General features: G+C 32.6%; 1 protein-coding gene across 1 annotated transcript; it reads right to left on the bottom strand.

Moving 5' to 3' along the window:
* Positions 1–12696: 12696 nt before the first annotated feature.
* Positions 12697–119349, bottom strand: LOC126884056 (aldo-keto reductase family 1 member A1-like). The gene is made up of 5 exons (XM_050649843.1): positions 119159–119349; positions 76555–76914; positions 39182–39429; positions 26229–26489; positions 12697–12810 (listed from the first exon to the last, which is right to left on the bottom strand). The coding sequence occupies exons 1-5, from the start codon at positions 119228–119230 to the stop codon at positions 12774–12776; spliced, it is 978 nt and encodes a 325-aa protein (XP_050505800.1). The 5' UTR covers positions 119231–119349; the 3' UTR covers positions 12697–12773.
* Between the last annotated feature and the right edge of the window lie 24830 nt (positions 119350–144179).

The raw sequence follows: 144179 nt of genomic DNA on the forward strand, positions 1-144179 counted from the left end.
CAAAAAGAATGACCCTCATGATATTTCAAATTATAGAACAATATCTGTCCTTAGCGTAATTTGCAAAGTAATAGAGAAGGTTGTATACAACCTAATGTTAAATTTTATAGAATAATACAATTTATTAAGTCCAAACCAACACGGATTTAGACCAAAAAAGTCGACACTCACGGCTGCATGCAGCTTGTTTGAGCATATTTATGATGAATTAGATAGTAGAAACCACGTGGCAGGATTATTTTTTTATAAAGGAAATGAAAATGTAGTATGTCAAAGTGTGTAAATAATTTATTTCTTTAGCTGAGCGCTTTCGACATAAACGTCATCATCGGATCTAATGCTAAAATAAAAAAAGAGATCTTGTAAGAAAAAGAAGTACAAAACTCTTTTTTTACTTACCTCAAATAGTAATTTTTTTTATCTATCACGAGCTTTTGACTGCTTAGACATAACATTTATTCGCAATAAATTATATAACGTTGGTTTTAGAGGGATATTTCTAGAATGGGTAATAAATTTCTTTAGTGACAGGAAGAGTGTTGTTGAAATTAATGAATTAAGCTCAGAACCATACACAACAAATAAAGGAGTCAATACACGAAATTATTATTCTTAATTTTTATTAACGACCTACCAGATCACATAAGGGCACATAATATCAATATTTGCTGAATACCCCTCGTTAATAGTCTCTGCACGTACACTCGAGGAATTAAAAATGACAATAAGACTGTTGCTGATTGCTTTATACGGTGGTGTATTACCAACAGATTAATATTAAACATTGACAAGATGTAAATTATTTATTTTTACTCATTCAACTCATCTACCAAGGACTATATCTTAACCATCCATGATAGAAACAATATGTTATCTTTAACTCACTCTACAAAGTTTTTGGGTTTGTTCATTTATTGTAATCTCAAATGGTCAGAACAAGTGAATTCAGTGAATATGAAATTGAATAAAGCTTTTTATGCTATATCTAGAATTAAAAACACACTACCCATCTCTGCATTAATGAACGTTTATTATTATATAGCCTTGCTTACAGCCAGATGTGCTATAATGTAATTTTGTGGGGGAACTCAGTAGATAGTAATAAAGTGTTCATTACCCAAAAAAAAAGTTATCCGTAAAATTTTTAATTTGGATTATCAACAATCGTGTAAACAAATTTTTATTAAACATCAAATTTTAACTTTCTACTGCCTATATATATCTATAAATGTTTATGTAAAAGAGGAAATCAATACATTTCCAATAAATTCAGACAATCACTATTACAATGCAAGAAGTGCTGAATCTATACGAGTTCCTAAATACAGAACATCGAAATTTCAAAATTGCCTCAGATATAAATATATAGCCCGATCAAAGAACAATCTAACACAAAAAAAAATAAAGGAAGGATGAAAATTTGGGAATAGGTAGTTGAAATTGTCTATTATTATATGTATAAGAAAAAGTTTACAATTCTACATCCCCTCCATTTTTCAAAAATAGAGGGGAATACCCCCTCTCTATGGTGAAAAGTATACATTCAAAATAAGTCCGGAATTGGATAAAATGACTAATTATAAGCAACTTTTGTTATAGAGTTTTTTCCCTAAGTCAATAATTTTCGAGTTATGTGCAAGTGAATAATTTCATTTTTAACAGAAAAAAAAACATGTTTTTGGACGATTTTTCGGAGATAACTCAAAAAGTAAGTATTTCAGCGAAGCAAATATTCTTAGCAAAATTATAGCTTATAAAAAACTGAAAAAAAAAATGGTGTATGCTTGAGGTCTGTAGACCCAGAAGAAGCAGAGTTGTAGCTAATGAAAAGTAGGTTCTTGTTCATAAAATTCTAAATCGAATATTTCAATGTGAAATAACTCAAAAACGGAGCACTTTTCAGGGAAATTCATTTCAACTTTTTTAAAGTGTTCAAAAAAAAGATTATTTTTGTTTTTTTTTTTAAATTTGTAACGTTAAAATAAATGAGTTACGCTCAAAATCTTGTTGGTCCCTTAAATTTTTTGGTAAAAAAATCGCGAAAATCACCCCCTAATTAGCATCACAAATAAATTTTATCATTACCACTTTTCAAGTTACTTTGCTTATGTATTATTTATATGATCTGTAAGTTTCATCGGTTTAAAGTGCTTATTTTTGAAAAAACTGTAGTTAAAATGGCTTGAATGAGTAACTAATCACGAGTTTAGGTAAATTTTGAAAAGCCATAGCATAATCAATTTTAGTATAACAAGAAAACAAAAAAGGGAAAATATTCAGAAAAGCAAAACGTATATTTTATTACTCTTTAAGATTTTTGTTATTAATAATAATTTTTAAGTTACTTACATGAACAATTCCATTTTTTTTTTCAAAATGAAATAAAAAATGTTTTATTTTAAAAGCAATTTTTTTCATAACTGAGCACTTTAAACCAATGAAACTTATAGATAATATAAACAATACATAAGTAAAGTAACTTGTGAAGCGGTTATGATTAATTTTATTTGGGAAGCTAATTAGGGGGTGATTTAAGCGATTTTTGCACCAAAAAATAAAAGGGACCAACAATATTTTGAGCGTAACTCACTTATTTTTAACGTTAGAAATTTTTTAAGAAACAAAAATCAACCTTTTTTAAACACTTTAAAAAAGTTTTAATGAATTTTTCCCGAAAAATGCTCTGTTTTTATAATTGAAATTTGAACATTGAAATATTCGATTTGGAATTTGACGAAGAAGACTCTAATTTTCATTAGCTTCAACTCTGCTTATACTGGATCTGCAGACCTCACGCGGGCACCATTTTTTTCAATTTTTTGTAAGTTATATTTTTACTCGGAATATTTTTTCGCTGGAGTACTTACTTTTTGAGTTATCTGCGAAAAACCGTCCATAAACATGTTTTTTTTTTGTTAAAAATGAACATATTCACTCGCAAATAACTCGAAAAGTATTGACTTAGTGAAAAAACTCTATGGAACAAAAGTTGCTTAGAATTAGTCATTTTATCCAATTCCGGCCCTATTTTGAACGTATATTTTTTCACTCACGAGAAAATATTTTGCACCCCGTATTTCCCAATTTTTCTAAAACGGAGGGGATGTAGAATTGTAAACTTTTTCTTATATAATAATAGACAATTTCAACTACCTATTTTCATCCTCCAAATTTTCATCCTTCCTTTATTTTTTTGGAGGTTTTCGCAAAATTTTGTGTTCCCTGATCGGGCTAATATTGTACAATCATTTGCCAAAAACTGTGAAAGAAATACCACTTCCACTAAATTTAGAAGAAGAGTTAAAAATTTACTCTCAAGAAAAGCATATTATCCTATAAATGAATATCTTGAGGACAAATTGCAGTATCTTCATAATTTACTTGTAAAAATGTTATTTTATATATATTTTATATTTTTTCAATTTTGTTACACTGTGAATATTGTATTATACACATTAATGTTTTTATACTGAATTCTGTAGTGACGTATCCTATACACTTTTTTAATGTCTTAAAGGAACAATAAAATATGACTATGACTATGACTATGACTATACTACATTCGCTCTCGCGAGATTTTTTTTGAGACATTCGGAATAGGAAACCTACAACACAAAAATTCCTACTTCACACTATTAACTGCTAAAATCAACTCAAATCAAAATCAACATAATCTTTCATTAAAAAAAGAATTATTAGAAATAGTGGGGGTGTCTACTAATCTCATAAAATTTTGTGAAGTTTATTTCTACAAAATATTTTTATTTTGTACAATAAATAATTTTCTCATTTGCCATCAATACATTATAATGGTTTAAATAAATAAATATTGATTGGCGTAAGGTTTATGTTATTTTTATGTCTGTTTACTATTAATAATATTGGATATGAGCAGGTGCGTTGGTTTTGTAGTAATTTCCAGTCACTTCTGACAACTGAATTTTTCAAAAAAGAAATTACTAACGTCAGTGTCAAAAAAAATCTCGCGAGAGCGAATGTAGTATATACATTTTTTCGTTTTAAAGTCCTCAAGAAATACTGATTATCTTTTATGAAATATTCCGTATACCTAAATGCCGTAATTTCGGAGTTATTGCTACATTTATTTTTAAGTAATATTTTAAACAAATTATAAAAATCAATTTTTTCGGTCCAATTAGACATTATTTTGGATTCTCTGGGCCATTGGGAACAAAAAAGTTCTTTTGTAATGTTTCTCTAAAGTTGATTCTTATCTTGTTATAAACAATGTAACACTGAAAAAACTACGAAAAATAACGATTTGCAAGGTTTAAAAACACAAGTAAAAAATACGATTTTTGATATTCTGATGTGCATCATTTGAAGCTCCAACATCATTTTATCAGTTTCCTATAATTATGTTAATCTTATTTCATTCTAAAATATTGTTTTTTGGTTGTCAATGAATCCCGATCTCCCATCCTATCACAAACGCTTCATTAATAAGTGAACAACAGTGTTTTAGATTAAAACATGCCCAAAATTCTTAGGCGGAGCCTATAGAAGAAGGTTTTTACTTATCCAACAATTACACCAACAGTTGTAACTAAATCCCACATCAACATAATACTTATTTAATAATTGTTAGGCACAAAATTTTATTTTCAGCTTTCAAATGAGAATATTTATGTTTTTAACTTTAAAAGGTACACTTGTAGTAAGTTTATCTAAAAAAAGCCTACAACTGGAAAAAATATGTAGTTTTATGTTCTTATAAATAATTTAATCTATTATAACAAAACAAAAGCAAGTTTGACATTTACTAATGCGTTAGTTCGATGGCTCTACTCGAGTTATTAGGGAACAAAAAAAGAATGAAGGAAATTGCTCCATGGCAAGCCGAGAAAATGAATTTTTTTAACGTATACCGATTTTGAACTTTGAGGGTTATTTTTTCTCCAACCTAATTTTTGATTGGAATTTTGCTATTTTTGGCAATTTTCACACGTATTATCGATAGTTTTTATTATAATAATATATGTTATGAGTATTTTAAAGATATGAAAATTGGTGTGGAGAAAGAGGACAAAAAATAAAAAGGTGATGGTTTGAAAATTACGATCCTATTGTTTATATCTTTGCCGTAAATTCCGTTCAAATTTGACCGGTTGTATCTCAGGAACCACTCGTCATAATTAAAAGTTTTTTCTTTTAAAAGAAGCATCCTGCCGCTGTTTTTCGAATACCGTTTTTATAATTTAATTAATTTAATATTTCCTGAGATATTCTATTTGTTTATAAGCCAAACAATTGTTTATAATTTTAAAATATTCCTGAGGCCGCTTAAATAGTCCAATTTCAATTCTGTAAAGTACATTAGATAGGTATAGTGTCTTTTTATAAAAAAATCATAGCTATTCTTATGCATCGTAATTGTTGTCGTTATTATAGCGACCGTAAATTTTTAATTTACAATTCAATTATTGCTAAACTGTTCATTCAATTTCCATCGGCTTCTGGAATTATAATCTATACGAAAAGCGCTTTTGCAATACTAAATTATTTAATTATTGATTAACAATTACTTATCTAAAATTTTAGTTGAAAATTAAAGATTTTGTTTGAAAACCCCGCTTTTTCCGGGGAAAGTTTTCGTCGAAGTGAATCGGGAAAAACACGTCTCTATGCAGAATTTAATTGCGGTGAATTTTTATTTGAGTATTTTTGGTGTAAAGTTAAAATCTTTGGAGTTACATGGCAAACATTGAAAAAAACACGATTTTCGGGCGCCATTTTGTTTATAAAAAAAGTAGCACACTATCTGCGGACTTTGCATACCTATATAATTAATACATACAATAATAAGATTCGATTCTAGCAATAAAATTGCTGGTAAATAACTTTTCCTTGTATTTTGCTAATTAGCCCAGAGTAATAATAATTGGTGAATAACGAGCATAAGTGAAATGAATACGTCAGTAAGGCACAATCAAAGCTTTATCTGGATCAAATCGATATTATTTAGTGACTTTTCTCGGACTGACGGACTGACTAATAAGCGTTATCATTGGAGCAAATTGAACCGATGATTGATTGGATTAATTTAATTAGTGATTGATTTGTTTGAGAGTTTGAGCCTAAATATTGCATTTCCTGGTGACGTAGGGTAACGTTGTATTAGTTGATTGTTAGTACATCGTGCAATTTATAGAAGGATATTATGTTATTCTTTATTCTATAAAATAAACAACATTTAAATTACAAAGACGAAAATTCTGGAGGTTAGAAGATTAGAGATGTTAGTAAGAAATCTACAGTTGCAGTTCATTCAAAAGTACCTTAAAACTTTAAATAATAATAGCAGTAACACTAACAATGCGCTCTGGATAGGCCAGGGTAATAATGCAAAAATATACCCTGTTTGTGACACTTCAACTGAAGCGTTTTCTCGACAGGTAATACCTATAAGAAGAGATTGCAACTATTTCCTGCGTAGTCGCCGGCGGACCTTTTTTTATAAATAATTTAGTGTCAAAAAACTACCTTTATTCCTTTTTTTCAAATCAATTGTAAGGCAGTAAATGAGGATATTTGGCCCCGAATTCCCTCCTACTACATCGATTTACTTGATATTTTCAGAGTAAACAGGGAATAGATCAGGAAATAAAGTCTACCCCATGCCTATGTGTGGTTTTATCTTGGGGGTGGTTCCCACCCCTACTCGGGGGTGGAAATTTTTTTTGTTAAAATAAACACGGAAGTGGCTAGAGAACCTAATTCTAAGCAAAAGCTGTTCTATATATTCTTTTGAAAACTCGATACTTTTTGAGTTATTTGTGGTTGAAAATTCGTGGTGTGTTGTAAGATTGAAAAATTTAACTAAAATAAAGGGAAAATTCTATAAAACAGACTTAAAACCAGCTCTGAAGTGCGGAACTAAATGTTGGGCAGTTAAACAGAAAAATCCACAACGAATGCATGTGGCTGAAACGAGAATGCTTAGATGGATAAGTGTAGTGATAAAAAAGGATAGAATTAGGAATGAGTATATTAGGGTTGGCATTAATTGATACCAAAGTGAGAGAGCATAGGTTAAGATGATTTGCAGAGAAGAATTACTGATCTGCGGGTTTCTGGAAGGAATAGGAGAGGAAGACCAAAGAAATCTGGAAGATAACGCACATTAAGGTCAAGTCGGTAAAAAGAATTGACACCGGTACGACCCTTAATAGAAATTTATGGAGATTAATGATTAAACCGCAGAGACAAGGAAAATGATTTAATAAACGGTTATGTTACTCTTGGACTGTAGGAAATGCAAAAAGGGGGAAACTTGCACATGTTTATTACAGTAGGTGTCTAAATGACTTCTTTGTTTCATCATTTAAAGGGGATATTTTTGTTCTCTGACACATACGGACGATATATAACAAAATAGAAATAAAAATCTACTTGATTAATAGACCTGGATCCCGCGTACCAAAAACAAGTTTGTTAATAGCAAGCTGAAAATTTGTTAATAGCTTAAAGTTGTCTAGTCGGACAAGGAAACAGATGAAGTTTTAATTGTGGAACGTGTCATTCTGACAAGTTTATGGTTGTGGAAACTAGCAGGTTGTTTTTAAGTTTATGCAATAGCAAACTTTATATAATATAAATCAAAAAATGTTTGTCCGACAAATATGTTAATTGATTATACGATTATAAGATAGTATAATTGTTGTAGATGATACTATAATTACACTCCATTTTTTTACATACTATCATGCATTTACAATAATCGTTAAATCTGATTTTTAAAAACCAAATTTTTTAGACCGACAGAGGCTTTTTCGTAATTGATTTTAAAATGTTTTTCATTTGACGCCAAAATAATGACTGTTAGAATAGATATAGCGCTCCTAGCGTACAACACATCAATTACTGCAATTGATATAATATATGGAAAATTTCACGCCAATGTGTTTTAAATGCATTATTTTTTTTTTCAAATCTTGAGTAAGCTAATAAGTATCTTAGACAAATTTAAACTCAGAATGAAAGATTGCATTATTACCGAGTGCGAAAGTATCTGTAAATTTCTATAGTGTTTATTTTAATAAGTTACAGGGGTGAAAAAAATTAAAAAAAACATTGGTTCTAATGGACTTTCGGCCCTCGGTAATAATGTAATCTTTCATTCTGCGTTTAAATTTTAAAAAAATACTTCTTAGTTTTCTCAGGATTCGAAAAAAAAATGTATTTAAAACACTTTGAGGTGAAATTTTACTCCTACTCCCCCCTTATGTCATAGGTCATCTACAAGAATGTCTTATACGATAGTAGTGGCGCCATGGGGCGAAGAGGCTAAGTACTTATCGGACTACCACATTACATTATTTAATTAATTAACCAGCGAATTTACTTATTCTTCAATTAGTACGTTCTTTAACGGTAAAATATTGCATAACCTCTACATTTTAAAGAACCGCTGGGATTGACATGAAATTTGGCATACACATAGCTAATAAGTCAAAAAAAAAGTGATACTGTGCCGATGTGTGCTTTTGCCCTGGGGATGAGTTTCACCCCCCTCGGGGGTGAAAAAGTATATGTCCAAAATAGGTTCGGAATTCGAAAAACTGACTAATTCTAAGCAACTTTTGTTCTATAGAGTTTTTTCACCAAGTCAATACTTTTCGAGTTATTTTCGAGTGACTTTGTTCATTTTTAAACAAAATAACCACGTTTTTAGAAGGTATTACGCAAATAACTCAAAAAGTAAGTACTTTGTCGAAAAAAATATTCTTAATAAAAATATAGCTTATAAAAAAATTTAAAAAAATAGTGCATATATTAAGTCTGTACACCCATCACAAGCTAAGTTGTAGTTAATGAAAATTAGGTTCTTATTCGTCAAATTCCAAATCGAATATTTCATCGAGAAATAACCAAACAACGGAACACTTTTCGGGGAACACCCATTTCAACTTTTTTAAAGTGTTTAGAAAAAGGTTTATTCTTGTTTTTTAAAGAAACTTCTAACCTTAAAAGTAAGTGAGTTATGCTCAAAATATTGTTGGTACCTTTTATTTTTTGGTAAAAAGAATCGCGAAAGCACCCCCTAATGAGGATATCAAATAAAATTAATCGTTACCGCTTCACAAGTTACTTTACTTATTTATTCTTTTTACGATCTGTAAGTATCAGAGGTTCAAAGTGCTTATTCTTGAACAGGCTGTAGTTAAAATGGCTTGAACGAGTCACTAATCCCGAGTGTATGCAAACTTTGAACAGCCATTGCAAAACCGATTCATGTCTAACAGGAAAACAAAAAGTCCAAAATATTTAGAAAAGCAGAACGTACATTTTATTACTTTTTGAGTTTTTTGGTATTACTAATATTTTTTAAGTTATTTTGAAAAAGAGCATTTTTTTTCAAAATTAAAAATTTTAAAAATTTTATTTTAAAACCATTTTTTTTTTTCAAAAATAAGAACGCTGAATCGATGAAACTTACAGATCATATAGTTACAACATAATTAAAGCAACATGTGAAACGATTAATTCTGTTTAAGTTGTTAATTAGGGGGTGATTTTCCCGATTTTTTTATGCCAAATCAAAACGGACCAACAGTATTTTGAGCGTAACTGGCTCACATTTAATACCATAATATTCTTTTATAAAAATGGACATACAGCTTTTTAAACTCTTCTTGGTGATAAAAAAGTTGTAATGAGTTTTTTCCAAAAAGTGCTTCATTTTTTGGTTATTTCACGTTGAAATATATTTATTTGAAGTTTGGCGAATATGAACCTATTTTTCTTTAGCTATAACTCTGCTTCTACTAAGTGTAGAGACTTCATGTATACACCATTTTTTTTTACTTTTTTACAAGCTATACTTTTGTTAACGGTTTTTTCGATAAAATACTTTTTGAATTATTTGCGAAAAATTATCTAAAAACGTGTTTGTTTTGTTGAAAAGTAAACATATTCACTCGCAAATAACTCGAAAAGTATTAACTTGGTGAAAAAACTGTATAGAATAAAAGTTGCTTAGAATTAGGCATTTTATCGAATTTCGGACCTATTTTCGTCTTTTCGTATGTTTTTCACCCCCGAGAATGGGTGAAACTCACCCCCAGGGAAAAAGCACACATTGTCACAATATCACTTTTTTCTTTGACATGTTGGCTATGCGTATGTCAAATTTTATGTCAATCCAAACGGTTCTTTAAAATTTACAGCAAAAACCGTCAAATAATGTACTAAATTGAACTATCAACTACACTGTTTTTAAAAAGTATGTACATAGATTTCAAGGATTAGTGGATTATTGCAACAAAAAGACCTTGAATTTTTTTTATTTAGCTTAATCAGTAATCGACAACTAATGGCCTACTAACTCTACTACAACTAATGGCCAACTCTGCCTGGGGTAGGGTGAGGAACGGGTGGATTAAGTAGCTCGGAAATCACCTTACTGCAGCCGGTCCCAAGCCCGATACGAAGAGACAGGATATGACAAAATGTGACGGTCAACACCTTCAATTTCGAAAGAGTACAATATTTTAAGTATCTGGGGGGCCGTAATCACAACTGACAAGTAACTGAAGAAATAAACGAAAGAATCCCATCGGCAAATCGCTGTCTATTTGCACTGGTTAAACTTATAAAATCAAAAAATCTTACAATAAGTTCCAAGATCAAAATCTATAAATCCATTGTCAGACCTGGTAATAACATATGGATGTGAAACGTGGACCATGACCAAAGCAAACGTAGAAAAGCTAAGACATTTTGAACGAAAAATACTTAAAAAAACTTTCGGACCTCAACACGATATTAACACAAACCAGTATAGGCTCTGAGCTTCGCTGGTGGCGCTCCTGGTAGATTACTAATTCAACTTTCACCGGTAATTTTTAAATTTATTATTTAATTGTTATCGCTTAATATTTACAACGCAAAAAATTAATTAAATTGTACTCGATTTTTTAAAGATTTTGCTAATCATTTTGACGTTCTATTGATAAAATATGAATTTCTTATTTCGGATACTTTCACAATTATCGTGTACATGGCGCTAAGATTACCGTTTATTTCAATAAACGATATTACGGAACATTAAAAAAACTTAAATTCAGTATTTAAAACGTAAGTATATTTAAGGTAAAAATATATACCACAGCTTTGACCAACTAATATTTTTTATAATTAATGTTTTTACTTTTAATTTTAAATTAATCACTTTGACATTTATGTCAAATTTCCGGTAAACGTTTACAGACTTACCACTACTGGCGCTCGCGAATTTGTAAATATCCCCTCTACGTACGAGCTCACAGCGTATAGGATCAGAACAAATATCGAATTAAAAGCACTCTACAATGACACCGATATTGTCTAAGAAATTAAATCACAGCGATTAAGATTGGCAGGCCACGTGCGCAGACTTCACAACGAGAGACTTGTGTAAGAGGTATGCGAGGACCACTACAGCCAAAAGACCACTCGGACGTCCCAAAGTGCGATAGAGAGATAACATCTAAGCAGATCTCCGGAAAATGAACATTCCATTTAAACCTAGGTGTATGGAAGACCGAACAAATTGGAAAAAAGTTGTACAGTCAGCCAGGGCCCACCTAGGTTTGTAGCGCTACATGATGAACTAATGGCCATTGCCATAATACAGTGGATTTTTCCAATCAGGTACCTAGTGTAATGTGTAATATATGTGTTAAGTAATAGTCTTGTTACTTAGCAAAGTCGACGTCCTTGTTTTTGCATAGGTGAGATTCGAACTCACGACCTTTGGGTCCAAAGGTGGGTCCTCTTACCACTGAGCCACAGAGAGGGTAGACCTTGAATTGTTTTGGTATCTACTAGTGAAAAGTAAGAGTAGTTGCTGACGCATCAAATATTTTTAAGCGTCGTATACCGATGATCTTGAGTAGATAATTTTTTTAGAAAAATATTTAAGATAATAAACATAAGTGAATACGGAATGGGACGTTTTACCATTGACATATTAAGCCTAGACTCGACATACTAACCAAAAAAGCGTAACGCGAAAACAGCATGGAAATAGTCGATCGGTGGTCTATCTATCTCTTTTAACCAAACGATCCCGCTCATGTGACTGACAAAGATGGCTAGACCACTCAATCCTATGTCGACGTTACATCTCGATGCATTGAGTGGCATATCCCTAGCCAAGTCTATTCTTTTACATGTCTCTGCGTTTCATCGCCGCAGGTTCATCGCTGCCGTTTCGACGCCGCCGATTCATCGCCAGTCCCTTTCATCGCGTCCGTTTCATCGCCGTCCGTTTCATCGCCGTCCGTTTCATCGCCAGTTAGTGAGTTGATTTTGTATTATGGAATATAACTCGACACGACGTTAAATTCAGTTCAAAACTTATGTCAATTAAACAGATAAAAAATATTATTATATTTACTGTTCTATTTCTACTTCCCCTAAATTTTATACTAAATATTACTAAATTTGTAGTGTTAAATGGCCTTTGTAGAAATAATATGTTTAAATTTATGTAGTGTTAGGTTGGGTCAGGTTAGGTTAGGCCATTTCCTAGAATTCCTAATTAATATTAATATTAAAAATAAATAATAAATATAACTGTCGAAAATTGGTTGGAAATTCGGAAATAAATCAGTTAGCGATTAACTAACTGGCAATGAATCGGCCGGCGATGAAACGTCCTAGACTCAAGTCAATAACAACAAAATAAGATAATATTATTAATTTTTATTGAACATATAACAAATATTTAAACTTAAAACATAACCTAACTAACTATAAGTTTTCTTTTATTTGCCAAAGGGAAATTCCGGGCTTTCCTTCAATCTGAAAAATACATAATTGTTTTCTATAAATATTATAAAATAAAAGATTATATTAAACTAATTTTATATATATATATATATATATATATATATATATATATATATATATATATATATATATATATATATATATATATATATATATATATATATATATATAAAACAAGGTTGTATTATTGGGGAATTCAGCAAATTTTATGTGAAAAGAAAACACTTTTTACTTGATCCAAGCTTTCGTAAACTTTAATTAATTGTTTACATCATCAGGGTATACTGCAATAAAAAACGATGGTAGTTTTTTTGGAATAGGACCATATAAATAAATATACTTACAGTAAGTTGTGGTTGTTCACAAAAAGGTGTTGTAAAAAAGTTAATAAAATTCATAAAATGGTTTGAAGTGTAAAAATGATGGTTAAAATAATTTTTGTTACATTGATTACTACAATTGTTTTTTATATTATAAACAGTTTTTTAAAAAACAAAAATATCACAGAATCTACTATGACAGATCGGATTATACAAGTATAATTGGCAGGAAATATTAGAATGATTTATCATGAAAAATTAGTTTTTTAAGCTATTCAGCCATGGTCTTGTTATTAATAAGTATTGAGGCAACTTCAATATGATTTGAACAATTATAATGGTGTAATTAAAGTCATTTGAGATTGGTATTAAGTTATTATTATTAAGATATATATATATATATATATATATATATATATATATATATATATATATATATATATATATATAGTCGAACCCGCTTATTGGAATTGCCTTCGTGCCAAGCAAAAGTATTCTTATAACCGAGATATTCTAATAACCGATCATTGGTGGCTAGTATAAACGTTTCGGGACCTCAAATTTCTATTCCTTAAAGCGGGATATTCCTATAACAGGTATTCTATTAAGCGGGTTCGACTGTATATATATATATATATCCTTTAAAAGCGTAGGCGCAAAATTTCGGTCCAATGCTTTTTAAATGCATTCATTTTTTCAAATCCTGAGAAAACTGATAAAAATTATTTTTTAAAGATTTAAACCCAGAATGAAAGAATATATTATTACCGAGATACAAAATTGTCTGGAAACTTCTATAATGTTTATTTTAATAAGTTGCAGGGGTGAAAAAAAGAAAATATTGAGTGTGATGTTTAATTTCAAATATCTCATTTAAAAGAACTTAAGTTTTTTTAAGTCAACAACAAGTATTGTTGTTTATTCTAAGGGACTTTCGACCATCGGTAATAATGTAGTATTCTGCGTTTACATTTTTCAAAAATATTGATTAGTTTTCTTATTTGATTCGATATGATTCGAAAAAGTGGATGCATTTAAAAAACATTTTCCCGAAATTTTGCGCCTACGCTCATAACGTTTATTTACTAAACGAATACATTATAAAATGTTACTTGACATTAAAAACACAAAATAATGTATTTTTTGGCCGTAGGGTAAAAACCCGCACATACAGAGACAAATTGTGTTAAAAGAATACAAGGATTTTACACAATGATTAAAAATAGTGTATGTACATAAGGGATGAAGAAGCAATGTTATATTCATCCATTTTTTTTATTTAAGTATGTGAATTAAAACACTAACTTCAGATTATATGTAATTGCATAGGTGTATGCATTTGTGTTTTGACTTTTTTCGATAACAATGTATTTCGATCTCTATCTATCTAATAAGCTATTGATTATGTATTTTAGAAAGGAACTATAACGTTAACAGGATTTTATTGTTTCATATAGTCAATGGACCTCTATATTTGAAAAAAACGCGGATTGCTACCATTTAAATGGGTGCGTTTTGAGAAAGGGGTGAATTAGTCCCTAGGTACAGGGCGAATTGGAGTGAGTTCTATGCACATTTAGTGCAAACACGTCTATAGGAAAATTATTTCGGGTTAAATTTACTATCGAAATATCACATTTTAAAGTCAAAAACATGTTTTTTCACATAAATATATCCAAAAGAAAAGCAAGAAAAAAAACATGAAAGATAGCAATTTTGTTTTTTGCCCCATAACTTTTTTCCACGGGGATATGGGTATAGGCATTGCTTCACAGAAAAGAAACTTCCATCCTTCCTCTGTAAACTGGCAGTATATTCTTCTAATTAAAAAAAAAATAAAAATTTTTAAATTTTTTTAAAATTTCGGATACTCTTGGATATCCTTCGGATATCTTGTTTAAAAATAGTCCTAGATTTTTTTGGAATACACCATTTTAAAGTAAAGAAAATATGTTGTTTTCTATTATACAATGTATATCCCTAAATGTACAAGAAAAAAGTCATAATGAGAAATTTAAAAAATAATCATAAAAGATATCAAAAATCATTAAAATTATAAAAGCTTGAAAAAGCAGAACTTGCTTCAAAATAGTCAAGCAACCTTATACAATAGACCATTTTAAAGGTAATTGACTCCTCTTTCTAATAAATGTACCATTGGATATACCTAGAAATGCGTAAAAAAAGTTACAGAACAATGTTTGCGAAATAATGGGGAAAATTGCCCAAAAATGCTGTACGAGGCAAATTTTGAAAAATCATATTTCGGAAAATCCTAGAGACTTCTATTAAACGTCATTTTAAAGAGAAAGAATGTTTGTTATTTTTTGCTGAAGAAGTGTATATACCTATCTTCTTCTTCATGTACCATCTCCTCTAAGAAGGTTGGCAACCATCACGGCAATTCGCACTTTCGATACCGCTGCTCTAAAGAGATCAGCAGAAGTGCACTTAAACCAAGCTCTCAAATTGTTTAACCAGGAGATGCGTCTTCTTCCGCGACTCCTTCTACCTATATCCCCGCGGAAAAAAGTTATGGGGCAAAAAACAAAATTGCTTTCTTTCGGATTGTTTTTTTGCTATTCTTTTGAATATATTTTTGTAAATAAAAACATTTTTGACATTAAAAAGTAATATTTCAATAGTAAATTTAACCTGAAACAATTTTCGTGTAGACGTCTTTGTACCAAGAATGCATAGCACTCACCCTAATTCACCCTGTGTCTAGGGACTAATTCACCCCTTTCTCAAAAACGCACCCATTTAAATGGTAGTACTCCGTGGTTTTTTCAAATTTAGAGGTCCGTTTACTATATGAGGTAATAAAATCCCGTTAACGTTGTAGTTCCTTTTAGCTATCTTATTTTGAAGATAATCAATAGCCTATAAAGCACCTTTTAAATCTTTAAGTTTGGATATATGCCTGTCTCTCTGACTTCAAATTTTATCTGTACATTGCGAGTTTCTTTCATCTTAGACCAACGTGTCTCTTTAAATCATCTACCCACCTCATATGTGATGTTCTTTTCTTCCAGTGCAGTGCATTTTGTTTCTATCGTCCTTCTGCCTTATATTGTGGCCTGTAAATTTACACTTTGTTTGTTGCTTCTTCTATGACATCTTTCACTCATTATGCTGTCTGCCTTTCAAGCCTATTTCCAGCATTACCTTTTTCATCGCATTCTGAATCTCGCTGATTTATCAATATTTGACCTTGTTATTGTCAATGTTTGGCATTCCTATTGCATCACTGGTTGGACCTATTGGTTGAAGAGTTTTGTTTTGAGGTATAGAGGATATTTATTATTTGCCGATATGATAGCAATCTTTACAGAGGCTGCTCATGCTAATTTTGTTCAGTGTGTGATCCCATAGTTTGATTTTCTTTGTTAAAATTTATTTGTCTCAAATAATATAATATTATGTATAATATTCTATTTCTGATATTCTAATTCTTTCTTTGAGAAGTGATACTCATTATTTGTGTGTAGGTACTTATAGTTCATCTTAAGACCGATGTTTTGTTCTTCTCTATCTTGCTACCAAAGTACATTCATTAACTCCTCTTCATCACTTCCTACCAGGAAGATATCATCGGTGAATCGTAGATGGTTAGGATATTATCTATTTATTCTTATTGCTTTCTGTTGCCCATTTAGTTTCTTGAATACATCCTCTAGGGTTTGGTTGAACAGATTTGGTGTATGTAAGTAATTGTGTTAGCTTTCTCACCAACAAGGGCGGATCCAGGATCGATTTTCGGGAGGGGCCATAAACTTTTTTTGGGGAGGAGTACCAGAAGTACGGGGGGTAATTTTTAAAAATTAGAATTACAATGGTAAGTTTTAAGTCACTTTTCACACACTTTGAGAAGTGCCTTAATAGTCCAGAGAAATAAGATTTTTCTCGTGACACATCCCCCTCCAGGCCGAAACCAAATTTTTTGAGTAGTATGGACATCTATATTATTAACCTATATGTTTCCTGCAGCCGATTTTGATGATATACATAGTTATAAACAAATGAAGATCGAAAAAACGGTAAATTATCGCTTTCTTCGTCGATTACCAAAAAGTTAAGCACTTTAAACAAATTTGAGAGTAAGAAAGTCATAAATCGTATAAAAAAGTTCAATATGGCATTCGCTGAATATGTCCATCCTTATTGGTTGCTTAGAAAATTGCAAAATAAATAATAAATTTTGAGTTTTTATAAATATTCATAACTTAGGTAAAAATTAACTTAGAATCTTCTTATTAAACGGAATGCCGAGACTTCTTGTACTTAAATTATATTTTAAATTTCAACGCAATTGGTCAAATAGTTTAAAAGTTATTTAATTTGTTTATCCCAAATTCATTTTTTTTGCAACACTATAAGTCAGAAAATTACGAGGTTACAATAATACTTCAGACAGTTTATGAACGAAGAACATTTATACTATTACCTTAATTAAAAATAAATGACAAAAAATAATTTTAAACAGTGTAAAATTATTTTGCAAAAACATGTCGATTTTTTGCTTACTTATAAACAATTAGAATAACTTTTTAACCGTTACCCGTAAAAAAATTATTTTTTCATATTTAGAAAGACTGAATTTTTATACACATTTAGAAAGAAAAACAACTGTTCTAAGGCATTTAGGGACAAAGTTAGCCCCCCCATTTTTTTAATTCGCATGTTTTTGCAAAATTATTTTGCAATATTTATAATTATTTTTTGTCATTTATTTTAAATTAAATAAATACTGTAAATTTTGTTCTTTCATAAACTATCCAAAATATTACTGTAACTTCATTATTTTCTGACTTACAGTGTTGCAAAAAAAATTAATTTTGGAAAAACAAATTAAATAACTTTTAAACTATTTGACCAATTGCTTTGAAATTTAGGGTATGATTTAAGCACCATAAGTCTCAGCATTTTGTGTAATAAGAAGGTTCTAAGTTAATTTTTACATCAGTTATGAATATTTATAAAAACTCAAAATTTATGATTTATTTGGCAATTTTCTAAGCAACCAATAAGGATAGACATATTCAGCGAACGCCATATTGAAGTTTTTTATACGGTTTATGAGTTTATTACTCTCAAATTTGTTTAAAATGGCCAATTTTTTAGTAATAGACGAAAAAAGCGAAAATTTACCGTTTTTTGATCTTCATTTGTTTATAACTATGTATATCATCAAAATCGGCTGCAGGAAACAGATAGGTTATGATTATAGATGACCATATTACTCGAAAAATTTGGTTTCGGCCTGGAGGGGGTTGTGTCACCAACACGATATTTTTTTTCCTTATTTCTCTGAACTATAAAACTCACCATTCCTGCCATAGTACCGATTCCTACACATTTCTTCGGATCCAAGTGCAGTTCTTTCAACAAATTTAATACTATTTTTCCCAATGCTTCTCCTGCCAGGCCTTCTTCTTTCCCTCTTTCTTGATTTTCACTAATTATTTTTAGGTTCTCATAAGCGTCAATGAATTTGACAAAGTCTTCACGAATGTTGTTATTGTGTATGTATCTCAAATTTAGAGAAAGCTGTTCCACGTGGGATACGTTAGTCGTTTCGTCAAATATTATTTGTTCAATTATTTCTTCACCACAACATGTTATTGATACCACAGAACATTGGTGAAGCCGTCGCAAATCTAACAAAAGGAATTCAAACAGCAGCCTGGCACGCAACTCCCAATGTTGCCGATAATAAATCCAAAGGTGATAATCCAATTATTGTAAAAGAAAAAATCATAGAGAAACGAAGACTTCGTAAAAAGTGGCAAAACAATAGAACTGAAATCAATAAAAGGAATTATAACAGAGCAGCATCTGAATTAAAAAGACTACTACACACAATAAGGAATCAGAACGTACAAGAGTACCTCGACCTACGGAAGCAACAGATTATTCTCTATGGCGTGCTACACGAAAAATGAAAAGACCAATACAACAAATACTTCCGCTTAGAGACTCTGCGGGAACATGGGCCAGAAGTAATAATGAAAAAGTAAAGGCCTTTGCTGAACACCTAAGCAACGTCTTTAAACCTTACAACATGGACCAAAACGACGAAGATAATAATGAAATCTTAAATTTTCTTGATATACCTTTTCAAATGGATCTCCCAATAAAAAAATTTAAACCTACAGAAATCCGAATGGTAATTATGGATGAAATCAATCCAAAAAAGGCTCCTGGATATGACCTCGTCACTGGAAAAATCCTGCAGAACGTAACTAAGAAAACAATCATGGCAATAACACATATATTTAATGCAATACTTACGTATGCACATTTTCCCAATCAGTGGAAAGTAGCAGAGATCGTAATGTTACAAAAACCAGGAAAAGACCCCAAAGAACTTAACTCATATAAACCCATTAGTCTCTTACCTATATTATCTAAGCTATTTGAAAAAATGTTTCTACGTCGATTAGAACCAATAATAGAAGAAACAAGATTAATTCCAAAACACCAATTTGGTTTTCGTAGCAAACATGGAACAATAGAGCAAACACATCGTATAGTCAAACAAATCAGCAATGATCTAGAAAACAAGAGGTACTGTAGTGCAGTTTTTCTAGATATCAGCCAAGCATTCGACAAAGTGTGGCATACAGGACTCCTTCATAAGCTGAAGAAAAATCTTCCGTATCAATATTATTTAATTATAAAATCGTATCTGACAGATCGCTTTTCATTAGTAAAACAACAAGATGCTCGCTCAGAACTATTTAAAATAAAATCCGGCGTCCCACAAGGTAGTGTACTTGGTCCCTTACTATACCTGTTATTTACTGCTGAGCTACCTACAACTAGATTGACAACATTCGCGGATGACACAGGTACTATCGCATCTCACACAGACCCCCAAAGAGCTTCGCATAACTTAAATAAAATAGAAAAATGGTTAAAAAATGGAAACTAAGAGCTAATGAAACAAAATCGACCCACATGACATTTACCATGCGAAGAGAGAGCTGTCCACCAGTATACATAAACAACAAACAATTATTACAAGTAGATACAACCAAATACCTGGGCATACATCTAGATAAAAGACTAACATGGAGAAAACACATATTCACCAAAAGAAAGCAACTTGGACTCAAACTTCAACAAATGTACTGAATTCTGGGTAGACATTCAAGACTGTCAATTGAAAATAAATTAGTGGTATACAAAGCCATACTTAAACCCATGTGGACCTATGGCATACAGCTATGGGGCTCAGCCAGCAACTCTAACTTGGAAATTATACAACGTTTTCAAAATAAGGCATTAAGAACCATAGTAAACGCTCCATGGTACGTCCCCAACGCAATAATAGAGAGAGACCTGAAAGTTCCAAGCATCAAAGAAGAAATCAGCAAATACAGTGAAAAGTATGAAGAAAGACTTAGTGCGCCTCCAAATGATTTCGCGAGTGAATTATTAAACACGGAGGGTGAAGTTCGCAGACTTAAGCGTTATAAACCAACTGACTTACCAAATAGATTTTAGATAAATTAGAACTATTTTAAGTTTTACTTTATTTTACTAGTAGTACTATCTATACATTTGTTGATAATTTAGAAAGGAAAGTTTTCATTGGAATTCTTACATACATGTCATAGCCTAAGAAAGTCATAACTTTAACTGATTGTTCCTAACGGAACAGATTGTTAAATAAATTGGAGAAAAAAAAACAACATGTTATTAATTGATTTTGACTCCTGCTACTAATGCATGTTGCTCAGGAAGATTCTGTGGATAGGTGTTATTTAAGAGTCTATCTCCTGATGCTATTTTAAACCTTAACACTGTGGTGTTAAGGCAAAACCCGATATGTCAAAAAACGTGAGTTTGCAGCAGATGAGTTTAACAGTTCGCGGTGTTGTTGTAATAGTGGACATATCGGAAACAATTTTATTATCTACTGGTTATGTGGATGCGTTTAGCCATGTATGGTTTGGTCATAATTTTTGTCATATCGGGTTTTGCCTTAGTACCACAGCAATTCCCCTCATTCCTAGGTCCAGCATCTTCGTCTAGAAGCATAAGACCATCATCACGATGGTCTCTTAGAGGAATATTTGTCGACCTAAGAACACTATAGACCCTACTGTTGGTCGTATTCTTTCTTTATTTTTTGTTTCTGTTTAGACCTCTGAGAGTCTATCTGGTTAATGACTGACTTTTGAGGGTTGCGATAACTTTTTAGAAAATCCAGCTCAACCTGAACGCACTCCTTGTGGTATGATGTTTTTTCATGGGTTTATATGACTCCGTCTTTGCTCATGAGTTTGGCGAAAGATGTTAAAGGTTTCGTGACAAGGCTTTGGGATGTCATCCCGTTATTGTGAATACATTTTTATTAGAAAAATGAAACGCAATATTTGTAAAACAATTCCTTTTGACTGTGCGAAAATTCCAACCCACTCCTTTGTTCTAGTGCTAGTGACCCAAGTAACGCTTCACTTCTTTTTTATTCTTTGTGTGTATAGAATATCGAAATTTATACGATTTTGATGGCTGTCAAGACCGTTCTAACAATTGGCACTCTTTAAAATTATCAACATTTTGATTTATAAAAAACTCAAAAGTCATTCTTGAAGCTTCTCCGTTACTTCTTTTTTTCAATTCTAGTCCAGAAAACGTATTTATCCCCTGATTTGTACATATATATGTGTTTGAAATTAAAAACATTTGAACTGCAAATATTTAAGTTTATATTATTCTAAATTCTCGAAGGGGGCAAATTTTGTATTTCAATCAGAATTGATTTATTTTCTAAATATATTTATTAGTTTTGGAAACTATTTTTTGATAAATATTTATTTCAATTTGTTCTTTTATTTCTTTTATTAAAATAAACAAAAATAAATTCATTTTTACTATTCCTTGTCTTCTTAACCTACGTAATATTTACGTAATATTTATGGTAAATATTTCATGCATATGTTTGCCCTTTTAGCAGAGATAGAAGAGCTTTTTATTTTTAAAAACTTTATATTTTTATTTCTTCTAACATTTATATACAGGGTGGGCCAAAGAAACAAATTCCACCTCGATATTTGTCAGTAGTTATTAGATTTGAAGGATTGCCGAAACATGTCGATTTGTATTTTTATATTTCAATTTTTTGATATATATTTCAAACTAGTGACGTCATCCATCTGGGCGTGATGACGTAATCGAGGATTTTTTAAATGGGATTAGGGGTCGTGTGGTAGCTCATTTGAAAGGGAGTTCAATTCTCTATTCAATAATCTAAACTCTAAACAATAATATCATTATTTACACAGGGTGGCCAAAAAATATTTTTTGAATAAAATTAGTTGACGCAAAAAGAAGATTGTATGTGATTTATTTAACTCAGAATACATCATATTTCAGAAAATAGTTTATTTGGCAAATAAAAATTACTTTTCACTTAAATTAACACGTTGACGAACTTAAATCTTTAAGCAAGTATAATGTATAAGTAACTATATGAATTTTGCAAAGTGGAATAGGGAAAAATGCAACGTCTATAGACGTTGTGTCACATTACATCAATGAAAATTAGAGGCCTGTAGACGTTCTGTCCGTCAACGTGTTAAATGTTCAAACTGTCAAGAGGTAGATGGAAGGCTGTTTGTGGTTTAATTTAAGCGAAAATAAATTTGTATTTGTGAAACAAACATTTTTTTTTTTTTTTTTTGAGAACAGTACAATATCAATATATTTTGAGTTAAATAAATTACATACATTCTTCTTTTTGCGTCAATTAATTTATTTCAAGAAATATTTTTTGGTCACACTGTATAAATAATGATGTTAATGTTTATATTACTGAAGAGAGGATTAAACACCCTTTCAAATGAGTTACCACACGACCCCTATTCCCATTTAAATAAATCATCGATTTCGTCATCACGCTCTGAAGGATGATGTCACTTTTATGACATATATGACAAAAAATTGCAATATAAAAGTAAAACTCGACTTGTTTCGGCATTTCTTTAAAATCCAATAACTACTGCCAAATATCGAGGTGGACTCCTGTCTCTGCCCCCCCCCCCTGTATTTATAAATAATTGATACGATACAGAACGGATATATGCTGTTACAAATTTTAGTTTTAGTTCTAAGGGCTCTCCGATGTCCTAATGGATTTTCTTACTTGCAGGATGGAGATGAGATTGTAAGGGTTGCCTGGTCAGGTGCTAAGTTTCGGCACTTATTTCAAGTTGATTGATTATCACAAAATAACTTGTTGTTCTCAAAAAGATTATAAACTAAAAGTCAAACAATTAGGAGTGCACGTCATAGATTTAATGACATCACAATCCACAGGTACAAACTTGACGGCAAACAAATTCAACAAATTTTTCCTCATATATTAATTGTTTTGCGACTATCAGTTTTAACAGAAAAGCGTTGTTGCCAAATAAAGAACATATATTTATTTATCAAAACAGCTACCGGCTACACTGTTTATCTTTGTCTTTAAGAGTGTGAAACGAAGATAACTATCTATAATAAAAGTGTCAAACTGACATTGCCCTATATGGTAGGGGAGCCCAAGCGGGGATTTTTGCAGTTACTCGAGCGCGTCAGATTATTATATGGGGAGAAATCTGGTACCCTGCAGATGTACCTCTACCATATATTGGCTCTTAACACAGGGGAGTTCGTTAAGGGGGGCCCGAAAATAAAAATCTATCGTTAAAAAAATTCCAAATTGTCAGATTAAGATAAGGTAAGTTAAGTAGGTGCAAAAGAGTATATATTTCAAAAATCTGACGATTTGAGCCGGGCGTAAGGAAATGGGTGAATCCCAAAGTTTCACAACAAAAAAGCGAATATTTCGCGAAATGAATGACAGATCAAAAAACTAAAAAATATGTGCTCAATATTTTTTTAAAATCTTTCTAATGATACCAAAAACGACTTCCCACGGAGAGGGATGGGGGGTAAATTTAATATTTTAAATACGAATTCCGCGATATTTCGCGAAATGAACATCAGATCGAAAAACTGCAAGATACACTTATTCAATATTTTTGAAAAATCTATCGAATGGCACCAAACTCGACCCCCCATGGAGGGGGGTGGGGGGTACTTTAAAATCTTAAATAGGAGCCCCCATTTTTTACTACAGATTTGGATTGCTTACGTAAAAATAGGTAACTTTTATTCGAAATATTTTTTCGAATTATTTATAGATAACGATATAATCGGAAAAAACGATTGTTGGAAATGGAAAATTAAATTAAAAAATGGCAAGCGCCCACTAAAATGGAAAACTTTACTTAACTTTTTTTGATTTTAGGACCTACTCTTCACAACCCAATAGGTCCCCAAAACGCTCGAGTGACTGCACATTTAGCATACTTTGCTCCCCTACCAATAGAAGGTTATGTAAGATTTGTGTTTGTTTATTTTTTTTCTTCTTCTTTTATGGCCTTTAGCCTTTAACTAAACCGATTGTAGAAGCTTTCTCGAGATCCCGAGATGAAGAGGAAAATGCCTCTATTTTATGCCGAGGACCTAAAATAAGGACTATACACTATTATCCAATTAGTTTTGTTATAGTGTTTCAGTATTTTATCCCTCGTAGCTTGAATGTGGTAAATTAATTGCTCATCGGTAGCGTCTCTATCAATTTTATTATCAAGTTCATGAGCCCAATATTTCCAGTTTGTCTAAACGTAAGTTTACTCCAATTACCAGGGAGTGTGCAATATATTTCCCTTTCGAGTATTGAAGGAAGTGTTTTAAAGCTTCTCAGATACTGACAAAATTTACTGATCAGAACCCATTCTTTATCTAATATTTTGCAATTACATTTAGATTTTTGGTGTTGTCGCAAAATATAATTAAAGAATTTTTTACACTCAAATCCCATGTTAGCATCTCGAAAGTTGAATGCCGTTTTGTAGGCACATCTAATTTTGGCATAGTCATCTTACAATTTATGGCCTCGCAATCACCGTTAAGTTTAAGTTGCATTTGCCCTGAGTATTTTGAGCTTTTTTAACAAGGTATTTAATGTTGTCCTGAAGCTATTTCCTTGTGGCATTTTTATAATTAAGTATTTTCTATGGGAGATAAGCCACAATTTTACTAAAAAATGAATTTATTAACGTTTCGAAGCCCAAATCGGGTTTCGTTGTCAAAATACAAAATACTATTAAAATAAACAAAAATGTTTTATTTAATCTGACTCATTTATATTGGTAATTCAGACGTATATTATACATTTTAAAGTAGAAGACTTTAAAATAATATCGCCAATGTTAACAATAATAGATTAAATAAATTATTAGAAGATTTTTTTTTACTTAGCAACAACATTTTTGTTTATTTTAATAGTATTTTGTATTTTGAAAACGAAACCCGATTTGGGCTTCAAAAAGGTATTTAATTTTATTTACAGGAGAGTTTATATCTAAAGCAGTATCATTTATATGATTTTCTACTTCGATCTCATCCTCCAAATAATCAAAATCCTTTTCGATGTCTAAACTATTTCGATTTGGTTCAATAATTTTTATTAAATCCTGGACAGCTAAGTTTAGAATATGTGCGAAACAGACAAAATGCTTATTTTAAGCATGCAACTACACATCAACTTTGCGTTAGTCAGGAAACAAATGCAGATCGGGGCTCCCCCAGCGGCAGTGGATTCCGTGTTAACACGCAACGCAATAAAAAGGTCGCCGGATAATCACCTGACCGAGTAATCAAGAAATTTCAATATCTTGAAATTTCTTGAGTCAAGACAAGATATAGGATGTCAAGAAAACGTCGAGACAAGATTTTTCTAAATTTCTTGATTTTTTTTTAAGACAAGACAAGAAGTTGTTGTCAAGACAAGAAATCTTGCCTTGTCAACCCCTATCCCTATATAATAAGTAATTTCACTTGAACAAAATATCACTTTTGATCTTTGTTTTTATTTACTCGCACATGCAATTTGGGCTGATTAATTTGGTTATTTACTCGAACACGGCTAGTTAAGGCATTTCTTTTTATGCAACTTGTTGTAATTTCAGCGGTACTAATAATTTATTGGATATTACTTCTATTGGTACAAACCTAAAATGTACTTTCTACTTTACATATACTTACAATGGGAAGAATCCAAAATCACAAACACGAGCTTCTTCGCCTACATCCAAATTTTCCAGTTGTTTCATATCATCGTTTTCAAGATTAAAATCAAAAACGTTAATGTTCTCGATTACTCTCTTTGGATTAACACTTTTTGGTATTGGCACAATGCCTCTTTCAATAAGGAATCGTATCAAAATTTGTCCAGTAGATTTACTGTATTTTTCGGCCAACCCTTTAACAACGGGGTGTTGCAGTAAATTTGGTAGCTCTTTTCCACTAAAAATTAGGAGCAGAAAAACAATTAAAAAATAATATATGGTACTTACTTCTAAATAACAAGAATTTATATGCATATATAAATAATAAAGATACCTATTAAAGAGAGGTACAGAAAGCTCACAAATAAAGTGTATACAATAACTGTAACGTCACATATTTGTTATTTATATTTAAATATTTTTTTTTCATTTTTCCAATTTCGGTTGATTTTATTCGTTTCTTAACTGTGTGTTTTGTTTTACTATTTTTTTCTTCTAGTTCACACTCTAGTGAACAAATATCCTGCTTGATATTTCACTCATCAGTTAAATATTCTGTCCTTATCTGTACCGCATATTTACAGGCAATAGTTAATTTAATCAAATGTGTATAAAAGTTCTATACCACACTGTGGACAACAGCACAGATGGTCTGCTTGCCCCTCGACAGACGGAATGGGACGTTTCATCGCCGCCGGTTCATCGCCGCCGTTTCGATGCCGCCGGTTCATCGCCAGTCCATTTCATCGCCGGCCGTTTCATCGCCAGTTAGTCAGTTGATCTTGTATTATGGGAGATGACACGACACGACGTTAACTTCAGTTCAAAACTTATGACACATAAATAGATAAAGAATATTAATATATTAATTTACTGTTCTATTTCTACTTCCCCTAAATTTGATACTAAGCAGTATTAAATTTGTAGTGTTCAATTAAATTTTATATTATAAAAGTTTAAAAGTCTATTAAAAGATTAAGTATGGCAACGGGAATGGTCATATCTCGCATTTCCTAGAATTCCTAATTAATACTAAAAATAAATAATAAATGTAACTGTCGAAAATTGGTCGAAAATTAGGAAATATATCAGCGATTAACTGACTGGCGATGAACCAGCGGCATCGAAACGGCCGGCGATGAACCGGCCAGCGATGAACTGGCGGCATCGAAACGGCGGCGATGAACTGGCGGCGATGAAACGTCCTAGACCCCTCGACAGATACCCCCAACTGTTACAGTACGAAAAGTGACACCTACAAGTATACATAACACAGAACCACTACAAAGCAATAATTACATAAAAAACAAGACCTTACAAATGAAATAAAATCAACAGTCCACTTCACCTCCATGATTTTATTTAATTTCCGGAAAAAAGAAATGAAACAGAACACTTCATAAACACCATGACAAATCAACTATATGGACATAAAGTTCTCACCTCAGCGAAAAACAACACAATAAGCCAAACATTTACACAAATTCTGCACTCTTAAACAATAGACACGCCTACTACACACTATACAATACACTAATTACACTTAAAAATCCACAGAGAACGGCAGTTCTCACCAGTGGCGCACAACACCCCTACAAGCGACACTATATATACACGAAATTTTCGATTTTCTAAACCTGACCGAATGGAAAATTGGGCCACATCCCATCTTAAAGTTTACGAAAAGACTCGTCCATACATATATTATTTCTCCATTTTGGTCCAAGGGTGTGGAATTTACGGCCCTTCCCATTTAAAGCCTGTTTTTCGTTCTCATCCCCAAAACTCCCAAAAATTTAAAAAATTTAAGCCCGACCTTTGCGGCTTCTGATAGCATAGATCATTACCTTTCCAACGCATGTTTAATTTTGAAAATCGGTTGTACCATCCAAAAGTTATCGAGCTCAGAAATATGACTCAATTTTTATTTAAAAAATGGAAAATGTTTGTGGATATGTATTTTTGTATGTATGTATATGTGGAAAAGTTAAACCGATCTGAATTTTTTTTTCTGTGTTTCAAGAGGGTGTGAGGGCCGATTCAGAACCGGTCTAATTTTTGACTTCTGACTACCCGTAAGTTAGCTAGAGGACTAAGTAGATACAAAATAGCATATTTTTTGGGCGTATATATCTTAGGTTCAAGAAAAGACAGGAAAACCGCAAGTACACAAAATTAATAGGGTTGAGTTAAGCTTTCAAATGGCTCTTAAGCGATCAAGCTGAAACCTACGCACTGCTCACCATAGCCAAAAAACTGAAAAATTAAACTTTGAAAATTTTGGTTTTTCGACAATTACTCAAAATTTCAACCTACGAATTGCGCCAATAACTGAGCGTTTGTAGAAGGACTCAGGACGCGTCTAACGGTTAATTATTTATATGGGAAATAAGCCACAATTAAAATGAAAAAAATATAATTTTATTAACGTTTCGACGCCCAAATCGGGTGCCGTTGTCAAAATACAAAATATTACTAAAATAAACTAAAGTGTTGTTGCTAAGCAAAAAAATTCTTCTAATAATTTATTTAATCTCACTCATTTATATTGGCAATTCAGACATATATTATACATTTTAAAGTAGAAGACTTTAAAATGATATTGCCAATATTTATGAGTTGCGTTCCTGGGACGACTTACTGAAAGATAGTTCATTCGATTACAGGAAATTAACCCCAACTCAAGAATATCCGTCATAAAAAATTTATAGCATGTGATATGTCTTTAAAAAGACAACCAAATGCAACGACAGTAAAATTCTCGCGTTAGAGACTTCATAGTAAATCACAAGGGAAAACCAGGAAAAACCTGTGATACTATCCCGACATCGTAAGTATTTGGTCTTACATTAATTTACTCTCAAAAACTAATACCAAATTCTGACTTGTAACATGTTTAAATTATAAATAATATTAATAATACTAGATATATAAGTAATACTAAAATATAAAATATGTACTAGCTCGATATTATTGACTTACTAATCTTGGTATTTTCTTTCTATTGACTTCCTCTTTGTTTTTATTCAAATATGTCAACACGCATGGGATAATGAACATAGAGTTCAGTGGAGAGATTCAAGTATAGTCCTGAAAGAATCAGATAGTAAAAAGAGAAAAATCAAAGAAGCGGCTCTAATTATGCTAAATGAAACCAATTGTGTCGCAAATTCCTCGGTAGAATGCAGTAGGATGTGGTTACCCATACTGAAAGAGGAAGTCAATAGAAAGAAAATACCAAGATTAGTAAGTCAATAATATCGAGCTAGTACATATTTTATATTTTAGTATTACTTATATATCTAGTATTATTAATATTATTTATAATTTAAACATGTTACAAGTCAGAATTTGGTATTATTTTTTGAGAGTAAATTAATGTAAGACCAAATACTTACGATGTCGGGATAGTATCACAGGTTTTTCCTGGTTTTCCCTTGTGATTTACTATGAAGTCTCTAACGCGAGAATTTTACTGTCGTTGCATTTGGTTGTCTTTTTAAAGACATATCACATGCTATAAATTTTTTATGACGGATATTCTTGAGTTGGGGTTAATTTCATGTAATCGAATGAACTATCTTTCAGTAAGTCGTCCCAGGAACGCAACTCATAAATATTGGCAATATCATTTTAAAGTCTTCTACTTTAAAATGTATAATATATGTCTGAATTGCCAATATAAATGAGTGAGATTAAATAAATTATTAGAAGAATTTTTTTGCTTAGCAACAAAACTTTAGTTTATTTTAGTAATATTTTGTATTTTGATAACGGCACCCGATTTGGGCGTCGAAACGTTAATAAAATTATATTTTTTTCATTTTAATTGTGGCTTATTTCCCATATAAATAATTAATCATAAAAATGCCACAAGGAAATAGCTTCAGAACAACAGCGTCTAACGGTGTATACCTTATATCTGGGAAAATTCGAATTTTTAAGTTATAGGGTTCATAAATATGATCAAATCTATTTCTTATGGGAAAAACGGATTTTCAAGCTCAATAATTCCTGTAATACGTTCAGTTATCATACTCGATCTTGGATGCATCAGATACTACTTGTCAATACGTTTCAAATTCATGTTTAGTGATCAACATCAGGTAAGCCGTTCAGAAATTATAGAGCTCCAAAGTATAATTAGTCCAGGAACTGAAATTTTTCACTTCGCAATTTTTACAGAATGAATAGATTTGTTTAAAAATTTGACAATAAGTAGTGGATAGTCCAAGGATCAAAATCTATATGACGCCGAAAGACGCTTTTACCAAGGGGGTAGTTGCCACCTCATCTCGAGGGTGGAATTTTTTTTTTTATATTTTGACCGCAAATGCTGGTAAAAATATTAATTATAAACAAAACATGTTCATTATACATTTTTTTGATAAAATTAATAGTTTTCGATTTATTAGTTATCGAAGCTGTTAGTTTTATATCGGACAGATTACCAGATAACGGCAGTTCTCGCCAGTGGCGCAGAAATACACCCCCCTACACGCGACACTATTATATACACGAAATTTTCAATTTTCTAAATCTGACTGAATTGAAAATTGTGCCAACCCCCATCTTCAAGTTCAGAAAAAGACTCAATCATTTATATGTCAACTATCCATTTTGGTCCAAGAGTGTCGATTTTACGGCCCTTTCTATTTAGGGTCTGTTTTTCGTTCTGGTCCCCAAAACTCCCAAAAACTTCGAAAATTTAAGTCCAACCTTTGCGGTTTCTAATAGAACTGATCATTACCTCTCCAACGCATGTCTAATTTTGAAAATCGGTTGTATCATTCAAAAGTTATAGAGCTTAGAAATGTGACTCAATTTTTATTTAAAAAAGGGAAAATATTTGTGGATATGTATGTATGTGTGTTTGAAAGTTAAACCGATTTGATATTTTTTCTCTGTATTTAAAGAGGGGGTCAGGGCCGATTTAGAACCGGTGTAGTTTGTGACTTTTGACCACCCATAAGCCAGCTATAGGACTTTGTAGGTACAAAACGGCATATTTTTTGGGGGTATATATATTCGGATCAAGAAGAGGCATGAGAACCGCAAATATATCAAATCAATAGTGTTGACTTAGCTTTCAAATGGTGTCCAAGCCGTCAGGATCAGACATATACACGGCTCAGTATAGCCGAAAAACTGAAAAACTAAACTTTGAAAATTTTGGTTTTTCGACAATTACTCAACATTTCAACGTACGAATTGTGCCAATAACTTAGCGTTTGTATAAGGACTCAAGACGAATCTAACGATGTATACCTCATATCCGCGAAAATTCAAATTTTTAGGTTATAGGCTTCATAAATATGATAAAATCTATTTTCTGTGGGAAAAAAGGTTTCGAAAGCTAAATAATTACTGTACCTAATAGCTTCAGTTATCATACTTGACCTTAGATCCATCAGATACTACTGGTCAATACGTTTCAAACTCATGTTTACTGATCAAAATCGGTTAAGCCGTTTAGAGAAGTTATTAAGATACAAAAGTATAACCCAATTAACGATTATTCCCCAAATGGTTTATGAGTTGTAGTGGTTACGACGCTAAATTTGATCTGGCAACGGGCAATCCGACTTCATTTACCGGCCATCTCAATATATTTTTTTTTTTCAATCTATTTCGAATAGAAAAAAATCTAGTGTACATTCGATGGACACTAGATGATTTGGGAGATACTGCAACAACGGTGACCATTTATAAAGCTTGACGTGTAATAGAGGAACATTGCATTCAACTTCATACATTTAATTTATAAATAACTTTGAAAAACTCCTGATACAAGAATAAAAAACCGCTAAACGCCGTAAAAATGAGTGGCGCATAAAATATTCCAGCTACAAAAGATCTGATATGAATGTTATGTGGCGCGAAAATGGATTTTCATTTGATGCAAAACAAAATTCTAGTTTTATTTTAAAAGATTTTTCCATAATATTTGCTAAATTTGAAGTAAACGCGCCACAAAAGAGTTTCAAAATTCAAACTGTATCAAAGTTACTCTTTTGTGGCGCGTTTACTTCAAATTTAGTAAATATTATGGAAAAATCTTTTAAAATAAAACTACAATTTTGTTTTGCATCAAATGAAAATCCATTTTCGCGCCACGTAACATTCATATCAGGTCTTTTGTAGCTGGAATATTTTATGCGCCACTCATTTTTACGGCGTTTAGCGGTTTTTTATTTTTGTAAAATAATATACTATAAAATTAATAAAATTATAAAAACACAAAAAACTAATAAAAATTTTAAAAATAACAAAAAAAATATTCACAATACATACACATACATATACCACCTCACTCACCAAAAGAATGCTCTCTTCAGCACATCATATCACTAAACCAAAACAAAACAAAATACACATTACCAATTATCACCTTACACACATAATTCATAAATACAACAAACATACATATCAAGCGGAAAATTGAGCGCTCGCGTACACTCATTCAGAGTCGACTAAAGCCATACAGGGTAGGAGGAATTCAATTTTCAACGAAAACTTTTCGTTTATAAATTCGCAAAAGTGTGTGTGTTGTTGCGTTGCCGCTCCTGAAATATCTAGAGGCCACCTAGCGATGGATTCCTATGTAGTTTTGTCTTCTGAATCCAAATCTGAAAACGGCATCATTTCGCTATCTCTAACCATCTTCCAGATATCCGACCTCAAAGTCGTCATTGTGACGTCACAAGCCTCCTTTAAGATGTCATTTTCTTCCGACATAGAAACGTCAACTCTACTTTGTTTTCGTTTGACGCAACTAAACGTTAACATAAAATTGAAATGTCAGATAAACAAATTTTATTTATTTATGTTAATGTAATGTTAAATGCACCTGGACCAGATCAAATCCCTGTTGAGCTACTTAAACTTTTAGATGAGGAAAACATTACCTACTTGACTACTTTCTTTAACAAAATTTACAACGAAGGAAAAATACCAGATGATTAGTTGGAGTCACTGTTTATAACATTACCAAAGAAAAACAGGCCCACCAAATGCAGCGATTTTAGACTAATCAGTTTGATGAGTCACACACTTAAGATACTTTTACGTATTATACAAAACCGATTATTCCTTCTGTGCGAAACTAGAATGGGTAATAAGCAATTTGGATTTAGAAATGGTCTAGGAACTAGAGAAGCACTATTTTGTATGCGCGTTCTATTACAAAAAAGTTGTGAATTCCGAAAGAACGTTTATGTTTGTTTTATCGACTTCGAGAAGGCATTCGACCGAGCACAACATGATACATTTTTCGATTGCCTGCAGGCAGCAGGACATGACCACTACGATATAAGACTGCTGAAATACTTATATTACAATCAAGTAGCCTCTATCCAAATTGGAGACAGTCGTACTGAAAAACTTCCGATAAAACGTGGAGTACGACAAGGTTGTGTTTTATCACCCACCCTGTTTAATCTGTACTCTGAAGAAATCTTTAGGGAGGCTTTGGATGACAGACAAGAGGGAGTCAGGCTAGGCGGAGAAGTAATCAACAATATTAGATACGCTGACGATACAGCCATTTTTGCTGAAAATTTACAAGATCTTCAGACACTACTAAATCTAGTCAGTGAAGCAAGTTATCGGAGAGGCCTTAAAATCAAAATTTCAAAGACAAAGTGGATGGCAGTTGGAAAGATTAATATAGATCAAGGTCAGCTTTCTCTTGATGGAGAGGAGTTAGAACGGGTAAATCATTTCAAGTACCTTGGCAGCTGGCTAAATGTAAATTGTGACTCTGATGAAGAGATAATAACTAGGATCGAAATATCACGGAAGGCTTTTATGACCTGGAAACCAGTTTTATGTAACAGAAACCTGTCGATGAATATTCGAAAGAAGGTGCTGAAATGTTATGTGTGGTCTATCCTATTGTATGTTTGTGAGACATGGACGTTAAAAACCACAATGCTAAACAAAATAGAAGCATTCGAATTGTGGTGCTATCGACGAATCCTAAAGATATCGTGGATTTCGCACACTTCCAACGAAGATGTTCTTCAAATGCTGAATTCAGAACGTCTGCTCATAAGCATCATGAAGAGGAGAAAAACAGAATACTTCGGCCATATAATTAGAGGACTTAAATACCATCTGCTTCGCCTTATAATACAAGGAAAAGTGGAGGGAAAGAGATGGATTGGTCGAAAGAAACTTTCATGGCTGCGTTATATTAGACAATGGTGTGGCTGCACAGTAGAAGAATTATTTCGCGCAGCAGCCGATAGAGAGAGATTTCAAGAAATTGTAAACATGATGACGGCCAACGTCTGAATACAGACACGGCACCTAAAGAAGAAGAATGTTAAATTACAGTTCAATATTTTCAAGGAAAACTGTTTATTTTGTATTTATTTATTGTTATTAGATATCAAATCTATATTATACGAGGTATGTCTAAAAATATGAAGTTCGATCAAGATTAAAGTATCTTTATTTTTCACAATATTGAAAAGTGTTATTATCAAAAGTTGTTTGGAGTTAAAAACTATGTTCTAATATGCAATTATTACTTGTACATCCTTCTAAAGATAAAAAAATATTTGAAAATTTTTCTCAAATTACGGATACCAATACCATTTTCATTCATAACTCTTTTATAATTAATTTTACGAAGAAAAGTTAATTATAAAAAGATCTGCATGGTCTAAAATCTAAGATGCAATCATCATATATCAAAAATTTTGTAAATTTTGTTCGAGGTATGTCAAAAAATATGAATTTCGTTCGAGAGTAGAGTACCTTTATAGTTCACAATATTTAAATTAGGATATAATTGCATATTATTATTATTAATAGGATATATTGCATAGCAGTTAATACTAAACAACTTTTCATAATAGAAATTTTCCATATTATGAATTTAAATAGGTAAATAAACAAAGTTTTCGTTATGATAATGCTCGCATTTTCAGCTTGTTATCATTTGCCTTCACTAAAAAGGGTTATACTTATTTTAGGTAACAGCACTGATGATGCTCTACTTAGATCGAAAACGTTCTATGACAGATGAGGCACTTTAAGGGTATTTTAAATAAATATACCTTTTATAAAGGGTTTTTTCATTAAAATTTATTTATGAATTAACAATTATGATAATTAGGCTCGTCCCTATAAATGTAGCCAGTCTTTGTGTGTGGGTCTGGAAAATGTTTGGCTCTTTCGTTAGGTCTGGTTGCTTACAAAAATTATTTCTCTCTCTCTCTCTCTCTCTCTCTCTCTCTCTCTCTCTCTCTCTCTCTCTCTGTTGATTAGTATTTGTTGTATCAACAATTTAATTTTTTGTTTCAACGAACTTTTAGACATTGATCAATATGTTTGGTTATTGTCACAATGATTGAATAATAATTGTGAAAATAACTAGAGCACATTAATCAATAACACTTAATTTATTCAGAAAGTTAGTTTCGAATATTTAATAAATAATGGTAATTCTGGCAGCAAAGCACTTTCTTGATTTCGTAGATGATAAGTAATTACCTTGGTTTATTCTGACAACGTATATATTTCATTAAAACAATGTACAAATGTTGGTAATATAGAGTAATATTTGATTGATCCATAAATGTAAACTGATTGTTGTGGCAACGAATGCATTAATCAATCTACTGCTGCGTTTAATAACCACAATCAATGCGTTCATGGTAACAATAAACGAAGTTATTGAAACAATAAATGTTTTGCTTGACCATTTAAAATGTAACGGCTTTTCCTTATCGTTCTTTCTTAAACAATGCCATTACCTCTGCCGAAGTGCTGAACAATTTCATTTCGGTTCCAAGTGTAGTCCATACTGGTTTTCATTTTTTTCAAATCCTGGGAAAACTAATTAGTATTTTTGAAAAATTTAAACGCATAATAAAATATTACAGTATTATCGAGGGTCTGAAGTCGCTGAGAATTTCTATAATGATTATTTTAATAAGTCACAGGGGTGAAAAAGAGAAAATTTAGTATGATTTTTAATTTCAAATATACCGTTCAAAGAAACTTTCTATTTATTTTAAGGGACTTTCAGCCATCGGTAATAATCTAATCTTTCATTCTGCGTTTAAATTTTAAAAAATACTTATTAGTTTTCTCAGGATTCCAAAAAAAAAATGAATGCATTTAAAAAGAATTCGATCGAAATTTTGCACCTGCGCTCTCCAAAAAGATTATACGATAAAAGTGTTATACATTTTTGGAATCACTATTTCAAACGCTTTTAAATGAGCTGTCACATGATGTACTTTCCCTTAAAAAAAAACAAAGTTGTGGCTGTCACCTGAAGAGGGATAGCGTAAAGTTCGAAACATTGATGTTATAATATAAAAATGTTGAATGGGTCTGTCTTTTACTTCATTCATCGTTATAATATACCTTGATTATTTTAAAAATCGACCTGTTCGAGCGTTTTGCTTATGTGCTGAAATAAATAAGTTAATAACGGGACAACACTTTTTCCAGCGCACTGTATAAGTGAAATCATATGAGAAATCACACAGTGTAAAGTCCATTAGGTTTAAGATAAAAAAGGGAGATTTGTAAAATTATTATTAATCAATTAATATTATATATTCTAATGCATTCAGTAATTATCAATATAAAATACGTTCATAGTAGGGATGAATAGAATTGCTTGTAAGAATAAACGGAAATAATTGTAGAAATAAACGAAATACGTTAGGAGAAATAACACTGTTATTGACACAACGAATAGTCTTCGTCGGTCAATTATCAAAGACGTTGTTGTTTCAATGAATAGTGTTCCTTGGCAGTGAACAGTGTTCGTAATATTAATAAATGGAAGTTCATCCATTCAATAAACGTAAAGGCGCGTTTTCACGGTACACTTTTGATGATCATCCCGGATGAATCATCCAAAGTGATTGCGACGATGAAAGTAATTATCGTTTACATGGATCACCAAGACTGAATTAGTCTGTTCACTTACAAATGGCGCCGACTGAAGTTGTACGTGCTGGAATTGGCATAATAACTGAATGTCTTGTAAATGAACTTAGATATGCACATGAAAAATAGAAGATTAGAAAAAAACGACGTTGGTGGGTAAGGCCGTAGATAAATCGACGCTACAAAATGGGGGCGTCAACGTGTTTGTTAAAGGAATGGTCTACAGAAAATCAAGATATGTTAAAAACCCATTTAAAAACGTACAACTACGCACTTTAAACACGACAATAAACATCCACGTGGACGTGTTGCCGCCTTTCACTAGTCACTGCCGATGACTCACAGCAATAAAAGCATGTTTACATGGTTCACTTTGGATGATTCATCCGCGATGCATCTTCTAAAGTAACAAAAGTGGAACTCGGTTTAACTTCGTTCAATATTAATTTTGAATGATCATTTTTGATGATTAATAGTTTACACGATTCATTTATGTTTCACTTTGGATGATTCATTCGGGATGATCATCCAAAGTGTACCATGAAAACGAGCGTTTATACATTGGATCAACTAACGAACATAATGAATTGATGAACATCACTTCGTTGTTCCAATAAAACCAAGAATTGGACAAATTTTAAGTATTGCTTAGTTGACTGAATTAACATTTTTTTTTTAATATTACGTACCTTTTTCGTTGAGTGTACATTTAATGCCTGGTTGCACCAATAGATCTTAAGCTTAAGACGTGCCTTAAGCTCAGCTTACGAAAGATACACGTTGAGCCTTAGATCAATTTTTTCAGCTTGCTACTATGGATTGCCACGTGGATTACACCTTAAAATTCGTCTCAGTTAAGACGTACTTAACCCTCCGTTAGGCGCGTGGTCTACAATCGTAGACCACTCTCCTTTAAGTTGTCGCCAATTGCATAAAACTGCACATACGCCCCCATCCCGCTTAGTAGCTGTCACTAATACTTCCAACTTACTCTTCAGTTTGCTAAACGCCGCCGATCTGTTTGCATTATTTTTTTACCATTATTCAAAGAGCACTGGTCTACAACCGTAGACCACGCGACTAAGCGCGTTCCAGTTTTTAGTTGTATATATTAAGCTAATGTAGCCTGCTGTGTATATAAAGCTAATAACATAAATGAAAATGTTTCAAGAAGCGACTTCATTGAAAACTTAGCATGGGAACTAATCAAACAGCAAATTGAATATGGATAAACTATGCCTTCCCTGCTAAGAGAACTTAGACGACGAGCTCGCGTACTGCTCGGAGTTCAAGAAGTCGTACCCCCTTCCCCTAATATTCCAACAAATTACGTGGGACGAAGTTGTATTTGTGCATGAATTTGCAATATGTCAACAAGAAGGGCATGCCAAATATGTGACACATTTGCATTTAAGGATTATTTTGCGGATATTTGCACTGAATATTTGACGGACTAAAATTGTGCCACTTTGACCATTTAATAGTTTTGTTCTTTTTTTACTTTTTAGTTCTATTCTTTATTACTTATCCCTATTGGTCATTCTATAAGTTCAAAGATAAAAAATGTTTTGTGTTTTTTACTAAATTGAGCTTATTTTTGTGACCATTTTCATTTACTTGCGAATAAAGACCCAAAAAATCATGACTTGGTTTTTAATTTTACCATTGTCAAAATGAGAAAAGCCAAGGAACAAAACATATCTAACATCAAAGTGCGAACATAAATAAACATGTTATTAACCACTAATTTGTTAATTTTGCCAAAATCCGGTATTATACGACAAAAAACTATTGGTCTACGATCGTAGACCACGCGCCTAAGCTTGTCAGCAATAACGACGCGCCTAACGTAGGATAAGAGTCGAAAATGATGGTGCCACGTAGGTGATACTGAAAGCCCTATTTATAAGATGAGCTGGGCTAAGTTGGAGCTTCAGATTTGTTAGTGTAACCAGGCATTAATTACATAAGGAAAATAGCTTAAATCAAATTTTAATACTCAGTACTTACTCTACGCCCAAACTAGCTAAAAACTTGTTATATCCAGGATTTCCCAAAGGTGAATAGCCAACGACCACCATATCTTTTTTGAGGGCGAAATTCACCAAATCCTTTTGTTGAAGATATACGTGAAGTTCGACCTGTAGACAGGATGGTTGGATTCTGCACGATTTTAAAATTCTTTCTATCTGTTTCTGAGTAAAGTTTGAGACTCCTATGGACTTCGTTCTACCTGCGTCGACTTGTTCTTCCATTTTCTAAAATAAATAACAAGATTGTGAGATAAGTACCTAAGCTTAAAATTTCAATTAAACAAAGCATGAGATATCCTCAAAAAGGCATAAAAATTTTCAAAAAGCTTGCAATAAATAGAAAATTTATTTGTATTAAAAAGACATTAAAATAATATAATAAACAAAGTCATAAAAGAGAATAAAGATCTACAAATAACAAATTTAACTTTTGTAAAACAAGCAATAACTAAATGTTGGTTTAAATATTCTATTTTAATTTTTTTTATGTGCTATAAAATTCCTTTCCTACATCAACAATGGTTATGAGCATATACTTAAATTTTGCAATCATGTCTAGTGGTAGGTGAGCAACGTATGCTAAATGTGCAGTCACTCAAGCGCTTTTGAGACCTATTGGGTTGTCAAGAGTAGGTCCTAAAACCAAGAAAAGTTAAGTAACATTTTCCATTTTAGTGGGCGCTTGCCATTTTTTAATTTAGTTTTCCATTTCCAACAATGGTTTTTTCCGATTATAACGCCATCTATGCATAATTCGAAAAAATGTTTCGAATAAAAGTTACTTATTTTTTCGTAGGGAATCCAAATCTGCAATAAAAAAGGGGATCCTATTTAAGATTTTAAAGTAACCCCCCACCCCACCTCCGTGGGGGGTCCTGTTTGGTGCCATTCGATAGATTTTTTAAAAATATTAAATAAGTGTATTTTACAGTTTTTCGATCTGATGTTCATTTCGCGAAATATCGCGGGATTCGTATTTAAAATATTAAATTTACCCCCACCCCTCTCCATGGGAAGTCGTTTTTGATATCATTCGATAGATTTTTAAAAAATATTGAGCAAATATTTTTTAGTTTTTCGATCTGTCATTCATTTCGAGAAATATTCGCTTTTTTCTTGTGAAACTTTGGGACTCGTCCATTTCCTTACGCCCGGCTGAAATCGTCAGATTTTTGAAATATACACTCTTTTGCATGTGTACTTAACTTACCTTATCTTAGTCTGACAATTTCCAGTTTTTTAGGGATAGATTTTTTTTTTTCGGGCCCCCCTTAACCAACTCCCCTGTGTTAAGAGCCAATATATGGTAGAGGTACATCTGCAGGTTACCAGGTTTCTCCCCATATGATAATCTGACGCGCTCGAGTAACTGCAAAAATCCCCGCTTGGGCTCCCCTACCATAGGTTCATTTTTATGTCCATATCAATATTTCCTATCTTTTTGTAATTACTTTTTGATTAAAAACCTTTGTTGTTAAACATTGTCTCATTAAGTTTTAAGGATACTATCAATGGCCTCTGTAAAATTGTTAACTATCTTAAACGTGTTATATAATATCACTCGTTTCTTGATCATTGCAAGGTCGGCTTCCCTAATTGCATTTCTCCACACAATTCTATCTTGGGTCATATCAATGTCAATCCCATTTACCAACATGTCCTGCCTTATCGTCTCCCCCCAGGTCTTCTTTGGTCTTCCTCTCCTGCTTCTTTCAGGAATCTGCACTTCAGCTATTCTTCGTATTGGGTGATTAACCTCTCGACGTTGAACATGACCAAACCATCTTAACCTATGCTCTCTCATTTTGGCATCAATTGGTGTTACACCTAGACTTCCCCTAATATACTCATTTCTAATTTTATCCTTCTTTACCACTCCACTCATCCATCTAAGCATTCTCATTTCCGCCACATGCATTCGTTGTTCCTCTTTCTTCTTCACTGCCCAACAGTCAGTTCCGTACATCATAACCGGTCTTATAGCCGTTTTATAGAATTTTCCCTTCAGCTTCATTGGAATTTTTCTGTCACACAACACACCACTCGCTTCTTTCCACTTCATCCATCCAGCCTTAATTATACTGCATGCATCTCCATATATTTCTCCATTACGCTGTAACACCGATCCCAGGTACTTAAAACTATTGCTTTTTACAATCAATTCACCATCCAAAGGTACCATTTTATTTGTAGTAACTCCATCTTTAAATGAACATTCCAAATACTGTGATTTTGTCCTACTAAGTTTTAAACCTTTTTCCTCCAGAGCTTGCCTCCACTGTTCCAGTTTTTGTTCTAAGTCTCTTGCACTATTTTCTACTAACACGACATCATCAGCATACATTAAGCACCATGGAATGTTACCCTGTAGTTTCGCTGTTATCTGGTCCAAAACTAATGAGAATAAATACGGATTAAGCACAGAGCCTTGGTGCAATTTTACTTTCACATGAAATTTATCAGCCTCTCCCACACCTGTCCTAACACTAGTAGTTACTCCCTCATACATATCCCTCACAATCTTTACATATTCACAAGGGACTCCTTTCTTATTGAGTGCCCACCACAGAGTTTCTCGAGGAACTTTATCATATGCTTTCTTAAGATCAATGAATACCACCAATATCACTCGTTTCTTGATACACTAAGCTAATTTGTTTGTTGTATCTTTTTAATTTAAGACTAATTCATCATCATCATCATCATCATTAACAGTTATTTCATCCATCGTTGGATGTAAGCCTCTCTTAGGTGTGTCCATTCATATCTGTGTGCTGTTTTTTGCATCCATTGGTGGCCAGCCAGTCGCTTGATGTCATCAGCCCATCTTGTTTGAGGTTGCCTCTACTTATTTTGCTTGCCCTTGGTCGTCACTCAAAAATTCGCTTTGTCTTGCGGCTGTCTTCCATTCTTCCTATGTGCCTGCCCAGTTTCATTTTAACACGGCAACATTCTGGATCAAACCTGTTACTTCTGATAGCCTTCTTATCTTTTCATTGGACTTGAGATCACTGGGCTTAATGTTGAGAATTCTCCGATCCATAGCTCTCTGAGTCACTTGAAGTTTGTGGTCTATGCTGTTGTTAAAAGCCCAAGTTTCGGTTCTGTATATCAGAACTGGCAACACGTACTGATCGAACATATTTGCCTTTAAAGCGTTTGGCAAGTTTGATTTAAATACTGTTTGTAGTCGACCAAATGCTGCCCATGCCAAGGAACATCTTCTATTTAAATCAGCCTTTAGGTTAAGCTTTGACAGTTCTATCTTTTGTCCCAAGTATATATACGACTCAACTTTTTCTACATTATTGTTGTCCAGAGTTATATTCCCATTTATGTCTAGAGATTCGTTGGTTAGATATTTAGTTTTTGCTTGATTTATTTTTAATCTTATTCCTTTTGATTTGGTGTTTAGGTCCAATAGCATTCCCTGCAATTCTTCTCTGTCTTTTGCTATTAGCGTAACATCATCGGCAAATCTCAGATGGTTTAGGTTTTCACCGTCTATCGTCACTCCTTTATTTGCCCATTATAAAGTTTGAAACATATTTTCTAGAACTAAGGTAAATAGTTTGGGTGAGATAGAATCTCCTTGTCTAAACCCCTTTTGCAGTTTTATCTTTTCTGTTTTTCCTTCTGTTTTTATTTACGATGTTGCATTGTATATATACTTAATGATTTTTGAATATCGGTCATCAACTCTATTGTTACTTAAGGCATTAACGATTGCCCAAATTTCTATTGAATCAAATGCCTTCTTGTAATCTACCATAGCTATCCAAAGTGATATGTTGTATTCGTTTGATTTTTCGATTAGTGTTCTTAAAACTTGAAAATTGTGTATGGTGCTATATATAACCTTTTCTGAATCCTGCCTGTTCCCGTGGCTGATAACTATTCAGTTTAGTTGTTAGATGCAATGTGTAACTATCTTCACAAACAGCTTATACAAGACTGATAAGAGGCAAATGGATATATAGTTTTCTAATGTATATTTATTTCTCTTTTTAAAGATGAGTATTATAAGACCGTTTAACCAAGCTGTTGGTACTTCACATATTTCTATACATTTGGTAAACATAATTTTTAGCATTTTTACGATGTGTTGACCTCCATACTTTATCATCTCCAATACTATTCCGTCTTCACCTGGAGCTCCTTTATTCTATATTGCACTCATTGCATTTCTTAATTCGTCCTCTGTTATATCTGGTATATCTTCAGATCCGACATTCCTTACTATTTTTCGGTGTTCTTCGCCTTTAACTGCTGGTGGTTCTGCTTTTGACTCATATAGTGTTTGGTAGTATTTCTATCATAATGGATATTTTTTGAATTTCTGTAATTTCCTCGTTTTCGTCATTAATTATGCCAGTCCCGTATGCCTTTCTAATCTTGTAGTGTTTCGTTCAGTTGTGTTATTTTGTATTTCCTTATATCTTCCTTAAACCAATTAAACTTCTTTAAGACTAATTTATTGACAATCTTTAAACACCTTGCAACCTGATTCGACTAGGTCACAAACAAATTTTACAAAATTTTCAAAATATTATTCAGAATAATATGTTGCAGCATTTATCCCACTGTCCCAGCTTATCAAAACAGCTTTGGGTGGTAATGGGGTGTTAGGGACTTGTTCCTTGAAGAGTTGTACCCACAAAGGTGCCTTACGAAACACATTTTTTCCATCTTTACGAGTTTCGAAGTTCATTACAAAGATAAAATTGTTACCTTTTACAGTTTTAGCAACTCCATTTGTACAATGAGCTAGGTAAGTGAACTGGATTAAATGTGGGTAAAATACTTTTACGTTTGAAGCTGTTTCGTCCATGATCTCTGGTGCGTTAAAAATCACGTACTACTTTTTACAGTAACTGGATACTGTGGACTTTATAAAGGATACTGTGTTACTGTTTATGCTGTCCAGCTCCTTCATCATCATCAACATCATCCAACCAATTTACGTCCACTGCTGGACATAGGTCTCCCACAATTGTTTCCACACCTCACAGTTTTGTGTTGATTGTTGGCAGTTTTTACTAATCCGCCTGATATCATCTGTCCATCGTGTAGGCGGCCTTCCTCTACTGCGTTTATCTTATCTTGGTCTCCATTCCGTTAGCTTTTGTGTCCATCTTGAATCCTTCACTCAGCCTGGCGACGTGTCCTGCCCAGTTCCATTTGAGCCTGGTGATACGTTCTATAACATCTGCGATACCGGTTCATTGTCTGAGATCTTCATTTCTTATTTTATCCCATAGGATTATGACAATAAAGAAATATGACAATGATGTTGAATCATTCTATAGTCAATTAAAACAGACACTTAACCATCTAAAAAGGAAGGAAATCACCTATATTATTGGAGATTTTAACGCGAAAATTGGTCAAGGACGAAGATCTGACCTGATAGGTGAATATGGACTAGGGGAGAGCAATGAAAGTGGCGATAGATTATACCAGTTCTGTCAAGAACATGACATGATAATCGCAAATACATGGTTCAAATTACACAAAAGAAGATTATATGCATGGACGGGACCAGGAGATAACTCACTTCATATAATTAGAAATCAGATAGATTATATTCTAGTAAACAAGAGATTTAAGAATGGTGTCAAGAGATCAACGACATATCCTGGTGTAGATATCGGTTCAGACCATAATCCTTTAAGAGCTGACATCCAAGTGAAGCTCAAAAAAGTCGAAGAAATCCCCAAAACACCAAAATTACATATATCAGCATCCAACAAAACGCTAATAGAAAAGGACCTGAATAATCAGTTAAATAATTCAACAAATGAAAACAATACAGAAATATGGAACACGTTTAAAAATCTCACCTGGAAAGTAATGGAAAAATATATAACAACGATGCAGAGGCACAAAAAACAACAATGGATGACTGATGAAATCCTGGAATTGATGGAGCAGAGAAGAAAACTGAAAGATAACAAAACAGAATACAAAGAAAAACAGAAACTAATTAAACAAAAGATAAAGGTAGCTAAAGAAAAACGGGTGGAGGATAAATGCAAGGAATTAGAAAAGTTGAATGAAAAACATGATACGTTTAATATGTTTAAAAAAGTTAGAGAAGTAGCTAGTCTTTATCATAAGAAAACTCCACATACTATAACCGATTCGTCGGGAAAAATGATAATAGACGAACAAGAAATTCGAACTACCTGGTATAATTATATAAATGAACTGTATAATGATGATAGACCCGAAGAACTGGAGACTTTAGATGAAGGTGAAGGACCAGAAATACTGAAATCAGAAATACTACATGCTATAAAATTGGCAAAAAACAAGAAAGCCGTTGGTCCCGACAACATACCTACAGAAATGTTAAAGCTCATAAATGAGGAAAACATTGGAATACTAGTCAAACTTTTCAATGATGTTTATTCGACTGGTGATATCCCTGAAGATTGGTTAAAGTCCGAATTCATAACCCTACCAAAAAAACAACGTCCAAAAAAATGTAGCGATTATAGAATGATAAGCCTTATGAGCCACACTTTGAAAATCTTTCTACGTATCATTCACAGTAGAATCAGAGATAGATGTGAAGAAGACCAGGATGAAACACAATTTGGCTTCAGAAATGGACTGGGAACCCGGGACGCACTCTTTGCACTAAATGTGTTATTGCAGAAATGCCGAGATCAAAGGAAAGATGTCTTTGCTGTATTTGTTGACTATGAGAAGGCCTTTGATCGAGTACAACATCCCAAATTAATTAAAATATTAAAGGATAAATGAGTTGATAGTCAAGATGTACGAATCATAGAAAAATTATACTGGCGTCAAACAGCGACAGCTTGCGTAAATCGAAAATCAACAGAAATATGCAAAATACAAAGAGGTGTCAGACAGGGTTGTATACTGTCCCCACTGTTATTCAATTTATATTCAGATAGAATATTTAAGGAAGCGCTGCATAATTTTGAATGGGGTGTGAAAGTTAATGGAATTCTGATAAATACAATCAGATATGCAGACGATACAGTTATTTTAAGTGATGATATAAATGGATTACAACACCTTTTAAATGCCATTGACACAGTGGGAAGAGAGTTTGGCCTAAATATAAACTGTTCAAAAACAAAATACATGGTATTTAGCCGTTTGGCCCATCAAGATTCACGGTTATATGTTGATGGTCATATAATTCAAAGAGTACCCAGTTTTAAATATCTTGGTTGCCATATTACTGAACAACTAGATCCAGATAAAGAGATAAAATGTAGAAACGAGATAGCCCGCACGACATTTTTAAAAATGAGGTCATTCTTCTGTAATGATACCTTGCAACTTCAACTTCGAAAGCGCATGATTAAATGCTACATTTGGTCAGTCCTCTTGTATGGTGTCGAAGCATGGACATTAAAAATATCCACCATTAACCGTTTGGAGGCCATTGAAATGTGGCTGCACAGACGTATACTGAAAATACCATGGACGGCTATGCTGACAAATGTGGCAGTCCTTAAGAGAGCAAATGCTACCCGCGAGCTGCTTGATAATATCAAATATAGAAAGATGGCCTATTTTGGACACGTAGTGAGGGGAGACCGGTATAATATTCTTCAACTTATTATGATGGGTAAAATCGAAGGACGCAGAGGAATTGGTAGAAAGCAGGCCTCTTGGTTGAAGAATATCCGGGAGTGGACAGGAATAAAGAAAGCAGAACACCTATTTAGAATAGCTTGAGACAGAGACAGTTTCGCCATGTTAATCGCCAACGTTAAGGGGACTTGATAGGGCACGTTAAGAAGAAGGATTATGCCCAGCACGGATCTTTCCATACGCCTTTGAGCGGCCCTCATTTTCGACGCTGTTGTCTTGGTTGGGGTCAGTGGTTATAGTGTGTTATCAGTGTAAATATCCTGTGATTAGAATTTCTCCATCATGAAGTTCTATAATTTACAACATAGGTATCTTCTACAAGTATTTAATATTTCCTTCACTATAAACCAAATATTTACAGAGAATCCGATATTTAGGGCACATTGAAAGAATGGGAAGGGAAATATTGCCAAAAATGGTACTATCACGTAAGCCAATCCAAAAAAGAAGAATAGGTAGACCAAGAAGGAGATGGAAAGAGAGCGTATATGAAGACTTACAAAACAGTAATATTGTGAACTGGAAAGAAAAAGCTTTGGACAGAAAACAATGGAAGGAAATGGTCAAGAAATGTATGGAAAGACTATAAGGAATATTAAGTGTTTTATATAAATGAATGTAATCTTGTAATGTAACGAATGTAATAGCTAATTAAGAAAAAAATTAAATCTTTCAGCCCTAGCTCTTCAAGGCCTGTTGAGCTTAATAAATAAATAAATAAACCAAATATGGTGGCTGCTGATTGTCTTTTTGTTATTTCTTGGTCAGTTTCATGCTACACAGAGCTTATATAAATTTTTGTATTATAGTCCAGAGAAATAAGATTTTTCTCGTGACACATCCCCCTCCAGGCCGAAACCAAATTTTTTGAGTAGCATGGACATCTATATTATTAACCTATATGTTTCCTGCAGCTGATTTTGATGATATACCTAGTTATAAACAAATGAAGATCAAAAACGCTATATTTTCGCTTTTATCGTCTATTACCAAAAAGTTAAGCACTTTAAACAAATTTGAGTGTAAGAAACTCATAAATCGTATAAAAAACTTCAATATGGCGTTCGCTAAATATGTCCATCCTTATTGGTTGCTTAGAAAATTGCAAAATAAATCATAAATTTTGAGTTTTTAAAAATATTCATAACTTATGTAAAAATTAACTTAGAACCTTCTTGTTACACGGAATGCTGATACTTCTTGTACTTAAATTATATTTTAAATTTCAAAGCAATTGGTCAAATAGTTTAAAAGTTATTTAATTTGTTTATCCCAAATTCATTTTTCTTTGCAACACTACAAGTCAGAAAATTATGAGGCTACAATCATACTTCGGACAGTTTATGAAAGAAGAACATTTATACTATTACCATTATTAAAAATAAATGACAAAAAATAATTTTAAACGGTGTAAAATTATTTTGAAGAAACATGTCGATTTTTTGCTTACTTATAAACAATTAGAATAACTTTTTAACCTTTACCTGTAGAAAAATTATTTTTTCATATTTAGAAAGACTGACTTTTTATACACATTTAGAAAGAAAAACAACTGTCCTAGGACAATTAGGGACAAAGTTAGCCCCCCCCCCCCATTTATTTAATTCACATGTTTTTGCAAAATAATTTTGCAATATTTATAATTATTTTTTGTATCTTTTTTTAAATTTAATTAATACTGTAAATTTCCTTCTTTCATAAACTATCCAAAGTATTACTGTAGCTTCATCATTTTCTGACTTACAGTGTTGCAAAAAAATAAATTTGGGAAAACAAATTAAATAACTTTTAAACTATTTGACCAATTTCTTCGAAATTTAGGGTATGAATTAAGCACCATAAGTCTCAGCATTCCGTGTAACAAGAAGGTTCTAAGTTAATTTTTACATAAGTTATAAATATTTATAAAAACTCAAAATTTATGATTTATTTTGCAATTTTCTAAGCAACCAATAAGGATAGACATATTAATCAAACGCCATATTGAAGTTTTTTATACCGTTTATGAGTTTCTTACTCTCAAATTTGTTTAAAATACCTATTTTCTTAGTAATAGACGAAAAAAGCGAAAATTTACCGTTTTTTGATCTTCATTTGTTTATAACTATATATATCATCAAAATCGGCTACAGGAAATATATAGGTTATTATTATAGATGTCCATATTACCCAAAAAATTTGGTTTCGGCCTGGAGGGGGTTGTGTCACCAACAGGCTATTTTTTTTCCTTATTTCTCTGAACTATTAGGTACATAAATATATTTATGTGTTATAAATATTGTATGCTTACATAATTTGTACCAGACGAAAGTGTGCTTTTATCTGGTAAAGAAAAAGCTTTAGACAGAAAACAATGGAAGGAAATGGTCAAGAAATGTATGGAAAGATTATAAGAAATATTAAGTGTTTTATATAAATGAATGTAATCTTGTATATAGTATGGTAGTATAGGATATAGTGTTAAAATATATAATGTAATAGTTAATTAAGAAAAAAATTAAATCTTTCAGCCCTAGGTCTTCAAGGCATGTTGACCTTAATAAATAAATAAATAAACCAAATATAGTGGCTGCTGATTGTCTTTTTGTTATTTTCTTGCTCAGTTTTATGCTACACAGAGCTTATGTATAATTTTTGTATTAGGTACATAAACATATTTATGTGTTATAAATACTGTATGCTTACATAATTTGTACCAGACGAAAGTGTGTTTTCATCTGGTATCAATGGCTTGTTGTCTTCTGTAACTTTCTCTATTAAGGATTTTATTACTAGTAGGTGGTCATTCGTTCCAAAGTCACTCCTAAATCCGGCTTGCACTTAGTTGGCGAAAATCCAGCTTAGGTTCCAGTCTGTTAGTAATTATTCTCAGAAAGAGCTTATACTAAGCTGATTAGGCCAGAAAATGAAGCATTTTGGCCAGAAATTTGTTCGTCCAGCATGGATTTACTTGAAATTTTCACAGAATGTAGGGAATAGCCCAAGAATAATTGTCTATATTATGCCGCTGTACGCTAAAGCCTTGGGGGTGGTTGCCACCCCATTTCGGGGGTGATAATTTTTCATTACATTTTAACGATGGAAATAGATGTAAAAAGTAATTCTAAGAAAAAAATATTTTTTACATTTTATTTGTAAAACTAACATTTTTCGAGTTATTCGCGGTTGAAAGTAACAGTTTTTTGACGAAAAAATTGACTTTTTTAGAGGGTTTTTCAATCAAAAAAACTGTAGATATCTAAATTGTATCTTTTACAGATACAATAATTTTTCTGTGAGCAATATAAACCGAGATACGCTATGTTAAAGGTTAGCTTTTTTCGTCAAATGCATAATTTGAAATACTTATTCAAAGCAAAATAACGGGAAAACCTTGCATTTTTCGAGAAAAACTTATAGTATATTTTTCAGGTATACAATTAGGACCTTTTAAGAAAATATGACAATATGGGGAAAATTGCGAGCGTTCCTTATTGTTTCCCTATACAGGGTGTTAGTAAATAAGTATGAAACATTTTAAGGGCTAATTCTATATAAAAAATAATGCCGGTTTGTTCTATGAACATATGTTCGCAAATGCTTCGTTTCCGAGATAAGGGGTGTTGAAATTTTTATTTCAAACTGCCAATTTATTTATTGCTCTAAAACCAGTTGAGCTATGAAAATTAAATTTGGTGAGCTTTAGGAGGTAGTTATTGCGCATTTTTTGACATACAATTAAGAATTTTGTATTTATCATTGGCGCGCATACGGGTAATAGTCTGAATTTTTTAAAGAAAAAAATAGTACGCCAACGAGATATTTCAAAATAAATATTATTTTTAAATTTCACGTTTAATTTTTAATAAAAAAACCTTTCTCGCATTTTTTTCATATGTTGCACCGTTTTTATGCAAAAAAATAAAACATCTTGGCGCGTATTTTTCATTTCTTAATACATTATCAAGAACTATCCTATATAATAATACTAAGCTAGAACAATAGCAGAAAATATTACTAATAAGATTTAAACTAAGTGCAAAGCTGCAAGAAATGTATAAATTGTTCTCCATTACAGGTAACAGAACAATTTTATATTCATCATTGCGCGCGTACGGGTAATGGTCTGAATTTTTTAAGAAAACATAGAACGCCACTGAGATATGTGAAACAAAAATGATTTTTGAATTCCTCGTTCAATTTACGACAAAAAATCTTGCTTGCCTTTTTTCCATACAAGGCGCAGTTTTTATACAAAAAAAAATAAAATATCTTAACGCATACAAAGTATTTGAGGTAGTTTCCATAGGCATAGAAACTTAGTTCAAATACTTTGTAAACGTTAAGATGTTTTATTTTTTGCATAAAACCGGCGCCGCATATGAAAAAAAGGCAAGAAAGATTTTTTGTCGTAAATTAAACCAGGAATTCAAAAATGATTGTTAATTTGACATATCTCAGTGGCGTACTATTGTTCTCTTAAAAAAAATCAGACCATTACCCGTACGCGCGCCAAGGAGGTCATTTTTAACATTTGTTGTAGTTCTGCACCTAGTTAAAATCTTATTAGTAATATTTTCTTTATTGTTCCAGTTTACTATTATTATATTGGATATTTCTTGATAATGTATTAAAAAATGAAAAATACGCGTCAAGATGTTTTATTTTTCTGTGTAAAAATGGTGGACAAAATGAAAAAAATGGCAAGAAAGGTTTTTTTATCACAAATTAGACGTAGAATTTAAAAATAATTTTTAATTCGAAACTAACATTTTTAGAGTTATTCGCGGTTGAAAGGAACAGTTTTTTGACGAAAAAATTGACGTTTTTAGAGGGTTTTTAAGAATAACTCGAAAAATACGCATTCAATCAAAAAAACTGTAGATATCAAAATTGTATCTTTTAGAAACACAAACAAAATCATTGTTTTATAATTTTTCTGTGACCAGTATAAACCGAGATACGGTATGTTGGTTAGCTTTTTTCGTCAAATGCATAATTTGAAATATTCAAAGCCAAATAACGGGAAAACCTTGGGTTTTTCGAGAAAAACTCATAGTATATTTTTTCAAGTATACAATGAGGACCTTTTGAAAAAAGTAAACAACAATTTCTAGCATAAAAATTGAGCGACTTATGATCAAAATAAGATCGGTTCCTACTTTTTTCTACGAAAAAATCAGAGAAAATAACCCTTTAACTCCCCTTCTCAATAAAATTGATCTCTACTCTCATGTAATCCTTTTTATGGATGTATTATCAAGACACTCAAAAAGTTTAACCTATTTAAAAGACCTATCTTTAGAAAAATTGGAGTTTAAAATTAAATTAAGTTTTTGCAATTCCGTATTTTTCACCTTTGTCTTCAAAGTATCTCCGAAAATGCTGGAGATACGAAAAATTGATATAATACTAAATTGTAGCTTTTTTAATATCAAAAATTTTCATGTGCATAGATTTTCTTAATAGTGAATATTTAGCGAGGTATAGCTGTTTAAAACCACTATTTACGAGCAAACACTTCCTTATTCAAGCCCTCTAAACTCACTTAAAAACTAATAGCCTAATAAAATAAAAAAAAGTCAAAATGCAAATTCGTACAGGTAAAAACAAATTTTATATCAAAGTTTAGGTGGCTACAAAGGATATTTTCGAGAAGTATCCAAATAATACAAGGGGATCATTGTTTAAATAATTAAAAAGGGGTAATCTTTGCAAAAAGAAATACTTTTTTTAATTGCTGAGGTAATTCACTTATTAATAAAGGCTACGCGATTTTTTCTGCAAAGTAAAAGGGTAAATTTTTCACATAAGACTTACTACATTAAATTGGACCCCCTTGTATTTAAATAATTGTATATAAATCTTTAAAAACAAATTTTCAATAAATTATTTTTAGCGTTTTGAATAAGCACTATGAAATGTTTTATTTTACTGACAAAGTTGCGATATATTACCAGTATTAAGTAAAAAAAAATTGGTCGAAAAATATTTGACACTTTTTGAGATATTGAATTTGTTTATTAAATGTTACTATATTTTTAATTGCAAAAACGCGGTTGTTGCCAAAAAAATATTCACCTGCATAAGATCTCATTATATTTATTTTTATGTATATTTTCGATAAATGTATTGATAAATTCAGATTTCAGTTAAACTCCCCCCTAAAATGGCATTTGAAAATTATTCAAATTTGTTTATAATTTGTTTTTTTAATAACGTCGCGGCGATTAAGTATTTTGAAATTCCGTTTCTATAATTGAGTTCCCGAGAATTTTTTACTAATTAACAAAAAATTTTTGTCGTTTTTTCTTCTTCTTTTTTTTTCTTGGAGATATTACTACGGGCCCTTTTAGGGTTAAATTTCATTAAGAATGTTGAATCTCTGAATTGTAGATTCTAGACCTAAAAATATTAAGATTTAACTAAAATATCTTAAATAAAATGTGACTACTTACTGAGTTACTGAGTTTTATTTAAAAATTTAAAAATTATTGTTACCAAGTACTTTAAAACTATTTGACTTATCCTTAGCATACTTGGCAGAAACTGTGACTATTATACACCCTACTAAATTGTGATTATTAAACGTTTCTGGGTAGTGCCAGAGGCGTGCGACAGGGGATAGTTAATTATTGACCCTTCCCAAATTCTATGCCACTGAGTGAATTACTATTTTAGCGAAATTTTTCGATTCTTCAATACTTTGTATGCAAATAACTTTATTGGTATCGATAAAGTCATCAGTTTGCGATATATTGGAAGTATGAATGAATGAATGAATCAAAATAACTATGCCGTTTCACTTTTAACGTCCAATATCTCGAAAACTAATGAGTTTATCGTTACCAGTAAGGAGCATATTGTTTACATAGAAATTATTGGAGGCTCGAAAAATTTCGCTAAAATAGTAATTCCCTCAGTGGCGTAGAATTTGGGAAGGGTCAACCATTAACTATCCCCTGTCGTACGCCTCTGGTAGTAGCTACAAACTTTTACTTATCACAATTTAGTAGAGTCTATAGTACCCACACTTTCTACCAAGTATGATAAGGATACGTCAAATAGTTTGAAAGTGCTTGGTGAAAATAATTTTTAAATTTTTAAATAAAACACCCTCTAACTCAGTAAGCAGCCACAGTTTATTTAAGTGATTTTAGACCAATCTTAATATTTTTAGGTCTAGAATCTATAACTTAGAGATTCGACATTATTAATGAAACTTAACCCTAAAAGGGCCCGTAGTAATTAACTCCAAGAAAAAAAGAAGAGGAAAAAAACAAAAGAATTTGTTAACTAGTGAAAAATTCTCAGAAACCCAATTATCGAAACGGCATTTCAAAATATTTAATCCCCGCGACGTTATTAAAAAAACAAATTTGAATAATTTTCAAATGCCATTTTAGGGGGAAGTTTAACTGAAAATTGAATTTATCAATACATTTATCGAAAACATACATAAAAAATAAAAATAATGAGATTTAATACAGTTGAATATTTCTTTGGCAACAACCGCGTTTTTGCAATTGAAAATAGAGTAACATTTAATAAACAAATTAAATATCTCAAAAATTATTAAATATTTCTGGACCAATTTTTCTCTTATTAATACTGATAACATAGCGCAACTTCTCGTGCAAAATAAGATGTTTTATAGTGCTTATTTAAACGCTTAAAATAATTTTTTGCAAATGGGATTTTAAAGATTTATGTATAATTATTTAAATAAATAGGGGGTCAAATTTAATTCAGTAAGTCTTATGCGAAAGATTTACCCTTCAAATTTGCAGAAAACAATCCTATTGACCTTCATTAGTAATTGAATGACTTCAGCAGTTAAAAAAGTATTTTTTTGCAAAAATGACCCCTTTTTAATTATTTAAACAATGATCCCCTTGTATGATTTGGATACTTTTTTGAAAATATCTTTTGTACCCACCTAAACTTTGATATAAAATTTGTTTCAACCTGTACGAATTTACATTTTTATTTACATGTAGTAATTTTATTTTACTAGACTATAAGGGATATTACGGAATTTAATTTACATAGTCTTATATCTCTTTAAAAAACCCTACAAAATTATTTATCACCAAAAATGAAGGAGATATGTTTATAAAACCAATTTTTTTTTCGAAAAATTAGGAGTGTAATATAGCATTTTCAATGTACATATACAGTGCTAGTCAAAAGTCCGTACCCCCCTCGTATCTTTTTAACGGTTATACCTATAATAGTGAAATTTGGAGGGAGCAAATAAACGAACGTGACCTTCTTAACTATCACGACAGATGACGTAATAGTGACAGATGACGTTACAGAGCCAATGAGACCGATAATTTTAAATGGGACCTTATGGCAAGTGACACCTCGTTTGAAAGGTATTCTAAATACCTATTCAGTCATACTAATTTTATTGGGTTTTAGTTGATTTTGATTTTGGTGAATAAATTAAATAAATATAATATTTTAGTTTCGCATTTAATTAATAAAAATTCAAATGTCCGCCTATGGTTTTTTTGTCAAAAAGGTTGACGTATTTCAATTCTCTAGTAGTTTTTACGTCAACGTCAACCTATTTGACAAGTAATTATATGCGGAATTTTGAATTTTTATTAATTAAATGCGAAATTTCAATTTTATATTTATTTCATTTATTCATCAAAATTAGCTTAAACTCAAAAAAAATTAGTATGACTAAATAGGTATTTTGAATACCTTTCAAACGAGGTATCGCTTGCCATAAGGTCCCATTTAAAATTATCGGTCACAGTGGCTCTCTAACGTCATCTGTCACTATTACGTCACCTGTCATGTCTAGTTAAGAAGCTTACATCCGTTTATTTCCTCCATCCAAATTTCACTATTATAGGTATATCCGTTCAAAAGATACGAGGGGGGTACGGACTTTTAACTAGCACTGTATAATATGAAAGAACTATGAAGATTTTTTAGGTTATAAAATGTTCCTGGTTCCTGTCTTCAACTTCCGTTTTAGAACTTTAAGGCTTTTATTTTGTTTGGTGGTATTCTAAGGTTAGGATAAAATATAAATATATAAAATATAATAGCTTCTTGCGTACACCTGCTACAGACGTTTTTATGTTTGGGTTACGAGAAGTGCATAAATATAATGTACACACACCCAAACTTACATGGAATCACCATGTATTTCAAAGTTATATTTATTTCTTTTCTTTTTGGAATAAAATTATTACAGAATGGAGACCATGGACATATAAACGAAAGAGAGGAAGACCACAGATGAGATGGGTAGATGACCTTAGACACCAAGCAGGCTCAAAATGAATGCACATGGCTCAGGATAGAGAAAGATGGAGGAGCTAAAGGGAGGCCTATGTCCAATATTGGATATCGCAAGGCTAATAGATAGATAGATAGATTTATTTCTTTTGAAAAAACTTGTTATTGTTGCGAAGAATAAAGGTTTGTATTGAAAATAAACAAATATATAAGACAATCGGATAGTAGAGCTCGGTACGTAATAAACTAACTTTTGCGTCTAAAAACTAAAATATGCCTCATGTGGGGTTATAGAACTTACAACGGGAAAAGATTAATTATTGGTCTTGTGGAGAAAGTAATGTGCTCAAAGGGACATAGCTGTAGAGCTAGGCGTAACACAGGGCGTTCTGTCCAAAACCTATGCTAGGTAACAGGAACTAGGAAAGCTCAAAAATAAAGCAAGGGAGAGTCGCCAAAAAGTAATAACGGCTGGCCACGATCGTATAATTGTCCAATCAGCTGGAAGATACCCAACCATTTCTCACCTGCCGCTCCAAAGGCAGCTTTTGGAAGCTACAGGTGTAACTGTTTCAGTTGAAACGATAAGAAGAAGAGTTCGTGTCAAAAAGTATACAGCAGAAGAGAGTTATGGGTTCCCGAGTTATCCAGGCAGCAAAAGATTGATCGCCTAAATTGGTGTCTTTACCACCAAAACTGGAACATTGGGAATTGACAAAATGTGATATTTTCAGAAAAAGTCAGGATTTGTGTAAAATCAGATGACCCAAGAAATCGTCTACTTAGAGGTCGAGTAAGACAAGCAAGAACGAAAACTGTCAGATCTGTTCACAATTATAAAAGGAGCAGTGTAATATTCTGGAGAGGAATTGTGATCCGTAAAAGAACTCCTTTAATTTTCATTCAATCAACTTTACCTGCTCACAGGTATGTTGATTACCTGTAGTCAAGCTCTGGAGAGATGCAACAGGAGAAAATTTAAATTTATTCCATGACAATGGGGCTCCACATACCATTAGAATCACTAGAGACATTATTGAAGCAGAAGGTATCCCTTCTTTGGAGTGGCCTGCTTGCTCACCAGAGCTTAACCATATAGAGTATTTGTGGGATATGCTTAAAAGAAAAATTAGAGCTCGCCGGGATAATCCACAAAACACCGCACGGCTAGTACAAGCTGTTCCTGAAGGTTGGAGAAACCTACCATAAAAAAATGTTGATAATTTGATTAGGAGCGTGCCCCGCAAATTGAATTTTGCATAAGGACTAGAGTTGATAACACTGACTATCACAAAACACAAAATAAATGAATAAAAATAATTTAAACATTATGTGTTTTACATTGAAATTTTGTATGCTATTGACATTAAAACAACTACTTTCAATTTGTTTGTTAAATAATTTATTGTTTTATTTAATTGTTATGTATTTGATATTAAATTGCTTTGAAATTAATATTGTTTGACTTTGTGTATTCTTTTTTTTTAATTCGCACGAAATAATAAGAAATATCAGGTGATTCCATATAAGTTTGGGTATGTGTATATGATAGTTTATGCAATAATATGAATTTCTAAACTACAAGTAAAACATACTCAACCAATTTAACGATATTTTTCAAAAATTACAAAAACGCTATAAATTAGGGTATGAAGTAAAATATGCATAACACTTAAAAACGGAATAAGCACTAAAAACCCTGGCTTTTTGGCATAGTTTTTGTTCAAATCATGGTTATTTAATATTAGGTCTGGATCCCGCGTATGAAAAAAAAGTTGATTAATAGCAAGCTGAAAATTTGTTAATAGCTTAAGGGTGTCTAGTCGGACAAACATTGATATATGGGAACACTGGAACAGGGGAAGTTTTAATTGTGGAACAGGTTAAAAATTTGGAACGGTCAGACCACAAAAACGGCACATGTATTTTGTCCGACAGAACAGACTTAAACTCTCCGAACAGAGATTAAACTCTCATGCAAAAATCAGACTGCTATTTATCACCAAGTGGGCGTTTTAATGAGTGGAATATGTAGAATATGTCAAATGACAAGAATTATGACAGGTGATAAATAGCAGTCTGATTTTTACACGAAAGTTTAATCTCTGTTCGAAGAGTTTAAGTCTGTTCTGTCGGACAAAATAAATGTGCCGTTTTCGTGGTATGACCGTTCCAAATTTTTAACCTGTTCCACAATTAAAACTGCCCTTGTTCCAGTGTTCCCATATATCAAAGTTTATCCGACTAGACACCCTTAAGCTATTAACAAATTTTCAGCTTGCTATTAATCAACTTTTTTTTCATACGCGCGATCCAGACCTATATGTGCTTTTAATATTTACTAACAGCAGAACGACTGAAAATCCGAACTTCATATCAAATAGAAAAATATTTATTTGTAAATTTGAAGAAATCTTTACGGAACTTTAAACATAGGTCTAAAAAATATATAAAAAATTGCCATTTACTGCAATGAAACTAATTATATTTCTGCATGTCATGTAGCAATTATTTAAAGGTAATAATGAATTTTATATTAAGCAATCAATTGTTATAAAGAATGACTATGTACTTGGGAAATATATTAAAGAGTCTCTTTGAAAAACCTTGAGTAAATGATATAACAAGGAAAAGTTAAATCTCCTCTCATTATAAAAATTATATGTTGTTTCTGTGAACAATATAGATTCAAATTGAGAATTAATGAAATATAAAAAAAGTTAAATTATTCAAAATAATAAGATAATTTGATAATAAAACAACAAATTGCTGAACATAAAATATGGCATCAACGTTAATGGCAACAAGTTAAACCAACTCAGACTCGATAACGACATCGTTATTATAGCGGGAACATTCGAGGAACTTCAATATTATGATGTTTCCATATAGACTGGGAGATATTATACAGAAGTTCAGCCACGATTTTCTGAGTCCTGCCTTTTACAATACTAGAAGGGTAGACGGGGTAGGTACTTACAATTTGTGGAAACATCCACAAATTTCCTGTGACATTTTCCTTTAAAAATTAGATTTACCCAAAAAATAAAAATAGGGTTTTGTGATGAATTTCTGAGTCCTGCCATATCCGTAGAATGCCAGGATACTATCGATTTTATGAAGATAATTTTTTGGGCAGGAGGTTTGCAAACGGGCTAACGGAGTATATAAATATGTATACAAACAGGTAAGGAAAATAATGAAATTTTCATGATTTTCTGGGTCCTGCCCACTAAATAAATCAAGCATATTTATTTCAAAATGATCAAAAAAAATGTTGGCATGACGTCTCCTACTGTTTAATTATACTTGTCGCTTGGAAAATTCTGCAGAAAATTTTCACCCTGATTCCGTGATTTACTGAGTACTTCCTTGAAAAGGTTATAATACTTAAATGCAATCAATACTTTTTCGATACTCCGCAGGAAGGTTAAGCGGTTCTTGTACGACGGCAGGAGTCCTAGATTTGCAAGAAAATTCGTGAAAAATTCCACGATTTTCTGAGTCATGCCATTTTGCATATGTTTCAAGAATCTTAATATAAGTTTATTTACAAAGAGGAAGGATGGTTTCATAGTTTTTTCGTATACAGGGTGGGGCATTATTGTGACAAAGTTCAATTACTCGTTTGTCGTAAGAGATACGAAAAAAAGTTATTGAGGTAAAACGTGGGGCACAGATAGGACCATAATTTAAAAATATGTTCTAATATACAGGGCAACCCGTATTGATAGGGTGACATAAACATGTTTTTTTAAGTGGAACACTTTGTATATAATTTTAAGATTCCTCACATAATTGTAAGGCAATTTAACACCACCTAATCTAATCCGAAACTGCTTCCTACGAGAGCTAGAGCTCTTTGAAGATGGCGCCTTGTAATTAGTTTTTTTATATCTCCAAAACGCTTCCATTTCGAAAGACAAAAACTGGTCCGCCTCTTTATCTTCCAGAGATAAATCGATTCCATCAATTGCGAATCTCTAGTACGGGTCATAGGAGTCCGTTTTGGGTAGGGCAACGGTAATTTTATCGAATAACTTTTTTGTCTTTAACTTTTAAGCATTTTTGATACTAAATTATTAAATTATGAGGTATTTTAGAACTAAAAAGTACTCTTGTTTTAAGTCGGTCGGATGGACCGTTTTCTAAAAAAATAAATTTTAAAATTTTTCGTTTTTGAATTTGAAAAAAGTTAAAAAAAAAATATAAAAACGGTGTATTAACCGACTTATAGCAAGAACAACTTTTAGTACAAAAATATCCCAGAATTTACTAATCCAGTGTCAGAAATGCTTAAAAGTTAGAGACAGAAAAGTTATGCGATAAAATATCCGTTTCCCTACCCAAAACGGACGCCTATGACCGGTATTAAAATTGACGATGGATGGAATCGATTTATCTCTGGAAGATAAATAGGTATACCTGTTTGTCGTTTTTCTAAACAGAAGCCTTTTGGAGCGATCTAAAAAAAATAAATGCAAGACACCAGAGCTCTAGTTTCCTTAGGAAGCATTTTCGGACTAATAATAAAAGTGAATTGAGTTAACTTTTATTAAAATTATCTAAAGAATCTCCGTTTGTTAGGAGAGTTTCTGGACACCCTGTGTGATATAATAGGTACATTCCCTACTATAAAAAATAAATTGTAAAGATTATTGATTTTCTTCCTAATTACTTTTATTGCGTTTACTTTGATAAAAATATGATCTAGTCACTTAAAATAAAGATGTTACAGTTTGGTATTAGATTTGAAAAGTATGTAAAAAATCCGAGACATTACTCAGGAAAATAATATTTATACCTGGTTGCACCAACAGATCTTAAGCTTCAGCTTAGCTAAGCTCTACTTATAGATAAGGCCTCCTTGAGTATCACTTACGTTACACCATAATTTTAGATTCTTACCTTACATGTAAATGTAAGGTAAGAATGTTACAAGGTGTTCGATAACACAGTGGCAGACCAAACTTATTTTTTTTAAATGACACACCCTATATTTTATTTTAAATTCGAAATCATGCTAACTTCTCCATCACAAAAATATAAAGGTTTGTTATGTTATACAGGGTATTTACAAAGTTATAACCAATTTTATATGAAAATCGTAACAAGTTCAACTCCCTGTATAAATAAAAATAAGCGAAATAACAATGGTTTTTTAATGCCATATTTTTTAACGTATTGTCAAAATTTTTAAGAATGGTCGATAATGCTAATTTTCTTTATATCAAATACAGGATAAGTCAAAACGCAAGTACATTATTTTCTCAGTAATTTTAAATAAAACACCCTGTATTTTATATCACTATTGAAAAGTACCATTACCGTACTTTAATTTTTAGGTAACATTAACTATGTCTAAATTTATTAGTTTTCGAGATATTTTCATTTTTCAATGGACCAGTACCGTGGCCACCCAAATCACCAAAATTTAATAAACTGGACTGATTTTTTTGGGGTTACGTTAATAATAAATTTTATAAAATACCTCCAACAACAAGGGACGAGATGAAAAATAGAATACAGAGTGTATTTCGATGTGGTAATTTACAAATGCTCCGTAGAGTAAGTAGCTCATTCAATGATCGTTTTTAGGCGTACATAAATGTGTTAGGAGATAATTTTGAACACCTTATGTAATTAAATATTAAAAATATTTTATAAAAAGTAGCTTCTAATTTCTTCAAACATGTTTTTTTGCAAAATGTATTACTGATAAATTATGTTTCGTTATTTATTTGTTACATTGTTACATTTACATACAAAATATTGTATTTTGTGTTTGTGTGCTTTTTTTTGTAAAATGTGTTACCAACTTTCTTTGTTTATTTGTTGCATTTACATAAAAAGATATTTTTAATTATTTCAAAAATATTGCATGTAGTGGTTGTGTTTTTGTTTGTAAAATGTATTACTAATAAATTATTTTTATTTCTTTATTTGATACATTGTTACATTGATTACCGGATTGATAATTGGTAATCTTCAATTGTCAATTTAGTCATGGCTTACTTAAAATTTAGTTAAATTTAATTCGCTCTATATTTCTTGCTCTATCTATAACAATTTGCTCTGAAAAATGAAAATATCTCGAAAACTAATAAATTTGGGCATAGGGAATGTTATATAAAAATTTAAGTACGTTAATGTTACTTTTTAATAATGATATAAAATACAGGGTGTTCTATTTAACATTACTGAGAAAATATTGTACTTGCGTTTTGACTCACCCTGTATTTTATATAAAGAAAATTAGCAATATCAATAATCCTTAAAAATTTTGACAATAAATAAAAAAATATGGCATTAATAAACCATTGCTGTTGTCCTTATTTTTATTTATACAGGGAGTTGAACTTGTTACGATTTTCATAAAAAATTGGTTATAACTTTGTAAATACCCTGTATAACATTACAAACCTTTATATTTTTGTGATGGAGAAGTTAACAAGATTTCGAATATAAAATAAAATAGAGGGTGTTCTATTTAAAAAAACGTAAGTTAGGTCTGCCACTGTGTTATCGAACACCCTGTAACATTCTAACTAATTTTGTAATGTGAAGCTCAAAGGTTGCTAAAATTTTTGTTATTAACTTTTATTGCTATCTATTACTATAGCGGAGCTATTGAGCTTTACCCTACTAATCAATCACCCTGTATTATATTAATTCTTATGATATTCTCGACTTAAGCTTAAGATCTGTTGGTGCAACCGGGCATTAATACCGTACGATTGTTTTAACAAAATTTTAACGTTATAAAAATTAATTTTTATGTATTAAATACCTATGTGGTTATCTTACCACGTTGTAAACGGTTTTAGATTAGTGTCTTTTAAGGATACTCGACATGGCTTGACTAAGAAAATTGTGGTGATATGAATAGGTTTGTATACCACCCTGCAATAATTTTACAGACTTAAAATTTTATTTTTATATACAAAATAACTATTCAACCATCCTACCCCTTTGTAAATAGATTTATATTAAGATTCTTGAGATATGTGCAAAATGGCATGACTCAGAAAATTGTGTAACTTACCACGAATTTTCTTACAAATTTTATGACTATGTATAGTAAAAAACGTGTAAATAAACATTCTGCCATTTTGAATAATCTCTACTTAAATTATTTATTTTATAATAAAATTTATTTTATAAACTAGGGTGAAAATTTTCCACAAAATTTTTAAGGGAAAAGTGCAGTTAAACATTAGGAGACGTCATGCCAACATTTTTTTTATCATTTTGAAATAAATATGTTTAATTGATTAAGTAGGCGGGACTCAGAAAATTATAAAAATTTAATTATTTTTATTTCATCTTTGTATATCTATATACTCTTAAAAAATACTTAAGTACTCTAAAAGTACTTAAGTACTTGAAATATACTTAACACGTTGACGGATAATGCGTCAATGTATAAGCAAGTGTACACTCTATGTATTTTGTAAAGTAGAACAGGGAAAATGCAACGTCTATAGAGGTTGCATCAATCGATATTAGACGTCTATAGACGTTCTGTCCGTCAACATGTTAAGTACTCGAAATTTACTTGAACTCTTTACTAAAAGTTCTCACGTATTATAGTCGGAGAGATAGAAGCGGATTTTGTGCGTGATAAGTAATATGGAAAAGCTATACGAGGATATGTTGAATTAGTTGTGTACATGACTTTCACCAACGGCCGGAAACCAGAGTTGGGGCCGAGGGTAGTTATAAGGGGTCAAAGTCGCGGATTTTATTATTTTTTATGACGCTGATGATCGAGATAGTGCACAAAAATTTGGGAATAAGTAGGTCATGACGTAACTAAGTAAAACCTCTAGGGGTGGAACGCTGCGTGGCCGAAAAAGGGGTGGGGGTAGGGGTGAATATAAAAAATATAAAGGGTTTTTTGCGACGTTCATGATTGAGATAGTGGACAAAAATTTGGGAATAAGCAGATCATGACATTACTAAGTAAAATCCCCAGAGCCGAAAACCAGAGTTGGGGCCGAGGGTAGTTATAAGGGGTCAAATTCGCGGATTTTATTATTTTTTTTATGACGCTCATGATCGAGATAGTGCACAAAAATTTGGGAATAAGTAGGTCATGACGTAACTAAGTAAAATCTCCAGGGGTGGCACGCTGCGTGGCCGACAAAGGGGTGGGGCAGGGGTGAATAGAAAAAATATAAGGGGTTCTTTGCGACATTCGTGATTGAGGGAGTACACCAAAATTTGGAAATAAGTAGACCATGACATAACTAAGTAAAATGCTCAGAGCCGGAAACCAGAGTTGGGTATGAGGGTAGATATAAGGGGTCAAAATCTCCGTTTTTATTATTTTTTTTGTGACGCCCATGATCGAGATAGTGCACCAAAATTTGGGAATAAGTAGGTCATGAGGTAACTAAGTACAATCTCCAGGGGTGGAACGCTGCGTGGTCGATAAAGGGGTGGGGGTAGGTGTGAATATAAAAAATATAAGGAGTTTTTTGCGACGTGCTAGATTTAGATAGTGTACCAAAATTTGGGATTAAGTAGACCATGAATTAGCTAAGTAAAATCCCCAGAGCCGGAAACCAGAGTTGGGGATGAGGGTAGTTTTAAGGGGTCAAAGTCGCAGTGTGTATTATTTTTTTTGTGACCCGGCACAACATTTGTCCCCCACGCAGTGTTCCGCCCCTGGAGATTTTACTTAGTAATGTCATGATCTACTTATTCCCAAATTTTGGTGCACTATCTCGATCACGAACGGAAAAAAAACCCCATATATTTTTATACTCACCCCTGCCTACCACCCCTTTGTACCCCAAGCAGCGTTCCGCCCCTGAAGATTTTGCTTAGTTACGTCATAACCTACTTACTCCCAAATTTTGGTGCACTATCTCCATCATGAGCGCCACAAAAAAAATAATAAAAACCGCGACTTTTACCCCTTATAACTACCCTCGTCCGCCACTTTGGTTTCCGCTTCTGGGGATATTACTTAGTTATGTCATGGTCTACTAATTCCCAAATTTTGGTGCACTATCTCAATCACAAACGTCGCAAAAAATCCCTTACATTTTTTTATATTCACCCCTGCCCCACCCCTTTGTCGGCCACGCAGCGTTACACTCCTAGAAATTTTACTTAGTTACGTCATGACCTACTTATTCCCAAATTTTGGCCCGGTATCTCGATCATGAACGTCACAAAAAAAATAATAAAAAACGGAATTTTGACCCCTTATAACTACCTTCCTTCCCAACTCTGGTTTCCGGCTCTGGGGATTTTAATTATTTATGTCATGGTCTACTTATACGCAAATTTTGGTGCACTATCTCAATCACGAACGTCGCAAAAAACCCATTATATTTTTTATATTCACCCCTACCCCCACCCCTTTGTCGGCCACGGAGCGTTGAGCGCCTAGAGATTTTACTTAGGTACGTCATGACCTACTTATTCCCAAATTTTGCTGCACTATCTCGATCATGAGCGTCATAAAAAAAAATAATAAAATCCGCGACTTTGAACCCTTATAACTACCCTCGGCCCCAACTCTGGTTTCCGGTCGTTGGTGAAAGTCATGTACACAACTAATTCAACATATCCCCGTATAGTTTTTCCATATTACTTATCACGCACAAAATCCGCTCCCAGCTCTTAGACTATTACGGATTACCGCAAATATTCTTCAATGTTTTCGATTTAGTGTGGTGTGTGGTAATCCTGTGTCGACAAATTGTATATTCGTCCTTTATAACTCGTCAGCCATGCTTCCTGTATTTGACAAATAACTATTACTATAATAAAATATTCCTGTTACTCTGAGTATCTTCATTTATTTTTCTTTTGACAAAATTATTGTGATTTATTGATGAAGCACTAAAACACTGGAGATGATCTTGTTCAGGGATGGGAATTCAACTTGAAAATGATACAACGTTATAGAGTCTACATTTTTCGGATCACCAAGTCGTAGTAGCAGCGGATAAGGAAGATTTAGAATTCATGACGAGACGGTTATTTCAAACATATGAAGTGTGGGGCCTTTCTGTAAAAAGAAACAAAACGCAATACTTATGCATCAGGACTGAAGTGGAAGATCTAATAGTTAACGAACAAGAAACAATCAAGAACTGTGAGGAACATGTATATTTGGGCAGCAACAATCAACAAGAGTGGGCTCACCGAAAAAGAGATAGAGCAAGGGATCGTGAAAGGAAAAATTGTGATTGGATGCCTAAACCCGATGGTATCGTCAAAAGAACTATCTAATCAAAGAAAACATCTCATCTCTAACTCCATCTTTAAAATTATAGTGCTCTATAGATGCGAAACATGGCAACTTACTAAATCCCTGGAACGACGCCTAAAATGACCAAACCAGAAATATAACGGGAGTCAAGTCAACCATCATAGACGAAATTCAAAGGAGACAACTGATCTGGTATGGTCGTGTAGAAAGAATGGACGACGGCAGACTGCCAAAACAAATTTGAAAATGGACGCCAAGGGAAAGAAGGAAGAGAGGAAGGCCGAAACAATCCTGGCTAAGCGGCATTCTGAAGGCAATGTCGGAAATGAATCTTCACCCTGGCGAATTTAACGACCGACGAAGCTGGAAACTGGCAACTGGAAGGCGAAGAACGCTATAAATAACCGGGATAATTATTATTATTTATATTTATATGTTCCCTGTTCCTCTTTTGTACATCCAGCTCTTAGTCGAGGAAATGAAGCATTTTGGCTCGCAATTTTTTCGTCCAGCATGGATTTATTTGAAATTTTCACAGAAGGTAATGAATAGTCCAAGGATCATTTTCTATATCATACCGCCGTACGCTAAAACTTTGGGGTGGTTGTCACCCCATCTCGGGCCGGGAATTTTTTATTACATTTTAACCATGTAAACCGATGTAAAAGGTAATTATAAGAAAAAAATGTTTTTTACATTTTCTTTGTAAAACTAATATTTTTCGAGTTATTCGCGCTTGAAAGTAACAGTTTTTTGATGAAAAAATCGACTTTTTTAGAGGTTTTTTTGAGAATACCTCGAAAAATATGCATTTAATCAAAAAAAACTGTAGATATTAAAATTGTATCTTTTAGTAACACGAATCAAATTATTTTTCTGTAATATCTTTAAGACAAATACAAACCGAGATACTGCATGTTAAAAGTTAACTTATTTCGTTAAATGCATAATTTGAAATATTCAAAGTAAAATGACGGAAAAACTTTGCATTTTTAGAGGAAAATTTAAATAACCTTTTTTTAATTCTACAGTTAGGTCTTTCAAAAAATAATAATAAAAAGTTTCTAGCCTGAAAATTAAGCTACTTATGATCAAAAAAGGTCGGTACCTGCTTTTCTCTATGAAAAAAATCAGTGAAAAACACCCCCTAACTACCCTCCTAATTAAAAATTGGTCTGTACCTGTACCTTTCTGTAATTCCTTTTATATTTGTATTATCAATACACCTAAAAAGTTTGGCTTATTTAAAAGGCCTAATTTTAGAAAAATTGCAGTTTAAAGAAAAATTAATTTTTTGGAATTTCCCACTTTTCACATTTTACTTCAAAATATCTCCGAAAATACTAGAGATACGAAAAAAATTAAGGCCTACTAAATTGTAGCTTTTTTAATAAAAGAAGTTTCCTGTCCATAAATTTTCAATACAGTGAACAGTTAACGAGATATAGCTGTTTAAAACCTCTATTTACGAGCAAACACCCCCTTGTTCGAGCCCTTTAAACCCACTCTTATTAAAAACTAAGGGATCTTACGGAATTTAGTTTGCACAGTCTTATCACTCTTCAAGAATCCTACAAAGTCATTTTTGAAAAAACATTTTATCGTCAAAAATGAAGGAGCTATTTTTATAAAACCAATTTTCTTTTTCGAAAAATTCGGATATTCCGCTTATGGATAATTTTCAATGTATGTATAATAACACAGAACCGGTTCGTATACTGGAAAATGACTAAAAACTGTTTGTATACCCTATTCCATGAACATACGCCTGTTTTGGATTACTTCGACAACGAATATTTTACTGTGCAAAAGAAGAAGAACGAAAGTAAATTGCAAATTACATTGTTGTTTATTGGAATAATTATTAGCGCCATTTACTTTCGTACTTCTTATGTTGCACAGTAAAATATTCGTTGTCGAATTAATCCAAAACAGGCGTATGTTCGTGGAATGGCCCATATTTGTATTTGTACATATTTATAAATTCGTAATTCTGTGTAAATAAATGTTGTTGTAATTCTTTAATTTTACTTTTTTCTGTATAGACCTATTAAAATATCTACTTATAAAAACATATAAGTATTGAAATATTATGATATTATATCCTAAAGTATAAAGCAATCATTATTTAACCAATCAAAACCAAATTTTACCCATATTAAAGTTTACAATGTTTTTATATAATTTTTGACAATAAGGGGTAGTTCACACCCCTAAAAATAATCAACGCCCTTAAGCATGATGTAGAATATGAAGTACAGGGTGAGATGATCCTAATCCCAAATTTTTATGTAAATCGATGCAAGCCGAAATTATTCTTTTAGGATAAGTAAATTTTTATATATAGCTCCAACAAGGGTGGTTTTAAGGGTTGAAATATTATGATAGTATATCTTAAAGCATAAAACAATCATTATGTAACTAATAAGAACCAAATGTTGACAATATTAAAGTTTAAAATGTTATTATATAATTTTTTACAATTAGGGGTAGTTTTCACCCTTAAAAAACCAAAAGCGTACAACGGCTCAATATAGAAAATGAACTAGAGGGTGTAATGAGCCTAATCCCAAATTTTTGTACAAATCGATGCTGGACGAAAAAATTGCCAGGTTTTGCCATTTTTTCAGCTTCATTTCCTCGACTATCTCCATTTCACACAACAGTACTGCAAATATCTAATATATTTAAGTGTTCTAATCCTTAATTTCAATGAAATGTTCCTGTTATACAGGGTGTAACAAAAATACTGGTCATAAATTTAATCACATATTCTGGGACCAAAAATAGTTCGATTGAACCTAACTTACCTTAGTACAAATATGCACATAAAAAAAGTTACAGCCTTTTGAAGTTACAAAATAAAAATCGATTTTTTCCAATATATCGAAAACTATTTGGGATATTTTATTGAAAATGGACATGTGACATTCTTCTGGCAGTAGTATCTTAAGAAAAAATTATAGTGAAATTTAGACACCCCATAAAAATTTTATGGGGGTACGTTACACCCCCCAAACTTTTCTGTACGATCCAATTTAATTATTATTGTAGTACCCTTAGTTAAACACAATGTTTTAAAAACTTTTTTGCCTCTTAGTACTTTTTCGAAAAGTCGAGTTTTTATCGAGATATTTTGAATATTTGTCAAATCCACCATATATTTGTATATGGTTTGAGACTTGGTAATAATATGAAAATTTATTTATGATTTACATTTTTATGGTATATTTTGAACCATGAAAAAAGAAGCCACATCTCGATAAAAGGTGCCTTATCGAAAAAATACAAAGAGGCAAAAAAGTTTTTAAAACACTGTGCTTAACTATTGGTATCGCAGTAACAGTTTAATTGGAACGTACACAAACATTTGGGGGTTTAAAGGGACAAAATCCCCATAACATTTTTATGTAAACATTAAAAAGAAGCAGCAACTCGATAAAAACTGCCTTATCGAAGAATACTGAGAGACAAAAAAGTTTTAAAAATACTGAATTTAACTAATGGGATCACAATAATAATTTAATTGAAACGTACACAAAAGTTTGGGGGGGTTTAAGAGTACAAAACCCCCATAAAATTTTTATGGTGTGCACAAATTTCACTATAATTTTTTTTAAGATGTTTCTGCGATAAGAATGCCACATGTTCATTTTCAATAAAAATCTGTAATAGTTTTCAATATATTCGAAAAAATCCATTTTCATTTTGCAAATTCAAAGGGCTGTACCTTTTTTATGTGCATATTAGTACTAAGTTAAGTTAGGTTAATTCGATTTATTTTTGGTTCCAGAATATGTGATTTAATTTATGACCTGTATTTTTGTTACACCCTGTATATGAGGTTCTTCACTTTTACATAAATACTTAGAACAAATCGCACCCTCAGTGCAAGACTGCAGTAACTCAAAAATTTTACGAAAATGAAGTAATCATGGAATTCGATTGTAAACATGCATATCTATCCCCTGTAAAACTTTAGTAACTTTCAAATGCTTAACCAGCTAAATATTACAACAACAACAGTTTAACTTTTTTGCGTTTTGGAATATAAGTTCCGTGCAAAACTGTTGTAACTCTAATGTACAACAGTTTTGCACGGAACATTGCAATGTCTTCGATAACAAGCAATGAAAAGCACGAAAAAAGTAAGATATTCGTTAATATAATATCTATATAAATGTGGTGTTTAATTTTAATATACAGCGTGTCTACGTAATCCATTAACGGCCGAGACAATAAAAAAAGATTTACGAGACCAAACTATTCATGTAAATTTTATATCCTTTGTGTGACATTATATTTTCCATAAGATGTGTGCGATGTCGTTTGACCACTTATTTGTTAGATTGGATTAAAAACACATAAATTAAGACTAATTATTTACGACCAAAAAGTATTTTGTCTCATGAAAGGAAAAACAGTTATCTTAAAACTTGTGTATTGACAATACTGACAGGTCAAAAATATTTATTCTCAGAAAATTTGCCAAAGAACAGCCAAAAATTCAAATGGCCAAAAAGAAAGATTTGGTATACTTATGCCATTCGGGTATGATACCAGAAGCCCACCATAGTTTTTATAAAAATATTTTGGCACAAGATGATGTACGAGAAGAGGACAACAACTACGGGAAAACCTGTCAGTAACGGCCACTATAAATGAAAGAACTATTGGCCGATATAAAAAGGTGGTCGGTATTGCCAGTTTTTGTAGTCTAGTTATACATAATTGGTTTGGGGAATTTTTAAACTGGCCGTTAGTACAGGTGTCCGATGTTGGCAGGTGGCCGGTAACACAGGTTTTACTGTAAAAGTAAATGTGTCTACACTTTTTACAATTTTCTCCGTGCAAAACAGTTGTAACTTTGAAATTCTAATACTAAATGTGTAGTGATTAACAATTTTTCCGTGCAAAAGTGTTGTAACTTTGAAATTCCTAATTTTTTTGCATTAATATTATTTTATTTAAATTTCTATTTTTGGTTAATGTAATATAGGCTGAAAAGCATACAAAATCATAATTAAATGTTAATTTTTCTTAAAACTTTTGTCTTATTTCACCGATATTAGCACGAAAATAAACAAAATCGTCTTTATCTCGAAACTTACTTATTTTGACTTACTGCAGTCTTGCACTGAGGGTGCGAAATGTGTCAGTACTTCTACTTGATCTCGATATTTAAGCACCAGATATTTTAAATGTAGTTATAAGTACACAAATCGGTTACTTAATACTTAGTACTTAAATTTATTGTTTTCAAGTACTACTTTGATTATATCTTAGTACATATACGTAAATTACTTTTAAAGTAGTACTAAATACTATCAGTACCGTTACATTATTATGTTTTGGTATGTAAATATGAAACGCAGGTCTCGTAAGAACAAAATGTAAATATTAAGTGAAAGTATTAGCCCAGTCAAGACGAATAAATATTTTAGATTTTTAACAGTAAATTAAACACCAAATTCGCTTTTATTGTATTCTTTTTATCTTTATGGTAGGGGAGACCAAGCGGGGATTTTTTTGCAGTTACTCGAGCGCGTCAGATTATTACACGGGAAGAAACCTTGTACCCTGAAAATGTACCTGTACCATATATTGGGTCTTAATGCAGGGGAGTTCGTTAAGGGGGGGCCGAAAAAAAAATCTATCCTTAGAAAAACTCGAAATCGTCAGATTAAGATAAAGTAAGTTAAGTACATGCCAAAGAGTGTATATTTCAAAAATCTGACGATTTGAGCGGGGCGAAGGAAATCGGTGAGTCCCAAAATTTCACAAGAAAAAAGCTAATAATTCGCGAAGTGACTGACAGATCGAAAAACTAAAAAATACATACTCAATATTTCTCAAAAATCTATCGAATGATACCAAACACGACTTCCCACGGAAGTGGGGTGGGGGTTACTTTAAAATCTTAAATAGGAGACCCCATTTTTCATTGTAGATTTTGATTTCTTACGTAAAAATAAGTAACTTTTATTCGAGATATTTTTTCGAATTATGGATAGATGGTGCTACAATCTAAAAAATGATATAAAAAATTGACTTTAAAATGGAAAGTCCCCACTACAATGGAAAACTTTACTTAACTTTTTTTGGTTTTAGGACCTACTCTTCACAACCCAATAGGTTCCCAAAGCGCTCGAGTGACTGCACGTGCACATTTAGCATACTTTGCTCCCCTACCATCATTGTTAATTGATAAAATATTTAAGAAACTTCAATTATTTCATGTATATAACTGTGAGATTTTAAAATAGTCTAAAAAATAAACAATAAGCTCTTAACAATAATTGATGAACTCGTATTTACGTCCTGTTCTTTTATTTACATTCTTATTATACATGGAAATTTGCTTCCTAATTGGTTATATTATCATGTTATATATCCAACATAACTAAACAATATAAAAACTAAAAATGGTCCATAAACTTTTTTAATAGTTTCTCTGGTTTGTTTGCGTTGAGAATATGACATAGGTAACTACATATTTCAAACAACACATATTATTGTAGTCAATTATGTGCATATTTTTTTGTAAACAAACGTTATTATTATTATCCAGATTTAGCCAAACAGCTCGCACTCCCTCTAAGGGGAAAATTCACTCACCCCAAATACCTACAGTATCGAAAGGATTGAGCTCTGGTGAGACAGTTTACGTGTTATCGAGCCCTAGGTGAGCAGCATGCTTTCGTACTTCTTACGTTGCACACTAAAATATTCGTTGTCGCGATAATCTAAAACAGTCGCATATTCATCGAATACGCCATAAGCAACAGGGAGCAATTATAGATTTTCACGGATAGCAGAAAGGTATCTTGAGGTTCATAAACAGCTCTATGTGTGTTTTGCCGATTATATAAAGGCCTTAAACGGCATCAAAGAAGAAAAATTGATTGGGGTGCTAAAAAAAGTAGGGTTGAATGGACACGACATAGCAATCATAAGTAAGTAATACATACTGGAACCACACAGAATGCGTTAGAACAGAGTACGGAAACACCAATAACATAAACATAGACCAAGCACTCCTCATCGAGGGTGAATTTTGTTCCCCCTATTATTTAATGTATATGCCGAACATATAATTAGAGCTTCTTTGAAGATTTCTCTGAAGGTGCCAGAGTCAATGGAACCATTATTAACAATGTAAGACATGCCTATGGCATCGTAGTATTTGCGGAAGCAGAAGACCAACTAAAAATATTGATGAACATATTATCAGAAGAAAGTCAAAAACTTTTCCAAAATCAAAACTCCACAAAACACTTCATGAAAAATTATACCTAACATACAAATAAAGGGTATCGCCCTTCAAAGTTCCCAAAGCTTCATATACTTGGGCAGAGAGCTAAATAGCCAACTAGCCTACTCAAAAGAAATTAGAAATTGCATTGAAATAGCAAGGTCTGGTTTCATAAACATGTGTAATAGCTCTGTAGCCCCAAGCTATTAGTCGCAATAAAAATAAGAACACTAAAGTGTTATGTGTGGTCTCTATTACTATGATATGGCTCTGAGACATACACGTTAAAACAGTATAAAGTCAACAAGCTGAATTCGTTCGAAATGTGGATGTAACGCCGAATGTTACAAATAAGCTGACCAGCAGAACTACGAATGAAGAAGTACAGGAAAGTATGATCACACGTTATCATCTGGTCAATACTATCAAAATTAGAAAGACTGTAACGGTTACCCGTTGCCCTTCAAGAATTTGGCTTCGCCCGCCTATGGCTACTGAGCAACCAACAGAGGTCGCTCCTCGGACTTGCTTTGCGCTACGCAAAAATCGTAAGCGAGAGACTTTAGTTAGTGTGGTCAGTATACTCGCCGCGGGCACGTCTGGGAATTTATTCTCATTGTTTGTGACGGAATTGAAACAAAATTAAATCTAACTAAAAGGAAATCGAACGCCTAATACATGTGGGAAAACTAATAAATCAAACTTAAATATATCTGGAAACATATTCAAATAAAAGAATTATATTTGCCGGCAACGCGACGTGCCCGCTGTTTCAGTAAGTACATAATGCATTTATATTATATCTCGCATTTCTTCCTTGTAATATTCAATGCATCAATGTAGTCAGGTATTTCGTTAGATTGATTTACCACGTACATTTGTATATAATCCATATTATAATAATGATATTCATTCCCATTTGCAAAGAAACAGTAATTCAAGGTCATAAATTTTATTGTTACATTTAAATTTCAATTTATTTCATGTGCTACCATTAGGCTTTTTGCCGTTTTTTTTATATAAAAAATTTCCACAAATATTATACAGCCTTCTGTACTCTGCGCATGTTCACGCTTCGCGCAAGTCTGTCATGTCTACACTGAAGTAACTTCATAAATTTTGACATGACACATACCTAACCTGAGTTTTTGTTTTGGATCCCAGTGCAGTGAACTTGTACTGTATACATACTGGTATTAAGAATATAATTAAACTTGATAAACTTTATTTTAGATTCCGTCACATACTCATTCAGTAACTTAGCCACGTAGTCAATTAGTGGTTTAGTCATTTAGTTACCTTACCTCACTTAAAGTATGTACCAGCAGTATTATTAGCAACTTTGCCATGGTTCACTCATGGAGTGTGCTGTTTTTGTTGAAGAAAACCACTACCTGAGTTGACAACACCCAGGATTCTCCAATAAGACTTACCCCCCACAGCAGCCAACTAGCTTTGTTGTGTCAAAAGGATTTTTCCTAAGGACTTTCATTTTTTTTAACCATCGGCTGTTGTACAAAATAAGTTCTTATTTACTTTTATTATTTACTTTGGGTAATCTAGATCTGTTACTGTGTAAACTTATTGTATGCATACAATCAGGTGAACTAAGTGGTACATATTTTCGTGATGGATAGGTTTTAGGTCGTTGTTTTTCATTCTTTGGTTCTATATAATTAGTAATTTGCTTAAATAAATAAAATCAGGTCTTCCTTTTAATAATAACTATAAATCATTGTATCTTAAAATTTAGTAGGGAATCGGGGGTAAAATTTTGTCGAGGTTTTAAAATAGGGAATATGTCTTGTAGGCTTTTACATTGTATATAGTCACTGACCCACTCATTTATATAACTCATTTATATAAGTAATTTTGCTAGGTGAGATCCATTTTTTTTTGCAACCGTAGCTGTTATTGTCGTGTAACTATCTCACTGTAGGCTAGTTCAATTTAGGGTATAATTACTAACTTTTTAGTTGTAAGGACTTAGTGCTATTCTGACGGACTTTTGATTTGGATTTTGATTTTAATACCTTTGCTTGGCCAGTGATAGCGGATAATTACTTGTTAAGTGGACTTTGCGGTCCTATTTGATCTTTTCCCCATCCACTATCACTGTTATTACGTTGCGTTATATGTAAATTGTTAATATTTAACATTGATTGTTAATATATTTGTTATTAGTAAGGTTGATGTTTTATTTCAGTCTGTATTACCAGTATATAATACAGCAAGAACATATAATATAGTAAGTATTTAATATTTTGAATTTCAGGTGGCTGTAACCAGTGTCATTGAGTTCCTGTCGTTCGTTACTTCAAAAAAAATCTCGAACCTTTCCAACTTTTTGGTTCCAAGAGCCGAGTTGTTCGTTCGAGTTGGCGCCCTTTTTTCTTCTTCTTTCTTTGTTGTACCTCGATATTATTTTATCTCTAGCATTCTTATCTATTTTCCTTCCATTTTTGTATTAACAGGTCTCATTTTCTTCCTAGTTACTATCATTTCATTATCAAATCTTTTTGTTATATCTCTAAAGCCAATATTCGGTGTATTGAAGCAAGCCCGAATACTCACTTGAGATTTAGTGTCTCTCTGCCCTTTTAATTTTTTTTCCTGAGCTAAGCCCCTCTTCTTTTTGTCTTAAATCTCTTCTCATTTATTTTTCCCCATCTTTTGTCAGTTCTTCTCTTCAAAAATCTCTATACCCAGAGTATAGAGGTTTCAGTCGTCATATCTAGAACATATAATGTGCCATAGGGAATTTAAGCAGCTCCAGGTAATACTAGAAGGCAAGATATTAGAAGAAAGAATAAATTTTGGCTACGAAACATCAGAGATCGGACTCACACAACAGGAGATACTTAATTCATTAAGCCCAAAACAGAGAGAAATTTGCCATATTTATCGCCAACCTTAATAGAGAAGGCCCTTAAGAGAAGGAAGAGAGAGCAGCAGATAAAATTTAATTTCAACTTACCTGCCAAAGTGAAAGATGATCCACAGGTTCCAATTTAAATTGATCTGGTGGTGTAACAGGAACGCCGACATAATTACTAGTAACTGGAAAATGGATCAAATATAAGTCCAAATAATCCAGTTTTAAATCTTCAAGTGACTGTTTAATAAACATTTCTACTCTATCGGGGTGTCCTCCACATAAGGGCAATTTGGTTGTAATGAATAGGTCCTCTCGCTTAATTTTTCCAGAAGAAAACCATTTATTTAGAACTTTACCGATGATGGCTTCATTTCCATATACGGTAGCGGTGTCAAAGTGGCGGTATCCAGCATCTAATGCGGCGTTCAGAGCATCTTCTAATTCTTGTTCATCTGTGGACTAATAAAAAAAGATATTTTAGATACTCTGTTATTATATCAACACGAATATGATTTATGTGCTTAGCTTTAAGCACTTAAAGTAAGTGATCATATAACTGTTTCTACAAGAACTTCTAACCACGGTACCGACGCCGCATCCGATTCGGGTCTCCGACGCGACGGCTATGCGTGTTCCAACTACTTCCCACTACGACCATCAGAGTGTTAGGAGTGTGATGGTACACGACAACCCTCACGGAATTTTCCTAATTTATTTGTTATAAAAATAAGATCATAATATTATAATTACAATTTGTATAATTTATTATGATAGTAGCAAAGTTCAAAGTATTGAACTCATTTGCAAGACTGCAAAGAAAGCACACGTCATTCTTAATATACGTATAGTACCTCACCACATATGGTCACACATATTGGCACTGTTTTTAACTATAACATATATAAATAGGAAGGTCGAGTACCTGAGGCATCGTTGTTGTCGTTGCACTCTGTCGCGCGTAGTCAGGGGATCTAGTTACCGAGAAATGGGTTATCCCCGACCTATCTTAAGATCTACGTAATGTAATTGTACATTTAATTATATAAGAATAAAGTTTCTGTAAAAAGTTTAAGTTTGTTTTTTCGGGGTAGTGTCTTCGTCTAGCAACCCCCAACTTCACAGAAGATGGGGTCGCCGAAATTGCATAAAATAGCGATCGAGCTAAAACTCCATAAGTTCAAGCTGGAGAACTGATTTGGTAAGAATTTAAACAGGGCCACCAAGCGGTGGTCAACCGGGGTTCAACGTATTGAGTTGGAGCCAACCAGAGTCTTACGGAATAGTGATCTAAAAGACTTAACTGGTTCTAACTGAAGCGCTGATCTATAGCTAGAATATACCCGGCCTTGACGTATTAAATTAAAGTAAATCGTGTAGCGATACATACCTGATGAATCGCTCACGATTACCGTACCCGTAGATTGAACGGTTACGCTTGTTTCACACACTAAGAATTTTGACCGTGCGGTGGTTTAAATCTACATAGTGGCTCGAGCAGTCATATGGAATCTTTCTCCCTTCACCGCTTGAAACGTTCGGTGAAGGGAGAAAGATTCCATATCATTGCTCGAGCCACTATGTACATTTCAACCATTGCACGTTCAAAATTCTTAGTGTGTGTTTCGAGCGTAACTCCCATCTTCATCCTGGTACCGCTGTCTGTGGTTTGTCCATGTGTCTATGTGTAAATGTACTAACAGTTCATCGTATTGGTTAGCATAACTCCCGTTTATACAATAATTTAATAATCCCTACAATAATTGGTTAGTCAAATGCCTCATCAGGTTTACTGCTCTTACGGCGCCGTAAATTATCGCCCGTGAGGCCTTTCGCTTAGGCTAAGGCTCCACGGGCGACAAATTTACGCTTGCAGTAGCCGTAAAATGAACTTAAGGTTCCGCGGAACGGAATAGGAATAGCCGAACTGAACCGACCACAGGACTTGTGCGTCGTCGGTTCAGTTCGGCTATTCCTATTCCGTTCCGCGGAAACTTAAGTTCGTTTTACGGCTACAGCTAGCGTAAATTTGTCGCCCGTGGAGCCGTAGCCTTAGTGCCGGTTTACAGTGAAGCGGCGAGCGTTGAGGGCAGCAGTAAGATGCGCGTAGATAGAGGTAAAGAAGTTGTAACTAAGCGGTTAGTAATTTATAGTGAAGCGGCGAGGAGCGCGTCTAACAGTACGCGGAACGTTTAAAAAAAATTTATGGAACAGAATTTAATGTTTATGTTGTAAAATTAGCAATAAAGTTAGTATCAAATTTATAGACGAATCTGTTTTTGTGATTCTTATTCTTCTGATCCCATGCATGTCTACGAACGTGAACGGTACTTATTAACGAATCAGAAGCTGTGATAGTAACGATAAACAATATTTTATTTGTATAAAAAACAGGCAAACAAGACTGGTAAACATAAACAAGACTGGTAAACACAAAATAACCGGATATCTTAACTACCAGAAGTGAGATAAGAGAACTGTTTGGAAACAAGGAGAAGAAGATGATTGGAGATAGCCGGGGACCCTCGAAGGCTACCGAACTCTATGTGGACCGCTATCAAAATCAAACACTTTTGTTTCTTACGAAACCGCTATCTGCACTTCTTTTCGCGACGCTATCCTCACATCATTACTATAAACGAGTGCAATACTTCCAACGCGTTTGTTCACATAGAGGAGAATCTCTAGGTAAACCGCTACGCTATACTCTTTGCACACTGCTTTGTTATGTTTAAACTCAGTGTTAGTAAATACATTTTTTCACCTGCCTCTACCGAAAGTATACTTTTCTGGACCTGATTGTAGGGAGCAAAGCTGTACTTTTACTCCCTAGGGAGGAAAAATAAAAGTGAGGTAATGGTATTTCATTCGTGAAATATAACTTATGGACGCCCTGTACAATATCTATTTTCTATTACATAAGTATCTATACATTTTAAAGTTTATTTAGAAAACACCCTGTATTTTGCAGAATGAAAAAAAACAGTAAATTTATATTTTGATTTAACAATGTTTACATTAATAATTTTACTTACATTTGACAGTTGACAGTTATAGGTTATCCTAATTACTTGTTAGTTTAAGTTCTAATAAATTTTGATGGTTAGTTACATAAATAAATTAAGTAAAAATGAAAAAATTACTTGTTATTTGAGGAAGGTGGAGAAACCATATGTATAACATGAGAGTAAAGTGCCTTTTCCTCCTTTGAATGATTACTGCTCTCCGCTACGCATCGGGCAGTAAACGTCATTCTCGGGAGGAAAAGTAGCACTGTCCTCCCTTGTTATACAAATAGCTATTACATTTCATAAGTCAAAAAAGGCGAAAAACAAATATGGAATTTTTATCAGAAAAACTAAAGTTCGTTTTGAGTGCAGACGACGCACAGAGCGGTATTTTACATCAAAAGCTGGCCAAAAATGGCAATTTAAAGAACCAGCATTTCAGGTCGACTCTTATGTGAGCCTGACTCTAAATACAGTCGGAAAAATAAAAGAATACCCATGAACGATCACATCAATCACTTATTTTGTATTTGCTGTCTTTTTATATTACAAACGTTTGTTATTTATAGAAAAAGACAGCAAATACAAAATAAGTTATTGATGTGATCGTTCATGGGCATTCTTTCATTTTTCCGACTGTATGTAGCTGTAATGCTGGGACCACAGTAACGTTAAAGTCTAACGTCCATTATCGTATTAATTAATACACCAAAAATGATGGAATAAACTGCGCGTTAAAGTGAATGGCCACACTTATTTTACCGCGTAGTCCATTTTTTGTGTGTGTCCTTATAAACTGAGAAAAAATAAACACAACCAGAATAACTTGAATTCTCTACATTCAAGGTTAGATAAATTAAATTTTGATGCAAAGAACTATTGATGCAAAGAGATAGATCTTGTTAAAATTGGTCAATTCATGTAAAATCCATTTTACATTATAATAATAATTAATAATTACTACCTGAACGCCCATAAAAATGATTAATCTTAAATGCCAAAAAACTTGACACCTGATTTTAATTGCCAAATCCTGTGAAAATGTACAAAAAGTATTTGTTAATTCCTTGCTTTAATACATAGTTAATTGCTCTCCTGATGCTGCTAATTGTCGACATAAAAAAATAATTATATATCTTGAAAAACTTGTTCTAACACTTTAAGTTGGTTAACAAGCTGACATTGAATATTTAATTAATTGAACTTATTTTAGAACAAAACGTGTTAGTCCTGTCGCCAGGAGGGGGTTCAACGGCCTCCTTAATTCGGATGGACTTACTCAAGTTTTTTTATGTATTTTGACCCGTAAAACACGAATTTTTTGGGTAACTGTTGATCCGGATATCGATAAGATTGTTATAAACAAAGAACTTCAGGAATAACATAACAGCGATTTTTCGCAACACAAAACATTTTTTTGTATTACTTGGGTGATTCTCAGCAAAAAATTATCTTACAAGTTTTTTCGTAGGATGTATAGTTTTCGAGATAAACGCGGTTGAACTTTAAAAAAATCGAAAAAGTGCAATTTTTGAACCCGAATAACTTTTGATTAACACATAAAATAGCAATTCTGCTTACTGCATTTGAAAGCTCAAGACAAATTCTATCGGTTTTTGTTATCTGCATTGCTAAAAATTAAGTTTTTATATGTTAAACAAAGCCATAAACACATAGTGTTTCCCATGCCCAATGCATGTGTTTTAATTTACGTAATGTACGTAGGAATTGTCTGTATGCGCGCCTACTCGTTCGATTTCAAATGAGAAATGCATTGAAAACATCATTCAATCACTATGTGTTTATAGCTTTGTTTAACAATAAAAAAATTGTAGTAGCCAACCTCCCTTGAGGAGACGGCTCTTTAAGAAGAAGAAGAAAATATATGTTACTTTGTGGATTTTGTTTGCGAGAGTGACTAACCAACCAAAAGAAGGAATGAAAATCCATATTCCATGAACTCTCTCACTTAGTATTCAATGCCGGATCTTGTAGTAGGGGAGCGAAGTATGCTAAATGTGCAGTCACTCGAACGCTTTGGGGACCTATTGGGTTGTGAAGAGTAGCTCCTAAAACCAAAAAAAGTTAAGTAAAGTTTTCTATTTTAGTGGGCGCTTGCTATTTTTAATTTAATTTTCTATTTCCAATAATCCTTTTTTCCGATTATACCGCCATCTATCCATAATTTGAAAAAATATTTCGAATAAAAGTTGCTTATTTTTACGTACAGAATCCACATCTGGAATAACAATTTGGAGCCCCTATTTAAGATTTTAAAGTAACCCCCACCTCACCTCCTTGGGGGGACGTGTTTGGTAACATTCGATAAATTTTTCAAAAATATTGATTAAGTGTATTTTGCAGTTTTCGATCTAATGTTTATTTTGCGAAATATCGCGGGATTTGTATTTAAAATTTAAAATTTGCCCCCCGCCCCTCAACGTAAGGGTCATGATTGGTATCATTCGATAGATTTTTGAAAAATATTGAAAACGTATTATTTAGTTTTTCGATCTAACGTTTGTTTTGGCGAATTATTCGCTTTTTCCTTGTGAAACTTTTTAACTCACCCATTTCCTTACGTCCTCCTGACGCTCAAATTGTCAGATTTTTAAAATATACTGCGTTGGATTAACTGCAAACATCCCCGCTTGGGCTCCCCTACCATTGTTGTATTTAACGTTATTATTTTAGATGTATACATAAATACAACAAATCAAATCCTAATCTTCATTTATTTATCGTTACATAGTCCTGTCGCCAGTGGGGGTACAACGGCCTCCTTAATTCGGATGGACTAACCCTAGTTTTTTTTAAGTATTTTGACCTGAAGAATACGAATTTTTTGGGCAACAGTCGATCCGGATGTCGTTAAGAGTTTTATTAACAAAGAACTTGAGGAATCACATAACAACGATTTTTCGCAAAACAAAACATTTTTTTTTGTATTTTTTGGGTCATTCTAAGCAAAAAAATGTTTTTACAAGTTTTTTCGTAGGATGCATAGTTTTCGACATAAACGCGGTTGAACTTTCAGAAAATCGAAAAATTGCAATTTTTGAACCCGAATAACTTTTGATTGAACAATAAAATAGCAATTCTGCTTACCGCATTTGAAAGTTCAAGTCAAATTCTATCGGTTTTGATTACTGTCATTGCTAAAAATTAATTTTTTTATTGTTAAACAAAGCTATAAGCACATAGTGATTGAATGATGTTTTCAATGCATTTCTCATTTAAAATCGAACGAGTAGGGGCGCATACAGACAATTTCTACGTACATTACGTAAATTAAAACGCATGTATTGGGCATGGGAAACACTGTGTGTTCATGGCTTTGTTTAACAAATAAAAACTTAACTTTTAGCAATGACAGTAATCAAAACCGATAGAATTTGACTTGAACTTTCAAATGCGGTAAGCAGAATTCTGTGCTCTGTGCGTAAAGCGAGTTAAGTCCAAAATTGATCGAAATTAGCAAATGCACTATCTGTATGTTAGAATTTGATATCTACATGTGTGTATAATTTGTCAAGTCTAATTCCATTCCTAAACTGAGATATTCATTTTACACAAATGAAAAACAATCAATACTAACTGTGTAAAGCCTGTTAAGTCCCGAACTTAGACATATCACTCTTTACAGTAAACATTATTTAAGAAACAGGAAGACTCAGTGTGTTAAGTCCCACAATTTTGAGACTTAACATACTGTACACTAATAAGTTATTACGTTGACTATCTGTACGCCGCGCGCCTTTAAAGCGGATTGGTTTTTTTGCTAAAAGTATTTGGAGAAGGTCGGAGATACCTATAAACTATTATTAAAAAGAAAAGATCATCTTCTTCGGGCATAATCCAATCGGATGCAAGAGGAAATTTTACAAAAAAATTTATAACTGAAGAAGAAAGGATTACAGTAAATCAATTTCTAATTGGAATCCCAGCTTATGAAAGCCACTACTCAAGACAAGATTGTGGAAAAAATTTGTTTCCCCACATTTGACGATAGTAACACTATAATATGAAGAATACAAGCGTACCCTATTTGAAAACAGTTTAAAACCTGTAAGCTATACTAAGTTTTGTGACGAGTTCCACAACTTAAATTTAAAAATTAAAAAGCCTAAATTAGATACCTGTTCAAAATGTGATAGGCTAGATATGCAACTTAAAATATGTTCTGAGAATGAAAACCAGGAGTTTTTAAAACAAAAAAATGACCACCTTGCTATCGCGGAGTATGCGTATGAGTCCAAAAAGTTAGACAAAGAAAATTCAAAAGTTAACGATTCAATCGAAATTGTGACATTTGACATGCAGCAATGCCTTCCCACTCCATTCGTGCATTCGTGCAGACTAACAGTCTACGACTGCAGTGATGGCACAGTTCTGGCATCTTACAGTTTGGCATGAAGGTGTAGCTGGGAGAGGTGCTAATGAAGTTGGTTCATGTGTATACAAATTTATTTCTAAAGCTTTAAAGTCTCTTGTGAAAAGTTTGATCATATAGGTACTCAGATACATGCGGTGGTCAAAACAAGAATACTCATGTAGCAGCAATGTGTATGGTAGCTCTGCAAAATTCTCCTAACTTGGAAGCGATTAATCATAATTTTTTTAGTACCTGGCCACACGCACATTGAGTGTGATACATCACACATCCTTATTGAAAAAAATAAAACAGCTTTTGCTGGACGTTTCACCATCCACAAACTTATACAAATCACTGGTAAGAAACGCCCTTTCGTGGGAGAAGGATGTAAATCAAGTTAGCTTCTTTGACTTTGCTAAGTTGCTAAAAACCGACCTTCAGCAGTGAAAAGATGATATTATTGGAAACAATTTTAGCTGCAAAGATGTACAGTGGCTGAATTTTGTCAAAACCGAGCCTGAAGTAATTTACTATAAGAATACCTTTAGACCTTAATCAACCGTTTCAATGCATAAGTTTCAAAAGGAGAGGCAAAGAAACCGTTAGAAAAATGGACCCTGGTTTATGTTATCCAGGACAAAATTCTATACCCAAGAAGAAAAAAAAATGAAATTTTTAAACTGCTTCTATACATTTCACCAGTATTTCACCACTTCGATAAAGAATAACCTCAAATGAAGCAGAGAATACCTACACTGATGACATTCCTGATGAAGCAAATGAAGAGATTGTGCAACTACATAGTGGACAAAAAAAAAGAAAGTAAAAGCAAAAACCACGAAAAAAATGACAGTTGCCAAGAAAATAAATCCACAAAACAAACTGTCAGGAAGAAGGAAAAAAATGTAAATGCCAAATAATAAAATTTAAAAAAATTTGATTTGTTTTTCATGTCAGTTTTTGTTAATTTTTTGTATTATTTTACTTAATTTTATTATTACTTACGTGGTTTATGATGAATAAACACAAGTTTTTGTCTTGCTAAATGTTCTTCTATTATTATTTATTAAAACCTGCCACTTTGGTCTTAAAATTCCCCATTATTATTATTAAATGTTATTTTTTATACTTTTTGTTATAGTTTGTGTTATGCGTTAAGCGTGTTAAGTTCATGATATTTGTGAAAATTGTGTTAATTAAGTCCATGCAAGAAAAAGTTTATTATTTTTTTATAATACTTATATGGTTTGTTTATATTATTTATTGATTATGTTATTAAGAGAAATAAATATTTAATTGGTCAGAAGTATTTAAAAGAATTTTGATGGATACATTCTTGTAAAAATTCCAAAAGTATAACTCGAACATTTTATTTCAAAATTTAAACGCGTTTATCTCAAAACAGTGTTTTAGGACTTAACTCTCTGTACGCACTGGGCACAGAATTGCTATTTTATTTTTCAATCAAAGGTTATTCGGGTTCAAAAATTGCAATTTTTCGATTTTTTGAAGGTTCAACCGCGTTTATGTTGAAAACTATACATCCTACGAAATAACTTATAAAAACATTTTTTTGCTTAGAATGACCCAAAAAATACAAAAAAAATGTTTTGTTTTGCGAAAAATCGTTGTTATGTGATTCATCAAGTTCTTTGTTTATAAAAATCTTATCGACATCCGGATCGACTGTTGCCCAAAAAATTCGTATTATTCAGGTCAAAATACATAAAAAAACTTGGGTAAGTCCATCCGAATTAAGGAGGCCGTTGTACCCCCACTGGCGACAGGACTATGTAACAATAAATAAATAAAGATTACGATTTGATTTGTTGTATTTATGTATACATCTAAAATAATAACGTTAAATACAACAATGGTAGGGGAGCCCAAGCGGGAATTTTTGCAGTTAATCGAACGCTTCTGATTATTATATGGGGAGAAACCTGGTAATCTGCAGATGTACCTCTACCATATATTGGCTCTTATCACAGGGAAGTTCGTTAAGAAGGACCCGAAAAAAAAATCTATCCTTAAAAATACTCGAAATTGTCAGATTAAGATAAGTTAAGTTAAGGAAATGCAAAAGAGTGTATATTTCAAAAATCTGACGATTTGATCGGGGCGTAAGGAAATGGGTGAGTTAAAAAGTTTCACAAGAAAAAAGCGAATAATTCGTTGAAATAAACGTTAGATCGAAAAACTAAATAATACGTTTTCAATATTTTTCAAAAATCTATCGAATGATACCAAACATGACCCTTACGGTGAGGGGCAGGGGGCAAATTTTAAATTTTAAATACAAATCCCGCGATATTTCGCAAAATAAACATTAGATCGAAAACTGCAAAATACACTTAATCAATATTTTTGAAAAATCTATCGAATGTTACCAAACACGACCCCCCAAGGAGGTGAGGTGGGGGTTACTTTAAAATCTTAAATAGGAGCTCCAAATTTTTATTCCAGATTTGGATTCTTTACGTAAAAATAAGCAACTTTTATTCGAAATATTTTTTCAATTATGGATAGATGGCGGTATAATCGGAAAAAACGATTGTTGGAAATAGAAAATTAAATTAAAAATGGCAAGCGCTCACTAAAATAGAAAACTTTACTTAACTTTTTTTGGTTTTGGGACCTACTCTTCACAACCCAATAGGTCCTCAAAGCGCTCGAGTGACTGCACATTTAGCATACGTCGCTCCCCTACTACAAGATCCGGCATTGAATACTAAGTGAGAGAGTTCATGGAATATGGATTTTCATTCCTTCTTTTGGTTGGTTAGTCACTCTCACAAACAAAATCCACAAAGTAACATATATTTTCTTCTTCTTCTTAAAGAGCCGTCTCCTCAAGGGAGGTTGGCTACTGCAATTGCAAACTCTTCTCTGTCTTCAGCTGTTCTTATTAGCTGTTCAAAATTTGGTCATTTCCATTGTCGGCAGTTTCTTAGCCACGATAGTCTTCTCCTTCCTGGTCCCCTCTTTCCCTCGATATTTTCTTTCACTATTAGTTGAGGCAGTCTCAGATGCCTGATCGGTGGATTTGTCGTGTCATCGGAGCTTGCCATTGATTGGAAATTAATTAAAATTGGTTATAAATTAATTGGTAGCCAATCACAAGCTGCCACGACACGAAAAACCCACCGATCAGGCTTCTGAAACTGACGTCTTAGCTAACGTTGAAAACGAACGAAGTACAGGTATTATGTTTTTATAACTTTCACTGCATTGAAAAATTCTCTTTACTTGCCATTTCTATGCAGCCTTTTTCCGTTTGAGATGTGCGATATTCTGAGGGAGGATTCTCCGGTAGATCCACATTTCAAAGGCCTCCAATTTATTTACGGTTGATTTTTTAAGGGTCCATGTCTCAACTGCATAAAGAAGAGTCGACCAGACGTAGCATTTGGATAAACGTAGTCGAATTACTAGTTCTATCCGGGAATCACAAAGCAGTTTTTTGAAAAAGCATTGAATGCACGACCGTCATCGCGACCGCCATTGCGACCGTAATCGCTTATGCTATATATTATTTGTATGTATATATAAATTGTATAGAAGTATTTAAATTTAAAATAAATGTAAAACCTGTTTTAGGATGGGAAAAAGGATTTATTTTGTGACCGTCATCGCGACCGTCATCGCGACCGTCATCTCTTCGGCGAAATAAATTTTGTACGTATCTATATTATGTGCATATATACATAAATTGTATAGAAGTATTTAAGTTTAAAATAAATGTAAAACCTATTTTTGGATGGGGAAAAAGGATTTATTTCGCGACTATCATCTCTTCGGCGAAATAAATTTTCTACGTATGTGGATTGAAGTGAAAACTTCTTTAGGGACGTTGTACACTTTTTGGATGGGAAAAAAATATGAAATTAGCGACCGTCATCGCGACCGTCATAGCTTCGAAGAAATAATTTTTTTTAATTTTTTTAGGGACGTTGTGCACTTTTTAGATGGGGAAAAAGTATTGAATTAGCGACCGTCATCGCTTCGGCCAAATAAATTAAAGTGAACACTTCTTTTGGGGGCTTCTGCTTCTACGGCACTACAGCCCAAATTTGACCTTGGCATCCTTTATTTTTTGCCTCCACCCTTGCTTGTCTGTGGCTGCTCTTCGACATACACGGACTCCTAAAAGGGCTTGTGCGTCGCTGTTTACTGTGTCTTTACAGCGCTTTCGGACATCTTGGATATTAAAGCACCCTAATATGTCTGTGTAGATTTTGGCGTTCGATCCGACCATCACTTGTGACATCGTTGCCGTATCCTCTATTTTTTCATATTATCACGTTACAATTTTTGTGATATTATATACGAGCGTGACACCCTCAAAAAAGCGCTTAGTTTTCGAGATACTGACCACAGAGGGATGAATGGCTAATTTTATTCATACTTTATATTTTCGAGGATGCTGAAAACGAAAATGAAGTTTATTTTGAATTTTATGTGGGGGAACATTGTCAAAATCGCAATTTTAACCTAAAAATAAAAAAAAATAAATCACGTTTTTTGCGTTTACCTCGCTACAACTCTGTTCCATTTTAATATTTGTTTCTAAAATGTTTACACTATATAGCTATAACATTTCTGAAGACAAAGATATCTGCCTGAAGTTTTTATTCTTATCATGATAAAGGTTATGAATTTTTCAAAGAAAAAGGTGCGGATTTGTTCGTTGCAAAGTTTAATCGCAAAAGTTGTGTGACGAAGTTTAAAATTTATCTTCTCAATCACGTTTATTTTAAAGTAAAAAGTACAAAGAAGTTTTCTGGTAAGTTTTAGATCAAAATGTTTTATAGAAAAAAAATAGTGCAACTTTTAATGTCAACATTAGAAATCCCCAATATAACGCTTATTTTTTGAGGGACAGACAATCTAGGTCTAATTTCTCACATTTAGTACTATCCTTGGATTATAAGCTTTCATTTGACACCTCATTTGTCATTTTACCTAGTATAATGACGGAGAAGTAAACGTTATTATTCTATTATTCTTGTAGGTACATTATTTAACATTGATTGAAATTATGAAAGAAATATATAGAAAACAGCATGGCAACACTGTGACGCACAAACATAAAAATTCAGCCACATTCAGCTGCGCCTTACATAGGGTGACTTAATATCCAAGATGTCCGCGCTTTCTTGGCTTTTCAACCGGTCCCTTTCCCTGCATTCTAGCATTCAGTGCTCTTTTTGATAGCCTATCCTCTCCCATTCTTATCACATGTCCGGCCCATTGCAATCTTTGTATTCTAATAAAGTCTGACAGGGGTGCTTGTTTATAAAGTTGATAAAGTTCGTTGTTGTATCAACTTCTGAAGATTCCGTTTTCCCTCACAGGTCCTAGTATTGTCCTCAGTACTTTCCTTTCGAATGTGTCGAGTTTGTTTTTGGATGTTTCTTTCAGGCTTCACTGCCATAGCATGTTATCTTTTGGGGACGTTGTGCACATTTTAGATGGGGAAAAAGTATTGAATTAGCGACCGTCATCACTTCGACGAAATACATTTTTGAAGTGAAAACTTCTTTAGGGACGTTGTGAAGTTTTTGGATGGGGAAAAAGTATTGAATTAAGGACCGTCATCGCTTCGACGAAATAAACTTTTGAAGTGAAAACTTATTTAGGGACGTTGTGCACTTTTTGGATGGGGAAAATATTAAATCAGCGACCGTCATCGCGACCATCATCGCTTCGACGAAATAAATTTTTGAGTTGAAAATTTCTTTAGGGACTTTGTGCACTTCTTGGATGGGGAAAAAGTATTGAATTTGCGACCGTCATCACTTCGCTGAAATAAATTTTATACGTATATAAATTATGTGTATTTATACAAAAATAGCATAGGGCATACGCAACGCGTATATGATATAGGTATAATAGCAGTTCTTTTTGGATGGGGAAAAAGCATTGAGCTCGTAATTTATATACTATAAGAAGTTTTCATTTATGTTAGCACTCCCACGAGTGCATTCAATTTTTTTTATTTTTTCGAAAGATTTTCTGGCCTGTTCTATTCTCGATCTTATTTGTAGATCAGGATTTGGCGGCTATCGATCCAATACCTAAAATAGTTTAATCTATTGATCTGTTCGAAAATGTGCCCATTTATTGTGCAAGGTTGAGGTACATTCTGGTTTTTTCGGGTTGACATCGCTGGAGTCGACCAGACGTAGCATTTTGATAAACGTAGCCGAATTTCGAGTTTTTTTCGAGAATCACAAAGCAGTTTTTTGATTTTTTTCGAAAAATTTCCTGTCCTATTCTATTTTCGATCTTCTACACTCGGATGCAAAATTAACCGGACACCTTAAAAATGGGTAATTTTTGATGTCTCGCAATTCCTAAACCTGTTGTCCGATTTAAGTGATTTTTTAATATGTTATAGCCTTATTCTTTAACAATACTCTTTTAATAATATTGTTGCTAAACAGGTAAATTTTCATTGTATACGAGGTGTACCAATGAAACTGTGTTTTTTTCTTAAACTTCGCATCACCCTGTGGAATAGTCTAGCATTTACAAAATACTGAAATTGAAATCTAACTATAGCCTCATGTTTTCTAAACATTTTGTTTTTTGATTTATTCGCGTACATTGGACCATAAAAAAGTTAGGTAATTTAACAACTAGCCATGTTTTTCATCAATACGGGGTCTTTTCAAATAAGTATGGCAACCTTTAAAGGGTAGTTCTGCATGAAAAAATTATGACAGTTTGCTTTATAAACGCTATGTCCGCAACTGCTTCGTTTCTGAGATAGGGGATATTGAAATTTTTCTTACAAACTGATGTTTTATTTATTGCTTTAAAGCCGGTTGAGATATGCAAATGAAATTTGGTGGGTTTAAAGACGTAGATATTGCACATTTTTTTGACATGCAACTAAGAATTTAATATTCACCATTGGCGCGCATATGGGTAATATGACACCTCATATTACCCGTATGCGCGCCAATGGTGAATATTAAATTCTAACTTGTATGTCAAAAGTTGTATAATAACTACGTCTTAAAACCCACCAAATTTCATTTGCATATCTCAACCGGTTTTAAAGCAATAAATAAATCGTCAGTTTATAAGAAAAATTTCAACACCCTCTATCTTAGAAATTAAGCATTTGCGGACATATGCTTATAAAGCAAACCGTCATTATTTTTTCATGTAGAATAACTCCATAAAGTTTGCCATGCTTATTTAAAAACATACTGTTTTGATAAAAAACATGGCTAACGTTTAAAGTACCTAACTTTTTACGGTCCAACATAAACGAATGACTCAAAAAACAGAATGTTGAGAAAACATGAGGCTATAGTTGGGTTTTTTGAGTATTTTGTAAATGTTAGAATACTCCACAGGGCGATGCGAAGTTTGAGAAAAAAACACAGTTTCATTGGTACACCCGGTATACAATGAAAATTTACCTGTTTAGCAACAATATTATTAAAACGGTATTGTTAAAAAATAAGGCTATAACATATTAAAATATCACTTAAATCGGACAACAGGTTTAGGAATTGCGAGACATAAATAATTACCCATTTTTAAGGTGTCCGGTTAATTTTGCACCCGAGTGTATTTTAGATCAGGATTTAGGCTGCTATCCACCAACATCCCAGGTACTTAAAAACCCCGCAGAAACCTTATGGGAAATGACTCTCTGTCAAATACTCTGAAACTTTGGGTTCTGGTAGTTCTTGATGTGTAGAACAAAAGACTCAATGGGCGCGTAGCCCTAAAAAATCATGGTTTTAAAATATCAGCCTCTGCAGTTACAGGTAAAGTGAGGACGTTTGAGTTGGAATAAATTCGTTTTCTCAAGAATGGGCGACTTTGGAGATAAATTATGAATCATGTCGATTTTTATTTTTAAATTATAATTTTTTGGCATATATTTCATACTAGTGACGTCATCCATCTGGAGGTGATGACGCAATCTATGATGTTTTAAACTAAGAATAGAGGTCGTGTGATAGATCATTTGAAAGGTTATTGAATTCTCTATTCACTAGTATAAACATTAACATAATTATTTATACAGGGTACCCAAAAATTTTTTTTGAATTAAATTAATTGAGACAAAAAGAGGAATGTATATAATTTATTTAACTTGAAATACATTTTACTGCTGTCAGAAAACAGAAAAAAATGTTAATTTGAAAATTAAACATTGCTTTTCGCTTAAATTAAATATTCAAACTGCTAAGAGGCAGGTGGGTGGCAGCTTTAATTTTGAATTTAAGTGAAAAACAATATTTATTTATCAAATAACAGTAAAATACATTTTGAATTAAATAAATTATATACATTCTTCTTTTTCTCTCAATTATTTTAATTCAAAAAAATTTTTTGGGCGCCTGTAAAAATAATTATATTAATGTTTATATTAGTGAATAGATAATTGAATAACCTATTAAACGAGCTATCACACGACCCCTATCCTTATTTAAAAAAATCATTCTTTGCGTCATCACGCTCAGATGGATGACGTCACTAGTATGATATATGTGCCAAAAATTTTTATAATTTAAAAATAAAAATCGGCCTGATTCGTAACTTATGTCCAAAGTCGCCCATTTTGGAGAAAATTAATGTATTCCAACTCAAACGTCCTCACTGTACCAATAACTTCAGAGGCTTATATCTTAAAACCATGATTTTTTGGAGCTACGCGCCCATTGAGTCTTTTGTTCTGCACATCAAGGACTACCAGAACCCAAAGTTTCAGAGCATTTGACAGAGAGCCATTTCCCATAAGGTTTCTGCGGGGTTATTTATTGACTTGTTCTAAAAAGTGCCCGTTTATTTTCCACTTTGGTTTCCTTAATGTTTATTTTCATACCAAATTGCTCACAGACCGAATTGGTCTTGTCGATGAATAGGTAGTTGTAGGCCCAAGTCGGAATCAGCAATCAACACCGTAATATCGGCGTATCTGATGCTGTTGATATTTACGCCATTGTTAACACTCTCTTTCACAAGACAGAAAGAGGGAGTAAGAGAGCTAGTTTTCTCAAATAGAATTGAATAGAATAACTGATATCACTTCTACATTAATTGTTTTTATTACGTTATAAACTTTAACTTTAAAAATTAATACAGTCCATTTTTTGTTTACCAAATATATTATGTGCATCAATTATTTTTTTAGACATTTGTACCTAATTAACTACTACAAAAGTAATTTCAAGCGACCCTGACGGAGCAAAAAAGATTTTATCTTTTTTTATTGCAGTTTACTTTTAATCTTAACAACAATAATTATAGCATTGTATCTAATGAGGGAGTTCTCCAATTTTACCTTCACGTGTTAAATTGTTCAAAACAAACAACCATCAAATTTTTAATTTATCAAAGTTATCAAAATTTAAGTAAAACGATAGTTTAACTAAGCAGCGAAACGTGAGAAAAATCAAATATATTAATATTTATGAGAAAATTAAAATTCCTGTAGCTGGCTGTATACCATAAATCACAAAAATACGAGATCCTTTGTAAAAGGTATGTTTATAATTCCCCAAATAAGGGTTACATTACATCACAGACCGTTTTTGGATTAAAGAATTCATCATCAGTGTTAATAAAAGCCCTAAAATAAGTTTAACCTAATTACTTAAGAAAAAATGATTTATAAAATATTGACTAAGGTTAAAAAATGCAAGAGGTCATAGCTACAATAATGTGCATGCCTGAGCCACCAAAATATTTTGGTGCATATGCCTATAAAGCACTCACTGAAACCCAAACTCGTTATGCACAAATAGAAAAAGAATTGTATGCTATCTGTTTTGGGTTAAACAAATTTTATCAATACATCTATGGACAAAAAGTAACAGTGGAGACTGACCACCAACCCTTAATATCAATATATATTTAAAAAAACCTTTAAATAAATGTCCTGCAAGACTTCAAAGAATGATGTTGCAGTTACAAAAGTTTGATATTGATCTTAAATATAAACCAGGGAAAGATCTAAATTATAGCAGATGCTTTGTCTCGAGCACATTTAACCCAAAGAAACCATAATGATATTTTAGGGACTTTGGATGATGATATTGAGAGTCAGGATTGCATGGTTAGACTGGAGTTAAATGCAACACATGAAAAAATTAAAGAATTTCAAGACCAAACTACAAAAAATATGGTTTTAAATGAATTGAGACAAGTTGTTTTAAATGGATGGCCCAACAACTCTAAAAAACTTAAAGATCACATAAAACTTTTTGCTCCTTTTAAATCAGAGTTTACAGTGGTAGATGGGTTAATTTTTAAGGGCAAGTGTTTGGTTGTACCAAAAATTTTACAAAGAGAAATGCTTGACCGCATTCATTATAGTCATTTAGGTATAAATAAGTGTATTAAATTAGCCCAGGAGTCCTTATATTGGCCTGGCATGGTACAACAAATTAGAAATAAAATTTCTCTATGTAATCAATGCTTGACATGTGCAAATTCTCAAAATAACGAACCTTTAGTACTACATGAAATACCACATCTACTCTGGAATAAAGTATATTGTGATATTTTCGAAATAAAGGGTAGAAAATGTTTACTAATAGTAGATTATTACTCTAAATATATTGAATGTGAAGACCTTCGTAACAATACTTCAAGTGATAATTTAATTAAAATTCTTAAGCGCGTTTTTGCACGACATGGTATTCCATTGACATTAATCAGTGATGGTGATTCAAAATTCACATCAAGAGAATTTAATGATTTTTGCAAAAAATGGGAATTTAAACATATTGTAACATCACCTACTAATGCTCAATCGAATGGCATGGCTGAAAGAAATTTACAGACAACCAAAAAAATGTTTAAAAAAAATTCTTGGAGAAGGTAAAGATATTAATATGGCTCTTCTTCACTACAGATCAACACCTGTTTTTAATAATAATATATCTCCTTCTGAACTCTTAATGTCTCGGAAATTGAGATCTAATTTATTGACAACAAAAAATGAAGCTCTGCCTAAAGTTGCTGACGTACACTATAAAAATATTATTAAGAAAAATCAAATTAAACAACAAAACTATTATAATGTAGGTAAAAGATCATTGCCTGAACTGCAGCTAAATGAACATGTTTATGTCCAAACTCAGCCAAGAGGCAATTGGTTTCCTGGTAAGGTTTTAGATAAAGTTAGGGACAGAACCTATAAAGTACACATGAAAAATGGTTCAACTATATTAAGGAATAGAAAATTTATCAAAAAATTTAACAAAACAGACAATGAAATATCAGAGACAAACCATTATTCATTTAGTACCTACAGAGGAAAAAGAAACACCTAGTTGTATTAGTAGTCGTGAGATCAAATATTATATTGAAATGCCAATTGAGGTTGAATATTCTAGTGAAAACTGTGTAACAGATAATATTATTAAATATAATAGGCCCCAAACAACAACCTCAAATCGTAACAATGAAACTCTTCTGGAAAGTGACAATATTAGTGTAAATTCGGATCCAGAACAGGACAGTGATGAAAGTGAATATGAGGATTGTATTACCATAGTTGTTAATAAAAACAACTCATCTGATTTAGATTCAGACTTGGAGAGAAATATTATAAAGAAAGTCAATGTTACGGCTTCTGGTCGCATTTCAAGACCTCCTCCAAATTTGAATAGTTTTAAGCACGGTACACAGAGAACTGGTATGCCGATTGTCGTCGCTAAATTTGGTTTCGGCCGCGCAGCATGTCACGTGGGAACCTAAGAGATATTTGCTTATTGTTTGGATACATTATTTCGTATGTGGTGGCGTTGAAAGTGAATAGATTGAGGCGGTTTTAAAATATTAAGCTGTTAACGATTAAAGTAATTCTATATTATTTTAGTTACAAATTGTATAATATTATAAATAATGCCAGAGACAGTTATTATAGTTCTTTAATAATAGTTGAACAACAACAATCCCGCACAAGAAATGAGTAAACAAACGAGTGACATAAGGCAGTGACCAATCATCCGCCGGACGGTATACGGTATCGAATATGTTCCGAATACCAACATTATAATACATCTCCCCTTTTAAATGACAAAGGTCTTTAACATTAGGAGTAAAATAAAACTGGTTTTAATTCACAAATTAAACCTACTAGGTTTCTTAACCTGTCTACCAGACCTAGTGATGACCACAGCTGAAGGCTGAGGCGCTTGATTTAGTGCTACTTCCTTGTTTACATTATCCTTTAAAGGTTGGGCAAATGGTGTCGGAGACAGGATGTTTTGCTCTGCGGATCTATTTATTATAGGTAACGTCGTGGGTGGATTGTTATCAGAAGAAATATCATCTCTTTCAAATTCTTCATTCAAAATGGGGTTCTCCACCCTGAATGTATTGGGTGATGGTCGAAGATCCACACGATTTCTTCTAACAACATTCCCCTCTTTATTTTCTACCAAGAATGACCTAGGTGAATCATGCTTTGCTACAACCCTGCCTGGCTCCCAACATTTCTTTACATGGTTATAAACCGTAATATTATTATCAATATCTAACTCTTTTAAGTCTCTCACATGTTGATTATAATAATCTAAATTCTTTCTTTGCTTAGCGATCAATTTCTCTTTAATATTTTCACATAAACTTGGACGTAGCAACACATTGGAAACCGGCAATTTTGTTTTGCAAACACGGGTCATAAGGAGCTGCGATGGAGACTAGTCCATATACTTAAGTGGTGTGTTTCTATACTGAAGTAACGCAATATGCATGTCAGTGCCATCATTAAGGCACTTTTTTATCATATTCTTTGCAATGGATACCGCTTTTTCCGCTAATCCATTGGCACGGGGATAATTTTGACTTCTTGTCACAATGATCAAATTCCATTCCTGACCAAAGCTTCGAAAACAAGAGCTATTAAATGGGATGTTATCAGCGACAAGAGTATCAGGAACTCCAAATTTGGAAAACAATGATTTTAGTTTTGATATTATGGTTGGACCAGACTTATCTTTAATATGAATTATCTCTAACCAGTTTGAATATGCGTCCATTACTACTAGATACGATTTATCTGAATAAGAAAAAATATCAACTCCTAGCCTTTGCCACGGACGTTCTGGAATATGAAAAGGATGTAAACTTTCTTTACAATTTTTTCTACTAATGTTTTCACATGTTTTGCATTTGTTTATAAACAATTCTACATCATTACTTAAATTTGCCCAGTAAAAAATTTTCCTTGCACGAGCTTTACATTTTTCGATTCCCAAGTGCCCCTCGTGAATTAATTTAAGCATCTCTAAATGTAAAGAACTAGGTACTATTAATTTATAATCCAAAAACAATAAGCCTGACGACAGGTTAATTTGTTCTTTAAGTTTAAAATAATGACGCAGGTTTTTAGGGATATCAGTTTTAATCAAGGGCCACCCATTTTTAACATAATATAAAAGCTTGTTTATTTGTGAATCATTTTCTGTCTCAATTTTAAACTTATCCTTTTTTTGATCAGACATTGGTAATTCTGTTACTAAAGAATGAATAGCAAAATCAAATTCCTGATCTGATTTTAGCCCTCTGCAATTTAAAAAGGCCCTAGATAAAGTATCTGCAATGTATAAATATTTACCAGCTTTAAATGTCACATTAAAATCATAGTTAAGTAACCTGATTAGCATTCTTTGCAAGCGTGGTGTAACAGAATGTAGATTTTGACGAAAAACTGACTCTAAGGGCTTATGATCACTAGAAACTTTAATATTTTTCATGCCATAGAGCCAAAAATGAAATTTTTGTATGGCATACACGATAGCCAGAGTTTCCTTTTCTATCTGCGCATAATTTTGCTCAGTTTTATTTAGACTTCTAGACACGAAGGACACTGGGTGTCCATTTTGTAACAGGCAAGCACCCAACCCATCCCTACTAGCATCAGTCTCTATCTCAACAGGAAGATTGGGATTAAAAAAAAATAACAGCGGAGCGCTTGTTAGTAGGTGTTTAAGTCTATTTAAAGAATGCTCGTGTTCTGTTGACCAATGCCACGGGACCTTTAAACTTGTTAATTCCCTCAACGGCGCAGTGATTTTGGACATGCTAAGTACAAACTTACTCAAATATTTAGCCATACCTAGTATTCTGAGATCAGCCTTTGATTTTGGCACAGGCATATCTAGAATTGCTTTTACATTATTATCATTAGGCTCAATTCCCTTACCTGAAAAAATTTGACCCATGTACCTAACACTCTGCTGCTTAAATTGCACTTTTGAAATGTTAAATTTAACATTAAACTTATTAGCTCTTTCAAGTACTATCTTAAGGTTTTGGTCATGCTCAGCCTCAGATGAACCTGCAATAATGAGGTTACCAAAATATACTCCCACTCCGTCCAAATCACCAAATAGTTCATAGTTGTACTTCTGAAAAACTTCCGGGGCGCTACATATTCCAAAAGGCAACCTATCAAATTTAAACCTACCAAAAGGTGTTCCGAAAGTGCAATATTCTGAACTTTGTTCATCCAATTGCACATGAAAATACCCATCTTTCATATCAACAACTGTAAAAATATTTTTACCACCTAGCTTATGTGCAATTTCATCGACTGTGGGGATCAAAAAATGCTCACGCTCTATAGCTTTATTCAAATAAGTCGGGTCCAAGCATAACCTTAAATCTTTATTTACATTATTCTTTTCAACTATGACAAGAGGGTTTAACCATTTAGTGGGCTTATCAACTTTCGAAATTACACCTTGATCTTCTAATTCTATTAATTTTGATCTAACTCTAGCATATAAAACTCTAGGAACCCTCCTTACACGTTGAACCACTGGTACAACATTTTCTTTTTAAGTTATATGATGTTGACCTGGAAACTTGCCTAACTTTCCATCAAAAACAGTTGGATAAGCCTTAATAACATCATTAAACGTTTTAAAATTAGCACCCTTATTTTCATAAACCTGTGTACTATTAATTCTTTTAATTAAATTCAGGGTTACACAAGCTTCCAGGCCTAACAGAGGTATCTGATCACTGGCTTTTACAACTTCAAATGTCAAAACATGACCTACATTATTTTTATTATAACAGTTTAATACAACTTTACCAAGAGATCTAGTTTTAAAATCAATACTACCATATGAAACTAGAGTCACTTTTGACTTAAGCAAACAAGCATCTGGGCACACCAGATTTAGTACATTTAATGGCATTACGCTTACCTCAGCACCAGTGTTTGAACTTGATTTTCCGCTCATTTACCTGGAGCTCCTCTGTCCACATGCGGTTGCTGTCCTCATGAACCGCCCCAACATGCCTGCCTAATGAGCTTACATAAAACTCTTCACCTTCTCTGTCAGTCTGTTCATGTTCTTCGACATGATGTACCCTTCGTTTGGACCCACTTGCCTCGTCCGATCCAAGTTTTCCCTTACTTTTGCAAACATTAGCAAAATGATGTCTCCCTTGTGAGAGTACCCACAAAACCTGCATGATTCTCTGTTACCTGAGCTGTTACTGTTACCACTACCACTATCTGCTTGCTTAGATGGTTTGCGGTCAATTTTCTTAACCACATTCAACTGTACTACCTCCTGCATCTCTTTTGATAAATTTTTGCTGGTTTCTGAAGCACGACAAACGTTTATTGTTTTTTGTAGAGTTAGAGACGTTTCTCTAAGCAATCGTTCTTGGGTGCCCTTTTCAAAAATGCCCATGACTATCCTGTCTCTTAACATGTTATCTTGATTCGGGTACTCTGTGGTTTTTATGGCTTTACGAAGTTCCGTCACGAATGAGTCAAAAGACTGACCCTCTTTCTGCACAACACTATTGAACAAGAATCTTTCAAATATTACATTTTTCTTGGGTGCACAATATGCCTCAAACTTGTCCTTTAATTTTTCAAGAGTCAAATCACCTTCAATGGTAAATGTATTGTACAACTCCAATCCATCATCTCCTACAAGACTTAAATAACAAGCAACTTTCTTTTTCTCAGTTTTCTCGGCTAATCCAGATGCCTCCGAATAAATTTCAAATTTCTGTCGGAACTTTCTCCAGTTGGCCGAAACATTGCCATCCAAACTTAGAGGCTCAGGTGGTCTATAAACAAGATTTTCCATTTTATTCTTAATTGGTCACTTTACTTTTAATCACATGAACACCTGACACATGTATAATATTATAAATAATGCCAGAGACAGTTATTATAGTTCTTTATTAATAGTTGAACAACAACAATCCCGTACAAGAAATGAGTAAACAAACTAGTGACATAAGACAGTGACCAATCATCCGCCGGACGGTATACGGTATCGGATATATTCCGAATACACAAATTGTTGTTTATTAGCATAACTGTGTATTTTTAAAACTATTATAATATAACTATTAGTTTTATTAGTAATTTATTAAAACCGAGACTATAATGCCATTTGAGGTGATATTATGCATGTGCAGAACACGAACATATATTAGAATGAGGGATATTAACAGAAAAAAGTTTTAAAAACTGCCAGAGATTACTTGACAAAAATATATCTAAATTTTCTAATTTAAAAAAATGAATTTATTTATAGATACTAATTCTAATATTATTAATAAAACTTTTCCCGCAAATTTGTTTTTTAATAATATACATAATATGTATTATACATAGTATTAATATACATAATTAATTTAAAGTTAAACCAGGTTAGGAATCTAAAAATTTAAAGTGCGAACATTTTATACATACATATACAGAGTGGGCCAAAGAAAACAGTCCACCTCGTTATTTGGCAGTATTTATTAGATTTTAAGGAAATGAAGAAACAGGTCGATTTTTAATCTAAGGGGCATACATTTTTACGGTACATACATCTGTCATTTGTCAACCCCCTCCCTTCCATTTTCCCCACCCGTTATTTTTAAATAGGGAATACGGGACGTGTGCTACCTCATTTGAAATGTTATTAAATTATTTATTCAGTAATATTAACATTGACATAATTATTTATACAGGGTGTACAAGAAAAATTATTTTGAATGAAATTAATTGACACAAAAAGAAGAATGTATACAATTTATTTAAATCAAAATACATTCTACTACTGACAGAAAACACAGAAAAATGTTTATTTGATAAATAAATATTGTTTTTCGCTTAAATTCAATATTCAACCTACCAAGAGGCAGATGGGTGGCAGCTTGAATATTGAAATTAAGCGAGGAGCAATGTTTATTTATCAAAAAAAAACATTTTTTTTTTCTGTTTTGTGACAGCAGTAGAATGTATTTTGAATTAAATAAATTACATACATTCTTATTTTTGTGTCAATTAATTTAATTAAAATATTTTTTCTTGAACACCCTGTATAAATAATTATGTTTATGTTTATATTGCTGAATAGAGAATCGAGTAACCTTTTAAATGAGCTAGCACACGACCCCTATTCCATATTTAAAAATAAGGGGTCGGAGTGGAAGGGAGCAGGGGGTTGACAAATGACAAATGTATGTACCGTAAAAATGTGTCCCAATTAGATCAAAAATAGACCTGTTTTGTCATTTCCTTAAAATCTAATAAGTACTGCCAAATATCGAGGTGGACTGTTTTCTTTGGCCCACTCTGTATATCTATGTATATTACAGTCTAATAAAATGTTCGCACTTGAAATTTTTAGATCCTTAACCTGGTTTAACTTAAAATCAATATTTTTCTATTTTGTAAATAAAATTTGAAAGTCATCAAGTAATTGGTTCTATTCATCTAAAACTTCAAATTTCTTAATTGATTGGTGGTTAAGTTTTTATTTTTATTCAAATATTTTTCAACAATCTAGAATAACAGTAAGTAGACACAATTTTATGTGAAACATTTTTACAGACCCAGTAGTAAAGTGAATGTTTATATTATTTCTGTTTTATTTTTTTAATATACTATGGTGAATGTATATTGGACAACAGATACCTAAAATCTTTATTTTTCAACGGAAATTCATGTTTAAATTAAATGCAGATTGGAAAATGACAGTAAAAAGAATATACAATACAATTTCTTATTCAAAAAGCAATGATAGGTAATCATTTTAAAATTCAAACAATATTACCGCTTCATTTAGCATTGCCGGATGAAAATTAAGGTTCCCATATGACGTCACGCGTTCGACTTCCATGCGTGCGAACATACCGGTTCTATGTGTACCGTGGTTTTAAGTACGTTTAAGTTTGTTGTAATGTTAAATTTGATGCTTTTGAAAAGGGAGATGTAGTAATATGTGTGTAGCGGAATACACATCATGAGAGGGATTGTCGACTTCAGCTGTCACTTTTCTGGAGGCTGGCAATTGGTATTTTGTATGATGGACTACAATGGTAAATGAATAAATAATTAATAAAGTACAATAATGTTGGTTTCATTTAAATAACATGGGGAGTCCGGCACTGATATCGAATAAGCACACATGCTTTTTGATCGATCCTGACAAATAGTAAATTTAACTTACAAAAACCAATCATAGTATTCTTACACTACGTTAACATCAAGTATAATAGTGTTAGTTAAGTGTGTATAGAAGAACATTTTCTGTGAGTACATATTTTTCTATTAATAAGTATTTCATAACCAAAGAATTTTATAAAACCATCAATAAACAACACCAGTCATTGATCGACACCAATTTTTTGTCTTTAAAGACAATTACCAAAACCCGAAGCGGAACAGGTCCGTACTTAGGAAAATCAAATGGTGTTGAGAAATGGAATTCGACGTCACTAATAATAGCGATGAATCATTACCGCAATCCACATCACAAAAACCTTTATCTTACTCTGCTGCAGCTAGTAGACAAAAAGAAACAATCTATCCATCCAAGCTACAAGCAGTAGTTTTTAATTCTCTCAATGATGTTAAATTAGAAGAATACTTGTTAGCGGTAGGAGCTTTAGTTAGTCCAAAACACTTTATTTTTTAATCAAGAATCACCAACAATCGTATCTGTATCTATTTCTCAACCAAACAAGTCCTAGATGAATTTTTTTCAAACAGTAGAGGTTTCATCACTGTAAACAATACACAAATTCAAGTCCGTAGACTAATTACTCCAAGTGAAAGACTCCTAATATCCAATGTTTCTCCCACTATCCCGCATAAGGTAATAGAAAACGAACTACTGCTCTTAGGGCTAAAACCAACTTCATCAATGTCATTTTTGCGAATAGGAACCAACAATCCTGAATACAAACATGTACTCAGTTTCCGTCGACATATTTACGTATCTCCACCCACAGGTCCAATTCCCGATACCATTTTAATAACTCATGAAAATACTACAAATCGAATTTTTTTGACATTAGACAACTTATGTTTCATTTGCAAACAACATGGCCACATTTCCAGTAGTTGCTCAGTAAATGTAAATCACTCAGAAACAGCTGTCCCAACTGCTACACTTTCAAACAGAAACGAACCTAGTACAGTAACTTCAACAGAAACGACTGCTATTACACCTTCAACAACATGCACTTCTACAAACATATCAAATAATTCAACGCCACTAACAAAAATATTATCTACAACCAACCTAACACCTCTTGATACATCAACTACAGATAATACAATGCCAGTGATATCCAAACCAAATATATCCACCTCATCAGCCCCCTCATCTCACATAGTCATAACTAACCAGCCTTCATCTTCCAGTCTAAGCAATAATTCTTGCTCGGTTAATGAAAATAATGAGAATCCAGCACCAAAAGAATTTAGCGTATCCAACGAAGAAAATACATCTAAATCATCCTCCAAACGAACTGTATCTGAAGCAATATCACCCCCGATTGAGACATCAGCTAGTGACGATGTATTTTCAAAGCCAACTCAGAGACAAAAAAGAATAAAAACAAAAATATCAACAATACCATTAGAAACGCTAATGCAACCAATTAAAGAATTATTCAATTCCGAAAAGCAAATATTAACTTTTGAGGAAACAGTTGATTTATTTGAAAACGCTCATGGAACAAAAGATGTTATCAGCGTTATAAATAAATATACAGTAGACATTCTAGAATTTAAAAAACTCATAACCAAAATTCATTCATATACATCCGAACGCTCATTAAAATTGAAATGTACAAAGCTTAACAAAAAAATTACGAGACAGCTCACAAAAGACAACTACGAGGATGAAGAACCTGACACGGATACATCGACTGAATTATCCCAGGAGCTGAACACTCAATAATTATAACTATAACATTCAATTTATTACAATGGAATATAAATGGGTTTTATACCCATTATGAAATGCTAAAACTTTTAATTAATGATATTACCCCCGCTATCATTTGTCTCCAAGAAACGAATTTCAAAGACCAATATTGCCACACATTTAAAAATTTTTCAACATTTTATAAAAATAGAAACAACCAGGAAAAAGCAAGTGGTGGAGTGGCCATTTATGTTAAAAATACTCTTGAAGCACAAACGATTCCACTAAAAACAGACATCGAAGCTGTAGCCGTCTCAGTTAAAGCTTCCCAATGCATTAATATATGTTGCATATATACTCCCCCAAACACACTTATCACCTTAACCGACTTAAAAGCACTCATTTCACAAATACCTATGCCCAGATTATTAGTAGGAGATTTCAATAGTCACAACCCAATGTGGGGCTCAACAAATTTTAATATCAAAGGCAGACTAATCGAAGACTTGTTAACTGAAGAAAATTTAAACATTCTCAATGATGGAAGACCAACCAGATTTAATGTACATACTGGTACAACATCGGCAATCGATCTATCGATTTGTGACCCAACTCTTTCAACTGCTCTTAATTGGGATCCCCTACCCTTTTTATATGGGAGCGACCATTACCCAATAAAAATGTCTGTATTTTCTGATGACAATATCTCTGAATACCAACCAGTCCGAAAATGGAACCTGAAAAACGCTAATTGGTACAAGTACGCTGATGCCATAGAAACAGGCATAGAATCACAAGAATCTAGTTTTGAAAACACTGATATAAATGAAACTCTCAACATTTTTACGAATATTATTACATACGCGGCAGAAACACATATAGGAAAAACTAAAATATTAAGGAAACACAGACCTCTACCATGGTGGAATACGGAATGTCAAAATGCAATCAAGCAATATAAAGCATCTTTTAATAGAATGAAAAAACATAGTAACACAACTAACATAACTGAATACAAAAAACAGAGAGCACATGCTCGATATATAACAAAAAATGCTCGAAAAACTAACTGGAGGAAATTTGTCTCAAATATAAACAGTACAACACCTTTATCTACAGTCTGGGCCAATATTCGTAAAATATCAGGAAAAAACAAATTTTACCAAGTGCCTTTTATTACTCATAATACTAATATACTAACAAAACCTAATGAAATAGCTAATGCTTTTGCTACATACTTCGAAAAAAACTCCAGCAATAGCAACTATTCCGAAGAGTTTATACAACACAAAATCATCACAGAAAAACAACAGCTCGATTGTGAAGATAGAGATAACAGTTCCTTCAATATCCCTTTAACCTTAGATGAACTTAACTTTGCCCTTAATACTACAAAAAACTCTGCTCCTGGACCCGATAATATACCTTTAGTATTCTTGGAAAAACTGCCAGACAATGCAAAGTGTACTCTTCTAAACATTTTCAATCGAATATGGTTAAATAATGTCTTTCCAACCTCCTGGAGTGATTCAATAATTATACCTATTCTCAAACCTAACAAAGCACGAACTAAAATTTCCTCATATAGACCCATCTCTCCCACCAATGTAATGTGCAAAGTCATGGAAAAAATAGTTAATAAAAGATTGCTATGGATATTAGAAGAAAATCACCTCCTGGTTAACGAGCAAAGTGGATTTCGACAAAATCGAACTACTACTGATAACCTCATTGATTTAGAATCTGAAATTCTTGAATCTTTCGCAAACAAACAGGAAACTATTGCAGTATTCATAGACATTACAAAAGCATTTGACACAGCATGGCGTTACGATATTATCAGATCATTACACACTTGGAATATTAGAGGTAATATCATTAATTTCATTTCAAATTTCCTTAAACAACGCAATTTTCAAGTAAGAGTCAATCACTGCACATCTTCAATAAGACTCCAAGCAAATGGCACCCCTCAGGGGTCTGTAATAAGCGCAACGTTATTTTTAATTGCCATTAATAATATTATAGCATCAAACTCCAGCTTAGTTCATGGCAGATTATATGCGGATGATCTGGTATTAGTATCTTCAGGAAAAAACATCTCATCAGTACAGCGTCACTTACAAACCTCACTTCATGAACTCGAAAACTGGTCGAAGAAAACAGGATTTCAGTTTTCACTCAGCAAATCGAAGTGTTTGTTATTTTCAAAGAAACGTGATCCGAATAAACCGCAACTAAAATTATGTAACCAAATCCTGAATTATGCCGATGACATTAGGTTTTTAGGGATGACTTTTGATACGAAACTCACATGGAAAAAACACATTCTACAAATAAAAAAAACATGCCAAAATGGAATTAATCTTATGAAAACTCTCTCTAACAAAAACTATGGAGCTGACTATAACTGCCTAATCCATATTTATAAAACCCTAATTAGATCTAAAATAGATTACGGTTCCATAGTATATGCATCTGCGAAAGAATCCTTATTACACCACCTTGACGTAATCCAAAATACGGCATTAAGAATAGCTACAGGAGCATTTCGGACCAGCCCAATAGAAAGTTTACGAGCAGAAACTGGAGAGCCATCACTTGAACATAGAAGGATGCACTTAACTCTCACATACGCATTTGCTGCTAATTCTAATCCAAAAAATCCATCTAGAAATAACATATTCACTGATCGTTTTAAAAACCTATATACTGAAAATAGGAACATGAAACCGCCATTCTACGAAAGAGTTAGACAAACCCTTAGGACTTTACAAATTCCGATACCAAATACCTATTCCAACTTCATAGAAATTCCTCCTCCTTGGACATTAAGCATTCCTCAATCCGATACATCCTTAAATATCTTTAGAAAGAACGATACTCCACACTCCTTAATAAAAAATACTTTCATCAACAAACTAACAAAATTTTCTAAGTCCTATCATATATATACAGACGCTTCTAAAACATCTACTGGAGTTGGGGCAGCTGTCATTACTCCAAATAGTACACTTAAGTATAAACTACCATCCTTAAGCTGTATACATACTGGCGAGCTATACGCCATCTATCAATCTCTCGTTCATATTAACTCCAGTAATATATCCAATGCTCTTATAATTACCGATTCCCTCAGTTCCATCCATACCATTAACCAACTATACACGAAGCATCCAATTGCTCTACTAATTAAAAAAGAACTAGCTACCATTCAAAACAACAACCATATTGTACAATTCCTATGGGTTCCTTCACACATTGGCCTCCAAGGAAATGAAGCGGCGGATCGGACAGCCCAACAAGCCAGGGACAGTGAAACCGCGAGTGAAGTGAGAGATGTAGTTCTTAATGATTTAAAATCATTTATTAAAGTGAAAGTCGAAAATCTGTGGCAAAACCAGTGGGACAGTTCAACTTCAAAACTTCGCGAAGTGAAAACGTTTGTAAAACCGCGGAAATCTCAAATTCACAACAGAACTCAACATGTCATTGTTACTCGCCTTCGTCTAGGACATACCCGACTTACCCACGGACACATAATTGGTCACACTAATCCCACTTTATGTGAAAACTGTAATATCCCACTAAGTGTTAAGCATGTACTTGCAGAGTGTCATACCAGTTGCAGAGACAGAACAACCACATCATCGGATCAACAAGTGAAATCTTAGGAGAAAATTGTAAAATTGAAGACTTGGTAAAATTCCTTAAAGATATCAATGTATTTAACAAAATCTAACATTTGTAAATAAATTACCTTATGTATATGTATATGTCGCTAGTAACCTCCGAGGTTGATGCGACTATTTTGTAAAATAAAAAAAAAATTTAAATAACATTAGAAACCACATTATAACATTTATATACCATATTTCAACATTTAAAACCCCTTAAAATGTTTAAAAGTGTTATACGATATACTACATATTTTTAATAATATTAAGTGATGTTGCAAATATTCCTGGATATTTACAAGGGAAACACATGACTCTTTCCACGTAGTTGGAATTTAAGGATTCACACCTCAAATATTGGACTTTGAATGGCAATTGAACACAAAAGAACCTTAGAAGGATGTTAAGGACAAACTGTCAACGCAATGTTCGAAACTGTTATTCTGTTACTTCAGACACAGAATTTAAAGTTTATGTTGATATTTAAAATAAAAAAGGTATCAAAAAATATGCATATGTTGGAGTTAAAGTTGTTCGAACCTAAATGAAAAAATGTATTTTTCTTCTTCTTCTTCTTTTTATATAGACATTACTCTGTCCGTTTTTCAATGTGCCTCCAGTAAGTTGTCATTCCATCTTTTTCGTGGTGTTCCCACTGATCGTCTTCCTATTGGGGAACCGTCTCTCGCCGTCCTTACTACTTTACTTGTTGTCATTCGGCTTATATGGTCGTTCCATTCTACTCTTCTGCTTTTCACCCAGTTATTAATATTGTCCACCTTACATCTCCTTCGTATATCTGCACTTCTAGCTCTATTCCACAAAGTCTTACCATCGATATTTCGCAATGTTTTTATCTCTACTGTTTCTAGCATTCTTTTTGTCCTCATTGTATCAGTTCGTGGTTCTGCCGCGTATATCATTATTGGTCTGACGACTGTTTTGTAAATTCTGCCTTTCACTTCTTTTCCGATGTTTTATTTCTCCATATTGTTTCATTCAGGCAACCTGCGGCTCTGTTTGCTTTATTCACCTGATCGTCCACTTCTGTTTCGAGCTTTCCGTAGCTGCATAGTGTGATGCCTAGATATTTAAACTCCATGACTTGTTCTATTATTTGACCCTCCAGCTCTAATTTACACCTTATTAGATCTGCTGTTATAACCATGCATTTAGTCTTTTTTGGGGAAATTAACATGTTAAATTTTCTAGCGGTTATATTGAATTCGTGCAACATACGTTGTAAATCATCTTCACTTTGAGAGATTAGTATTGCGTCGTCTGCATAGCAGATTATTTTAAGTTGTTTTTCTCCCATTTGGTATCCTTTTTTTGTTCTTAAATTTTTTATTATTTCGTCCATGATCAGGTTGAACAACAGAGGACTCAGGGAATCTCCCTCTCTGATCCCATTGCCAGCTCCAATTGAGTCAGTTAGTTCTTCATCTACTTTTACTTTTATTGTGTTGTTCTGGTAGATATTTTCGATCGTTTTAATTATTCCTAGAGATACCTCCCTTGCGTACAATAAATGGATAACGTCCTATAATTTGACCCTGTCAAATGCCTTCTTAAGGTCCACTAAACATAAGTATGCCGGTTTGTTGTATTCTAACGATTTTTCTTGAATCTGCTTCATTATAAATATAGCGTCGGTGCATGATCTTCCCGACCTAAAACCTTGTTGTTCTTCTGCTAATGTTATAATTTTATTCAGTTTGTTTGTTATCACTTTGGTCGTTAATTTTAGTGTTTTGTTTAATAAATGAATTCCTCTGTAATTCTCCGGGTCTGATTTTTCTCCCTTTTTGAAGAGAGGTATTAGGATGCTTGATCTCCATTCTTGTGGTATTCTGTTTTGTTCTATTATTTTTTTGGATTAGTTTAAATAATTGTTTGGTCAGGTCTTGTCCTCCATACTTTAGGAGTTCATTCGATATTCTGTCCTCTCCTGGTGATTTTCTATTTTTTAATTTCCTTAATGCTTCCGTTACCTCTGCTTCTTCAATATTTGTTTCTTCGTTTGTTGTCACTTCAGGTGTTGGTGGTTGGTTATCGTTATATTTAGCAAACAGAGATCGAAAATATTCTGCCCAAGTTTCCTTCTGAATGTGTTTCGTTGAAACACATTCAAAAAAATGTAACATATCCAATGATTAAATAATCGAATAGGAAGACAAGATATTTAGGTTCCCTAAAGGAAATCAAGCGTAAATCAGTTCAGTGGCTGGAAAATGCTAGACTAGGCCTCCTTACTGGACATGCGTCAGTCAGTACCCCGTCAAAATAGCCCCGTCGAAAAAGATCCGACAAAACAGCACCGACAAAATGACCTGAAGACAAAAAAGCCATGAAATAATAGCTTGTCCACAAAATAGCCCCGACAAATAGTCCCGACAAAAAAGCTCTTTACAGGAGCTGAAAAACAAGGAATTTTTTTCCTGGTTTTTCCTCGTGATTTTTTATGGAATCACTAACACGTGAATTTTAATGTCGCCATTGCATGTAATTGTCTTTTTAAAGACAGATCACATGCCATGATTTTTTTGTGATTGATATTCTTGAGTTAAGTTGATTTCATGTAATCAAATGAACTAACTATCTTTCAATGAAGACACCCCAGGAGCGCAACTCATAAATATTGGCAATATCATTTTAAAGTCTTCTACTTTAAAATGTATAATATATGTCTGAATTGCCGATATAAATGAGTCAGATTAAACTAAATTATTAAAAGAATTTTTTACTAAGCAAAAACATTTGTGTTTAATTTATCAATATTTTGTATTTTGACAACGACGTCCGAAGTGGAAGTCTAAACGTTAATAAAATCAAAATCAATGGGAAAATACCCAGCAGCTGGCTGCATACCATAATTAAAAAATCATACAGAAGTAAAAAACTTCGTTTGTACAATGGTATAAAAAGTTTATTAAATACTATTAAAAGTCATCCAAAAGGATTTGCAAAACGTTTTCAATCTAAATTAGATAATCTTCAGTGCGTTCTGCCTAGTACATGGAACTAGCAACCTTATGAAATAGGTAACATCGAGAAATATGGTTTACATGATAACTATATAATATTTATAGCGACTCCAAGTCGATGTTAAAAGATTAAATGTGTTAGGAGCAGTGTTGCCAATCACATTTCTCTAGATTATCCGATGATCGCTCGAAAAATATCCGATTTGTCACGAAAAGGTACGCTAGGTCAAAAATTATTCTGTTATAAAATCAATGTTGCCAATGTTATTCTTTTAGTCCCCTTAACAACCATCAAATAACAAAATCCGTTGTTCGTACGCCAATCAGTTGATTGTAATCAATTATCATTATGATAATTAACATAATTGATTGATTAATTAATTATTAATTATCAATTAACCTAACAATTATTAACATAATTGATTAATTAATCAATTAATCTCATAATTGTAATCAATTATGTTTTCAGCAACCCCATCAAAGTTGACATTGGCAGTAAGTAAATATTTGATAATGATCAGTTGATTCCATTTCTGATTAGCGTTCGAACAACCGGCCCTTTAATCTACTGGATTCTCTATTTCACAGTTTAAAAATTTTCGTTTATAGATGAAAATCTCGTATCCTAGCTGATTATTACCTAATTCATGTATGTAAATACTATTTACTTACTATTTATATTATTCGTATTTTGTATTATCGTAAGTGTTAAATTCTAAATAAATAAATAAATCTAAATATTTCATTATTTGGATCGTTATATTAATTTATTATAATTATTTAAGTAAAAAAAACACTTTTAAATATTATTTTATTAAAACGTAATAACTACCTTAAACTAGATACTGGAAAAATAAATAATAAATAAATCAATACAAAATAAACTACAGCTACGTTAATAGCATAGGCGCAAAATTTCTGGTCAATGCTTTTGAAATGCATTATTTTTTTCGAGTCATGAGAAAGCTAATAAGTATTATTTAAAAATTTAAACGCAGAATGAAAGATTACATTATTACCGAGGGCCGAAAGTCCCTGAAGACTTCTATAATTTTTATTCTAATATGTTACAGGGGTAAAAGGAAAAGAGAATATTAAGTGTGATTTTTAATTTCAAATATCTCATTCAAAAGAAACATTTTGTTTATTCTAAGGGATTTTCAGGCCTCGGTAATAATGTAATCTCTCATTCTGCGTTCAAATTTTTCAAAAATATTTATTAGTTTTCTCAGGATTCGAAAAAAAATGAATACGTTTAAAGATTATTGGTCCGAAATTTTGCGCCTACGCTCTTTTAACAACTAAAGAGTTATTACAACTAAAACAATAGAAATGTATTTGACAGTCTTGTAGTTATTAAGGTATCAAAGTTATTATTCATAATACCCGTGGTGCGTTTAACGTTAATGCCCGACTAAATAATTTTTATAGGCAAAAAATTTGAAGGATTTTTGAGTTAATTAGTAGATATCTAGATATTACTAGTTTCAAATAAGTAGATTTTTCTACAACCACTATTCGAGATGCATTTTTCTGCACAATTTTATGTTAACAAACTTAATATTTTCTCACAGAATAACTGACAGTAGTGTGCAGAAAAGTGACGTTTCTGTGCCGGAAAGTTCTTTTCTGCATAGTACCATTACATTCCTCAAAAAAATCATAAATATAATTAGGTAAGTATAACATGTTTTGATGAAATGGTTTTGTTTAAGATATTAGATTTGATAGAACTTTACAAACAATAACTAGATTTAACTACATCTCATGTCCGAGAAATCTGGAAACGTTTACTTAAGCACTGCACTACATAAAATGAAATTAAAACAAAATCGTGCGTGAATTAGCTTTCATAAGTTTAAAGACTAAAAACTAAAAACTCATAAGATCGGACGGCAGACAGTTTTTGAAATTTGAATTGGATTAGTATGCCTTAAGTGCATGCACTTGTGCATGCACTTAAATTCTAAATTCTAAACAAAAGAATCGGCACATGTCCCTTTTGTTAAAAGATGAAAAGTATCGGATGTCACTAACATTCATCCAGTATAGGCTATTTATAAAAATTTGGATGGAACCAAACAAAATTAATGTGTTGTTGGTGTTGGGAATATATGGATGAGAAAGTTTTAGTCGATGGTAGATACACTGAAAAATATCCGCAAATATCCGATTTATTTAAAGATACGAAGAAGATACGACAACTCTCAAAAAGGTACGCAAATCGGATAATTATCCGCCGATTGGCAACACTGGTTAGGAGTGCTCAAAGGGCAACATGGTTCCCTGCTCGATAAAAAATCGTGGTTCCTGCCAGTTCAATGGACACAGACCAACTTGGTCTGTGTCGTTGGTCTGTCTCCATTGAACTGGCAAGAACCACGATTTTTTATCGAGCAGGGAACCATGTGGCCCTTTGAGCACTCTTAACACATTTAATCTTTTAACATCGACTTGGAGTCGCTATAAATATTATATAGTTATCATGTAAACCATATTTCTCGATGTTACCTATTTCATAAGGTTGCTAGTTCCATGTACTAGGCAGAACGCACTGAAGATTATCTAATTTAGATTGAAAACGTTTTGCAAATCCTTTTGGATGACTTTTAATAGTTTTTAATAAACTTTTTTATACCATTGTACAAACGAAGTTTTTTACTTCTGTATGATTTGTTAATAAAATCATTTTTTAAAGTTAAATTGTGGTTGAAATCCCAATTATAATAGTGATTTAAAATAAATGGTACTCCGTTAAAAAGTAAAACTTTTTATTGGGGGTGTTTTCGCCGGGGCTGTTTTAGTCGGGGCTGTTTTAGCCGGGGCTGTCTTGACCGGGGCTATTTTGTGTGCAATCTATTTTGTCGGGGCTATATTGTTTACGGGCTCTTTTTTGTCGAGGCTATTTTGTATCCGGGCTATTTTGACGAAGCTTTTTTGACCGGTCCATTTTGGCGGGTCACGGCGCCAGTCAATGCATAGAGATGTCCCTTGACTAGTGTGTCTTTCATAATAACTTAAGCTTCACATTGTTTGAAAAATCCCCTAAAACAGACGCATACAATTTTTGGAGATTACTAAGCTACTCTAAAAACATACAGTATCCATTCACTAGTCACTAGACTAGTCGAGGAAATGAAACTGAAAAATTGGTAAAACCTCGCAATTTTTTCGTCCAGCATCGATTTGTACAAAAATTTGGAATTAGGCTCATTTCACCCTCTACTTTATTTTCTATATTGAGCCGTTTTGCGCTTTTGGTATTTTAAGGGTGAAAACTACCCCTAAGTGTAAAAAATTATAAAATAACATTTTAAACTTTAATATTGTCAACATGTTGTTCTTATTAGTTACATAATGATTGTTTTATGTTTTAAGATATAATATCATAAATCATAATATTGCAACCCTTACAACCACCCTTGTTGGAGCTATATATAAAAAATTGACTTATCCTAAAAGAATAATTTCGGCTTGCATCGATTTACATAAAAATTTGGGATTAGGATCATCTCACCTTGTACTTCATATTCTATATCATGCTCAAGGACGTTGATTATTTTTAGGGGTGTAAACTACCCCTTATTGTCAAAAATTTTATAAAAACATTGTAAACTTTAATATGGGTAAAATGTGGTTTTGATTGGTTAAATAATGATTGTTTTATGCTAAAGGATATAATATCACAATATTTCAACGACAACGACTGTCCGACAAAATACATGGGACGTTTTCGTAATCTGACGTTCCAAATTTTTAAACTGTTCCACAATTAAAACGGCCCCTGTTGCAGTGTTCCCGTACATCAATGTTTGTCCGACTAGACACCGTTAAGCTATTAACAAATTTTCAGCTTGCCATTAATCAACTTTTTTTGGTACGCGGGATCCAGGTCTAAAGTATTCACTTCAAAATGAAAAAAATGAGATTCTACAATCAAGAAATTTCGACTCCTAAAATAAAATGATTTGTATTGTAAACTACTAAGACTGCTTTTTTGAAATAATAAAAGAAAAACAAGACTGAATAATAGATGAGTCTTATATTATGCCCTTATTGTCCCAATAAAAGGTTTTTCAATGAAAATGTATAGAAAAAAACATTATAGTTGTTTTTAGTAGTAGTAAGATATACAATTAAATCGGGCCAGGATATTCTTCGTCTTCCGACATTTCACTTTCGTAGAGTTTTGCCATGCATAATAAGTTGTATTAATGATTATTTTTTTGCCATCTCATCACATATCTTAAGTACACAAGTTTTCAACTTTTGATAGTTAATATTATTTCTCCTTCGTTTCATATACTTCTAGTTACTTCCACAATTGAGATTGTTTAAATCTATAATGTTGTAACCATGTAACATCAAAGTTCAAAGGCGGCTCATGCCATAATGAAGAGTAGAGAGTAGAGAACACCTAACACCGAAGCATTTTAGGCGTGTCTTAATTTCTTTAGCTTGATCTACATTTGATGTTATCCATATTACTAAGTATTTGTAGGTATTCATATTCTCATTACAGTATCTTCAATAATCATTTGGATATTTGCATCTACTGATTTAGTAGTGCAGTCACTGAAGGCGGATATGAGCTATTACCTCCACCTCCGATTTCGTTCAACCTCTATCGATTTACATAAAACTTGGTGAGTGGTTAGAGGATATGTCAAGGAATGAAGGTGACATGGTGCCAACTTGCTCTTTTATCCTGGGGGTGGATGACACCCCTTCTCGAGAGTGAAAATTATTTTATTAAAAATAATCCCATAATTCAATAAAGGGACAAATTCTAAGCAAAATTTGTTATATACAGTTATTAAAATAAATCAAAACTTTTTGAGTTATTAAAGATCAAAAACTTTAATTGTTCGTGAGAAAAATGCATGTTTTTTACCGATTTTTCATAAATTACTCAAAAATTATAAGTCTTAACAAAAAATTTATTATTACCAAAATTGGAGTTAATAAAAAATGAAATAAACCCCTTACTAGAAAGATCTTTTAGTGTTAACTGAAACTGAGTTATAGGTTATTTAATGTATATTTTTTTCAACGAGTACCCAAATCTAAGTATGCAAGCTTAAATAACGGAAAAATGATGCATTTTATAGCATAAACTTGTTAAATATTTGTCAAAGTACTTAGAAATATCTATAAAATGAGTCCTCGAACAACTTGATAGCATTAAAATTTATGTTTTTTTTCAAAAATTTTTCAAAATTTATCTTCTAAAATTTTTTCCAAAAAATGTTTTTGTTTTTTTAAAATAACACCGTTAATTTTTAGGTAATTAGGTTCACCTAAAAACCGTTTGGAAGTTAGTTCTAAGGGCTATTAAAATACGTTAAACTTTATCTTTTAAACCCCTTACTTTTTTAAAAATAAAAGGTTAAATGGCCCCGGTTACATGGTTCTCGCAGCAAAATTTAAGTTTTAAACGTTTCTAGCTCGGTTATTTTTTCGAAAATTACGATAATTTTAAAAATTGTGATTTTTTTAAATTATATATTTTTTCAAAAATTTGCATTCTAAACTTGTAAAAATTGTTGGAATCATTACTTATGCTAATATAAAGAAATTATTGTAAGGATTACTGTAAATTTTAATTTTTATGGAAATGGCGTATGTTTTTTTTTACTTTTTCCTAAAAAATTCGAAAGGGTTCTCTTTTTTGCAACATAAGTCGTTTCATTTTAATGCTATTAACTTCTTCTGGAGCTCGTTTGATAGGTAATCCGAAGTTCTTTGACAAGTGTTTAGCAGGTATATTTTATAAAATGCATCGTTTTCCCGTTATTTAAGCTTGAATACTTAGATTTGAGTACTCGTCGAAAAAAAATTTACATTTAATTACCCATAACTCACTTTGAATTAACATTAGTTTAGTTCTTTAAGTGATGAGTGTATTCAATTTTTTATTGGTTTCAATTTTGGTGATAATAACCTTTTTGTATAAGTTTATAGTTTTTGAATTATACGTAAAATAAAGCTTTAAAGCATTCATTTTTATACGAAAAAAATAAAATTTTTGATCCTTAATAACTCAAAAAGCATTGATTTATATTAAAAACTTTATATAACAAATTTTGCTAAGAATTTGTCTCTATATCGATTTGTAGTATTATTTTTGATAAAATAATTTTCACCCACGAGAAGGGGTGGCTTCCACCCCCAAGGTAAAAGCGCAAGTTTGCATCATGTCACCTTTGTTGCTTAAAGTATCCTCTAACTACTCACCAATTTTCATAAAAATCGATGGAGGTTCAACGAATTCGGAGGGGAAAACCTTCAGTTACTCCATTATAGACATCATGCATTTAGTTTTCCTCAAATGCATCTTTAGTCTGTATTTATGACAGCGTTCATTAAGCCGTTGCATTACGTTCTGTTAACAATAATAATAATAATTACTGTTGTTATCCGTCACTACCGAGATTACTGAGTTACTCCAAAAGCATACGGTATCAACTCACTGGAAAAAGTGTAATAAATTGAAAAAATTTTATGTGTAGTTATGGAATCGACTAGTTAGTGAATTTAATCCTTTTTTAGTAAAAGGCTTTATTATAACCATAAAATCCATTTTAAAAAGTATTTTTTTTTAAACATGATACATAATAATTATAATCGTGATTCATTCTTTCCTTAAGCATTACAATCCCTAGGGATTATAACTGACGCCATGGCTTTCAAAATCATATTCCTGTGTAAGGTGGATTAGTCATCTGTCATTTATAGTTTGCTGTGTGTCTTTGCTGTTCTCGTGACTATTTTCAATTTCTCCTTGTCCTTGCACTGAACTTTCCAGTCTATCACATTCATTGCTCTTATGTATTCTTCTACATTATCCAGCCATCTTCTTCTAGGTCTTCTCTATACCTGGACCATAGTGGTGTCCAGTCAGTTATCCTTCTTTCCATATCTGATTGTGGGCGTCTCTGTATGTGTCTTATCCATTCTAAGCGAAACGATTTTGTGTATCTGACTATATTTTCTCTCTTTAATTGTTTTTCAATTTCGGTATTTGTTACTTGGTCTCTTGTTACATTGTGGCCCAATATTGTTCTCATTATTTTCTTTCAAATTTAAGAACGCTATCTCCCCCTTTCCTGTTAATCGTTGTTGTTTCCCTCCCATATGTAACAACAGGTCTGATTAAGATCTTATATAGGTTCATCCTTGTCCTCTTCCTATTCATTGTATATGTTTTTTGCCTTTCAGAATTCTTTCCTCTGTTCTCTTTTTCCGGCTTTCTCTATTGTTACTCCCAAGTAGCTAATGGTCTATACAGTTTCAAATTTGTGGTTCTGTCTTCTTAGATTTTTCTGAGTTGTTGTGTCGTCCTTCCTTATCGTCATGTATTTTGTTATGTGCTGTTTTATTTCTAGACCTATTCTCTTTGCTTCCTTATCTAATTTTGCAACATAATCATTATAGGTACCAAACAGATATTATAAAATAAAACATTTTTATATAAATAGAAAACAAACGCTGTACTTATGGCACCGTTAAAAAAAAATAAAATTGGTACGTGTAGCAATTTCATTATACAAAATAATCAAGCCGAAATTTGACATAGACTAACTAAACTAGCACAAAAACAGGAGAAAAATATAATCTGAAGGAATATTCCAGTATAGAAATAGATTTAAAAGAAAACAAATGCATAAGAATATTAACATTTATGACATTATTGTAGAGATTAAAAATAGATAGAAAATGGGCATATGAAAGAAGAAAGTAAGTAAAAGACATGTGGCCAAATACATAAAATATAGGCTGATTAGTGATTTTCGTTTTAAAAAAACCAAAAATTTAGACGCCGCAATCATATCATTTCCATCCATGAAATCAAAAATGAATCTATTTTACCTACGCTAAAAACTTCTACTGGTGTAAATAAAATTTAAAATAAGTATATATGGAATAAAAGTACCTATAAAATATTATTACCCTCTTAAAAAGAATAAAGGTAAAACAAGAATAAAAAAGTGTATGCACTTATTGACCTAAATAAAAAAAAATTTCAATGATTATGTTTTAATGATTTTAACTTCCAATGGTATAGTAAGATATTTGATCACGTGTTTAATTCTGTCCAATCAGATTAAAATTATACTGAGAATTATCTACTGTAGAAAATTACCGATAGAATTTTTTTAAGTAGATAGTTTCTGTTTAATGACAACCAGTTTCCTAGTTTTGACAACTGTCACATTTAAGAAAATATCCATAATATACGTATTAAAAAATAATCTTACGAATATCACACGACAGTAAGAATAAATAAGAAAATAATGCTTCATTTTTACTCAAATTTGTTGTCATTGGGCAATAGCGGGCACTCGTGTCTATTGCCAGACAACAAATTTTCGAAAAACTGTCGCATTATTTTCAATTTATTCTCACTCTCTTGTAATATTACATCCGAAAATTTATAAAAAATATATATATTTTTAGAAAAAATATATTGATAACTTACCATCCAAGTCCCCAAACCAATTGCAGGCATCTTCTGCCCGCCTATCATTTTCTTAAACGCCTTTGTAGCCATTTCCGTCAACACAATATTTGACCCAATATATATCCTGATTTAACTGCCCACTATAAAAATATCTTATACGATCACTGCCAAGGCAATATGCACAGTGAAAGTTTCCTGCTGCAATGTGAAACTTATATAAACTCGAGGTACCCACTTCGTAATAGACCGGTCAACAAAAATATTTTGTTTCTAGAAGGTAACACAATAGGTAAATTATTAAAATTGGTCTCTTGTTATGGCAAATATACACTAATCACAAAAAGGATCGCAAAATTGGTGAAACAGAAAATAAGTTTAAAAATAATTTCTAATTTTTAGCAGAATAATATAATACTCGTCTATCCTCTCCTTTAGGTGTCTACAAACTCATTACATTTCAAGTTAAAGCGTGTTTTTGCCAAAAAAATAGTAAACAAAACGTTGCGAATAGTTATTTTGGACATTTGTGTCCGAGAATTAGATCTGTGCATAATGTCTGTTTGAGCTTCTAATGAGTAGATGAATTCTTATAAAAAATTAGTAATGTAACATCAGAACAAGCAGCTCAAATTGTAGGTTTAATTGGAGATGGACAATCGCAGCAATATCTTGCTGATATTACACTAATCCACCAATGCAGCGTTTCAAGAGCTTTAAGAAAGTATAGAGAAAATGGAGGATAAACAAGAAGACCAATTCCAGGACGTCCCAGGTGCACGAACCTCGCATATGAACTTCATTTACATCTGCAGACTTTGCAGTACGAATAAGTGGCCATTCGGTCAGAAAGAGATTAAAGTAGTTTGGAATCAGAGACAAAATGCCTGCTACTGCTCCACTCTTAACGAGGGCACACCATATGGCACGTTTAAGTTTTGCACCAGAGCATGTCGACTTTGATATTAACCACTGGGGTAATATTCTTTTTATTGATGAGTCAAGATTTGCACTTTACGGATCCGACAGTACAAAGTGTCTGTCTGATCCGCAAAGTTCAAATCTTGATTCATTAGTAAAAATAATATTAATCCAGTAGTTAGTATCCAAATCGACATGTCCTGGTGCAAAACTTAACACATTCGCGGAAACGCTGTCATTTTATACACGTATTCTTATGGAGTAAATGACTTCATATGCAGTCATGACCGCGAATGTGTTAAGGTGATACAGTAGCGATCAACAGGTAGCCAAAACGCGTTCCAAGATTGCGGCTGTAATTTTGAATATTTTTTTTTAGATATTTGGCACACGTATTCGTAATATAATAAAGAATGGCGGTATAGAGCCCAATTTGAAAAATATATTAATATATGGAAATTACTCTGTAATTAAATACAATATTAAAAAAACGAGCCTGTACCGCCATTAAGAAGAACAAAAGAACACACTTTCTTCAAATAAACTTTTTTATCCGATGCCTATATTTTGTCATTTTGGAACTACCAATGAAATAAAAAATTTTAATAGTTCCAAAATGACACAAGATCTAGGCATCGGATAAATAAGTTTATTTGAAGAAAGTGTATTTTTTTGTTTTTCTTAATGGCGGTATAGGCTCGTTTTTTTAATATTGTATTTAATTACAGAGTAATTTCCACATATTAATATATTTTTTAAATTGGGCTCTGTACCGCCATTCTTGATTATATTACGAATACGTGTGCCAAATATCTCAAAAAAATATTCAAAATTACAGCCGAAATCTTGGAACGCGTTTTCGCTACCTGTTGATCGCTACTGTTTCCTCTTAAACGTGCTGTATTATGTGCACTTGTTCACAGTGGATCAGTAGCTGGCATTCTGGCTCTGATTCCAAATTCCCTTAATCTGTTTCTAACCGAATATGTCTGTCTGTTTTTTCAATGTGCCTCTAGAAGTTGTCGTTCCATCGTTTTCGTGGTCATCCCACTGATCGTCTTCCTATTGGGGAACCGTCTCTCGCTGTTCTGACTACTCTATTTGTTGTCATTCCATTCTATTCTTCTGTTTCTTACCCAGTTATTAATGTTATCCGCCTTGCATCTCCGTCGTATATATGTACTTCTAGCTCTGTCCCATAAAGCCTTACCATCGATTTTTCGAAGGGTTTTCATCTCCGATGTTTCGAGCAATCTTTTTGTCCTCTCTGTGTCGGGTCGTGTTTTTGCCGCGTATGTCATTATTGCTCTGATGACTGTTTTGTAAATTCTGCCTTTCATTTCTTTTCCGATATTTTTATTTCTCCATATTGTGTCATTCAAGCAACCTGGGGCTCTGTTTGTCCTATTCCCTTGATCTTCCACTTGTGTTTCGAGCCCTCCGTAGCTAGATAGTAAGATCACGGGCGCCCAGATAAAAATTTTTAGGGGGGAGAGACGACGTGAAGATGTTGCACATTACATTTTGGATAACCATCTATAGTTTATGGCACCCGAAAAGCTAGGGGCGCACGCCCTCTGCCCATGAGTGTGATGCCTAGGTATTTAAACTCCATCACTTGTTCTATTATCTAACCTTCCAGCTCCAATTTACATCTTGTTGGATCTGCTGTTATAACCATGCATTTTGTGTTTTTTGAGGAAATTAACATGTTACATTTTCTGGCGATTATGTTGAATTTGTGCAGCATACGTTGTAAATCATCTTCACTTTGAAAGATTAGTATTGCATCGTCCGCATAGCAGATTATTTTAAGTTGTTTCTCTCCCATTTGATATCCTTTTTTAGTTCTTATATATACAGGGTGAGGCAAATAAAGGGCCTATTAGAAATATCTCGAGAACTAAAGACAACAGAATAATGAAAATTGGAATAAAGGGGTTTTGAAGGATGATCTATTAAATGAAAATATTTTCATCTCTCTGCAACTTCCGGTTATACCGGAAGTTGCTTATAACTTCGTTTTTTTAAATGGGACACCCTGTATATTTTTACATTTTCGGATTCTCTTCGATGTCTTCTTTCTTAAAATATGAGGTTTTGTAATATTATACAGGGTATTTTAAAAGATTATTACGTTTTTTTATTAATTTCGTAGCAAAATTAACACCCTGTAGAATTGTAGTAGTTTGACATCTAAAACTCTACTTACGTTCAAATGATTTTTAATATACTCTACTATTGTTAAGAATCATAAGTATAGCTAAATTTTTAATTTTAGTATAGAGGGTTGGTCGAAACCCAGAATGAGTATTTTCTGAGTTTTCTTAAATGGAACACCCTGTATTTTAGTATTGTAATGAAATGATATTTAATGGTACTTTTTTATTTCTTAAGCATTGCCTATACCTAACTGCTTTAATTTGTGCTTAATTGTTAATCGCACCAATAATCTTAACTACGTAGGTATTTTGATAGCTAAACCAGTATTGGTAATTTTAAGGACCAGTATTTGTTTTTGAAAAATTATTTGGGATTTAGTATTTTCACGGCCAAACTGATAAAATTTTACGTATTTTTTGTTGCAATTAATGTTTAGCTTGAATCACCAATAACTCACAAATTAAAGCAGTTAGGTATAGGGAATGCTTAAGAAATAAAAAAATACTATAAAATATCATTTCACCACAATACAAAAATACAGGGTGTTCCACTTAAGAAAACTCAGAAAATACTCATTCCGAGTTTCGACCAACCCTGTATACTAAAATTAAAAATTTAGCTATACTAATGATTCTAAACAATGGTAGAATATATTAAAAATCATTTGAACGTAAGTAGAGTGTAACGTTAAAAACGTCACATCTTTGCTATTTTATTTTCAAATAATTATTTTATTCTATTTTCTTTAATAATTCTTTAATAATAATCCTCTTCTATTTGTTTTACCTTTTTTCCCGTTAAAAATTGGTTGGCGCCCTCTTTCGGTATTTATAGGCATATCTCAACATTCTTGTTCTATCTCAGAATTCACATTCTTATTCAATAGTTCTGTGGTTCATGACAGTGACTTCGCACTGTCATAGCCACCTTTGCACTGTCGTCTCTCGTTTCAAATTTTAAGCCCCCACTCACGAACTCTGTCAATGTCAAGTCAAACCCTTTCTCTTTGTCAAAATGAAGAATATTTTTTCATTAAATTCTAAAATCTACTTAAGGCAATGTCTGGCCTCATAGCCACATTTTCAAACAGACGTTCTTAATTGGGGTAAGTGTTTAAATATAAATGTACACATTTTTCTAAGCCTATATCCGTAATCTTTTTTATGTTCCTATCTAACCTTACTTTTCGTACTTTTTATTGTTGTACCACATGGTAAAATTTTTATATTATCTATTATCTTCATATGTGTGTAGTAATCCACAACTATTTAACTACTAACATTATTTAATACTATTCATTTTGTATAACCTTGCCTTTCTGCAACATTTCTGGATTATTTCTTGGAATGGCAAGGATATCTTTCATTTATTCTTGGTGTCTAATGTACCTGTATGTATTCTAGTTTTCTGGACAAATTACAACTACAACAGAATAGAACAACCCTTCACCTCGTGGGAGGACTTCTTCAAGCTGGTGCCCCCAATGTCGCCGGCGATGCAGCGATAGTACATAGCATAGACTCCTAACAACCATCCAACACCTGTAGGCCTGGTGGCCAGAACATCCACGTCGCCAGAGCCCGTTGCAAAACAACAGCAAGACACCAAGAACCCGCAGACAGATACCAAGTGCCATCGATAAGTATAATCTCTGATCTGTAAAGTTTCGGCAAGGTCTTGTAAATTATTTTTTTTAATACATTAATTATGTCTTTTATGAAAAATAAACATGATTAGTTAAATATTATTGTTTTATTTGCTCCATTCTGCATTTTCATTGTTCATGTTTTTGATTAGGACAAGGTGGACTCACAACTTGGGAGATTGAGCTAGTCTAGGGTAGACGATAGCTATCGTAGTTGATTGAAATATTATTCTCGAATATTATTTCAGTTATCTGGGGTAGTTTATCGCCTCACTTTTGGCGCCCAACTTGAATTGTCTTACTCAGGGATTTGAGCTGTGGATTTGTAGTTCGGTAGCAAATAATAAAGCATTAATAAATACTGTTTTAATATTATATTCATGTTTTGCAGTACATCTTAGTATTTGCAAATTTTTGATACTTTTTGAGCATTTTCTATATATTTAACCACTTTTCAAATGTTTGGGGTAAAGAGTATTACCATTTTTATAATATATCTTATATTTCAGCATATTTAATTTACATTTAATACATTGTTGCTTTTTTACATAATTTTTTTTCCTCATTCTTATAATGGTACTTTTATAGTGAGTTAAATGGTCTGTTCTTTTTTTTCAACTTAACCAGTTTTTGTGGATAGTGTACTTTTAATTCTTTCTTTGATTTTTATTAAATTTTTTTTCTCGTCAACATGAAACCTGCACATCTTACCACAAATGAATTGACATATGAGCTTCACATTAGAGATGTCTCTGCTCCTGATGATATTGAAGAAAAACGTACAGTTCTTACTGGTCTTCTTTCTCAGGAGACTAGTAGCCGCAGTTTTTCAGATATTTCGGTCCCTTTGTCTTTTGAGGTTGATTATAAACAAGCTTTAGCCTCTTATACTGAACTTCAGATTCTCATATCTGAATTTACAGGAACAAAGTCTGATATTCTATATAAAACCTTCAATTCTCGTCTCCAACATTTGTCTGGTAGGATTTCTCGTTTGCGGTCATCTTCCGCAGAGGAAGAAAAGTTGAAGAAAGCTATCCGCTTTAATTTGTTAAAGTTAGAAGGTACTTTGTGTAACATTGTAGAACAACCTGATCTTCTAGACCAACCCATGACATCTACTAGAGTTAATCTTAATTGTTCGGAATCTTCAATGTCACCTTCCAAGCCTGTTCCCGTGTATAAATGGGGTATCAAAAAATTTTCTGGTAAACAACCTTTAATCCCTTTTCTGGAACAGATTGAAATTTTTAAATTTTCAAGGAACTGCACAGATGAAGATTTATTCATCTCTGCATGTGATTTGTTTGAAGGTGCTGCTTTTACTTGGTGGCATAATAATTTCTCTCGAAAGAAATTTCATTCATGGGCTGATCTAGTTACTTCTTTAAAAGAAACTTATTTACCTTATAACTATGAAAGAGATTTATGGGAACAAATACGTTCCACAAAACAGTTTTCACGACAACCAGTTTCTGCATATATTTCCCATATGGAATCTTTGATGCTCCGGTCGTCCAAATCTATTTCGGATATTGAAAAGGTGGATGAAATTATCAATGGTCTTCTTCCTGAATATGTTAAAGCTCTTGCTTTCCAAGATGTTAAGTCAGTTGCTGAGCTTACAAAGTATTGTAAGAAGTTTGAATCTGCTTTGGCAATTTCCTCACGCAGCAAATTTTCTGTAGAATCCCTTCGTTCAACCCCAACTTGTTGGAATTGTGATGTGAAAGGACACAATTTCCATGTCTGTAGAAAACCCAAGAGAACGTTTTGTTTCGGTTGTGGCTCGAAGGATGTAACTATTGCGGAATGCATGAGGTGCTCAAAGAACGACCAGCGAGGATACGCTTCGACAGACAGCATGCCTCAAAGCAGTCAAACGTCTGTCCCAGGAACATCGAGCAAAGGCAAGAATATTCCGGGAAAAACTTTTCAAAAAGGGTCGAACAAAAATCTGTAAACATTTCTAAACCACTTCCATCTAAATCTACTTCTACTTTTTCTTCAGTACAATCTGAAATTTTACCTTCTTCTATTACTTCTGTTTCTTCTAGTGATTTATCTAATTCAAAAGTACATTTCAATTCCGGTCCTTTATTAGATATTCATAATAATGATAATAGACCATATATTTCTGTTTCTATAGGTAATGAAACAATTTCTGCACTCCTTGATAGTGGTAGTAATGTCAGCATAATTGGTTCTCCTTCTCTATTTTTACTTAAAAAGCTTAATTTAAATCTTAATTATGATGTTTCAATTCAACTCACTACTGCTGATGGAAACATACAGAGTACTTTAGGATATGTTTGGTTACCTGTTACTTTATTGAATAAAACTCAATCACTTAAAGTGTTAGTAGTTCCTTCTATTTCACATAAAATGATATTAGGTATGGATTTTATTCAGTCGTTTCAACTCTCTTTGGACTTCTCTGATTTTTCTTTTACGGCAACAAATTTTTCTACTTGTGTAGTTAATACTATCATTAGTTCTGAAAATCTTTCTGATATTCAGCAATCTCAACTTAATTCTGTTGTTAAACTTTTTAAAGAAATAGCTTCTACAGATTCTATTGGCAGAACTCATCTGTATACACATCATATAGATACTGGCAATGCTAAACCTATTAAACAGAGACAGTATCCATTATCTCCTGCTATGCAGAAGGTTTTGAATGCTGGAGTTGATGAGATGCTTAAACTCAAAGTTATAGAGCCCTTAACTATTAGTACACCGTGGTCTTCGCCATTGTGGCTCGTACCAAAGAAAGATGGTTCACATCGAGTTTGCTTTGATGGTAGGAAACTTAATTCAATTACAGTTCCTGATAGTTATCCTATGCCTTTAATTGACACAATTATTTCTAAAGTAAGAGATGCTAAGTTCATATCTTCTATTGATCTTAAACAGGCTTTTTATCAAATTCCTTTAGATGAAGAATCGAAATTGAAAACTGCTTTTTCTGTGCAAAATAGAGGTTTATTTTGTTTTAATGTTTTACCTTTCGGTCTTAATAATAGCGCACAAGCTATGTGTAGAGTCATGGACTCTGTTATAGGTCCTTTATTAGAACCTTATGTTTTTTATTATCTTGATGATATTATCGTTGTAACTCCAGATTTTGATACTCATGTCAAAACTTTGAAGATGCTATTCAAACGTTTGAAGGATGCAAATCTCACTGTCAATTTTGAGAAATGCCAGTTTTGCAGATCTTCATTGCAATTCCTTGGATTTGTAGTGGATGATCAAGGGTTAAGAACTGATCCTGGTAAGGTCCAGTCTATTTTGGAATATCCTGTACCCACAAATACAACCCAGATACGTAGGTTGATTGGCTTAATTGGTTATTACCGTAGGTTTTTAAACAATTTCGCTACTATTTGCAGTCCCATTTCTGACTTATTGAAAGGCAGAAAGAAAGGTCAATCTATTACTTGGACTCCTGAAGCTGATGAAGCTTTTCATAAAATTAAACAGGTTCTTACAACAGCTCCTGTTCTTGCAAGTCCTGATTTTTCCAAGCATTTTTATGTTGCTTGTGATGCAAGTGACACTGGTGTAGGTGGTGTTTTATTTCAAAAGGATGATGGATTAGAACATCCTATTGCTTACTTCAGCAAAACTTTAACTAGAGCTCAGCGAAAGTACACAACTACTGAGAAAGAATTATTAGCAATTTTGCTTTCAATTGAAAAATTTAGATGCTATATTGAGGGTAGTGATGACTTTACTGTGATTACAGATCACTCCTCATTGCAGTGGTTATATAACATGAAGAATCCTTCTCCTAGAATTGCTAGATGGATAATGAAACTGTCTTGTCACAAATTTACTGTTGTTCATCGTAGTGGTTCTTTGAATGTAGTAGCTGACTCTCTTTCAAGAATTCCTGAAGCATCTCAAGTTTCTCTATTGAATTTGTCTGATTTAAAAACAGATGCTTGGTATAAAAATATGATAGCAAAAGTTACAGATAATCCTGATTTATATCCTGCTTTTAAGGTTCAAGATAATGTTCTTTATAAACATGTTTTTTCTAAATCTAAATTTTCTGAATCTACTCCAGAATGGAAAATTTTTGTTCCTGCTCCACATAGGAAGGAAATTTTACATATGTATCATGATGATCCTACAGCTGCTCATTTAGGTGTCTTTAAAGCCCTTTCTAGGATATCAGAACTTTATTACTGGCCTAAAATGAGATCTTTTGTTGTGAACTATGTTCATAAATGTAAAGTTTGTGCTTCTTGTAAGCCTAGTAACTTACCTACAGCTAGTTTTATGGGACAATATCGTGATATTAATTTTCCTTTTCAATTTTTATCTGCTGATTTACTTGGTCCGTATCCTAGATCTAAAAGTGGAAATCGTTTTCTTTTAGTTGTTGTTGACTGGTTTACAAAGTTTATGTTTGTACATCCTTTGGCTAATGCTACTTCTAAAGCTATTGTCAAGTTTATTGAAAATCAAGTTTTTCTAATTTTTGGTGTACCGCAAATCTTTGCAGTTGATAATGGAAAACAATTTGTTTCCAATGATTTTAAAACTTTGATGGAAAAATACAAGGTACAAAAAATTTGGTATAATGCTAGATACTTCCCTCAGATTAACCCTACTGAACGAGTTAATAAAACGATTGTTACTGCAATCAGATCTTTCATCTAAGGCGATCATAAAGATTGGGACAAGGAAATTTTTAAAATAGCCCAAGCCATTCGTCTAGCTAAACATGAAGTAACTCAATTTTCTCCTTCATTTTTGACGTTTGCTAGAAACATTCCTGTTGATGGTTCATTCTTTGGTGCTATTAAAGAAACATCTAATAATATTGTTAACATCAATAATAAATTGTTCGATCCCAAGCCTTTAGAGAATATGTCTCCTATCTTTGATGAAGTTCAGAAAAGAATACGTCACTCTTACAATATCAACACTAAACGCTACAATCTTCGTAGACGTGATGTAAGATTTCATGTAGGTGATAAAGTCTGGAAGAAAAATACCATTCTTTCAAAAGCTGTGGATGATTTTTCTGCTAAATTAGCTCCCAAATTTATTCCATGTATTATAAATAAAGTTTTATCTCCTTTGGTATATAATCTTAAGGATCTAGATGGTAAAGACCTTGGCAATTTTCATGTGCAAGATATTAAGTTGAATGTTACTGATTCTAGTGATGATGAGTCTCAATAATTTTGTTTAATATGGTAAAGCAATATTTCTTATTGTATATCTTTATATTATAGCATTTTGTCTGATTATGATAAACATATTAACCTTTTTCATTTGACAATACCCTTGTTTAGATTGGTATTATTTTACCTTGGGTAATTTTTTTGATTTTGATACAATTAAAAGCCTCATCCGGCACTTGTAAGTTGTTTATGGCATATATGTTGCTGCATAGACACCTAGTGTTTTTATTTTCCTAGGATACATGATATCCTGAGGATATTATGGGCCAGATCATATGAATCTGTGTTCCTTTTTTTTTTTTGTCTTCGAGACAGTTGATATACAGTTAAACCTGTTTATATTTTTTAAGGATGATGAGTTTTTTCTTATTTCTTTTGGAGTTAAAACAATTCTATGCATATCTACTTTTAGAAATCTGGTGTAGAATTGTGGCGCTTTGAAGTATGATTGTAGTATACCTACTTTCACTTGTTGTCTTCTATTTTTTGTAAACTATATTTATGCAGTATTTTACTCTTTTGTGTAGATCCCTGGTTTATATTTAGTGAGAATAACATTTATTATGTATCATTATCTTTCTTTCATTACTAACCTACTTTTAATCTTTTAGGCCTTGTTTTATGCAGTTACTGTAACCCTTTTATTTGTAGAACTTAGTCATATTTGACATATCAGTACAGTTAGTACATTTTTTTGAGGTGTTTATCAATAATTACATTTGCATTTTATTATTTATATGCTTTTACTCATATTGTTATGTGATTATTATTATTATTACCTGACTTTAGGTACTCAACCTATTCAGAGTACTTGGTATATTTTTTGAGATTCATTCAACATTTTCTTTTGACAGTCTTCATTTTGACTATTCCTTTATTTGAGATATTATCTCTATTTTATATATTTGCCTTACTTTATGTATTTGCCTTTAACGTATATACTTACTTGATTTGACTTTAATAATTATAAATTAGACTTCATACTATGTGTATAGTATGTTGTCTTGCAAAGGAAGTCGTTGTACTTCCGAAGAAGAATTTCTGAAGACAGAATTCTTCAACAATGCATATCTGAATATGCCAGATGCATTGTCCCCTTTGTTATTATTTTTTTTATTGTGGGCCTGAGCTTTGGTGCAGATGTACATTCGTACCACTGGATCTTTCTTCAATGGTAGATTGTCTCCAGGGTATGGCGTCGGGGGGTCCATGGCACCATAGGATTATCGTCTCTGAGGAGCGCTGTCGTGGTTTAACCGTGGGTTATAGACTACTGCGTTTGTGCCAACATGGTTTCAATCGCTCCTTTGGTATGGTCCATGTACAGTACCAAGGTCTCCAGATACCCGATTAATTTAAATTTATCCCTCCAATATTTTTAGTTTGATGGATACTAAAATCCATTGGGTAATATTCAATGTTGGATAATTGAATATTCCCCTGAGCGTTTCCCTCAAAAACTGTATATTATATTAATTATTAAATTTTATTTTTAAAAAAACATACTGTACCATTTTACTGGTTACGTTATAACAGTACCTTATTTAATTTCAGTTTAATGAATACTAAAATTCATTGAATAATTTTTTATTTATTTTTTTCCTCTCCAGAGATATTCTCTGTAGTCATTATTAATTATAAATTACTAATTTTAGTGTGATGAATACTAGAATTCATTGGGTAATGTTTTTTATTTTCCCCAGAGTAACATCTGAAAATTATCTTTATACTTTAAAACTTTTCATGATTCATAATTTCAATCCAATATATTCATTAACTTAATAAATTTATAACGAGTATTTATTTTTGATTTGTTCTTAACGATTACTACTACATATATTTATTCCTGGTTAGAACTTTTTGTTCTTGTTTTCTTTGAGAAAAATTTCTCAGCTGTGTTCAAAATTTTTCTGATGGGTGGTAGGAGTGTGTAACGTTACAAACGTCACATCTTTGCTATTTTATTTTCAAATAATTATTTTATTCTATTTTCTTTAATAATTCTTTAATAATAATCCTCTTCTATTTGTTTTACCTTTTTTCCCGTTAAAAATTGGTTGGCGCCCTCTTTCGGTATTTATAGGCATATCTCAACATTCTTGTTCTATCTCAGAATTCACATTCTTATTCAATCGTTCTGTGGTTCATGACAGTGACTTCGCACTGTCATAGCCACGTTTGCACTGTCGTCTCTCGTTTCAAATTTTAAGCCCCCACTCACGAACTCTGTCAATGTCAAGTCAAACCCTTTCTCTTTGTCAAAATGAAGAATATTTTTTCACTAAATTCTAAAATCTACTTAAGGCAATGTCTGGCCTCATAGCCACATTTTCAAACAGACGTTCTTAATTGGGGTAAGTGTTTAAATATAAATGTACACATTTTTCTAAGCCTATATCCGTAATCTTTTTTATGTTCCTATCTAACCTTACTTTTCGTACTTTTTATTGTTGTACCACATGGTAAAATTTTTATATTATCTATTATCTTCATATGTGTGTAGTAATCCACAACTATTTAACTACTAACATTATTTAATACTATTCATTTTTTATAACCTTGCCTTTCTGCAACATTTCTGGATTATTTCTTGGAATGGCAAGGATATCTTTCATTTATTCTTGGTGTCTAATGTACCTGTATGTATTCTAGTTTTCTGGACAAATTACAACTACACCAGAATAGAACAACTCTTCACCTCGTGGGAGGACTTCTTCAAGCTGGAGCCTCCAATGTCGCCGGCGATGCAGCGATAGTACATAGCATAGACTCCTAACAACCATCCAACACCTGTAGGCCTGGTGGCCAGAACATCCACGTCGCCAGAGCCCGTTGCAGAACAACAGCAAGACACCAAGAACCCGCAGACAGATACCAAGTGCCATCGATAAGTATAATCTCTGATCTGTAAAGTTTCGGCAAGGTCTTGTAAATTATTTTTTTTAATACATTAATTATGTCTTTTATGAAAAATAAACATGATTAGTTAAATATTATTGTTTTATTTGCTCCATTCTGCATTTTCATTGTTCATGTTTTTGATTAGGACAAGGTGGACTCACAACTTGGGAGATTGAGCTAGTCTAGGGTAGACGATAGCTATCGTAGTTGATTGAAATATTATTCTCGAATATTATTTCAGTTATCTGGGGTAGTTTATCGCCTCAAGAGTTTTATATGTCAAACTACTACAATTCTACAGCGTGTGAATGTTGCTACGAAATTAATAAAAAAACGTAATTATCTTTTAAAATACCCTGTATAATATTACAAAACCTCATATTTCAAGAAAGAAGACATCGAAGAGAATCCAAAAATGTAAAAATATATAGGGTGTCCCATTTAAAAAAACGAAGTTATAAGCAACTTCCGGTATAACCGGAAGTTGCAAAGAGATGAAAATATTTTCATTTAATAGATCATCCTTCAAACCCCTTTATTCCAATTTTCATGATTCTCTTGCCTTTAGTTCTCGAGATATTTTTAATAGGCCAGTTATCTGCCTCACCCTATATACACAGTTTTTTAGGCGTCAACGCCCTTCCGGTAGGGATCTATGGAGGAGTGTCACCGAGCCGCAAGCCCTTATCCCTTGCCGTACCGCTCCTCCATAGGCCGATCAGACACCAGCTTATTCCAGACCAAGTCGTAGATCCTTTTTAGAATTTTAGAACACGGCGTTAGCCTTTTTATTTTTCTATTCACCGGGCTGGGGCTCGAACCTCGATCGCCTCGTGCTTTTTTAGTTCTTTTTTATTATTTCGTCCATTATCAGGTTGAACAATAAAGGACTCAAGGAATCCCCCTGTCTTATCCCATTGCCGGCTTCAATTGGGTCAGTTAGTTCATCTTCCACTTTTACTTTTATTGTGTTGTTCTGGTAGATGTTTTCGATCGTTTTATTTATTCCTAGAGGTACCTCTCTCGAGTATAACAAATGGATAACGTCCTTTATTGTGACCCTGTCAAATGCTTTCTTAAGGTCCACGAAACATAAATATGCCGGTTTTATTTTATTCCAACGATTTCTCTTGAACTTACCTGGAACTGCTCTACTTGTGTATATTTCATTGTCTCTATACCATCTTAAAACTCCTGAAATGCTGGATTGGTGGATAGTTAAAGGTACAATTATGGCTGCTTACTCTCACGTTATATTACTCTTTTTATTTGGAAGAACCCACCACCTCGTTGCAAACTCAAGCAGACAGTACACAAATCAAATTTTCGCACACAAATGTCCATAATAGATAAACATTCTCTTTTAACAATCTTTTGTTTATTGGTTATTTTTCTGCAAAAACGCGCTTCAACTTGAAATGTTATGGGTTTGTAGACACCTAAAGAAGACGATTAGACGAGTATTATTTATAGTCATAACAGGTAACGTAATAGTAACAGATGACGTTTCAGAACCACATTGACCGATCATTTTAAATTGGACTTTATGACAAATGATAACTCGTTTGAAAAATATTGAAAACATCTCTTCAAGGATATAATACTAATTTTATTTGAATTTAAGTTTATTGTGATGAATAAATTAAGTTAGTATAAAAATGTAGTATTGCATTTAACTGATAAAGATTCAAACGTCCGCCTATGAATATAGCGTAAACACAACTAGAGAATTGAACAACGTCATCTTTTTTACAAAATATCCATAGGCAGACGTTTGGATATATATTAGTTAAATGCGAAACCACAATTTTATATTTAATTTATTCGTCAAAATCAACTTAAACCCAAACAAAGTTAGTATTATTGAATAGGTATGTTCAATACCTTTCAAACTATATATCACTCGTCATAAGGTCCCATTTAAAATTACCTGTCAAAGTGGCTCTGTAACGTCATCTATCACTATTACGCCACCTGTTATGACTATTTGAGAAGCTTACGTCCGTTTATTTCCTCCTTCCAAATTTCAGGATAATAGGTAAGTATAATTGGTGGCCATGGCCTCCTCCGAGAATTTAAAAAAATATAAATTTATATAAAAAATTAATAACCATTTTCAATGTCGTTGCAACACGAAACTACAGCCGCACGATATTCTAGTCCAATCAGAGAGTGCCGCAAGCACCTCTACCGGTTTCGAAACTTATTAGTCTCTCATCAGGAGGCACATATGCTGCTCTCCCTGATCCAACCAAAACAAACCCCGGCGTGCAGTCACGGATCGCAACGAACGAAATGGCATAGATTTCCTAGCGGCAACTGCTATCAAAAGTCTAAGTTTTCAGTCTAATGGCATATAAAGCAACATAATGCTATTCTACATCCCACCAGAATGAAAACAATGGGAACCTTCTCTGGTTACACCTCCGAGGCTTCTACAATTTGCAAGCCATACGGATGCCGAGACTAAGGAAGATGAGGGAATTTTACAATATATAATTCACGTCCCATCTGCTCAGCGCGGTAAAGTTCCAACGAGAATAGTTCCCTTTGTACTACAAACAGAGTAAAGTAAATCAAAAATGAATAACCATTTTCAATGTCGTTGCAACACGAAACTACAGCCGCGCGATATTCTAGTCCAATCAGAGAGTATCGCAAGCAACTCTACCGGTTTCGAAACTTATAAGTCTCTCATCAGGAGGCACATAGACTTTTTATGAATTTATATATTTGCAGTTCAAATGTTTTAAATTTCAAACACATATACAGGGTGGTTCATCTTATTCGCCTCGGTCTCTGTAAGGAAAACCACTTGATATTTTTAAAAAATTTCTTTACAGAAATATACAGGGTCTTTAATACTACAATCTAAAAATAATGTGAATTATACAGGTTGCTCCAAAAAAGACTGGTATATCAAAGTTATATTTTTTCTTACGGAATGCCCTATATCTGATAACATTACTGAATTTGCCTTAAAAAATAAGATGTACTTTCATAAGGGTTCCCTATACCTAAATACATGGTGTTTTGATTTATTTCGATTTTTATGGAAATGTAAGGTTTTAGAGAAAAATAAATATCTACAAATCTAAGAATCAGTAACAAATTCTTTCTTGGATCTTAATAATAGACTATTTAGTATACTTAAACAGATGCTTACTGCAACAAAATTTCTTACAAGGTGGTCAAAATATGAGATTGTTCTATTAACAAATTCAAGCTGTAATAACTTTCTTATTTTAAATGGAACACCCTATATCTTACTGGTCTATCGCTTAGAAAATTTACTTAGCTTTCAATTTATATTAGGGTTTCCTATACCTATTTTTTACAGGGAGGTCAAAATATTAGATTGTTCTATTAACAAATTCAAGCTGTAATAACTTACTTATTTTAAATGGAACACCCTGTATCTTACTAGTCTATCGCGTAGAAAATTTACTTAGCTTTTAATTTATATTAGAGTTTCCTATACCTATCTCCCTTCATTTTTTAAATATTTAAAGATTTCCTAATTTGTAAGCCTTAAAAATTAGAATTAAGTAGAAGTACCTACTATGTCGTGGTAATGTAGAACACATCACCAACACCGGCAATATACTTAAACATCTTAGTCAAGATAATTTCGTTAATAAAATTCACATTTTTATCATTTAATCACACGGAGTGCCCTTATTTTAAATGACATACTCGATATTCTATTCTTTATAATGGAAAATATTTAAAATCTCTTCAATTCCATGTAAACATTCTCAATACACATGTTATTCTGTAAATATAAATTTTCATGTTATTCTGTAAATACCCATTTTTACATATTTTTGTACAATAGGCTCGTTTTCGTCATAGTAGCCATTGCATTTATTTGTTTGTAATTGCGATTCAAAGATTCAAACGAAAAGTGGTGTTCTTAAATTTACTTAATAACCGTTAGTTTCAGATATGGAAAATACTTATACGGAATGAAATATAATTTAAATATCTTCCAGAATACGGCATCTAATATAGGGTATGCAGTTTAATACATATAAACATATTATTCAATTTTACATGTAGGCCAAAATCAACTAAAATAATACAACACTCTGTGTGATTACATGGTATCAATCAAAATTTTATTAATGACAGTATCAGGTCTAAGTGTATTGCCGGTGTTGGTGAAGTGTTGTACATAACCACGACATAGGTACTTAATTCTAATTTTTAAAGCTTACAAATTAGGAAATATTTAAATATTTGAAAAATGAAGGGAGATAGGTATAGGGAACTCCAATAAGAATTGAAAGCTAAATAAATTTTCTACGCGATAGACTAGTAAGGTACAGGGTGTTCCAATTAAAATAAGTAAGTTACTACAGTTTGAATTTGTTAATAGAACAATCTAATATTTTGACCACCCTGTAAAAAGATAGGTATAGGAAACCCTAATATAAATTGAAAGCTAAGTAAATTTTCTACGCGATAGGTTAGTAACATACTGGGTGTTCTATTTAAAATAAGTAAGATATGACAGCTTGAATTTGTTAATAGAACAATCTCATATTTTGGCCACCCTGTAAGAAACTTTGTTGCAATAAGCATCTATTTAAGTATGCTAAATAGTCTATTATTAAGATCCAAGAAAGAATTTGTTACTGATTCTTAGATTCGTAGATATTTATTTTTTTCTAAAACCTTACATTTTCATAAAAATTGAAATAAATTAAAATACCCTGTATTTAGGTATAGGGAACCCTTATGAAAGTATAGCTTATTTTTTAAGGTCAATTCAATAATATCATCAGATATAGGGCGTTCCATAAAAAAAATATAACTTTGATATACCACGCTTTTTTTGGAGCACCCTGTATAATTCACATTATTTTTAGATTGTAGTATTAATGGCCCTGTGAAGAAATTTTTTTAAAAAATCAAATGATTTTCCGTACAGACACCGAGCAGAATAAGATGAACCACCCTGTATATGTACAAACCAGGAGATAAATATGTTTTCTGGACCAGAATTGAACAAAAGCAGTAATGAAAGCTTCAAGAATAACATAGGATGTACCGATAGATCAGCTGGCCTTGGTTCCCGTTGGGGTGCGGCACCGCCCGCGCAATAAAAACACACATTGTATATCAAAAGTTTTTACTTACTTACTTGAGCCGTCCTCTTATACTTTACGCCTTACGGTATCGAGGATAATATTAAAGTTTTTAATAAACATTAAATATAAACCATCATATTATATCATAAAATATATGACAAATATATTTAACAAAACTCTAAAAAAAAAGCTATTTTATAGTCCATTTACTAAGGATTTTTGCTATACATGTTAAAGAACCGCTCGGATTGCATTAGCTCGGAGATATTAGGTAAATTATTCTGATTCGATTTTTTTGCACAAACTTACTCAGAAAGAGGTCCTTATAACAAATCCACAGGGTGCCGAGGGGTGCTGCGTTCGGAATAGCTATTTGTATAACAAGGGAGGAAAGTTTCCTCCCGAGAATGAAGTTTACTGCTCGACGCGTAGCGGAGGGCAGTAATCATTCGAGGGAGGAAAAGGCACTTTACTCCCATGTTATACATATGATTTTTCCACCTTCCTCAAATATAAAGTAATTTTTTCATTTTTAAATAATTCATTTATGTAACTAACTGACAAAATTTATTAGAGCACTAAAACTAACAAGTAGGTACAGTATAACTGTCAACTGTCAAATATAAGTCAAATTATTAATGTAAACATTGTTAAATCAAAATAACAATTTACTGTTTTCACCATTCTGCAAAATACAGGGTGCTCTATAAATAAACGTTAAAATGTATAGATACTTACGTAATAGATAATAGAATATTGTATAGGGCGTTAATAAGTTATTCATCAATGACATACCATGACGTCACTTTTACTTTCCCTCCCTAGGGAGGAAAGGTACGACTTTGCTCCCTACAATCAGGTCAGGAAAAGTATACTTTCGGTAGATGTAAGTGGAAAAATTGTTTAAACAACTTTTTTTTAAACAAATTCCAAAAATCAATTTTGTCACTTCGGACAATTTTTTTTTAGATTCTTTGGGTCGTTTTGATCAAAAAAGTCTCTTTTTGTCGAGTTATATGCGATTTACAATTTAAAAAAACTGCGAAAATGGCCATTTTTAAGACTTAATAACTCGGTTAAAATTAATATAATGAAAGTCAGAAAGTGACTAAATCAAAGTTTAAAGCCCCCCCCCCCCCCTGCGTGATCCTGAAGAAATTTGTGTCATTAATTTCTTACTAAGTTGTTACTTTTAATTATTAACAATGAGCGGCTAAGAGCGTATTGAGGCGGGCGTCAATGTGAGTGCGAGTAAGATTCACCATTGGACTGCCGGAGATCTTACTCGCACTCACATTGAAGGCCGCCTTAAGCCTTAGGCCCTTAGCCGCTCATTATTAATGATTAAAAATAACAACTTAGTAATAAATTAATGACACCAAATTTCTTCAGGATCATGTAGGGGAGGCTTTAAACTTTGATTTTGTCACTTTCTGACTTTCATAATAATAATTTTAACCGAGATATTAAGTCTGGAAAATGGCCATTTTCGCATTTTTAAAATTTTAAATCACATATAACTCGACAAGTATTAATTCTAGAGAAGAATCACAAGAGACCTTTTTTGATCATAATGACCCAAAGAATCTAAAAAAATGTGTGAAGTGAAAAAACTGATTTTTGAAATTGTTTAAAAAATGTTTAAACAATTTTCCGACTGCGGCATTTCTCGGCACCCTGTGGATTTGTTATAAGGAAATCTTTTTGAATAAGTTTGTGCAAAAAAACCGGATCGGAATAATTTACCTAACGAGGGCGACGATACAGCCTGCTCGATAAGTATTTTATCGAAAAAAATATTGTTAGTAAACATGTAGTTTATAAAAAGTGAAAAAAAGGGTGTATATACGAAGTCTGTAGACTCAGTAGGAGCATAGTTGTAGCTAATGGCTTTTGGGAAGAACTATGACCTTGAAAATGTCACAACGAATATAAGTAAATATCTCTTTCCTTAGGCAGACTCTTTATAGTATATTAAGTATGGAGAACGGTAAGGGTTTTATACCGATCGAAGACAATTGTTTCGATCGAAGATCGAAGATCAAAGATCGAAGACAATTATTGTCGTCGCTCCGCTCCTCCTCCAATTATTATCTGAGATCGGTTACCCTTAACGTTCGACATGCTTATAACCTTTTTTACACGATTGATACCATTATAAATTATAAAATTAAACATTTTCGTCATATTGACTAGTTTCATTCATTTTATCAAGATAGATACTTTGGTTGTTAGGTAGTAACTAGGATGCATAACAACAACGGAGAATTGAGTTTTTATTTAGTTGTCAATAATTTTAAGTACAATTTTGATTAAGTATTATAAATTAAAATATGAGCGAATTAAAAAATGGTGCGAAGCAAGAATTTAAGAATCGAAGAAAAGACTGTATTGGCATATTTCGTTCAAAGACATATGCAGTTTAAAGCTCCTGGAAGCCTCTGGGCAGAATATTCAATGATTAAATCCACCGTTTTTCTTTATGATGGCATTGATATTTCCAAATTTTCAACTTTGATCGCGTATTTGAAGAGAAAAAATGTTGGATACTGTAACGATGCAGAAACACGTTAATTTCTTAAAAGAATTCCATCTCACTTGGAGAAGAAAAAAAGTCTCGTATCACCCTGTATGAGTGAAATTTCGCCGTGAAAAAGTTCCCAAGTAAGAATCGTAATGTTCCTGCGCTTTAGCGTAGATTGATTTGTGTGTCATTTTTCTTACAGTCTCAAGAATGTTTATGCGATATGGACTATTCGAGAATTTAGGTGTTTACACAAGTGTCTGTTCCCTTGCGGTAAACAAAAAATACGACTGAACCTTGAGTGGGTCATTAGTGTTCACCATAAATATGATCGACTTTACGGTTCTCTTTAGAGTTAATTCGTTTTCCGTGTCAACTCGCATCCAAAGTAAACATTGAGAAATTGATCGAGGTTATCCAATAGCTCTGTTTGTTGTTCGTATTACTTAAGTCAGCTTAATTAGGAATGAATTATGATCAATCTTTTGGCGTGATCTAATGGAAACATCTAGCAAATGTAAACACTTTAAAACTTATTTCTTTTCCAAACTAATAGTCGCATACTCAGGATTTAATGAAAAGAATGACGACGCAAAAATATAAATTGTCGTATTCTGTTCTGATTTGCTAAACATTGTGTCATGCAAAACCACAGGGCTTAGCATTGGTTAATATTTGTCATCTGAAATCACGGTATCTCATTTTTGATTGGCTGGACTAACGTTTTGTGATATTTTGGGAGAAATGGTGCTTTTCAGGGTTGTTCATGTTTCTGTAATTGGTTGCGTGATTCGTCAATTATTTCGTCATGCAAAGGACAATATTTGCTTGATTGGTTGGTCGGATCATGGTGTGTGAGCTGAAGGAGGGGTGGTATGTTTTCTAGGATAGGAGCGATGAGGAGGTAGCTAAGAGGAGGATTATCGATTAGCTAACGGGTGAGAGAGGTCGAACTTCTGATGATATAGTGTCCAGTGATGTCTTCAAAAAACACTGGGAGAGTTTGCACAGTTTGCATTTAGGTGCAAATATGGAGATTGTGAATTTGGCTGCAGAGTTTGATGTCGGCAGTCAACGACCTTTATTTTGGTCTAGAGGACACCCCCTGTTCCTTTTGGAACACATTTCATATTAATCATTTAAGTAGTTCTTATTAATAACCATGGTGAAATGAAGTCGTGTATTTACGTCACAACAAGTTACTAAGTTATTAAAACCAGTAAAGCATTGCTGAACTTTTCAAACTAAATACTTTTGTAAATTCGAAAATGTACCACATCAGTATTGTATTTTTGTGGTAGTAAAGTGAAAAGTGCTACGACCGTATACCTGGACTTTGCGTTGGAAGCTGCAGGACATTAAAGCAGAGACATAAAGGTACCTAATTAATGTTGTATTTATTTGTATTTGTGGACAATACCTCTTAAATGTAAAACCAGAAAGAGGTCAACTTTAACTTCTTTTTTTATAATTTTTTGTTTAATAAATAGTATTAATTTTAAATAATGTTGGCTTGTAAATAATTATCCATCTCCCTTCTCTCTGGTCAAGTGAGTAAGAAACAACCAGGTAGGTTTTATTTATCTTTTTTCTTTATATACTTTATATTTATCTTGAAAAGATTATTTTTATTTAGTTGCCTTTTAATTTGTTGTTTGTTTTATCTAAAGAGTTTTTCTTTGTCTTCCCCTTTAAAACTAAAAGATCAAAGTGGCGCCCTTTTGGCTTAATATTGATTCATTGTTTATTTAATCCTTTTGTCCATTGTGTCCTAATTTAACTCTAGTAGCTATTTTCCTTTTTTTTAATTTTTTTTGTCTATTATTCATATATTTCCCAGCTAATAAGAAACTATAAAGAACCACCCCACACCTCTAACCGATTCTGAGCAACGGAGCCTTCGTTCATCCCATATGTGTTGACAACTTCTTCTCCTTTCCATTTTATTGCCACAATACTAGTAATGTATGCGATTCTGCAGGAGTTTCTGTTAGAAGTGAAACCACAGCCCAAACAAGTGGGATTTCATTAAATAATTTAACAAATTGTACCATAAGTTTCAATATTAATAAATAATTCGTTAGTTTTCTTTATTCTTTCAAAAAATAAATTAAAATTAAGAGATTTTTTAACTCGACGGTAAGTGAATTACTTACCGTCTAGTTGGAGTACTTACCCTCGAGTTGGATTACTTACCGTCGAGTTGCCAGTAAATTTCACCTACTGACGTAAAATCTGTCACGGTAAACAGTCAAAAATGATCAATCGCGCAAAAAGTATTTTACAATATTTTAGAATCGAAAATATTTAGTTATATTATTAAGGTATTGGATTTTGACGAGCTATGAATTATGCCGATTTAGTACACGAAAAGTTTATGTAAAATTTTCAAGGTCATAGCTCTTCCCAAAATCCAATACCTATACGTTATTATTCGTCTAATTCCAAATACAATATTTCAACGTGAAGTAACCAAAAAATAAAGCACATTTCAGGAAAAACTCATCACAACTTTTTAAAAATTTTTAAAAAAGCTTAATTTTTGTTTTTCTTTGTTTCTGGCGTATGCTAGCTTTTAGTTCTAGCTATCAATATTTTAGTATGTAACGCTCAAAATAAAGTTGGTCCCTTTTTTTTGGTAAACAAATCGTAAAAATCGCCCCCTAATTAGCATCTCAAGTGAAATTAATCGTTACCGCTTCACAAGTTGCTTTACTTATGTATTGTTTATATTATTTGTAAGTTTTATCGGTCAAAGTGCTCATTTTTTAAAAAAATTTGGTTTTAAATTAAAAAATATTTTTTTTTAATTTTGAAAAAAAAAATTTGTTTTAATATTTTAAAAATTATTGGTGATACCAAAAATCCCAACTAGTAAAAAATATGGGTTTTGCTATTGTGAATATTTTGGACCTTTTTGTTGTCCTGGAGACAAAAATTGGTTAAGATATGGCTGTTCAACATTTGACACACTCCTGATTATTCTTTATGACTAATTTAAGCCCATTTAACTACAGCCTTTTCAAAAATAATCACTTTGAACCAACGAATCTTACAAATCTTATAAACAATACAATACGTAAGTAAAGTAATTTGTGAAGCGGTAACGATTAATTTCATTTCGGATGCTAATTAGAGGGTGATTATTTTCACGATGTTTTTACCAACCAGAAAAAAAATACCAACAACGATATTTTGATCGTACTTACTTACTTTTGATGTTAGAAACTTTTTTAAAAAACAATGTACGATTAAAGCAGTAAGTTAATATTAATCCTATCATTTTTTATACTGACATGACTGATCACTTTACGCCAGCCGTTTTTATAAACAATGAAACTCAAAAATTGTCTACATCTAAATCTGAACTCTTATTTATTAGAAATCTTAATATCGGAAAACTAAAAGAGCTTTTAAAAAATGATCATTGGAATGAAATTTATATCAACAAATTAGATTCTAAAATTGCATATGATAAATTTATAAATTAGTTAAATAAGTACATACAAACGTCTATGGAGAAAAAACGCTTAAATAAATAAATATAAAAAACCTTGAATAACGGTGGGGTTGATATTTTGTATTAAATGACGAGATTTTCTTAAAAAGAAATTAGTGTCTATGTTTATTCTTATTATCTTTACCACTATTGTGTATATTTAGAATTTAATTTCAGTTATTAAGAATTACCTAAAGGTACAGAATGAAGGATGAGGGTGCTATAAACACGAGGATCGAACATCGAGCCAGATCGAGCATCGAGTATTGGAATAATTTTTATGACCCACCGTATAAAACTTGCATTTACATCTCAGTTTCCGAATTTATGCGGCTTTGTAGTTTACCTGCAACATATTCATGGATAGTGCTAATATAAAAAAATACAAGTGTGTGTGTTAACACGTGTAGGAAGGCACCGGCGGTTGGTCTTTGAAACAAGGGCTTTGGCTTAAGCAGGTAAAACTAGTAATGAACCTTGCAAAAGCGTTCCCTGTTTCTTAATAAATCTTGTTTTTAAATTTTTTGATGAATGGGTATTCTTGGTTTTTATTTATTAAGTACCTACACAAAAATTAAAATTTATTAAGCAGTTACATTTCCTAGTACGTACTTGTGTGCTTCAAAATTTCCCTATTAAATTATTAAATTAGAAACAAAAGAAGCAAAAAGGGCGTTAGAGCGGGCCCCTGCTCCGGGCCCATGCTCAGTACGCCACTGGGATGTTTTGCAAATGAAATTGTTGATAATTTTAGAAAGTGCCAATTTTTAGAACGTCCTTGGCAGCCATAAAAATCGTATCAATTTCCATATTCTCTACACACAAAGAATAGAAAAGAAATGAAGCATTACTTAAGTCTCCAGCACTTAGAACAAAGGAGTAGGTTGGTTTTTTCGCACAGTCGAAAGGAATTTTTTACAAGTATTGCGTTTTATTTTTCTAACGAACAATATGGCCACAATAAAGGGATGATGATAGCCTTATCACGAAAGGTTTAACATCTTTCGCAAACTCATGGTCAAAGACGGAGCCATACAAACCCATGGAAAAACATCATACCACAAGGACTACATTCAGGTTGGACTGGAT

This window comes from Diabrotica virgifera, chromosome 4 (assembly GCF_917563875.1).
Source record: "Diabrotica virgifera virgifera chromosome 4, PGI_DIABVI_V3a".
Lineage (NCBI taxonomy): Eukaryota > Metazoa > Arthropoda > Insecta > Coleoptera > Chrysomelidae > Diabrotica > Diabrotica virgifera.

Excerpts from the sequence above, each read along its gene's own strand:
- LOC126884056 (XM_050649843.1), bottom strand. The coding sequence starts at position 119,230 with ATGGCTACAAAGGCGTTTAAGAAAATGATAGGCGGGCAGAAGATGCCT. Across the intron at positions 76,915-119,158 it reads TTGGTTTGGGGACTTGGATG|TCCACAGATGAACAAGAATT; the intron begins GTAAGTTATCAA and ends TTTTTTTATTAG. Across the intron at positions 39,430-76,554 it reads ATCATCTTTCACTTTGGCAG|AAAATGGAAGAACAAGTCGA; the intron begins GTAAGTTGAAAT and ends TATTTATTTTAG.